The following is a 137336-nucleotide window of genomic DNA, read 5'->3' on the forward strand; positions in this document are numbered from 1 at the left end:
TAGATTGATTAGAAAGGGATGATACCACGATGCCGCCACCCCTCAACCTCCTCACTTACTTGACAGACTATATATACATTAAATAAAATACAACTAAATAATCTTAAGATATTAATATCGACTTACTTTTTATGTGCTGTTGGCTTTTACATTTAAGATGATATAAAAAATAAAAAATAAAAAAATCAGATTTGACAGGACGAAAGAAAAAGAATAATAAAATAAATACCTAAATAATCATGGCGGTTTGACATCTGCGTAAAACAATGAGGTTATACTGCGTAAAACGTGGTTATTGACGTGGCAATATTAGAAAATAATAAGTTATAAGTATAAACATAATACATGTAATACTTAGGTGTGGAAGTATAAATAATATTATAAGGTCTTGAGCAGTTACGAGTGTAGTAGTGACAATTGACATAATAAACAAGACACCGAGAAAAGCGACTGACCATTACTGGATATCGTTATGTGCCTCACGCAGTTCGACAACCTTCACAACATGCATTTTATGTATGTCCCGTATTATAATATGTATCTCGAATACGGCTCAAACGATTTTCATGATATTTGGAGTGGGGGAGGTTTCAGGGGAGAAGACGCGGAGATGAACGTTTCATTTTTTGCCACTGATATAGAAGTCTTTCAGCTTTTTCTACATTTTTGTTTCCCAGAATTCCTCATCACGATGGATTATTTCCGTTTTAACTGGAAAGTTTTTGCCAGACTATATACCAAAAATGCATTTTTTGCTTCTGGTAACATGAAGCTGGCCCTTTATTTGGTAGAACCATGCGTGGTTTTTATTTATTACAAAAAAATAAAAACCATATAGAAGTGCAATCCATATAGAAGTCTTTCAGCTTTTTCTCCATTTTTGTTTCCAAGAATTCCTCATCACGATAGATTATTTCCGTTTTAACTGGAATGTTTTTGGAAGACCATATACCAAAAATGCATTTTTTGCTTCTAGTTACATGAAGCTGGCCCTTTATTTGGTAGAACCATGCGTGGTTTTTATTTGTTACAAAAAAATAAAAACCATATAGAAGTGCAATCCATATAGAAGTCTTTCAGCTTTTTCTCCATTTTTGTTTTCCAGAATTCCTCATCACGATAGATTATTTCCGTTTTAACTGGAATGTTTTTGGAAGACCATATACCAAAAATGCATTTTTTGCTTCTGGTTACATGAAGCTGGCCCTGTATTTGGTAGAACCATGCGTGGTTTTTATTTATTTGTAACCCGCCTTTGGTTTTTTTTATAAAACGTTAATTGTTTATCATTTATGGCTTTTTCTACACCAACATTGTAACAACATTTTGGGCACTTTATTTCTACTATAGTGTCGTCATCTACAGTGCCATCTGGGGTTGCTCCAAAATATTGGACTTCCGGATATTGGACAGGACAGGAATTTTTGTATTCGAGTAAATTTGAGAATTATTAAGTTATTTTTTTTTCCTTTTGGGCAATGGGGCTTGTTGGCTTGAATGGTGGGGGACTAATTTTCTTTTTTCTGACTTTTTTTCATTTTTTCTTGTAACAGTCTCTGTTATATACTGTGGGTCCCTAATAGGTATTTTTCTCGGATATCTAGGATCCACTAATTCTGGCAGCTGATTGTGCTGACAAAAAAAAATACTACTACTCCCTCCAGTCTGGCTTTTTGTTTTTAATATAATCAATAATTAATATTTACGTTAAAAGATAATAATAATATTTCTTACTAGACATTTGAATCCGTGTTATCATTAATCTGATGTAATGACTCTTCTAAATTTTGTCCTTCGGTTGCATCAATTTCAACTATCCTACCTTGGATCCTACAGGATTACAAAAATAAAAATTTTGTGAATAAAAACAATTTGAAAATCAATGCATTGTCTGATGCGTATACACATGAAGGTATATTAAATGATGATGAAATGTATTTTGCGCTGTAGCTAATAGTGAACAATATCGCGTAACAACGGTCCGGCGCATTATAGCACGAAAGTAAATTTCGCTAGTCCCAAAAATGTTTTTGATGATTATTGATTACTTAAAAATTAAATACAATTCTAATATTTCCTTTAGTTAATCTTTTATATAGTGTGTGATTGTAGTAGTGCAAGTTATTGAATGATAGTAACTCAATAAGTGTAACAGATATTTGTTGAAAAACCCAGAAAAATTCATAATTTCGAAAAACGAAACTATAGAGTCAAAATAAGTGAATCGTGTTTTCCGTTAGGCAAGTATCAGATAAATATACAATCATTAAATAAATCTCAATTTCATTTGTGTTTCATCGTCTTCCGGGATCGTAATACTTATTAGAAAACACAGCAAAAAAAGGGAGCTCGGTCTTAATGCCAAATTACAGCTTTGTAAGTCCTATAGTCTTTGAGCAAGACTGCGGACAGACAGACAGACAGACGGACAGACCGAAATTATGAGGGTTCCTTGTTGACTACAGAACCCTAAAAAGTTCATTAAAAGTATTTTTTAAAAATTTTACGGCTTCCTTTAACAATACTGAACCTTCCCTGAAGCTATGGCATATTATCTCCATGTATGGCAAACATTTTTTAAACATCCTATAGTTATGTAGGTATAATAGTGTAACAGTAAAAAATAATTGTTTGAAGTCTCTGTGATAAACTATTCTGTATGCTATACATTTACATAACAATTTACATTACAATGTCCGATAAATAATAGACTGTTGTAAATGCATCTGATGATCACATGATCATAATATTATTTTTCACTTTTTTCAAAATCGAAAAGTGCAAACTGTTAAAACTTAAAGCCGGTAAATTGTCAAAGTGAGACTAATCAAAAGAAGAGCACGCACTGCTTGTGCCGTGTGCGCGGAACGGCAACGCCGCGCTCCGTTGTACATATCTCGAGTTGACAACGACGCATTCTGTAACTAATTTACGCCTGTTAAATTTTATGAGCAAATGCTTTACTACATTTACTAGTGGAGTTTGATTTACAGTAGGCACTAAAGAGTTTGATGATAAAACTTCTATTTTACAATACTGTTTATCGCAAATGGTTCGCGATCAACAAGATAAAAAATAAAGAAACATGTATGCAAAGATTCATTATAAACGGATTAGCTAAACAAAAAAAAAACCCATCCTAAAATATACATCTTACGCGATTTAAAAATATATTTTCTGATAACTGAATAAAGATCACCAAAAATATCGTTCACGACAATATATTTCAAGATACACTTTCTAATTACACAAAACTTCTGTATTTCCCGATCTGTAATTTAGCTGTAAAACATCGCCAAAAAGACGTCTAAAACGCATTTTGCTTTACTATTCACCTTAAGACAAATGTTCAGACTTCAGGCCTACAATTATTATGCCTGGCAGAATTTGAGGACGTCGAGAACCCGCAAGATTGCTATTTTTAATTAACAGGCGTTTTTATTTTTATGCGTAGTGTCCTATCATTCCTCAATGTCATTCCTTCTTAGTTCTTATCACGGAGCTTTGTATGAGCTCCGTGGTTCTTATTAAGGCAACCCAACATTAATCCATTCTATACGTTCTAAAGATTATTTTAAAATATATTTGATCGAAAAAAACGATTCATGCAGGATTTTACGGTCGGATCTTAGGATATTATACCCTATCACGTCATACTCTTATCCTGGAAAAATGTACGGTTCCTACGCCACAAACGAGTTTTGGCGCAACTATGTTGTGGGCGTCATGTTCATCTAAAATAGTTATGTTATATTTCCTGTTATCCTATCACTTTTTCTCGTTCCTTCCTAAACAATTTTTTTCTGTAAGGTAAATTGACGAATCGATGAATTCTAGTAAGTGAAGTATCATTTAATAGGAATAACCACTTGAATGCTTATCAATTATTATCATTCAATTCAATTAGCAAGCACCACGTGCTGTCTTCATCATGAACTAGCCCATTAATAGTGTTTTGTTGCCAGGCGTTCTATTTTATCAGCTGTGCACCACCTACTTAGTATTTATCGAACGCAGTCAGGATGTCTAGATAAGCTCATTAAGTATTCGCACGTGTAACCTAGACTGTTATCAAGCCTGGGATTTCTCAAGTACTCATATTAAACAAATAATAATAAACGCTTCCGACCTACACCAGGCAAATTACAGTTTATAAAGGCAACGTCATTAAATACAAGTTTCCAATTATAGGCATAAGGCAACTACGAAGAAAGGATTTTTATATAATATAATGAGCCTATTAAGGTAAAAGCACTAATGGTGGACTCGGAACTAATAGATGACACTTACGACAAAAATACCATAAAAATAAGAATTAGTCTAATTTTTTCTTAGCACTATAAATTTTATAAGCTTTTCAAGCTATCTGTTGACGTGAAAAAATATATTAGGGACGCCTTCGGGAACAAAATTTTAAAATGGGATCATTTTTTGTAAAAAATGTGACCGCGTTAACACGCGCTCGGCAGTTTCTTAGAGGCCGTATACAACGAGGATTAGTGAAATTGCATGTTTTTATTTTCACTAGAACTTTGACCAGAAGTAATTATAGGCATTTAAACATTTTTTTAGCTTTGTTACGTTCCTTACCAAGGTTCCTGACAGCTTAGAATTTTGATTTAAATCCATTTACTACTAAAAAAAGAATAATAAAGAATGATACTTTCAAAATTTTATTTCGACTAGAATTCAGCGAAAATAAATGCAGGAAAAAATATTTTTACACAAAAATGTTTAAATTATGATTTCGAAGGTCCTGGTCAGCTTTATTTTTGATAAATAATAATAATAATAAAAATAAGTAGTTTAGATCACAAATTCGAACGATTTGTTATTTTACAAAAGCAACGATTTGATTTTGAATTTGCCACTTTAATTCCACAGGCGCTTTGATGGATAAAAATTGAATGACATAAGTAAAATCTGTCTGTCAGAGGCTGATTGTCTATCATAGAGTATGTTCACAAATATATCCCAGTATTCTGGCCGTACAATAGTACAGCGCCGTAATTTGACGTCTTGAGCAATGGTCAGTAGGCTGAGTTTTATTTCGGAGCCTAGTCAACATTTTTGGTTTACAAATACTACAATATTGCTTTGTAACCTAAATTATATGGCGAGAGACTATCTAATAAGATGCTATTTGATAATTTACATTCGCCAAACGATCATTTTTACGTTTTTTAGTAGGTTTTAAAGTCATAAAATGTAAACATTACAGCTTAGTCAGAAAACAATGTACAGAGTACTGCAACAGAGAGTTATCTATGTTTCAAAACTTTGTAGAATGATATTATGTTATTTTATCGCACATGTCCAATCCATAGCAATAGAAAGAATTATCACATCTTAGCACTGGAGTACTGAAATCTGCACAAGAAATCGCAAAAACATAGTGCTATTATCATGCGGATAGATCTAGATCTATAGATACCTACACCATGATTTTGGTGCACCTCGGGAGGAAATAACTAAGGATTCTTTACAGAAAATATATTGTGATCGAAATGAAATGCCCTAAAACCTTATTTGATTTTATCAAAAAATTATATTTTTTGAACGAAAATCGCGACGACATTTAAAAGTAAATAGTTAAGAGCATTTATACAATTATTAATTCTTTACTCACTACAATTTGATGCAATATAAAGGAACCATAAATTTTTTTCTGAATTAAAATTTCAGTTCTCTAGCTACCGCGTTACTTGATATTGTTACGTGCTATCCACTGACTCATCTACCAGTGGCTATTTATATGGGCCGAGACGAGTTCCAGAACGTACGAGAATTTCCTTCCATTCCTTTCTAGAATGTACCCGATTCCCGTAAACAAGTGTGGAATATTTCTGAAAGCCTAACGCCATCTAGTATCGAGTAGGGGTTTTATGTTGTTTGAGAGTATAATATCCCCCGATAAGTTCCATCGGTTTGACGCTAGATGGCATTATAATATGTCGTAAGTTCGTAACAATATACACCCTGGAGACAGACAGACGGATAGATAGCAAAGCGAAGACTTCCCGGGCCAAGGGTCTCTTTTGGGAACAGATTCCTGAAAATGACAAAGAAAATATGAATATGATCTGCATAACTATAATGAATATTATAATCTAATTAAAAACTTGTCAAGCGTGTCAAAAACGTTACCTTGCTGCAAGTAAAGTTTTAGTTTTTGAACTTTTGGAGGGTGTTATATAGATTCCAGGTGATGTTGCAGCGTCAGATACAAGTGATTGTCATGGGGTAGACCCAGGGTTAAGGGCTATTTGGGGGCGATACCGGTCCGTCCATGTTCGTGTCCCTGGGCGCCTGGGTGCGCCGCCCCGCCCTTTACACGGGGTGAGGCACCCAGGATGGCTGAACGCCGGTCTTTGCTATTTTTCTTCTCTTTTTGTAGTATACCCTTCTTTTGTATTATTTTATTTTTGTTTCGCTATCGTTCACCACCTTTTCTTCACTATCTTTCAATTTTTGTTACACTCTTCTTTACACTATTGCTTGTTTGCGTGTGTATTTCTGTGAATGTTTGTGCGATGGATGGGCCCGTGGGCCCCTAATCCAGGGTTTTTGGCGCCCGGCCGTGGGATGCGTTACGAGCAGGTGGCTACGTACCAAGGGCGCTGGGGCAGAATCACCCCTAACTGACACCAATATGGAAAACAAGCATGCGGATAATTCTCCCAGGGTGGGTACCGGCAATGCCGGAGAATCCCACACTCCCGCTTCGGCGGGGGATCGGGCCATGTATACTGGGGGCCCCAAACATGCTTTGAAGGAGAGGGGGAGGAATAACGACTTTGGCAACGATTTAATGGACGATGAAAGGCAATGCGATTTGGTAATGACGACGGCGAGCGAGGGTGGATCACGGGCGGCAACGCCCGCATCCATAGGCACGCGCTCTGGGTTCTTTCGAAGACCCGGAGGTGATAGCGGCGAGAGCGGTGATGAGTCCGCCGCCTCTCATAACCCGGGCGTAGACAGTGAGAGGGGAAGGACCCGGGCCACTTTCCGGCGCAAGAGGCGCGGTAGTGAGCTCGAAAATAGCCCGGAAAAAGACAGGGGAGCGGCCGCAAAGCCCTCCTCCAAACGCGGAAGAGGAAGACCGCCCATCACAGGGAAATATGTTGGCTTGTACAAGACCAAGAAGGATCTCCTCGACATCAAGCAGAGGGAACTTGACGTCGAGGTAGAGAAGGAACTACTGGACGTGACAAAGGGACTCCCGAACCTACGGTCCAACCGGCTGTCGGAGTCCTCACTCTCGGATCGCATAATGGCGGAAGACGAGGTCACAACGGCGAAACTTGGCGAGGCAATAACGCAGAGCCTTGCCGCCATCTCCGCTGTGACTCAGAAGTCGAAGAATCTTAAGGGAACCTCCATCGCGGCCCTTAAGAAAGCGTCCTGCACCATAAAGGAGGCGTGCGTTTGCCTCCTTAGCAGGACAGTATCGGAAGAGACGAGAGCCTTGGCGGCGGAAAACACACGCCTCTCCAGAGAGCTCGAGGTTATGAAGAAGGAGCTAGAGGCCGTCAAGCGTAAACTCGCTGACGCCCAACCACAGTCTGCTCCCACCATCAAAGAGCCGAATGTGGAAGAGCTATTGCAGCGAGCGCTGCGCGAGGCGGTCTCCGTGATGAACGCCCGCATGGACGCGCGCCTGGAGGGGCTGGAGGCCCGACTTTTACCGGAGCCTCGCCTGCGCCCTCCACTCGCCGCGGACAAAAAGAAGGAAAGCGATGCCTCCACATCAGTCGCAAGGCCGCAGCTACCTGAAATGGAAAAAGAGATTCCGCCTCCGCCGGGGCCATCAGTCTCTACATTGATGCCTCCGACGAATCCGGGTCCCAAACCAAAAAGGACAAAGAAGAGGCGAAAGTCTGCCGCCGCCGTCGAGGCTCCAACCGCGAGAAGCGATGCAACGACTGCGGCAGTTGCGACACAGCCAACAGCCTCTCCTTCATGGACAGAGGTAGTAAAGAGAGGGAAAACACCGAAGAAGGCGGGAGACAGGAAAAAGACGCTGAAGAAGAAGGAGAAAAAGAAGAAGGAAAGACAGCTCCGCGCTCCGAAGACAGCAGCCGTAGTACTTACGCTGATTCCGGATGCGGAGAAAAATGGCGTCACTTACCAGGACGTCATTGATAAGGCCAAGTTGCATCTGGACTTGACTGCACTCGACATACCGGCGGTCAAATTTAAGCGGGCTATAACCGGTGCTCGTATGTACGAAGTCTCGGGGGCGGAATGTAAGGAGAGGGCCGACGCTCTGGCGAGCAAATTAAGAGAGATTGTCGGAGAGGACATGGTGCGCGTGTCCCGACCGCAAAAATGCGCCGAGCTCCGAATCACGGGTCTCGACGACTCTGCAACAGCGACAGAAATCACGGCTGCTGTCGCAAGGAAGGGTGGTTGTCGACCGGAAGATATCAGAGTCGGCGAGATCCGTGTAGACAGAAGAGGACGCGGTATGGCCTGGGTCAAGTGCCCGGTTGAGGCCGCCAAATTGGTGATGGCACCTCCTACCAGGGTGTGCGTCGGCTGGACGGTAGCGCAAGTGACCCTCCTGTCCCAGCGCACCATGAGATGCTTCCGGTGCCACGAAGAGGGACATACCCGAGCAACCTGCTCCTCAGAAACTGACCGCAGTGAACTCTGTTTCCGCTGCGGTCAGGCCGGGCACTCGACCAAACAGTGCGGAAACCCTCCGCACTGCGCGTTATGTGAGTCGAGAGGGAAGGCGGCAGACCACATAGTAGGCAGCGCACGCTGCAATAAATCTGCCTCCAAAACAAAACGGAAAGGCCCTAAAAAGAGCCAATCGCCTCGAGAGGCTGCCACAACATCTACGGCGGCCCCCAGTGCCAGAGCGGACACCATGGAGGCCCAATAACGGCCACCTTACGGTTCCTTCAGGGCAACCTGAATCACTGCGCTGCGGCGCAGGATCTTTGGGTTCAGGTTCTTTTGCAGTGGGAGATCGACGTGGGCATTATTGCAGAGCCGTACCGCGTCCTGGATAGAAGCGACTGGGTGGGAGACGTCGACTCGTTGGTCGCCATAGTCTTTGGTCCCAAAATCGTGCCTCCTTCGTCGAGGAACGCGATAAGGGGCCGTGGATTTGTTGTCGCCATCTTGGGGACCCTCACCGTGGTGGGGGTTTACTTTTCCCCCAACAAGCCGATCGTCGAGTTTGAGGCGCTCTTGCTTCAATTGACCGCCGTCGTAGAGGGGTCGAGTCGCCCCGTAGTTGTCGCCGGAGACTTCAACGCGAAGTCTCCGCTGTGGGGCTCCCCGGCGGCAAATGCGAGAGGTCGACTCTTGGAGGATTGGTTGGTCACTACCGGCCTGGTCCTGGCAAACCGCGGTGCGTCCAGTACATGCGTCCGGCCACAGGGAGAGTCCATAGTGGACCTCACCCTGGTCAGCCCAGCCATCGCCCCGCGTATCACCGAGTGGAAGGTCTTGAGTCGCATTGAGACTCTCTCGGACCACCTCTACATACGCTTCGTCGTCTCGGCTCACTTGACGGAGCCAGGCCGCTCATTCACACCTGGTACAGGCCTGAGGTGGTCTTTGAAGAAGTTGGACCGCGACCTCCTCAAAGAGGCAGCAGCCGTCGCATCGTGGGCGCCTCTACCATCAGAGGACGTAGAAGAGTGCGCGGAGTGGCTGATTGAGGCGGCACACAACATATGTGACGCCTCAATGCCCCGCGCCGGACCAGCCGTGCCAAGACGCCAGACGTACTGGTGGAGTCCGGATTTGAAGCGTCTCCGTGATGAGTGTGTGGCAGCTCGCCGCCGCTATTTGCGGTATCGAAGACGACGGATCCGAAGCGAGGCAGAGGAGGAGTCCATATACGATGGATACCGCACTGCGCGCCATAACCTTCGCGACGCCATCAGACTGGCCAAGAAGACGGCATGGGAGGAATTCCTGGGTACTCTGGAGCAGGACCCGTGGGGCAGACCTTACAAATGGGTGAGGCAAAAGCTTCGCCCTGCTGCCCCACCTCTCACCCAGTCCTTGCCACCGGAATTCTGTAGAACTATTGTGTCGGCCCTATTTCCACCCAGGGCCGAGTGGTCCCCACCAACTATGGCACCACCAACTGCAGAGACCGAGGAGGAGGAAATTCCCCCAGTGACAGCCGGAGAACTGGCAGCGGCGGTCCATAAAATGGCCCTCCAGAACAAAGCCCCTGGATTGGACGGGGTCCCCGGTCGTGTCTGGGTGCTAGCGATGGAGCAGATGGAAGAGCGTGTTCTCGCCCTACTGAATATGTGCTTCGTGCAAGGGCGAATACCACGTCGCTGGAAGACTGGCAAACTCGTGCTACTCAGGAAGGTCAGGCGACCCGAAGACCAGCCGTCAGCCTACCGCCCTATCGTCTTGATCGACGAGATTTGTAAGACGATGGAGAGGATCGTAGTGGCGCGTCTCGACCGCCATCTAGAGAGCGTCGGCCCGAACTTGAGCGATGCTCAGTTCGGGTTCCGGTCTCGTCGATCGACGATGGATGCGGTGGCACGGCTCCGGTCTATTACGAGGGAGGAGATCTCTCGGGGCGGGGTGGTGTTGGTTGTCTCATTAGACATCTCCAACGCATTCAACACCCTGCCCTGGGAAACCATAAAAGAGGCCCTTCGGTACCACCGAGTGCCGGGATACCTTTGCAGACTCGTGGGCGACTATCTGTCGGAGCGCTCGGTGCAGTACCCTACTAAAGAGGGATGGGAAGAGCAGGAGGTGGACTGCGGCGTCCCGCAGGGTTCGGCTCTCGGCCCGAAACTGTGGGACATGGGTTATGACCACGTGCTTCGCGGTGCCAACTTACCCGGCGTGGAGTTGATCGCGTACGCGGACGACACCGCGGCGGTCTGCCGCGCCAAAACACACCGCGAAGCCGTAATACTTGCGACGGCAGCTGTTGCACAAGTTGTGCGCAGAATACAGGCGCTAGGCTTGACGGTGGCGCTTAACAAATCTGAGGCCATCATCTTTCATGGGCCCAGAAACGCGCCGACGCCCGGTTTGGCGGTGATAGTCGGTGGAACATCCATCCCAGTATCGTCAACTCTGACATACTTAGGACTGGTACTCGATAGTCGGTGGTCCTTTAAGGAGCACTTCCGCCGGCTATCCGAGAAGGTAGCGAAGGCAGCAGGAGCTCTAGCATCGCTGCTCCCCAACCTAGGGGGCCCGAGCCTGAGCTGTCGGCGCCTGTACATGGGCGTTGTACGCTCCATGGCCATGTACGGTGCGCCGATCTGGGCCGAAAATTTGTCAGCCAAAAACAGGCTCATCCTTGGTCGGCTACAAAGAACGATGGCAACGCGAGCAGTGCGCGGGTATCGCACCATCTCCCGGGATGCTGCGTGCCTGCTCGCCGGAAGCGTCCCATGGGACCTGGACGCAAGAGCCCTCGCCGATGTGTACTGGCGTAGCGCAGAAGTCCGCGCGGGGGGCAGCAATCCCCTTCCGGACGCCGTACGTCGGTGGAGGGACGAAGCCAGAGACAGGGCCCTGGAGTTGTGGGAGGAGCGTCTCTTGGAGCCGCGTGTAAGCGTAGACCTCATAGGGGCTATTCGCCCAGTATTCAGAGAGTGGGTGGACCGAAAGAAAGGCGCCCTCTCGTTCCGCCTCACACAGGTGCTGACCGGGCACGGCTGCTTCGGTCGGTACCTGTGCGAGATCGTCGGAAGGGAGGAGACGACGCGGTGCCACCACTGTGACGACGAAAGGGACACGGCCGCGCACACCTTAACGGCTTGTCCCTCTTGGACACGACAACGTGCGGCATTAACGGCCGCCATCGGACCGGACTTATCACTGCCAGCGTTGGTAAGTGCCATGCTGAGCAGTGAGCAAAACTGGAGGGACGTGGAGAAGTTCGCCGAAGAGGTGATCTCCAACAAAGAAGAGGCAGAGCGCGATAGAGAAAGGCGGGCGCTGGACCCTCTTCGACGAAGACGACCAAGGCGACGTGTCATCCGGAATGATAACTTGCCGCCGTAAATGGGGAGCTCAGGGTGGCGGTATGGGGATGCCGTCACTCATTGCACCGAGTCCCCGAGAGGGTCGCGATGCGCAGTGTACTCTTCGCGCATCGCGACGACAGAGAGAGTCGCCTATGCAAGCCCCGAAAGGGCTCTGTTTGGTGACAGAAGCATAGCGACAGTGCTTCAAAGAGGACGGGCCCGCCATTGATACGCGGGCGGTCGATTGTCGAGCCACGGAGTAGAGCTCACGCGTTCTCGCGACTCGGCAACGGGAAGACGAAGAGTACCGACGGGTTTTAGTGGGTAGGTCTGCGGTCACTTACCATCCTTACGACCGCAGCGAGCCCCACATACTCGTGGGGGAGTCCCCAATTCCCCCGGGATGCGTCAATGCATTTCCCGTCGAAAAAAAAAAAAAAAAAAAAAAAAAAAAAAAAAAAAAAAAAAAAAAAAAAAAAAAAAAAAAAAGGGTTAAGGGCTATTTATTAAAGCTATTGCAATAAACCCAAACACAAAAAAATACTTGAATCCTTCTCATTGAGGGCATAAAATAAGCTCCATATTTGACGAGAGAGCTGACGATGATGAAATTATTGTAGCTAAGAACTTTTAAATCAACTTTACCGAATTTTAAATCGACTTCGGTATTAATACTTTGGGGTACGTATATTATATTATAATTTTCACTGTGAAAGTAGCAGTGCTAAAAGAGTTACTTTTGAGTTCCATGTTTCTATGGAAAATACGCCAATATGATAAATAATATAGTATTTCTTTATAACTATTTTATGGCATATTCATAATGTTGGCGTATTTTCCATGCACAAGTATATATTTATGCAATGAACTATACAGAGTGTTACAAAACTAAGTGATAATAATTTAGGGTGTGTACATGTTCCTTGTAGAGAGTTCACTGTGAAAGTAGCAGCGCTGAAAGACCAAATTTTTTTTACTTTTGTATGGGCGAGCGCCCCAGCGTCACGAGTTTCTCCATACAAAAGTGAAAAAAATTGGTCTTTCAGCGCTGCTACTTTCACAGTGAACTCTCTACAAGGAATACATACACACCCTAAAGTATTATTACTTAGTTTTGTTACACTTTGTATAGGTATGGGTAATACTTTATTTTGTTATACATTGTATAATATGTATTATTTAGAGGAAATACATTTTTTATGTTCGTGAGTACTGAGTACAGAACAAACATCATATTTAAATACCTAATACATCATTTTATTATAATACAAAATTCATTAAAGATTTCGTTTATATCAAGTGGTGAACATGGCCTCTCTGCTAATCCTTACTCTGTATCGACAGTTTACCACGTGATCACACTATTTCTGAAAATATTAAAATCGACGATGGCTTGCTATGTAAATATGCACCTATCGAGCGCCATCTATTGAGCTAGTTTGCCTCAAATTCTAAAACGTCAGTCAGTGGCCTATAATCCCGCCTTAAGGAAGGCGAAATTTTGCACGTAAGTTACATACATTTATTGGATTTTTTGTAATGTCTATTGATTTCATTGGATTAATGGTCATGTTGTTTACACTAATTAATGTTTATTTATGATTTATTATCCATTTTCGCTAACAATATAAAGGGTGTCTACTATTAGTTCTTGAAAATGTAAAAAACCTAATAGATGACATGGAACTCATATCATCATTTTGCAATATATACTAAAGTTATTTTGTAGTTTATTCTACTGCAAATATCATCAATATTCTCTGAAAATATAATTCTATTAACAAGCTAACAAATTAGAACTACTTTACCTAAAAATTGCCATATAATTAGACCTTGTCTGATCTAAAAATCGATTGCTTTAGTTTTTTAGCAGTAAAAAGAAGAAAAAGGAGAGCTGAGAAAAGAAAGAAGAAAAAAGAAGAGGCAAGAGAAGCATGGAGACTAAAGACTGAAAATAAATTTGCTAGGAAAAAATAAGTATATGAAAAATAAAAATAAAAGGAAAGATAGTTTTAGCATGGAAGAAGAATGGATAGAATCTGGAGACAACGTGGATAATATTTCATATGCATGTAGTAACTATAATGAAGTAAATGAAATCTTTTGAAAAAACGGCAAATAAAGACCTAATAATAGGAAAAATGTTAAATGTAATGTAATGTTCTATGTCAAGTATAAGTTCATATTGGTGTCTACTATTAGTGATGTTCGTTTTCTGTGATGTCGTCTATTAGTTGTTATGACTAAGTTTACAAAAAGACCAATAATTTATTTTTTAATTGATTTGTCAGTGAATAATCATAATAGTTTTATTTTGTAAGAGTTACTGAAGACATGGAAGAAGTTATCAATCCTTTATTTTAATAAATATAATATATTTTACAACATTAAAATGTTCCATGTTTCCTTAAAGCGTCTGCCATTAGTGCTTTTACCTTATATATTTTGTATAAGTACTTAAAAAATGAATATGAGATCAGTTCATTACAGGTGCTTTCATTTATAACAGCAGGTATTAGGAATCAAAACTTCGGTACACAGTGTTATTTTATATTTATAATAATTTACTATACAAACATTAATAAGGGAAGATGCGATATTTTTATTTTTGTGTTTATTTTAAAGAACTCCATGTAGAATAGACCGCAAGTATATTAAAAAAATTAAAACACTACAATTTATGTACTGCAAAAAAATACGGTTTAAAATTGTCAATTTAAATTTTGGCGCCAAAACGGATCTATATTCTGTATGACGTCACATGGACGTCACTACTGTTTGACAATTATCAATGACAACGGGTGACAACGGCCCGACCTGAACGTATAGGTCAGTTAACTAAAGCTGGCACGTTCACAGTACTCACACATAAGCAATTTCACCATAGACGTAATATATACTGTCGTATAGACCACCTGACAACCCGAAAATGCGTGACCATTTTCGATCTGTCAATGTGTGCGTGTGCTAGTGATGTATATTTTACTATCGATAGTATAGTATTTTGCTATCGATAGTATAGTACGTTCGAGTTATTTTACCTCAGTTTCTATAATAAATAAATAATATGCAACTTTGACAGATTTGTATTTCTAATTAAGTATCATAAATTTTGGTGACGATTGAGAAGTAGATACACATTTTCTTTTGGAATGATTTTTCAATCGTCGGATATGTTATGACATGAGGTTCTTATAGGGGTAAATAATATACACATAACACATTATAAAGTTACTTATTTATTACTCAGGTAAAATCTATCTGGTAAATCAGCCCTTACATTGAAAGTAAACGTTGAAAGTAAACAACACACAGAGTATATTATATTTTATTCTTAAATTAAATACATATCATAAAATATCATAATATTTTTTATTACAATTATTTTTAACCGACTTCCAAACAGGAGATTCTTTTGTTGTACATTGTATTGTTCCGAGTAGGTATCATGTTCACAAAAGTGGTGGTCTGGTGATGGAAACCATGAGAAATCGAGGTGACTCCTTGATATTCAAATGGGAACATATGGTCCCAGAAAACGTTCAAAATCTTTCGATTAATAAATTTAAAAAAGTAGTCAAAGAACGTTTTCATAAACGATGGCACATCTTGGGAGTAGAATGCTGAATGACTGCTTGCAAGGCTACTTCTACATGACTTACAATTATTATGTGTCTATCTATGTTTACATTGTATAATTTTTAGTTACAGCATTGTAAATTTTATTTTAAAAGATTATTTTTTTTCTCACTTTTTTTTTGGTAAAAAGTGGACCCCGTGCGAGTTTCTTACGCCGGTTCTTCTCGTCGGCTTAGTTCCCGAACCGGTGGTAGGCACCATGTATTCTGAAAATATATTTTATTTAAGATTTGTTCAGAAATAAAGCAATTTTGATTTTTATTTGTTTTAACACCAACTGTAAGTATAGAAAACGTTAAGGACAGCTAAAAAGAGTAGTTAGTATTACCTTGGAAGTCGGTTTTAACTTTTTGTTTAAAAAAAATTAAAACCGACTTCCAAGGTAATGACAATAGTAATATTATACTTAAATGAACTAAAAAGTATTAAATAATTCTTATTCTGTACTCAGTATTAATTCTGTTCTCAATCTTCATTATTTTTGCAATCGCTACCAGCTAAACTAATCGGCAGTTCTCTGACAGAATAGGTATAACTGCAACTTATATACTTAGGACTGGTACCGACTTCAAAATTATGAAGATTGAGTACAGAATAAGGATTATTTAATACTTTTTAGTTCATTTAAGTATAATCTTAAATGAACTAAAAAGCAATAATTGCTTATAATTGCTTATTTTTAATAATTGCTTCAGTAACAAGTGCAACAGTATGTCAAACTTACTGGTACAAATAAAGTTGGGATAGCTCCTTTAACCAAAATAGTATTTATTCTACTTTTTTAAAAAAAATTTCAATGAAATGTTTGCTACATATTGTTGAATTTTTCTTGGGATTCCAACCAACATGCCCAATTAATTTCAGCCATTTTCCTCTTATTAGAGGATCTTGAGGGAATCTGTAAAACAAATGATTATGATATATAAACCTTCCTCTAGTTTTGGAGTCACTCTATATTATAGTAGTTATATTATATTAGCTATTAAATAAATAAATAATAAAAATTCGGACACCCCGCCCCGCTCATACATTTTGACACGTCAGAAATTCTTTTAGTATGATGGGTCTACAACAAAATGTATGAACAAAGTGCATTCCGCCGGCCGTCCGAATTTTGCTGATCAGAAATTTCGGATAATGTGCGGCCGGGCTTAAGTTGATAAATATAAAGGTAAATGATTTTTATTTTAGTTTTATGTTAATGTAAAATATCGATAAGTATATCGATAAATTTGATTCAAGCACTAGTGTATATGTAAAAAATTTTGATGAAAAATTTTTCTTCAAAATTTGTGTAATATAAGAACAATAGTACCTTTAGTTACGCAAAATATGAAAGTAAAAGAAAAGATTCACAATATTTTATTTGAAATAGAGAACTAAAGACAGACTATAGCAAAAATAAACACATCATAGCAATTAGGACATGAAGATTAATTACCTGTGAAATGTATATTTTTCAGGATTATTCTTATGATTTACACTGCTAACACTTACAGCACAAGTCATCATTTTTAAATATAATAATATTTATTAAAAATAACAAACAAATTAAACAATATATTGGAAATACCGAAAGGGCATAAAAACGACTAACGACTTTTGACGACCTGTCAAATAAAAGTGGTTACAATTTTCATTAGACTGCCTCTCTCTTTTCATCTTGTTATAATTCCATAAAGGATTTTCTTCTCTCTCGCACTCTTTGTTGGTCTTTAGCATTATAGGTTTATGAATTTCACTATACAGTATTTTTAAAAATAAAAGATTTTGTAGGTAGACTAGAGTCCCGAACGCTGGCCGCGCACCGATCACAGTTCACACGTGACTGACTTGTAACATCACGCTGTATTTATAAACAGTAGCAAAAGAAAAACAAAGACTGTCTCCTTCACGCTCATAAGATAGACCGCGCGTGAGAGAGACGGGCAGACTATTCATGATCCATGATGCGTATGCAGTACGACGAGTGACGACACGCCACATGCTTATTCACAGACACTACAAAAGCGCAATGTGTAAATGTGTTGATCGTGCCAGCTTTAGTTAACTGACCTATACCTATCAAAAAGTTGCCAAGCACCGCGTTCCATTTCCGCGTTAATAACGATAAAATCGCTCAAAATGGAGGCATTTTAATCCTTTTTAACGCTTAATGGAACGCGGGGATAGCATACAGTGTGACGTCACTGAACGCAAATTGATGTTTTGAAATCCGTTCCGTTTCAAGTTACTTTTAATTCGTATTTTTTGTTAAAAAATAATATTTTATAAAATATTGACATTGCAGTGGTCCTTCTTTTACATTTTTTAACGTTTTAATAGCAAAATTTTCATAAATATTATATTTGCATGTTGCCTTTTAATAATACTCTTATTATTATCAGCAAAAGATTACAGAAACGACAGAAACGAAAAGTCATTTTCTACAAAATATAATTATATAATAGTCATTAGCAATTTGTTTTTATTTGCAGCTAAAATATTTTTATAAATGAGCACACTGAAATGCACAAATGGAACGCATTTTATCACTTTCATTTTATAAAATTGAACGCATCCATAATTTACACGTAAAAGCGCCATCTGTGTAAAATATTTAAAAACTTTTATGTAAGAAAAATACCTTTATAATTATGTTCTAAATTATTTTATCGATAAAATCTAAGCACAAAATAGATTTTAATTAAAATTTCTCTGGCTTTAGGATAACATTTATAAGGCAAGGTATCTTAATTTCCCTAAATTTCGAACTTTGACATCGATAGTGTTACTATTTAAAAAATGGCGGTAATCTATGCAGTCTGAGAATGCGACGTAGACGTCATCTGACGGAGAAAATTAGAAATAACGGTGAACAAAGAGAGCTAGCTAGCCACCGCTGGAAAGTGGAAAATAAGGTTGTGTTTTATCTCTGTCGTGCGGGCGTGAACGACGAGAGCGCAAACGAGACGGGCGTCCATACTTACGGCCATCAATTCATAACCATCTTTCTTTCTTGTGCAACTATTTCTCGTCGGCCGTGTTCTAGGATCTAGTTCGAAATAAGGATGGACGCCATTCACGCGAGATAGTTTTCGTCGATAGAGAATTCGGTGCGAGAATCAGTGGCAGGTCCGGGGTATGCTATATGTGTGACTGGTGCGTCAGGTTGGCCTCGGTGCGGTGTAGAGTGTGTGGAGAGTGCAGAACGTGCAAAGCTACAAAAGCTCGGCGTCTCGTCGAGCTGAGCGGGCCGAGACTTGAGGTATGGCGGGCGCGAGCTGATCGGGCGGTCGCGGCGTCCGCTCGCGCTCCGCCGGCCCCATGCGAGCGCCGGAGGTTTTATGGGTATCTGCGTGAGCTGCCGGCGCCGCGAGCGAAAGGCACCCGAGAAACGTTGGGTGCCGGGAGCGGGCGGTCCTAAGGGCGCGGCGGCAGAGTTGCTACCGCGACGCTTCGCCTTGACAGCCATGGCCAACTCCATATCCAACATCAAGATGACCAACCCCCTGAAGGGTATAGTGAGCAAGCGCCGAAAACGTTACATGAAGGACGGCTTCAATTTGGACTTAGCGTGTATCCTTTTTGTGTAGTGCAGGACGAGTCTGTGGGCCCGCCGGAGGTGAGTAGAGTGCACGGAGAAGCGTAGAGCGAGGAGCGGGAGACTCGGCCAGCGGGAGCGCCGCTAGCTCGATCGAGCATCCTTAGAACTCTCAAGGGCACTCGCTCTATAACCTGTATGCTTTCGTACGTCCGACCCGATCTATTTGAGGTTATAACGCGAGACACACTTAGATAATTTCAATTACGTCGCGCGTTCGATATTCTCGTAGGTAGGATTTTCGAACGTCGCTAACGACGTTACATTTGCGGCTATTCGATTTTCGAATCGTCTATTATTAGGTAAAAATCATAATAGATAAGTTCGTAGCTGATAATATCTCGCATAGCAACAACTGGTGACATACATACATGCATAGAATATACAATGTACAGCACTTAGAAACTAACAATCATTGTGGAACTTAATGATAACTATCATTTGGAGTATAGTGCTGGTAGTTAGGGACGGTGTAATGACTTGTGGTAGCACAGGAAAGTTTGTGCTGCAACTTTCTCCTGTGAGAATATTCTTTGAATTGATAACACCCATTAGAATCACAATGTCACTAGGCCACATTAGGCCACAAGCCCAATAGATAAAAATGTGTGCTTAGATCCTAATTGTGTCATCTTATTGAGATATTTGAGATCTTAGCATAATTTCTGGGTACTTCACTATTTCAACCTTTTCAAAAATCACTTGCCAATTCATAAAAGTGCTAACAAATTAAAATAATAGCTATGCAGAAAAAGTGGATCCAAAATAACCCAATCCACATGGTCTATAATGTTTACAAACATTGTGTTCGAGCAAAACTATCATTTTATAAGTAGTTTTATAACCATCTTTTAGGTTATGTATGTTCTATTTAATCTATTTTACACTACAGAATTGGTATTAAGTGATAAAAAAAATTAAAATTGATTCTAGTGATGTTCTATTTATTATTAAAAGAACATTAAAACTACAATACAACAATTCAAATAGAAGATATTATGTAATCTGCCTAACATTATCCTGTAACCAATATTTTTAATTTTCCTTAATACAATATTAAATTTACATCATTTTAACATTATTACAGATAAGGTAATAAATAATAATTGCCAATACCTGTGTCTATCAAGAAGTAGAATCATACTGATTATTATTGATGAGCCGTCTATTCACACAGTTGAAATTTTCTCATGCCTGGTAATACACCATCCATTCAATATAAAAAATAATCGGCCAAGTGAGAGTCGGACTCCCGCACGAAGGGTTCTGTACTGTCATAGAGCAAAAATAGGCCGAAAATTGTGTTTTTTATATGGAAGCCCTCCTTAAATTTTTATTTTATTTTATTATTATTATTAATTTGATTGAAGTAGACATATATTTAAGACCTTTGTGAAAATATCAAGTGCCTACCTGCTGCCATTATTGATATAGAGCAAAAAAAATCAAGTTTGTTGTATGGGAGAGCCCCCCTTAAATATTTGATTTATTTTGTTTTTGTTATTTGTTGTTATAGCGGCAACAGAAATACGTAATCTGTGAAAGTTTCAACACTCTAGCTATCACCGTTCTTGAGATACAGCCTGGAGACAGACAGACATTGAAGTCATAGTTTTAAGTTAATCCGTTTTTACCCTTTGTGTACGGAACCCTAAAAATGATTGAAGTGGCTAGCTTGTATGTGTACTGGTAAGTTGTCAGGTCATATTCAAGCCCTGACATCACATATTCAAATGGCCCTTTTACTATTTCTTTTCCATTCCTTCCCTAATGCAACATATAAGGTTAGAAGTACTTCCCATATGATTTAATAACTTGTAGTATCTCTAGTAAAAGATGGCTTTGAAAGCATCAGAATATTTTTAATAACTAAGATCATTAACGGACTATCAAGGCCAATGATTTAATTAGTTACTAACCAATTAATGATTTTCCTTACCTACTATGATGCAACAATCATTTTGATGTTCAGTGTTCTCACTGAAGAATTAATGGTTTTATACTTATGACATGTAATACTGTGCATATTAATAGATCTTCTCTTTAAAACCTACAGCTTCTTATTTCATTAAAATTTAAAGAGAATAAAATATATTATATATTCTATGAGTAGATCTAAGTTATCTAATATATAAAAATAAGTCGGGTTTTCCTTCCTGACGCTACTCCTGAACTCCAGAACGCACAAACCGATTTCCACAGTTTTGCATTCGTTGAAAAGGGGCCGGGCTCCGTGAGGTCTATAGAAAAAAAAATTCAGAAAAAACTTCAAGAGATAAGCAGGAAAACAGGGAAAATCATTTTATGACAAAACAATGTTTGCCGGGACAGCTACTTATAAATTTGATGAGACCACAAAGCGTGTAACTAAATGGGTTTAGCCAGAAATAGATTGTCAATGTCACTTATGTGACTTTCCTTACATAAATATCAGCAGGCTGATTCTGCTAAATTATCTAAAAGAATATTGTTACAATATGGTTTCTATTAGGACCATTTTACCAGGATACCATGACGCCTGAAGTATATCCAGTTGACTCTACCAACAATATTTACTCAATAGAGTGTCTGGTAGTGGTAACTGGTTATGACAAAAACGGTGTCCCAGTGAAATAAAGCCCGTAGTTTCAGTGAAACAATACTAAAAACATGTCATTCTTCAAATGGCTTTCTTGTAATATTAGCTTTTTAAATGTTGAATTAAAATTATAACAGAATTTGCACGACGATTTGACGACCTCTGTGGCTCAGTGGTGAGCGCGTTGGTAGCTCAAGCCGGGGGTCGCGGGTTCGAATCCCGCCGACGGAACAAAAAGTTTTCGAAGTTCCTGGGTCATGGATGTGTATTAAATAGTATCATATAATAAAAATCTTAAATATATTATGAATAGTATAAAAGTATTAAATATATTTCCGTTGTCTGGTACCCGTAACACAAGTCCTTCAGGTACTTACCACGGGGCCAGACTGACGTGGTGTGAAGCGTCCATAGATATTATTATTATATTATTATACAGTACTACAAAATCGACAATCATAGGCATCCCCCATTTTTTTCAAACTAAAAACAATTGTTTACTTCTTGCAATGAATTTTTGGACAAGTCTGATTATATTAGGTACTGTAGATCGTTAACAGCTCTGTAAATGTAATGGCAATGATTAAATATTAAAATCTTGTTAGCAAGCGGATAGCAGATTATTATCATAATTTAATGCGCATTATCATTTCTGCATTAAGTATTTTATATCTGAAAATATGCGGTGCATTGTTATGTAACATTATTCATGTTTCATTTGTAGAGGATATTTAACTAAATACTTCATACCTATGATACAATTGATACTGTATAGAGTTTTCCTTTTGTTGAGAGTATTAATTAGTTAGGAATGGAAACATAACTTCTCTTCTGATGGCATTTTGTAATAATAGAATTTCCGTTATTAAAATACTAACAATGTGTCTTGCGACTCGGTACGCATAAAAGGAAATCCCAAGGGAACACCCTTTTTTACCCAAGAAAAAAGTTTGCCCATGTGTTTTTAGGTCACTTATATGTATATCTGTGACTTTACTCAATTGGCTTAGTTAAAAAAGAGATGTTAGATGAGGTTGATTATGTAACTCCGGCATCAATTTGATTATTATTATTGCATTTCATTAATCTCACGTACCATCTTAATTTTTTGGTTTATCTCCCTGTTTAGTGTTTACTAACAAATACTGACATAGCTAGCTTCTCAAGTAAACGTTACACGACCAGCCTTCTTCGCCATTCCCAGCAACATTATACCTTTTAAAACAATAAGGGTGGGTTGCACCAACTAACTATAACTATAACTACAGTGCGAAATGTCAAATCTCTGGTTAAGGACGCCATATTTAACTTTAACCATAACCGCTCATACCTACTTAAATCGTCATTTTTTCGTGAAAATTTACTGTGTTGTTATAACTCACCGACAAGAAATATTTTTTCTGTCGATTTTTACGGATAATGAAATTCTTTATACTCTCAATCCCGTTACCTGTAGCTTGAATAAAAAAATAAACGCAACAGACATCTGTCAATTTCTCCGGTCAAAGTTGAAGTTAAAGCTAAAGTTAGCCTTAATTATAACCATAACATTAACTTTAACCACGCCTCTTGTGCAACAATACTTAAAAACATCAACAACTAGAATATAACGCCCGCGACTCCGTAGCGTCGTTTTATTCTGCGGAAACCGTACATTTTTCCGGTATAAAAAGTATCCTATCTCCTTTTCCGGGACGTATATTCTCCATTCAACATTTCTGCAAAGGTTCAGCGGTTTGGGCGTGAAGAGGTAACAGCCAGACAGACTTTCGCATTTATAATATTAGGTATCAATGTATGGATTAACAATCGAGTATTCCACAAACAAATCAACAGCATAATCGTCGTTTTCGTTCTGAACTTTAATGCGATTAACTGAAAATTAAGTGCTTATTAAAATGATTGCGCGTTTTGCATATTAAGCGGGCGTTGAATTTCGCGATAATGAGATATCCTAGTTGCTGAAAAATTATCAGGGTTCAGTGACCCGTTGACCAATTAGGGCCTTATCAGTGCATAATTGCTATGTTTTCCTACTGAAACTGCATGTATGTTTGTACATAATAGTTGCAACTTGCAATGCAGCTATAGTGTAGGAAAATAAATATTTTCCTTTCAATTAAGAAGCGATAATGCGACACAATTAAGAGGGATACTGACCAGCGTTGCCAGACGTCCCGATTTTTTCATCAAAATTAAATGTCCCGCGCGGGACAGGCTCGGTCCCGCTTTTCGGGGAAAGCCTGAACGTACGTGCAGCTCAGCAGCAGAGAAAGAAAGGTGCGTGATGAAGATAAGAGTGTGGGCGGTAGAGGGGTGGATTTTCTATGGCTACTTTAGCTATCTATTGTCACGTAAACGTTATTTTAACGCAAATAAAAAGATTAAACTTCAAAAAACTTTTGATTTTATACCTTTTTAGGGTTCCGTAGCCAAATGGCAAAAACGGAACCCTTATAGATTCGTCATGTCTGTCTGTCTGTCTGTCTGTCCGTCCGTCCGTCCGTATGTCACAGCCACTTTTCTCCCAAACTATAAGACCTATACTATTGAAATTTGGTAAGTAGATGTAGTATGTAAACAGCTTTAAGATTTCGATACAAAAATGGAAAAATTATTAAAAATTTTAGGGGTCCCCATAGATACAACTGAAACAATTTTTTTTTTCATCTAACCTATGCGTGTGGGGTATCTATGGATAGGTCTTTAAAAATAATATTGAGGTTTCTAATATAATTTTTTTCTTACCTGAATAGTTTGCGAGAGAGACTCTTCCAAAGTGGTAAAATGTGTGTCCCCCCCCTCTAACTTCTAAAGTAGGCGCATGATAAGTCTAAAAAAATATATGATGTACATTACTACAAAAACTACCAACGAAAATTGGTTCGAACGAGATCTAGCCAGTAGTTTTTTTTATACGTCATAAATGGTAAACCATAATTTAACTTTCATTAAATCATCTGAAATATGAAAATAAATAAAAAACCTCTTAATTTCATAAAAATAAACCTTATTGCTGCTGCGGAACCCTTCATGGGCGAGTCCAACTCGCACTTGGCCGGTTTTTTTACTTTGTCCCGCTTTTCACTGAAGAATCCCGCTTTTTCACTCAAAAAGTTCCAAAGTCCCGACTTGGCACAAAAAAAATCTGGCAACGCTGATACTGACCCAAAAAATCAAACATCGTCCTCTCTTCACACTCACGCCCGTCTTTCATATGCCAGGTGAAAAAGGACGACGCGGAATCATCGCCAATTTAGTTTTAAGTACTTGAATAAATAAAAGACGAACTATAATATTAATGATTATGAAAAAAATATTTTGAGCAAATATTTAGGTTTTTAAAAAATATTAAAGAAAAGACAAAACAGTTAAGACAGTGTCTAAAACAAGGTTTTTTCTAAAATAAACTATCGAGCATTTTTTCAGTAATCGTGTTTTCGTCTTGAGCAATTAATCTTCATGAACTGAAGTTACTTGTGTAAAAAAATCAGTTTTCTAGACTTTACAGATTTTGAGATCTAGGTTTAATATGTAGTCTATTTAGGGTCAGGTGCATTCTTAATAAACACAATATGTTAATTAGTTGTTGTCGGCCGTAGCTGTCGGTTAATGTTTTAAATTTAGGGTAAAAACTAGAAAGTTATATGAACATATTTGTAGGCAAGATAATTTGCAACAAATTATGTTCTTACAACTTTTTTGTTACCCCTTTTTTCATGTTGACCCCCCCCCTCCCCAACATATCCCAAAATTAAAATTGCATCCTCTAATAAATGCAAAGCTCATGTAACATTTCAATGGACTATCAGACAGTTTCCAATTGACTGTCAGTTCCCATTGGTACCCTTCATCTTTCGTGAATCGTGGCAAGAGAATTTAAATTTTTACGCATTTTATACATAGGAGAGCCATGCTTCGGCACGAATGGGCCGGCTCGACCGGAGAAATACCACGTTCTCACAGAAAACCGGCGTGAAACGGTGCTTGCGCTGTGTTTCGCCGAGTGAGTGAGTCTACCGGAGGCCCAATTCCCTTCCCTATCCTCCCCTTTTCCCTTCCCTTCCCTTCGCTACCTTCCCCTATTACCCTATTCCCTCTTAAAAGGCCGGCAATGCACCTGCAGCTCTTCTGATGCTGCGAGTGTCCATGGGCGACGGAAGTTGCTTTCCATCAGGTGACCCGTTTGCTCGTTTGCCCCCTTATTTCATAAAAAAAAATCGGTAAAGAGAAAAATTCTTTGTCTCTTCCGCTCTTGCATGACTTGACTAGCACTCGACGGTTTTCTGTTTTACGATAAGAAGACATATTATCAGGCAATCGTAAAGCTGTCTTGCGCATGAGTTTAAAACCTGACATTTCTTTGTTTATACTTTAATCTTTAATATAATTGACCGGATTAACGCTGATGTTATCTGCACTGACTCACTATGGGACATGGGTGAAAGTCGATTGGAACAAGTTTAGCACGGTCAGGGTTACTATAGTCAGTAGTCACCCTGACCCAAATGCGAGGAAAACCGAAGTAAGCTCCTGATGACTTTTGTGATCCTGGTACTTCGGAGTTAGGCCGGTATAAATAGTACTTAGATGCGACCCGGTCTCAAGACGCGGTTCGGCTCTGTGATTGGTCCAAATTTTGACAGCCAACGAATCACAGAGCCCGAACCGTGTCTTGAGACTGAGATGCATCTTGAGTACTGACTATTTATACCGGCCTTAGAGTCTTGAAATAGAGTTCGGGATGATTTTAGAATAGCAATTGCATGATTTCGGTATCGGTGGCTGATTTAATATCAAGTAACACAGGAGGCCTAAGCCGTAATTTCTCTTTTGCCACATGTAAGCTACTGTACGAAGTATACTTTAATAAGTATGAAAATTGATATTGTAGTATTAAATAGACTTAAATTTTTAACCTCTACATGATATGTAAAAAGCGCCAAAAACTTACATTGTAATGGTTATTACGAGAACAAGCGTGTATCTAGACTGGCAGTGTATTATGTGTAAATATGTAAATATCAATTAGTTATTACCGGCTGTGGCAGCTTGCCATGTAAGCTCATACAAAAATATACGTAACATAAACTTAGGTAAAGAGCTTTCCACCGCCCGCGCCACTGTAAGCGGTAATAACATTAAAAACGTTTAAAATACGACGTTTTAAGTCCGCATTATTGAAAAGGGTGTTTACTTACGACTTTTATACTGTTTGCATAATCATCAACTTTTTCGATTACGACTTTTGTATTGTAGAATTTGTAGAGTTGGTATTTTTGTATGGACATTTTGAATGTAAATGGCCAGTCCTTTGTAATATTGGACTAATGCAGCCCTGTTCATGTTGGACCATGATGATGGACAATACAAGCAATTACAAATTTAAAGAATATTTGTCTACGATTTTCTGTTATGGTATGTCGATTGTGCTATAGACAGTATTTTGATATCGTTGCTATAGACCATACGGCGTGGTTATCATGGAGGTAATGGTTAAGAGATAATTGATATTTTAACAGTGACCTTTAAATGACAGTTAAATCATCAAAATCATTACACAAATGTGACTAAAATCTTTTTGGAAGTCGTAAAAATCATTACGAAGAGATTAGTGGCCGATTCTAAATCCAATTTACCGAGCTTCCGGTGTCCGAATCAAATTAATGGAAAACTGCGCCTGCACGTTGTTAGTTTCAAGTTGTTAATTTTATAGTTAGGTATAACTATAATTTATTATGTATTTCCAAAAGTTTAATTTATTATTTTACAATAAACAGTAATTTATACCCGTGTGAATTTTACTTAAACTAAAACTCTAATACTAGTTTTAATATCGGTAATTACTAATTAAGTAATAGTTTTAGTATGTAATCTTTTACTTATGCACAAAATTATAGTGCCGCTAAGAAATTGTAATAAAAAAAACATCTTTCGAAACGTGAAGCCCGAAAAGTGTTCGGTGTTTACCGGCAGCCCAGTTAGCGTTCAAGGCCGCGAGTTAGCTCGCATAGCAACAGATTTACTCGCGCGAGATTTGTACGTACACTGACCGTGCGTCCTTTTCGACCCCATGAAGTTTTTGATATAATCGTAATTATTTTGTAATGATTGCATAATGTATAGTAATTTATTATTTGATTAATTTACTTAGTTTATTAATGTTGAACTAGATGTTTTCCGTGTCTTTGTTGAGGCAAAATGTGTTAATCGCGTAAAACCGTCCTTTTTGTCGCGGTAAAAACTACTCAAAGGTTCCCTGGGACTCAATGCGGTTATTCGAAAAATAACCAGCCTGCCAACTCATACAAGTTCGAAATACACGCGCAAACTAAATACATTTTTCAGTTATTTTATACACATTTCAACGTACTACGTACATAAATACAAACAGAAACGCTTTCAGCAATAAGATAAAACATGTTTTTGTTCCACTGTCTTAAAACAATGTAAAAAAACGCGTACAAAAGAAATTGAACAAAAGCTAAAAAATTGGCAGCGCCGCAGTCTTTATTATGGACGTTTTACTTTGCTTACTAAAATATTAAAAGCGCAATCGTGCCAACTTACCGAGTGAACCGTAAAAGGTGGAGGTGGGGGAGTGGGGGCGGGGGGTAAAAATAAAAATATCAAATAAATCGTTCGTGTAAAGTATTTAACGTGGGTATTAAGAGCCCATATGACCCTAACTTGACTACATACTTTAACCTAGATCTCAAAATCTGTAAGGTCTAGAAAACTGATTTTTTGACACAAGTAACTTCAGTTCATAAAGATTAAATGCTCAAGACGAAAACACGATTACTCAAAAAATGCTCGATAGTTTCTTTTTTACAAAAAACCTTGTTTTAGACACATTTTTGCTTGGATCTTCGAAGTTTGCTGTCTTTTCTTTAATATTTTTTAATATCTAAAAAGGTATTGATAAAACCTAAATTTGCTCAAAACACTTTTTTCATAATCATTATAGTTCGTCTTTTATTCAAGTAAAACTAACTCGGCGATGATTCCGCGCCGTCCTTTTTCACCTGGCATATGAAAGACGGGCGTGAGTGTGAAGAGAGAAGGACGATGTTTGATTTTTAGAGTCAGGTGAGCTCTTAAGTGAAGGTATTCGTATATTGGAATAGTTTTACATGGTAAATTCAGCAGCATTTTATAGGAGAGTTTAAACAAACAGTGCAGTGTTAGATTTTAACTTTTAACTGCTGCACGCGCACTCAGAGACGAATATTAATTACTTGAACTGTAATAAAATTAATATTTTGACATCCCCATACATTTCCTGTCAAAGTCTGCATTTAGTCAAGTAATTAATATTCATTCGAATGCGGCAGTTAATGTTCAAAACAGATGAAATAGACAAAGTAGATTTTCTAGCCCCATCCATTGTTATGTGTTTTACCATCGATCGTAGCTTTATAAGTTAAATTAAAAAAATTGTTTTGAAAAATTAAATGGAAACGGTTTTCGCAATAGTCGTTTTTAATGCCATAGTCACACCAACGTTCAACATCCAGCGTGGCCGTATTTCGCCAGTGTGTCCATAGCCTAAATGACACCTTAAATTCTCGCTTGTAATTTTTTAAGGCGCCGCCGCGTATTTGCTCACACAAGGTCCTCGCACAGCCTTGCCTGTACAAATTTGACTAAATTATGCTTAATATGTGTTGTATTTACTAATTAAACGATTCCATACAGTGCGCTGGCCGTTCAGAGTTATTTGACCTTTTTTTACATGATATTGGTCCTTATGTCGTCAGCATAGAGTCCTATGAACATGATGGTGTACTGTACAATGTACATGACTTGCCTTATCTAGCCGCAAGGCGCAAAAGCCAAGACATGAGGGCATGATACTTTTTCAAATTAGGAACAGTTTATTTTTTATTAGATTGGTATTAACTATTAAGGGCAAAGGCAATGAAGGCATGTTTTAAAATAGGTTGATAATAATGTCAAAGACTCAAAGATCTCGCTTCAATGGTGTCACAGTCATTCTTCCTACTGGGCTGACCTTTGGTCAAGGGTGTTGGTGGGTGACCTACGGTTAATTGGGTCAATATTGCCCTTAGGGCGCGTCCCACACGGTGTCCTTTTGAAGGCCGCGACCATGAAACGTGCCCTAACGACCCCTACATATTAGTGATTTGTCACGCTGTTGACGGTGGTTGTTTTGACCACATGTTTGCTCAGGTTGATGAACCGATAATGATGATGATAAAGATGATGAATTTTTTTTTGTGTTCTGTAATGTGTGTGTCGGAGCGACAAAGCCGTGGACAAAGTTATTCGATATCTAGGTCACATGGGGTATACATGATTATGCATAGTGCTGGAATAGGTAGGGATGTTTGTGAGAAGTTTTGTATTCTAACTAGATCCCTCGCCTAGGAAAAATCGAAGAAAACTTCAAACACTTATCTTGTATGACGTATCTAAAACAGTAATTCTCTTAGGGCTTCCTGATATTAAAGGGTTTTCGTAGTTGGATACCGCTGTCGATCCTGGTTTCTAAGAAGAGTTGCGGCGGTTGTATGTCCTTAAAAATCCTGATAGAGGAAAAAATTTAGAGTCATATTCTTTACGTTTGTGCCTTTCCATTCCTTATGAGCCAGTGCATCCATAGAAAAATGAACATTTTAATTTAAGCCCCACCTCCGAAGTCATGGTCGTTTTTAAAAACGAGTTACGCCCGATCCGTTAGGCAAAAGGAAGTAAACCTGATATCTAATTAACTGTGTCAAAATTGAACGTTCCCAAATAAATAATGGCAAGAAAACGAGAAACACGCAAGGAAAGACCAAAACAAAAAAAAAATAATTAAAACAGCTTCGGTTGCTATGCGGCATTTGTGAAGATTAATCGCTTTGCATAATAAGATTTTACGTAATAGACGCGTGTATCTTATTTAAATTGTTGTTTCTATTGATATTTGGTATACTATTGGTCCTTCGAGCATGTAATTAGCTCGTTTGCTAGGCGTTTCTCTTCCTTTCTTTAACAATTTACGTCCAGACTCCAGATATAAATTTCGGGTGACGAAATCGGAAAGAGAAAGTCCATGGTCATTTTAGGTGGAAAACTCTGCTTCATCGCAGTGGTGGAGTTTAGATCTTTAAAACTAGCCTGTTTAATGAATTGGGTTGTCGTTCTTCAATATGTGAGAGGTTATGCTTCAGAAGCCGCCAGGACTCAGGAATTTAGTTTTAGGGTCTGCTTCCTCAAGGCATTGTAACTTGTGAAAATCAATAGTCTCGTCCCTAACGATATGGTATCGAATCCCAGGTGGCATACTACTGACTAGATAATGCGCTGTGGTGAGTCACGCTCACGGCTGCTCTTCTTTGGGTTTGTTGCACTTTGTACTTTTCGTCCGACGTTAAAATATTAACGAGTTCGCGGCGGTGTTACCAAAGGTCGCCGTTTCAGTGTGATACTGATTGTACACGCTGCTTCGAAAATGTACCAGTCCCACCCCAATATATGCCCAATTTCTAAGTTTTTCATTTATGTTAATTTTATTTTTTCATCAAAACGTTATCCATTCAAACACTCAGTTTAATGCTAAGAACTCACGTACGGTTTTGCTCGATAGTTTTACTTCGAATCGAAGAAAATGACATATTTGACAATTGACATATTTAATTCCATCGAGCCGGCTCGAAGCGAGCCTTCGAGCTGTCAGTTTTGCGGTCCACACGGTGGTTATTGCTCGATTTGGAGTAAAACTATCGAGCAAAACCGTATGTGAGTACTTAGCAAAATAGATAAACTTCTAATATAAATCCGAGAAGAACGTGCACATAATGTAAAAATTAAATAGAGATCTTGCTGAGTCTGAGTATATTATATATTTTTTTTTAATTTTTTTTAATTTTGGTAAAAGTAGTATTCAAAATATAACATCGACACTAAGATAATTGCGAAGTGTCTATGACCTCTTCACGCCTTCAATGTTGAAACGTTTGATGCTAGTATCACCTAGTATCATGAAGGTGTAGAGTCCCGGGAAAGGACATATGATAGTTTACACTGCAAAATGTTCCCGTACTATAAACCAATTATTGTGCGAAAGAAGGACAACGTCCATTTTATAAACGAGCACAAAACAAAACACGGAAATTATTTACATAGCGGCGATGCAGAATTAATCAAATGCAACCAAAGATTAATTAAAATTATAATTTGTTGTAATGGGGAAGAAAACTGTCAAATAGTTCATTGTAGAGGGCGCCAATAGTTTGTTACAGGGTAAACGTCAAACTCCGTTCAAAACTGTCATATTTCGAAGAAATTTTATTTTATTTTAATAATGGGTCGGTGTGTGGCTTTTCAATGTAATGAAATAGGTTCGCACAAATTTCCTTCTAATCCCACCCTAAGAAGAAAATGGGAAAGAGCTTTGAGAAGAGTAAACTTCAAGGTATCCGATTATTCTAGGTTATGCAGTAAGCATTTCAAAGATACTGATTTTGAAACGATTTCTAAAGAAACAGGTGTGTACATAATAAAATAGGTATACAGTATCAAATGTCTTGTTTCGTGGTCGTCATGTGGATAATATTATTATTCTTTAAATATTGCATTGTAAGTGATCATAACCATTTTACATTTTGTACTTAAGTATTTGGCTTTTTTTTGTAGGTTTTCCACTTCAACGTAAATTTCTGAAGAAATCTGCCATACCCACGATATTTTCTTGGAACACTTCGTCAGACCCCGGCGGTTCTTCTTTGCGAGCTGAACGTTTGAAAAGAAGAAATACTAAGCGTTGCTTAATACCCAGTACTGTCGTATCAACTACAATAGATGAGCCCTTATTAGACAATGCTTGTACTGAAATTTCAACGGACCAAGATTATGCTCATGAGGTTGTAATTTCATGTATGCGTGATGAAGACGGTGAAGACATTAATCCTTCTGTAGAATCTATTAAAAATACAGAACATCAATCAACACAAACATCAACTTTCTGCAGGATATTTGTACTTGAGGACTTGCTGATTGACAATCAGGCAATCCATTTTTATACTGGTTTAGAAAACGAAAAAAAATTTAGATTAGTATTAAGTACATTGTGCCCTATGGCATACAATTTGAAGTACAAGGGAAGTCAAGTCATTAATATATCAGTAGAAGATCAATTCTTATTAATGCTAATTAAATTAAGAAGAAATAAATGTGATTACGAACTATCAAAATTTTTTGGTATAAGTAAAACATTAGTGTCAAATATATTTGTAACCTGGCTTAATTTTACATATGACATGTGGTCACTTATTGATATTTGGCCTGAAAGAAAGTTAGTTGACTATTATATGCCCCAACAGTTTAAGAAATGCTACGCAAATACAAGATTGATAATAGATGGAACTGAAATACCAATTACAAAACCGAAGAACCCAACATCTCAGCAAGCTACATTTAGTTCATATAAAAACAAAAATACAATAAAATTTCTGGTAGGTGCTACTCCTGGGGGCTTGTTTAGCTACTGCTCTGAGGGCTATGGTGGCTCAACTTCAGACAGACAAATGATTGAAAGAAGTGATTTACTTGAAAAATGTGAACCCAATGACAGTATTATGGCAGATCGTGGATTCAATGTGCAAGATATATTTGCAGCAAAAGATATTGGTATAAACATTCCCACATTTTTAAAAGGGAAGTCTCAATTACGAGGCATAACAGTAAAACGGGATAGACTTTTAGCTAGTCAACGAGTTCATATTGAACGGTTAATAGGTCTAAGTAAGACTTTTAGGATATTAAAATCGGATTTAAATCCTTATTATGTACCACTACTTTCTAGAATTTTCTTTGTGTGTATAATGCTATGTAACTTTAGGGAAGGTATTGTAAATAAACAAAAAATGTTGATTTACATAATGTTTTATTTATAATTTCTATAAATATACTTATTAAATACTGCATCTTTGAAGTAATTGTCATAGAAATTTATCAACACTTTGAGCATATTTTTTATGAATTCTTCATCTCTACTTATAAAAATAACCTTTATATCTTTAAATGTATATATAATCAAATTACAAAATTTTTTATTAGTGACTAATAATTGTCCCTGAATTTGGTAATAATATATACATGTCTTCTTAAGACCTAATTCTCCATTTAAATTACATAAATAAGGCACTGTTCTATCATTTATTTCTTGGTTCCTGCTTGCATAGGGACATTTGACTTCAATGATAGTTTCATCTCCTAATAGGCCATCTGGAGAAGCTCCCAAAAATGGATATTTTTCAGACAAAAATAAGCCACAGTTTTGAACTTCAAGTCCATATAGCTCCATATACATATTTAAAGCAACAGGCTCATTTATTATGCCATGATTTGTAGCACGTGATGTAAAATGTGTTTTTGGTGTCAACATTTGTTCTGCGAAAGATCTTTGCCTGTGGGCAGTAAGATGGCACACCGTGTGGAAATTGCTGGCAGTAATTCGGTCTTGTCTTTTTTCATGCCACATTTTATTAGTGGACTGTCCTCTTGTCATTAATTCTATCTGTTTTATTTTTTCAATACTGACATTTTTCAATAGGAGACTTTCCAACAATGTCTCCCTTGGGTCTTTAACATAAATGTGGTCATTAATAATAGCGAAAGGATTTGCAGGCCCATACCTTTGTTTAAGTGGCATTGAACTACTAGTATCTGCAATACATATATTTCTTACTTTAGCATTATATTCTTCTTTACAAATATCCATTTCATAAGGGTGAAAAATAATATTTGATAGCCTTCGCTTTGATGGCAATCTGTCTGCTTTCAATGGAGATGCAGTAAATAGTTTCCTTGGTTGATGGAATGTCTGCAACTTTTGAGTGCATACTACATCCAACAACACAATTTTTTCTCTGTACATGTGCTCTACAGCAAACATAACCACAGCTACATGTTTGCAGTGGGCTTCCTTGCCACTTCCTACGGCACATTCACATGCACACTCTTCTATTGTGCCATTATGTTGAAGTTTTATGTTGACTTCATATTGAAGTTTCTTCATGGATGCTTTACACAAACCTTTAACATAAGTCCATTCTCCAACAATACATGATCGTAAGACCAAAAGATATCTATTTTCATACATGCTAAATCCATCATCAGTCTTCTTATTAAATCTGAAATACATAATATTCAATAAGTCAGTCAGTCATCTATATCTTTGGCAAATTTAGAATCAAGTAGTAATATAAAGCTAGAAATATACGACATTAAGCCTGAGTGAAGCTACTATTGCTCAGTTCAGAAACAAGTAAAAATAATCTTCTTTTCGTATTACCTATATTTTGACTAAGTACATAATATTCTATCTTACCTTGAAAAATATAAATGTATATGTTGTCTGGTCAGAGAAGGCAGTAATGTGTTACTATTCACATCTCGATATTCTCCTTCATGTGGTAACTCCATCTGTGGCTCTGGGCTGTTTTGTCTACTAGCTATGTTCTCAAAATTAAAATTACGATCGTATGCCTCTAATCTGCAATAAAGAATAAATGTTTAGTCCTTCATTCTTAAATGTGAGGTTATATTATTATTATAAGTTTTAAATACTTTAAACGTATTCTGCTGGCTTTCTTTATAAAGTTTAGGTGTGTAATAAAAACTAGCGTAACACAGCAAGTTTGTTCAAGGCTGGGGAACGGTAACAAACAAATAATTGAACTTACCTTGCAACCAGCTCGGCTTTCTTTCCTTGTTGCGAGGCACCCCTATTTTTCAGTTCTCTTTTCAATTCTGCTATTCTCCAGGTAGAATACATATTGAATAACTTGTATTTACGACAAAAAAGTGTCTTGACAGTATAAACGCTATAAAAACACGATAATCTCGTCGAGTGCTTTTTTGACGTTTGGCACCAATGTAACAAACACACAGCGCCGCCTGGCGGAAAAGTTTCTAGTGAACTTCCCCATTAAGTTAGATTGTTAACAGTTTTAAGAAAGCCGAATAAAAAGGTATGAATATCACGCACTACAAACTACGTATGCGAGGTATAATTTATAATACATAATTACTTTGTTACACCTTATCTAATACCATCTATGGCATTCTATGGAAAAGTTTGTAAAAATACACCGCTTTTCGTTTTTTTTTCACCTACGTAAATTAAAATTTTCTAACTTGAAATATTTTCTGAATTTATGTTTAGGAATAATTTATATGAGAAACTTTTTGAATCGATTAACTTTTTAATTATATTTTTGGAGTTGTTTTAACGCAGTTGCATGGTTTTTTTGTTGCAAAAACCAGAATGGAGTGTTTTTCAAAATAAGCCATGCGTAGCGTAGTAGTTTTTTTAGTATTTATATAGCTATGTAAAAAAGCATTTATATATATATATATATATATATATATATATATATATATATATATATATATATATATATATATATATATATATATATATATATATAAATGCTTTTTACATAGCTATATAAATACTAAAAAGATATAAACGATGAAAATGTATTTTTCCATTATAATCGCGCCCTACGCTGCATTTCCCTAAAAACCGCCGGAGTAAATGAAACAATTATTTCTTGTTCCGCGATAATTACGTCGTCGGTTTTCATGACAAAAGGGTGTAAAGGCTCTACGAGGTCCTAAGCCCTATACTTTTGGCGGGTTTCAAATTTAAAAGTTCAATTTTTAACCGGAAAAGCGAGAACGCGTGTCTCGACGTGCGTGCGCCGGCAACATTAGCGGTAATGGACTATGAAAAGTATTGCGTTAAATCAAGGTGAGGACTGAATTAACATTTTGTGACATTTACTTAATGTTTTCTTATTATAAATAATTGTTTTTATTTTCCATAAATCATGAAATTCAACTGGTGGGGTCATGTGATTCTGCAATTTAAAATTGCACCATCGGAATCCAAAGTCTGGTGTCCAAAGTTCAATTAGGTAGTGCTAACCCATCAATCCCCAAGCGGCACCCGGCTATCGCATAACAATTTAAATTCTATTGCAGGGGTCAACAATTAGTTTCGCTCGGGGTCCGTTTTAAGACATGAAATGACCTTCGCGGTCCACACATTTTATATAATAAAATTTTATTAAACAAAGGTGGTGCAACAAACAAGCTATAGATATTGACATTAAACCCTGGAGATGTTGAAGTCCTAAGATGAACGAAGATCATCTTCGAACATGCTTCGTCCGCACACAATGGGTCGGCGATCCGGATGCGGACCGCGGTCCGCCATTTGGCGACCCCTGATCTATTGTATCTGCGATTCCCACGATCGAGGTATTAAACTGTAAAACTAATTCTAGTTTTAATTTGCGATATGTCAATGGCACAATAGACATAACTTTCTGTCTACTCTGTCAATGGTCGCAATAATTATGTCAAACGAGTGGTGGCCGTTTAGGAAGATCCGACCGAGCGAGGTGGTATGCCCGCTGCAGTGCATACGAAACTTTTGCCAAAGAGCAGAAATTGTGCAATATCTGCTGTTAAACGTCTATATCTTACCTTCGCAAGATACGAATCATCCTGTTGGTCAGGCCAAAGCCGCCCTTTGAAAACTTTGATAGCGCGGTGCAGGATTGTGGCGCTAGTTGCTCCGCCACAAGTTTCAGACCCATTTCTAAATTGTAAAAGTCCGAGACCTGCCATAAAGTATGAGACCAGAAAATGCTTATACATTTTACCGTCGCCCTTAGAAAACTTTTATAGCGCGGTGCAGGATTGTGGCGCTAGTTGCTCCGCCACAAGTTTCAGACCCATTTCTAAATTGTAAAAGTCCGAGACCTGCCGTAAAGTATGAGACCAGAAAATGCTTATACATTTTACCGTCGCCCTTAGAAAACTTTGATAGTGCGGTGCAGGATTGTGGCGCTAGTTGCTCCGCCACAAGTTTCAGACGCATTTCTAAATTGTAAAAGTCTGAGACCTGCCATAAAGTATGAGACCAGGAAATGCTTATACATTTTACCCTCGCCCTTAGAAATTTTTGATAGTGCGATGCAGGATTGTGGCACTAGTTGTTCCGCCACAAGTTTCAGAACCGTTTCTTCATTGCAAAAGCCTAACCTTCCATAAAGTATGAGATCAGGAAACGCGACAAGGTGATGCTGAGCCGGCGCGGGCGCAGGTATTTACGCAACGCGACGTCCATGGCCGAAATGTCGCTCGCTTCCACGCCATAATGCTATTTTGTCTCGCCTCGCAGCGGGAGGCCTCCTCTTACGATATTAATTGCTTCACGACTGTATTAGGAAAATGTCTACGATTCGAGTGAGACGCAAATCGTATCGACCTTATAACCATCGAGGAAGCCCTAGTGACCTTTGTGAGCGCCACAGGTGGTACGATTATGGGTTTAAAGATTTCCGCTTGAATACCGCATTTGGAAAATTCTAATAGATTCAACACTAAGGAGTTTCAAAGATCCAGTAAAATTTTGCTGCCGTAACCGTAACTTAGGCGCTTGCCTTAAAATAATGCTCGGTATACTTTTTTGGCTGGTTAAACATATTTTATTATCTTAATTCCAAAAATTTAACTACCTATATCGTTAATTTCTTTAACTTGTCTTTCTCTTAATCGATTACCTGAAAACCAAATATATGCCGTCACAAAAAATATGTGTACTTGATACCTAAGTTCTTGTTACAAAAAAGAACAACGATTAATAATAAATTAATAGTAACTTTTTACATAATATACGCATAAACAATTTTACATTAAATGTTCATGTTGAATATTAATACTCAATAGACATTTTTGAAAAAGATGATCCTCGCCGACAAACTAAGTTGTTACGACAGGAAGTAATAATTAATTGAATAAAATAATTTTGCAGTTTCCTAGACTATTTCGTATAACGTTTTGTGAAATTTGATATAGTGTTAATACGTCTGTTTTAATTATGTTAACGAACTCGTTCAGTCAAACGAATCGATTGAATCAAGTTTAATCTATTCCGACAGAATTCACAATCGATATTCGATTCTTATCGGTTCATCTGGATTGATTCCTTTATATCGTAATGTTAAGAAAGTTTGCGGTTACCTTTTAATGAAATATTTGTGTAACGTTCATTTCCTGATTGTTACTTTGATGAATCTGACTCCCTGCGCCATCCGCCTCCAGCTCCAATAAGACAGTCACAAAGGTTAGGTGTCCCTTAGGCCTTAGCGGTCTTTGAAAGTACCTTGTTCTTAAGATTTCACCAACGCTTGTTTTAGGCTAAAACCAAATATTTGAGGACTTAGGTGACAACTGACACCCAAGTCATCCAAGTCATGAGTCATGACTAGGGTACATACAAGACTGCTGACTGTAACACTTCGCGTTAGGGGGTAGACTAAAAAGTTAAGAACTGGAGCTTTACTACGGTACTCCCCTTTTTAATGCTTATCGATAAGGATTTCTTTTGCAGCTACCCTCGAATCTTTTCAAATCAATTACAATGCTACTATGTTGCTATTGATTTTGGGGTATCTTAGTTTTATGCAATAAGTCTTTTTTAATGAATCTATAGATTTTTGTTGGTATTGTCTATGGTGTGGTTAATTTAATAGTCTGTATACGTCGATACTGGCGGGGAGCCAGGTGTCGCAGCGCCGGGATTCAATAAATTCACGAGATTATCGCGATGGGACCATTAAGGCCCCATAACTGCGAATGCAACTGTGTTGCAGATATGGCTGTGCTAAAATAACCCTTATTCGACTTTAATGCTGAGAATTACTGGAATTCTTTAAAAAATAAAGGGATTGAAATATGAGATAGTGCAATGGGCAATGGCGCGTCGATGCAATGCGATTAATTTTTATTTAATAAGTAATTGAAAATTTATCTACGTCACAATAAGATGCAGTATACAGTATACTGTTAACTGTATACACATAGAATTGACAAACTTGCCGCCCGCGTTGGGCTGCTTGTTCCAGTTGAATGAAAACGAGTCGACAAAATTATAAAGCCAGCTTGCGCGAAGCTTCAGTGAGAGTAACAAGAGTTAGGTACCTTTCATAGCAAACTCAGGTTTTAAATTATGTATGTCTACTTCTGTAATTATAGTTACATATAAGTCTTTTATATTTATTTGTACTGCGTAGTAGATAGTTTCAGAAATTATTACGTACCTTTTTCGTGCAGAGTTCATTGACTCATTAAAGTAATGAATACATTTTGCTTATAGAACACAGTAGGTATGTTAATAAAATATCATATTAAAAAATCTTCAGCAATTACTCATGACCCCAAAATATTAGTTTTTATTATTTTTTTATTTCATTATCAAAAGCGACATGTTAAGTCATTCTTATTTCTATAAGAATTTTGTAATTATCTTTTATTTTTTTTAGTGTGATCGACGTGAATCGTGATACTTACTGCGTTGTTTTTAACCCCCGACAAAAAAGAGGGGTGTTATAAGTTTGACGTGTCTGTCTGTCTGTCTGTTTGTCTGTGTGTGTATCTGTCCGTGGCATCGTAGCGTCCAAACGGGTGGACCGATTTTGATCTAATTTTTTTTGTTTGAAAGCTGACATGATCGAGAGTGTTCTTAGCTATAATTCATCATCATCAGCCTGCTCAGTGCTGGACAATCAGGTTCATGAAAGGCCGTTAGTAACTTGTAGTCGTTTGATGGGTTTTATATTTCATTCTAGTTGTGAATATACAATATACGTATACACTATACACATAATAATGGAAAGTTGACCTGGTGCTGCAGCATCACCTGGTAATCAATAGGATATCCAACTCCTCGCCAACTTAGAGCAGAGGTTTCGTGTTTGGGCTCATTTTGATTGCGACAACCAGTAAGAAGTAGATAAACACTAAATATTTACATGCTGCTACTGCAGCATCACCTGGATTCTATAGGAACCGAGCTTCGTATGAACCCAAAGTGGAGGTTTCATGTTTGGGCTCATATTAACGGCCTCATCGAAGAGGACATTGATAAATGGTAATCATGAGAATATGATTCTGTTGATAGGAATTAATATTCTGCACTATAACCAACACAAGTTTAAAAAGTATGAAATAAAATTAAATTAAGAAATTAAAAAAAAAACCCCCGCCAAACAACTTTAAAAAAGTAATGAAATAATATTTACTGCCTTCAAGTTCAAATAATTCCTAACTTGTGTAAAGTAATATTTTAGTCCATAATTGTTGTCAAGGTGTGTCGGGTTTTTTCTCGTGATGCTTACTGCATTGTTTTTTCTGTCTTTATACTGTAGTTGTATCATAAAATTTATAAAAAAAATAACTACAATAATGGGATAAAAATAAATATGTGTAGTTATTAAAATTTGCATAATTGTGTGGTCACTCGTTGCGTTATATTTTCGTCTGATCGTTAGGTCGTCAACATAAAAATGTGGTAAAAGTGGTGATTTTAGTGAAACTAGAACGACGCGTCTAGACCGTTTGGCAATAAATATCAGAACCGGTTTTTTTTTATAAAACGTCCATAGCTCGGGCTTACGGTTTTTGATAGCCCAAGCCCCAAATTGAACGAAGGCCCACTGATTTGAGTTTGATGGTATCACTTTATGTGATCTGCCTACTCACGTTGGACTATGATGGGCAAATACATGCGATCACGAATGATGATAATAATATCTATGGACGCTTCACACCACGTCAGTCTGGCCCCGTGCTAAGTACCTGAAGGACTTGTGTTACAGGTACCAGACAACCGATATATATTTAATACTTTTTATACTATACATATATTTAAGATTTTTATTATATGATACACATATTTAATACACATCCATGACCCAGGAACTTTGAAAAACTTTTTGTTCCGTCGGCGGGATTCGAACCCGCGACCCCCGGCTTGAGCTACCAACGCGCTCACCACTGAGCCACAGAGGTCGTCAAAATGATTCAGATGATCAGAATGTACACAAAAAATATATCGTGCAACATACAATTTAGATAATGTGAACAAAATTATTAAAATATGATAATGTCAGCGCGATCATAAATCAAAGAAACGCGACCAATAATAATTATATTAATGGTTTTACAAGCGGTCAGACTTGCCAAATGCGGACGTATAGTTTTATACACAATCTAGTATCAACCCACGATTCTGTCTATGATTTTTTGGTTTGCGAGATAAAATTAAACTGTACGGAATACTGGTTTTTTTTTTTTAAATATGGGATAACTTGAAGCGAGGCCATATTCTCAGGTGCTTTGCGGTGCGTTGTTACGTCGGATTGGAATTACGCACTGTATGTCCGGGAGGTATGGGACTACATTGATGCGTTGCATAAAGTAAACAGTATTTTAAAACGTCGAAACTTTACAACGCAACGGAATAAGACTTCACTCTTAATGCAGTTTCAGTAAACCAAGATAAAAAATACCAAATAACAAAAACCAAACAACCAACAACACAACTCAAAGTTTTTGCGGCAAGATTTCTTGTGATTTTGTAATATTTTTTATGTTAAATAATATTAAATGAAATAAATGAATAAATTGTAGCCATGTAGCCATGTAGGTATCTAATATAAGTCAGGCGAAAACATACTTATTATTATACTCTTGGATTTCATACCCGTTTTGGTTGAATGTCCATAAAACTGAACCACAGTAAAAATAACCCAGATTTCCTTTTGAAATTATATTTTTGAGCGTTGCAAAAATAACCCAAAATTATTTTTGTACACCGAATTGCTTCATTTTAAAAATATTTTTCTTATCTCCCTTGAAGCGGAGGGCAAAAATTCGTTGCGTTGGTTTTGAAATTAATTATGATAACACGAGTGGTCCCCAAATATAGACGGACAGAAATAACTGCATTATTACTGGTTGGTGCTGGAAATTCGCCGCAAAACAAATATCACTCAATTTTAGGCCAGAGTTAATTCGGCTTCGTTAAAATAAGTGATGTTTCGCCTCAAACTTAAGGGGCTAAAATAATTACTGGTATTGAGTAGACCATTGCAATTAAGTATTGTAAAACTGTTATTGAATGCTGTATACATTTTTTTGTTACGTCACTCAAATTGATAACTTATTAGTTGCAGAACGTTTAGGAGGTTCTTAGGTTCCTATTCATCAAGGGATTAGGGATATTCACCCCCTCTTTATGTCGATTTTTTTCTTAGGTTGCTTAAACAGGAGTTTATAATATTACATATAAATTCATTGATGCTTCAACAAGTCAAAAACGTCTTAGAAAAGGTCCTGTGAAAAACCTTAGAAACCTGTAATTATTGGGCCAATGCAGGCAGCCTCACAGTCAGGTATAAGTTACTGGTTATGTACTTCGTAATAAAGACCTTTTTCATCCTCTGTGGAAATGTTATTGAAAAACTTGGTCTATAAATCGCGTTGGGGGGCATTTTCAAAAAAATGTGTACCCCTGGTTTTTACCTTGTCCCTTGACTTCGCTACAGATTATTTGTAAAAAATTACATACTTACATTTTGTAATTTTAATGTAGGAGCAAAAACAAGTTTTCTTTTATTAAAATACATTCACGTTTGTATAAAATTTTATTTAGTATGAGATTTATAAGGGTTTTTAAGTACCGAAACCTATTAAATTCACCTGTCCCCTTCCCAGAAGTTGTAACAAAATCTTTAATAACTATTTTTTTTTCTTAAAGTAAGTTACTTAAAAAACATATGTTAGATTCCTAAATACTTAATGTATCAATTGTTATTTCTTGTTATTGAAAAATCTAACATAATTTAACTACAAATTAATTAAAATTATAATCATGAAAAAACAACCCGGCCGGAATGTTCGGTTTAGTGACCGTTTTTTTTAGTTTTATAAACATACTACAAAAATATTTTCGGCACTAAATGATAGCACTATATTTCATTGTACATCGAGAAACTTCAATTTGAATTTAGTAGTTAAAAATCTGCTACAAGACGCGGATGCAGGTTGGATGGTTCTTCAGGAACGGTTTATTTGTTCAGATAAGTGACCATATTTTGTAAGCATTATTATACTTTCTCCAACTGTTTTTACTGTTGACACGTTGCAAAATTAGCTTAGTATTTAGTAAAAAAAATGAAATTGTGATAACTATTATCGGTTATTTACAAACACTTTAAAAGTAAAAGAAAGTAATATTACGTGACTTCCGACTTGTGACTTTTCGTATGGTCACATATAATGGAACGGACAAGTCACAACAGGCGGAAAGCATAAGGCTTAGTTCACATTTTAAATAAATTATTTTTTTATTCACAGATTTTATTAAGAAAATTGGTGATTTTTAAACTGGTACGATTAACGTACAAATATATTTTTTATTACTTATGTGTTAAGGTGACGCCGCGTTAAAGTCAAAAACCGTTTTGGATATGTTTTAGATTGCTAGTTTTCTTTGCATCTAGACATCGGATTATATGCATTGCATACTTGCATATGCAAATGCATATTATAATGTCACTTTTTAGGCGATAGTGCATATTTTGGCAATTTTGCATATTTCGGTAGTTTAACTTCTATGGGCATTAAGATGGCAATCGGAAAATGTTGGTAGACAATTATTATTGGCGTATAATACGAGTAAGTAAATAAAAACTAAAAAGGCTTTATTTCAAGAAATTAAAAATTTTGATTTTATGAAATTATAAAAATTGGCGCTTTTATTAATGTCACTACCGGAAAAGTCTTAAAAATAATAATAAATTTTAATATTAAGTTACTTTTGATTGATTGATTAAATACTGACAATGAACTTTAATTTTTTAGCTTTAGTCATTGCTGAGAAAAATCGATATCGCTACAGCCAAATTATAAAGGCGTCGACTTTACTTAACAATAACAAATATACTATTTAAAATTTAAGTAAGTACCTAAAAGTTTTTTTTTTTTAATAATTTTGATTTTATTTCCACTACTTTTCTATCAGTAAAGTTGAAAATCATTTTGTGTCGTTGATATTTGCAGATTTATAATAACTAGACATCAGATTATATGCATTTGCATACTTGCATATGCAAGTGCATATAATGTCACTTTTTAGGCGATAGTGCATATTTCGGTAGTTTAACTTCCATGGGCATTAAGATTGCAATCGGAAAATGTTGGTAGAAAATTATTATTGGCGTATAACAAATAAATAAAAAGTCTTTATTTCAAGAAATTAAAAATCCTGGATTTAATGAAATTATAAAAATTGGCGCTTTTATAAATGTCACTACCGGAAAAGTCTTCAAAAAAATAATAAATTTTAATATTAAGTGACTTTTGATTGTGCATATTTTGTGCATATTTCGACCATTTTTCGTGCATATTTGCATGGATATTTCGGCACTTTGATCGTGCATATAATTCGATGTCATTAATAACTTAGGAATTCGTAGACATGTGAACACATCTTTATGATTATGAGATGTTCGTCCCTCTAATTAATGAAGTTAAATCTATGAAATCAAAGAATTTTTTACTTTTATAAGTAGTGCAACAATAAAAATGTTTAAAGAAAAGGTTTTTGTGTTATAAAAACTTCTTTATATATGTTAAATATTACTTACTCATGTAAAAAAATGAAAAATAACCCAGTGGATAGGTCACATAGTCACACTATGGATTAAAAATAATTGCTACTCTTGTTGATCCTTGAAATTATCAAAATTTTTTTTAATAAACAATTAAATATGCATTTCATTAGATTAAATTAACGAAGAAATCCATTTATTGCTGTATTTTTTTGTATTAAATTATATTTTACATTTAGTCGCACAACGGAATCTGTTTCGTCGAAAATTCGATTTTGTTTCAATAATATCAGAATAATATAACGTTTTCAGCGTTCTTTTTAACTTATTCCATTAGTTCAATATTTTTCCTTGTATATGACATTCAAATAAAGGTAAATAAATGACCTTAAAAAATATAGACATATTTTTGCAAGGGTACACGTTTTTTTGAAAATGCCCTGGGACATTATGGGACCTGTGGTAGCGGAGAATTTTTTGTATGACAGCTGCCTACGGTCGGTTCATAGTTTTTTTGACTTGGAATCTCTAAGAGAGTGTGTCTTAAGTCGTCGATATAAAGGTTCTTTAAAAAGCAAAATAATTTCGAACGGACTGTAGCGTTCATCGGACTAGTTTTGGTTGTCGGTTTTATCTGAGTCGCACTGAGCTTATTATTTTCAAAGCCAATGTCCTTTGAATGCCAAGTTAATTTATATATTAGTCTTACAATGTAGCAAATTGCGATATACGAGTCCATGAGAGTTGTAAGATTATTTTATTTTTTAAACTTTTAATTGTTACAAAATATAAGCGATGTTAGGTTTGAACTTTGAGCCTCTGGCGGGTCAAGCAATTACATACGTCCGTAATTGTGATATTCTTTAATCTGTAATGCTAAGTACTCACATGCGGTTTTGCTCGATAGTTTTACTCCAAATCGAGTAATAATTACTGTGTGGACCTCAAAACTCACAGCTCGAAGGCTCGCATCGAGCCGGCTCGATGGATTTAATATATATCGATTTAGAATAAAACTATCGAGCAATGCTGGATGTGTGGACGAAATCCCGAGCCGCGGATTTACGGAAAAACCGTATTTGAGTACTTACGCTAATGCACATCTCTTTCTTCTGTAAAATAATTATTGATGCTTATGTCATAATTCTGGAGAGTTTCCTTAACCAGCTCCCCACAGATATAACAGACAGGCTGATAGCCATGGGCTTCCCTGCTGAGAAGTTAGAAGGCGTCTACAGGAATCACATCGACGAGGTCTACCGGTTTCTGGAGCAGATGCACAAGGACCACTACTTCATATACAATCTATGCACGGAGAGATCGTACGACGCAGCCAAGTTTCACAAGAGGGTGAGTGAAGCCTTGCTTTATTAGTTTTTTTTATTTTACTTAGGATGTTCTTTGTGTCTTAGTGCACAGGTTGGTTTAAAACTAGAGATGTGCCGACTAGTCGGTAAAGCCGACTATCCGGCCACTTTTGTAGTCGGCGACTAGTCGACGAATAGTCGGCAAAAAGCGCCGACTAATCGGCTTTTTACTTTTTTTTGCTTTTATTAAAAAAAAATGAAATTGCAATGAAAACGAAAAAAAAATATAATCCTAACAACAAATTCAGTAGGTATGTATTACTAAATCGAAATTTCATGTACATGAAACAGGTATTTAATGAAAATCATCAACTGTATCATAGAAACAAAATAAAGTAACGCACGCGAAGTACCTAAACATAGGTACACGATTCGACACGTTTGCAGGCGGCGTGTGCGACTTACCCGCGAAACAGCAGTAAAAAAGCGTTAAATCGAAATCATGATCGGCTTGGCCGACTAGTCGGCCGATTAGTCGGCTTCTTTGCAACCGACTAATCGGCTAGTCACCTAGTCGACCAAAGTCATGATCGGCACATCTCTATTTAAAACACATAATCATTAATACTCTTTTGCGAAACAACAAGCGTGCGAGCGGGATACCCTGAAAATTAAAAAAAAAATGATTAAACTATACTAACCGTAGAAATATGTAGATTGGAGTCAGTAATTCTGATTACTGATATAATCTTTGCCTGCACAATTTTCATACATTTTGAATTGCAGCTACGATAGCATATTGAGCTCCGGTCGCTAGTTTCATCCTCACAATTAATTAACATTTTACATACAACTATTTAGTATTTACGAGTAAGGATTTTAGTGCAACAGTGGATTATGAGTATGACGCAAAATAAAATAAAATCGGCCAAGTGCGAGTCGGACTCGCGCACGAAGGGTTCCGTACCGTTTTCGAGTGAAAGTTGGCAAAACATTGTGTTTTTTTGTTGTATGGGAGCCCACCTTAAATATTTATTTTATTTTGTTTTTAGTATTTGTTGTTATAGCGGCAATAGAAATACACAATATGTGAAAATTTCAGAAGTCTAGCTCCAGGCTGTAACTCAAGAACCGCTATGGTTCTTGAGTTACAGCCTGGAGACAGACGGACAGACATCGAGGTCTCAGTAATAGGGTCCCGTTTTTACCCATTTTGGGTAAATATAAGCGATGTATAGTTTGGGTAAGGAACCATAAAAACGATTGATGACACATGTCGTACATCATAATGTTGATACCGTCTTGATAAAGTCGCACGCGCATTTCGTCCTTTGTGGTCAATGCTGACGTAATTATGCTGTAACAACGTGCTTATCCTTCCGGAAATTTGCATGGTTACATACATCATAAAATACCACAGCGCGCATCTCAACGTCAATAGAGTTTCCTCGAGTGAGTAGAGTGACGCCAGAGAAAGAAACCACGGAACAATTTTAGAAACCAGCAGCAATTCACCTAATTAGAACCTTTTAGGCAGTTTTAGGTCCATAGGTGGCTAAGCGCCAGGTGATAACCGCTTTCCGTATGGCAAACGATTTCTAAAAAAAATTTTTGGGCCGGATAAAACTTAAGGGTAACGACGTGATTGTAACCATGTAACGGAGTGATGATCACTAGTATTTCCACCGGCGTAGTACGCGGCTAATTGATGTGATACTAATTGATCCGGTATCGGCGACAAAAGGTCGCCCGGCCAGCTTTTACTCGACCTCTGCGTCTGAGCGATAAACGTTGGCTAGCTCGGAGCGAAGCCACATTTCGTCTTTGCGTTGCGGACTGCGGTATGCGGTGCGTCGTTGGAAAATTGAAGAACGCGTTTTGCTGCATCTGCGTTGCGTTGACAGTTGACACGCAACAGCATAATTCAAAACGGGATAGTGTAGCGCGTTTTTCACTCCTGCTCCATGTTCCTGTCTGTCTTTCCTATGAAAAATCGCTTCCGACCATGGAGCCAATAATATACCATAACATAAAATGTGTATGTAAAAACTTAGAAGGTCGTCGTAGCAGCCAGCCAGGCGATGCAACGCACCGCAGTTCTACCAGGCGATGTGGCCTCGCATGGCAGCGGAAACTCCGAGATTTATCAGCATCAGCATCGACTACTACTTCTGCAATGGGATAGATGTAGTCAGTAGCCAGTGCATGCTTTGGACTTCAAAGAAGTTTTCTCTAGAGCATGACCTGTACAGCTGTAACTTTATGAATCTTATGATTTTCTAGTTTTTGTCCAGGAAATTAAAAAAATCCCTTCATAATAGATGCCGGCATCATAATTTCGTGTACGAAATTCCAATTTTCTAGTTCTGAGGGCATTAGCGTTAATCAATCAAGACTTTTGTATATTACCAAGTTTTGAGCAGTAGGAACGTTGCTACTAGGTCGGTCGCTGGGCTAACCTGGCATTCTCATTGCCCTACTTTTTTCGACGTAACAATCGCAATGTCTAACCGTTGTTCCTCGATGCTGTACGTGACCCGAGTCAGGTTTGCCTGTACAGTTGTGACGCCATCTTGTGACGTAGAGTGTCAGACTATCCGAGACCGAGAGGCAATTATCATTATATATGCTGCTATAATTTGCCGCAATCAGTTGTCATTTCACAATTACGGAATGTGTTTAAATGTTGTGTAAATTTTTTTTCGTCGCTATTGCAATTCCACTGCAGGATATGAATTTCTCCGGAGAAATCTCCTGCATCCATAATACCATATTATATCCCCTGCAGCTCTTTTACTGGTTGTTTGACTACCCCAAGGAAGATTGCCCTTAATTCTTAAAGCATATTCTGGACAAATTTTCTCACTTTCAGGAGCTGATTTTGATGGCATTTGAATGTTAAAATAACTCATATAATATACAATATACAATAATATAAAATCCGATATTAGTCATAAGCGTTATACGTAGCTTCGATAAGTGTCCACGTGCAGTGCAGTCTGAAGGATAAATTGTAATGCAAACATTAATTTACAATACATTTTCCTTGTTAAAACGTGGAATTTAACTCAATTGACTCCATGTGTAGGTGATTCTACCGGCTATTATGTAACGGTCGGTATGGTTTTCGTTTAACATAGTATTTTAATAGTTTGGCTTAATAATTTTAATATTTAATGTTTTTTTTTTATTTATTTGCAAACGCATTTTGGATTTGTATTTGTTTTTAATTTTTGATTGATCCCACTTCTGATGTCATCGTATTGAATTCCCAAATTCACATCCTCATATTTCTTGAAATTCCCATTAGCGACGCATGTCATAATATTATATTTTTGTAACATTTCCCCCGATCAACGTTCCAAGTCTTCCAACCTTTTAAAGAATTTGACACTTGTTTCACGTTAATTGCTGCAGACATTCGTTCGGTGCCATTGTGTACAAAATATTGCTGAATTTATGATGCCGTTGGCCCCAAATTCACTCGCCACTACAATGAGCCCAATCTTTTGTACCCTAAAATAGTGACAACTGACACATTTTAACGAGAGCATATAAACACACTTGCGGACTATACTCGGTTTGTAGTCTCACATTTAAGGAATTTGGTCTACTTTGCCAAACGAAGTGTTCACTCGGGAGTCGTAAATGTGTCCTTCATCCCTCAGGCTATATGCTATGTCAGTCTTTATATCCAATGAAGTTTATCAAACATTTAATTAAGATGAAATCTTCCTAATTATTGAAAAGTTCTAGTAATGTTGCACCTGGCATATAATTATAATTATGTAGTGTCCGCTGCATGGGACTGAAGAGAGAAACACATCTTCAGTAATTATTCCTTACTAGACGTTCCGCGCGGCTTCGCCCGCGTAAATTAGATATTTCACAGAAAAATTAGTCCACAAAAAAAGCCTATGATCCTTCACGTGGTCTACTTATCTGATCCAATTAACAGAAAAAATGCTCTAGTAGTTTTTTTACACATTTTCCTCTATTTCTCGGCTGCTATTAGCCTAGCCTTCCTCGATAACTGGGCTATCTAACACTAAAAGAGTTTTTTTTTAATCGGACCAGTAGTTCCTGAGATTAGTGCGTTCAAATAATTTCCCCCGTTTTTTCCAAATTGTCCTCTATTTCTTCGCTCCTATTAGTTTAAAGTTATAAAATGTAGCCTTTCTGGATAACTGGGCTATCTAACACTGAAATAACTTTTCAAATCGGACCAGTAGTTCCTGAGATTAGCGCGTTCAAACAAACAAACAAAGATTGCACGTAAAGTATAGATTGCACGCTAAATTCAAGACCGACATTTGAATATATGTAGCATTACGTATTTTATTGTCTTCTTTGTTTAGATTAAATTCAATCTAAACCTATTACAAAAGGTTTTACATGGGTTTTACCTTTCAAGTTAAGCGCAAAGCCAGCATTTCCCACTTTTCATGACTCATTAGGGATCGATAGTCATACGAGTATAATATTATGAATTATGATGCAATGCCATGATTTCTTGAAGGGCAATCGAATTTTCCAATACCACAATTGAGAATTGGTATAATTATATTGAAACGTTTCTGATATTATAGAAGAGGGCGCAAAAGGACACGACAAGTTAATTGCCAAGTCTCGTTCTCGAGTATTTTTTCAAAAGTTAGTCGGTCGTATGTTTATTAGCTGGGCTCCGTGCTCTATATTTGTAGCTTATTTATATATTTTGATGAACGCCTCCGTGGTCTAGTGGTATAGAGCGCGGCTCTTGACTCGGAGGTCGTGGGTTCGATTCCCGCGTTGGAAACATGTTATTTCCAAGTTTGGTTAGGACAATCCAAGCTGATCACCTTTGACAAGATTGTCTGACAAGTAAGATGATCCATGCGTCGGATGGGCATGTAAAAAGTCGGTCCTGCGCCTGATCTCTCGCCGGTTGTGTCGGTCTTCCGTCCCACTGCACTGGGTTATGAGAGTAAAGGAATAGAGAGTGCTCATGTGTACTGCGCACACACTTGGGCACTAAAAAAAATTACTCCTGCGTAGCTGGCCTGGTTTCAATGAAACCGGCCACCGTCACCGAAACCGGTGTGGGAGCTATTATTATTTATTATTTTGATGTTTAGGAATCTAAATGGTTTGCTTCTATCAAACTTTTCCTAAACAAAGTACTTTTTAGAGCAAAGTTGATTTTGCTTCCAGTCGTTGCGTTGCATCGCCGCAACGCAGCGGCAGTACGTTGTTCCGTATTGACGACGCAAGGTAGCGGTGAGGCTCTTATGTTTTGTTCAAACCTACGCGACCAGGCGTCTGCGAAGCGGGAGCGTCAAGTTGTCATATGTGTGTTTTGATTCAAAACACACATTTGACAGCTTGACGCAACTTGACGCTCCCGCTTCGCAGACGCCTGGTCGCGTAGGTTGGAACAAAGCAATACCCCGACGCTTTGGAGTCTCAAGACACTTCTCAGTGCTCATATTTTGGAGTCATGCTGAGCTGCGGTTAATCGGTGAATGGTGTTAGCGACCACGTCTTGACATCGTGAGTTGTCACGCTTGGTCGTCCCTGTAAGGTCTTTGTGGTGACAATGCCGTGGACCACTGTCCTAAACGTGACCAATTAGTTCCTTAGAAATTCTTTGAAGAGTCTATTATTATGTAAATGTTCAACTGCCCTGAAATTAACCTTTTCTTCAAGACAATTAGGGCAGCATCCCTTTTGGCAAATTTTTGTGAATCGTGTATACCGATCGGATTTTTTCAACTGTTTTTTTGTAGCTGTATGATAAATGGTTATTGTAAAGCGTCAATCATTATAGGTCTCTCAAAAAACCATGTGCAGCAGTGGCGCAGGTTTTTTATACCATTCCTACCGGCTTTCTTATTTCTAACATTTAAAAGGCCGACTTCTAAATTTTAGCTAAGCCCTTCTCTGAAGAAGTCACTAATATACAAAGAATATAAAGAGACGAACATATAACCTCCTCCTTTTCGGAAGTCGGTTAAAAATAGAATCGGCAGCATGATCATTTATATACGAAAGAAACAGGCGATTGACAACTGTTTCATTGCTGTTGCAAGATACGAACGTCCTGCGATTTTGCCGTACTCAATATATCGCGGAATACCTACAGAAGTCACAGACAGCGTATCGCCGTGCCCTTCCTACTGATAACCGGTGATAAGATATCGGCTTAGGCTCGACTCACACTGTGGCAGAAGCGACGCGTCACGTTTTTTGCCAAAGCATAATATTCGTCTCTATGGTTCTATGATTTAAGTACAAACTGATACAATTTGGATGCGATCTCTATTGTTCTTAAGTAATAGAACAATAGAGATGAATATGCTTTGGCAAAAAACGTGTCGCGTCGCTTCGACTCTGCCTCAGTGTAAGTTGAACCTCAGGGTGGATGACTGCAGATTGACATTATCGGTCGGCAGTTCCTTGTGCTTGGGCTGCAACGCAGCTGCAGCGTACGTTGAATAACAAACAAATAACAAACAAATCTTTATTTCGCTTAAAGAAACTTACACGCTAATCTTACACAAACTCTGATCTCCACACTAGGATTCACTGTGTCGTGGAGACCAGTCTCTTCCATGTAATAAAATAAATATATATTTTTGATAGGTACGTCTGGACGTGATAATGGACACAACTCATAATAGAGTCCATGTTGGAAGTTGCGATGGTAAAAAGTTGGTTGTCTCTCGGCTCTCGCTGGTTGGTCATAAGGCCTACGGTACGTTAGCCCAATATGGACGCCAAGCTGTCTATCTAGCATGCGCAACAGACGACGATCATAGGAAAAAGACGAATTAAAATATTATGCCTTTCTATGCGTTCACGATCGCCTGTATTTACTATTTGACCATCTTGGACCAATGCGGAAAGGCAGCTTAGTATTTATATCGCGTCATGAATTATTTTATTCGGTTTTAATTATCTGTATTGCAATGTTACGTTATTTTTAACCGACTTCCAGAAAGGAAGAGGTTTCTGAATTCGACCGTTTATATTAATGCTAATTCGATAGTTTAGATTACTACTAAGTAGTACTTTTAAGATTTTTTTAGACAAATCGTCCTTCGTACCATGAACCATCATGGATCTTCTCGCACACGAAACCCCATAACTCACAATCATCCCAAAAACTCTGTAAATTCTTTCCTAATTTTATCTAAAAGGCGAAATCGTGCGTACAAAATTCGAGGAACAAAGGAACGAGGAGCTATGATGATGCAACATTTAATTGGCTTGTATAAATTGTGTTATAGCATAGAGCGCGGGATTCGTGGATTAGCTGCGACCAGCTTAGCTTGACCCTCTTACAAACGACGGATCTTCCACAACAGAGCTCTAGATTTCTCGACAGTTATGACCAGATGGCCATCCTAAGGTGATCTCGCAGCGATGATAAGGAAGGAACAAGCGGAGGTCAAGTTGCCTTGGACAGATGTCGTGATTTCTAAGTAATTGTAAACGCTCTACCTTGCACTCGGTTTTGCCAGCTCTGCCACAGTATAATAAACAGTAGACTACCTTCATAATATTAAACTTAAATGAGGCGCACGCACACATAAGCGTGATTTCAGATATATCCGAGTGCAGAACAATCATTAAACGTCGCGCACACGTAATACTTGTGTCTGTGTTGCTCACATTTGATTTCAAGAGCACATCTGAGGTATGCTACTGTTTATATTAATTGTATTGTTGCTCTACTCTCGGTCGTACAATGAGATGAGTAATTGTAAAGACGCGTTCACTTTGATTTTTTATTGTTTCAAAAACAATTGCTACTGAGTTTTAGGACCTTTTCTGCAAAAATTTTTTCGATGTATTGCGAAAAAGAATACAATTGCCAAAGATTTATTGTTTTGTCTCCGTTCGATCTACCGTTTTTGCACAATGCAACGGTAAAATTTGATGATACAATATAATACCCAACTGTGCAAAAATGTTTTTTGGTCACAACGTAACTGCTTTCAATTGTATTTTTTTTGTTGTTAACGTCGAAAAAGAGTGCTACTGAATTTTTTAAACAGTTATAGTGTCCATTGTGAACATGCGAGTATTCTGCGAATTTTGTATGCTATTCTCGGTAAAGTACAATCGATAAAATTTTATCTTTGACAACAATAAACATCTCTATCTACTGGACAAACGTAAAAAGAAGATAAGTAAATTAAAAAAATACACTTTATTGTACTTTGTAACAAGTTATAAATCGTTACATATACTTATGAAAATATTTTATTTTTTAAATAATAATTTTTCAACTTTTTGGTAAAAGCTAGCTTCCCAGGAGTTTCAGCTGTTCGTTTAAAGCTTCCAGAGGCAATAAAGCACAGACATGTAACACATCTGACATTCGCTTAATATAATATTTCTATGATGCCTTTCAGTCGTGAAGAAAAAAAAATGGGGAAAAAAATATTGAGTTATTATGAACGCGGACTTACATTCCGCGAATTTAATACGGTTTTCTCGGTATCGCCGCTGCGCCGGGGTTCGGTAATTTTTATCTCCGAGTAATCTTTTACTTTGCGGTTATAGTCCGAACATAATTGCCGATGGTTTAAGAATCGTTCTAGTTAGCATTGTTGGGGCCATTGTACCATTTGAGGGTCCTCCCTCTATTATAAGTACCTGGATGACCGAGCTTTGCTCGGTATAACAAACACTCATTGACTTCTTGTTACTTAATAACGCCATCTGCTGGTCGTTAAAACAATTAGTTGCTAACAAAATCCCCCCGATACACCGTGACATCAATTATGGACTAAAATATCACTTTACACTTAGGAATTATTTAAACTTAAAGTCAGTAAATATATTATTTCATTACTTTTTAAAGTTTTTTGGCGGGGTTTTTTTTTAATTTCTTAATTTAATTTTATTAGTTCATATTATTATTGTTTTTACCTTGGAAGTCGGTTTTAATTTTTTGATAAATCTACAAGATAAGGCTTTATGCGTAAATAACCACTATTCACATTATGTTACTGTAAGCGAAATTGTGGTAAATGCTTGCAGTTATCTAAGCGATGCTGCAATTTTAAAACTTTTATCTTTAAAGGTTCAGGAATTCTGTTCAGTGCCTTTGGCCCAAGAGACACCTTCGTATGAACTTTCTATTATTGGTAACATATGTTTAAGTTACTAGAAACAACATTTTAACCACTATGAGTCTTTTGATAAATTTCAAAGATTTCCCTCGATTGCTCATAGATCCCATCATCAGCTCACCACTTTCGTAATTATTATACAAAATCAAGATTATATCCTATACAACAACACAAGAATTTTGAAAATCGGTCTACAAACAGCGAAATAATCACCAAAAACATCTGCTTCGATGCAAAATATCACGAAAAGCATCAATAATTGGGTCATAATGTGATGACCCATGACATAATTATGATTTTGATGATGATGATCAAATAAATTAATGTGTTGGCTTATGCTTTCAGTTCTTTAAACAACGCCGAAATCCTCGAACCCGTATGTATAAGGATTCAAAAGTTCTGTTGGGTACCTTCGGATCCAGGGTATAACCTGATGCGAAATCTTACTTTTTGGTAGCATTTACCTCGAATGCTTCAGAAAAAATTGAAATCACTATATGTTTCCAAACAAATTTCAAGGAGTCCCCTCGATTCCTCCAGGATCCCATCATCAGATCACCACTTTTGTGAATATGGTACCAAATTTGAGTTAAACCCTATACAACACAAAAATAATTTTGAAAATCGGATCACAAACGTTATCGTTGAACATACAAAAAAAAAATATACATACAGCCGAACGTATAACCTCCTCCTTTTTGGAAGTCGGTAAAAATAATATTATATTGTTGTTTCCAAGTTTGGTTAGGAATTAGGATAACAGTGACTGCCTGGGTATCTGACAAGAAATATGGCACATGCATCGGATCGGCATCTTGAATGATCTTTCGCCGATCGTGTCGTCACTCCCAATGGATTACGAGAGTAAAGAAATATTCTCGTAACTTCGCACACACTTAGGCATTATAAAAGTAGTTTCCTTGTGAGATGACCGTCACCGAAACCGGTGTGGGCGGCGTTGGGAGGCCAGCCGTTTGACACCTCGATGGGGCTTCGCACTTTGATTTGACGAAGGCCGAAGCTTTACAAGAGCCGCCAGGCGGGAGCTACAATGTTGCTAGCCGACTGAAATACAATACCGTCATCATCATTAACACTATCTGTTTAGCCGGTTACCAACCAGACGTTTCCACCGCTGCAATGGTGTATGCCAGGATCTTCAGCAGTATGCAACAACGAGGGACGTCACAAGCTAAAACTGTCTTAGGTCTGGTTTCTTAGGTTAGGTTAGGCATGACAATTTCATCCAACTGATCTGAAGATCACTTGGATGAAATTGTCATGCCTGGGCCGGGCGTACCGCGTGAGTTTCTCAAACTTTGTACATAATTGCTGTCTACAAAGTTATACTTTACAAGGCGGTGGCATTAGTGCAAGCTCACGCAAGCCAAGCCAGATACTCTCTTTCCACGCTCGTGCTTGTGGACGCATAGAATTGCAGAATTATGTAGCGTAATAATTTGGACAAACCTTGTAACTTACCTACTTTTTTTCTTAAAGCGTTTGTTCAAACTGTGGTTCAAACTATCATGTTAATATTTAAATCAATTTATGCATGTGTACACAGCGTGAAATATGTCTATTGTAATATTTTAAAACTCGTACATAATAAAATGTTATATTTAATAATTTACATAATAATATGTAGAGTCATGAAGTATCATGAATAGACCGAACGACTTCACAGTAGAGTGTGAGTTTTTACACACCTAGGTATGTGCCTATACACTAATGTTAGCGATAGGTTGAGATGAGAGGGCCATAGGTTCAGTTCTCGAGAATAGCATTTAAAGGCTTAAAAGGATTTTCCTTATCTTCAATCAATCTTATCAATATTTGACACGTCTTCGTAAGTAGATTTCTCACTAAATGAAGATTTTTATGGATACGCGGCTTGTGAGAAAGAGGTTGTAGGCCGGCCCTTACTCTGTAAGCCGACTAAGGGCCGCGCTACATCGGAATGGCAGCGGCGAGGCGAGCACTTTTTTGCGTCATATGATTTTAAACTTTATCTTCCATATTGTAATACATACTATCGCTTGAGAAGTCTACGGCCGCTCGTGGCCGGTCGCGGCAGCTGGCGGCCGCCGGCGGCTGCGATTTCTCAAGCGATACTATGTATTTATAAGGCCGGGCGCGCACTAGCGGCCAAACCACAGCGGCCAGGTCGCGACGGCCATCGAGATAATCACCTTAGTATGAAACCGCCATAGACCACACGCACCTGGCCGCACGGTGGCCAGCGGCCACACCATACTTTCGATGGCCGCCGCGACCTGGCCGCTGTGGCCTGGCCGCTAGTGCGCGCCTGGCCTAATAGCGATACTATGCATTAATGAAGATAAAGTTTAAAATCATAATATTATGACACTGAAAGTGCTCGCCTCGTCGCTGCCATTCCGGTGTGGCGCGGCCCTAATGATACATTTTTGCGCGTAGCTTAGATTCCGCGAGGATCTGCCGGGAAATCAGTCGGTTGGAACTTGTAAGACAGTAACTAAACATTCTAAATGTATTGCAACCCTCGTCGTAATACACTTTAAGAAACACCTAACTTTACAAGCTAGGTTGAAACTTAGTTTATTAATAATAGCTCTGTTGAACTCAATAATCTCGCCATGGCCACATCGCATATAATTCACTTTATGCTAACCATTCGAACATACCTCACTTGATTTATACAGGGATTAGCATTTAAATAAGTTTATTTTATTGTTATAAGGTCGTTATGTTGACATGGTCAATTGCTAATTGCTATAAAATAGGGGAAACGCGTGGGATTGGCCCTTGGTGAATACCAGAGGCCAGAGCCCTTATACGTAGGTCAGGACCGGTCGCAACCTTAGGCACATTGCCTATCAAGTATGTCTCCTAAGTCCTACTCCTACCTTTCTTAGAACTGATTAATTTCGTTGCGGGACCCAAGACAGATTTAGCTTGTCCTTCGGGCACCCCTGATATCACAACAAAGGGTTTTCGTGGTTGGTCACCACTGTTGATTCTGGCGACACAGGAGTAGCAGGGGTGGGAATATGTGGTGGGCCTATCTCCTATAAAATAATGGAGTTTTTGATGTTGCCGTGGCTTCGGCAAGGTCTGTGCAGTTGGAGTACCACCGAGTTTTAGTGGATACGGCTGTGTCCACTACCTATTTCTTCGGGGGCAGCGATTACTACATATCCGTGGTGGCAGCCCTTAAAACCCCCCACGGAATTCGGAACGACATTACTGCGTGAGAAAAGGCACAATACTTCATGAAGCTATGACGAAAGAAGATACATCTTTTTTAAGAGTGGATGACATTGACTGGACTCGTGATTTTAAGATGGCGTCTGTTAGATTCGGCTGAGCCCTACATTCTAGAGCTGTATTTCTGTTGTAGTTTTACTGAGCAAAACTGACTTTTGTCAGCCTTTCTTTTTTGGTTCCCTTTACGTGCTCGTATGGTCGAGGAATCGTGAAGGGTGCGGATTGAATGGCATTTTATCTGTGGTAGGTCGTTAAAGTTGTAAAAACCGCACATCCCGTCGCCATATTAATATGTGTGGGAACGGTGAGCGCGCTTCTGCATGCCGTGGATGTGGTTTGTGGTAGACTTAGTCCTTATTGTTCTAGTGATTAATCGAAGGATAATTAACAAGTTGGAGTAGCCGGGGCTATGAAGATACATGGCTTTCTAAATTGTAACAGGTACAAACGTTTGAGAAGCTTAAGTGTTGTTAGTTTGGAGGGTGAGGGGAAGAAAGAAGGAGCGTGGTCACTTGTCATATCGCATGCGAAAAATCAAGCACCGCCAGTTTGTGTTAGATTTTTTTTTATATCACTTGTTAAGTTTCGCTTAATGCTTTCAATAGTTAAAACTTGTTAAACCAACCAACCATTGTAATCGACACTCCCAAGTTTATCATGTCATGCCTTCTCTTTCATAAACACTAAGAAATTTAGAGATATTTTTGGAAGAATGACTTGTTGACTTGCTTAATTTACGCCAGTCTTGGGGATAACTTATCTACATAATGGGTCGTACGTCTCGTTATATACACAGGGCGGGACGGTGGGCGTGGCTTGACGGCCACGGTCACGTCGTGGGCGGCTCGCTCGTCACGTGATCAGTGACCACGATTGACACGAAACGCTCGACGATCACGTGGTCAGTAACCACGATTGGCACGAAAGTGAGCGCGAAAGAAGTGGGAAGTGCTTTGTAGTATGGATACTAGTTATAGTTGGGGAAGGAAGAGGGGATTTCGGGACTAGCTCGAGCGTGTCAGATTAAGCTTGTATAGGCTTCCGGCATGTGTCTATTCATCATGGTATAGAAATCAGATTTCTCACGTGGTGGGTTAAAATTTTTATTTTTGAATATTGAAATGTCATCGGATTTGTCAGATTAAGATAGCGGATGTTAAGTATACCCCGAAGAAGCTTCCATATAAAACACTGAAGATTCAAAGGTTAGGTAAGCCTGTAAGGCTATTTTAAAATATAAAAATATAAAGCTTCATATTTTCCTAACTAAGCTTCGCAGATATTTTATTTCGCATTAAACTCAATGATTTAGTCCTTGTTGTCTAAAATATAATAATAACTGATCGAAATAAGCAATTTTCTGAATATATTTTCTTTTTCAAAACTTTAAAATGGCCACAGATTCTGAACCCACCGCTAAAATAAAAAAACGCTCTTATTATTTTTTTATCAGTTTTACCTAATGTAAAAAACTTACTAGGTCTCTATGACGCTCGAGTGACTACAAAATTAGCACCTTCCCCTCCCCTACTATTACTAACATAACATAATTGAAGTATACCGTATAATACAGTATAGAATGGATTTTCGTTCATTAGACAGCTTAAATATTAAAAAAAAAAGATACATACAGCCGAACGTAACTCCTCCTTTTTGGAAGTCGGTCAAAAATAGCTCCAGTTTCTGGTATAAACACGTAGAAAAGTAATAATAGAGGAATACGGTAGATCATCTTTTAATTAAACTTGTTATAAAGCCATCGAAAACTTTTACAGCCTTCTGATTTATGTACAATTTGTTTTCTGCCAAAAGATATAATTTATGTTGTATGTTTTTAATTCCGACTGCTAATCAGAAATTTAATCTTTATCTCTCGAAGGAAACTGTGACCTAGCTTCGATATACATTCTTTCTAAAACATTTTGGCGCCTCGAGCTAAAACGAAATTTACATTTATTTTACACACTCATAAATTACTATAAGTTGGTATAAAATATATTTTATTTTGAGTTAAACATGCTCGCTAGTATGGGTGAATACAATTTTCCTTGTAAACTAGCACAGAACTCTGATTACGTGAGATATAAATTATTATTTTAAAATAGTTTTATGAGCATTCAAATAATTGAGTTCGGAGAACTTATTAAAAGAAAATCAGATTTGTTTCTACAATATTTATGTAGTAGGTACTTACTTATGACGCCTCCGTGGTCTAGTGGTATAGAGCGCGGCTCTTGACTCGGAGGTCGTGGGTTCGATTCCCGCGTTGGAAACATGTTATTTCCAAGTTTGGTGAGGACAATGCAGGCTGATCACCTGATTGTCTGACAAGTAAGATGATCCATGCGTCGGATGGGCATGTAAAAAGTTGGTCCTGCGCCTGATCTCTCGCCGGTCGTGTCGGTCGTCCGTCCCACTGGGTTATGAGAGTAAAGGAATAGAGAGTGCTCTTGTGTACTGCGCACATACTTGGGCACTATAAAATTACTCCTGCGTAGCTGGCCTGGTTTCAATGAAACCGGTGTGGGAGCTATTATTATTATTATTATTACTTACTTATGAAACTAGGTTTTCATGGAAAAGAGCAATAGTTAACTCGGTACATAGATCCTTAAGAGGATTCCACACCGCCGTTTTTCCATACAAACGCTGTCCCCTGTTTCCTCCCTGGATAATGCCGGTAGAGTTGTTTTTTTTCCTGAATATCTATGACCGCTATTAGCATGTCCCTATGTTTTCTTTTTTTTTTCATAATTTAATTATTAAAAAAGATAAGAACGTCCAAAAACCCAAAAAAATGGCCAGATTTTCCTCTGTGTTCAAACACCCAGAAAACAAAACTGGCTAGAATATACAAAAAAAATAAAACATAGGAACACAGCCCAAGCCTTGCTTTAATTCTTAATGAAAAAATTACTTAAATCGGTTAAGTTTTGGAGAAGGAATCAGCGGACAACGAATCGAAGATTTTCTGTTCTTTTATTAGAACTTTTGTCGTGTTGTCTCTATCTCGCTCTGCGGTGGGAGACTTGAGATTGGTGAGACGGTATTTTCAATTTCTCTCGCCCCTGGTGTATCCTCTTAATCCTGTATTCAGTCTAGCCATTTTTGGTATTTCACAACGCATAAATTGGCAATACAGTATTATTCTCCCTAATCGAAATTTCAGCTGCGAGAATTGGTCCATTGGCTGTGCTTGTACCCTATAGCTTAGCTTTATCTTAGGCGCCCTTTCCTATTTAGGCTGGTCTCCATGGCCCTGATGCGTAACAACGATGGCCACTATAAAAGGAGTGACAGACGTGCGAGTAAGTACGCGAACTTTTGGCTCGACGATCTTAATCGCCTGTGTGTCAGCAAAGAGCCGCCAGCAGCGAGCCGCAAGCCCGCGTACTTTAAGTTCGTACGTCTATCAGGCACTTTAATAGCAAAGCTATAGCATAATAAACGTCGACCATGGGCATTGGGCAATATTAGAAGAATATGCTCCTCTACACGTCCGTATTGCTCTATCACGGGCAAATTTTGTCAGGCTGCTGCCTGTTGCCTACCAAAATTTACGTCTATGCTTAGCAGCCATTTACTTTTAACGTGGCTTCAAAGCCTCGAACACGTGGTTCCAGCATCCGGAAAATAAATCTCATAATTAAAGGCCCTGGCTGCTGGCTGACCTACTTCCAGCCACTTGTGTACGCCATGTTTTTTACAACGATAAATTCATTAGCCGCGTTGCTGGTAATTGCTGAGTGACCGATATAGTGGTGGAACCTAGGTGGGAAGAGATCGTCCCTTGTGCGGGCTTATTTGCGGAGCTTTGGGCCTGAAATATAAAAATGGGAAGGACATAGGTTATGCGATACTGGACATATATTTTACATATTCAGGCAATAGCATTTCTACGACATTAAAACTTTTGTCAATAATCTTGATGTCTTTGTAATGTGTATGAAATAAACTTTTTTTGCTATTTATGATTAGCTATTTCTGTCTTAATCTTCGATTAATGAATACACATAATGTTCCGATGCCGTCCTTCCATACTCAAAGGAAAAACCTACGATTACTTAATAGAACTAGATAGGACCGTCCTGAGATTGTAGAGTTTTCTGCGACGAGTCATTCGGTGGTCTTTTTCTCTCCATCTTCTTGATCTCCTAATGCATTTATCTCTTTCTAAATCCCCTGCTCTCCTGTTCCAGGTGGAGAGGTTCGCGTTCGAGGACCACGCGCCGCCTAAGATGGAGCAGATCCAGCCGTTCTGCGAGAGCGTCCACAACTGGCTGAGCCAGGACGCCCGGAACATCGCCGTCGTGCACTGCAAAGCGGGCAAGGGCCGAACTGGTGAGTCTCTATGTACCATCGAGGAAATTGATTAATAATAACTCCCACACCGGTTTCGGTGACGGTGGCCGTTTTCATTGAAACCGGGCCAGTTACGTAGGAATAATTTTATAGTGCCCAAGTGTGTGCGCAATACACAAGAGCACTCTCTATTTCTTTACTCTCATAACCCAGTAGGACGGAAGATCGACACGACTGGCGGGAGATCAGGCGCAGGACCGACTTTTTACATGCCCATCCGCATGGATCATCTTACTTGTCAGACAATCAGGTGGTCGGCCTGCATTGTCGTATTGCAATCGTACCCATGACCTCCGCGTCAAGAGCCGCCCTCTAAACCACTGGACCACGGATACAGAGGAGGCAACATTGCACCTTTTTCGCCAAGTGATCTTAAAATTGTAGTACGCGTCTATATCGGTTGTGAACATCTTTCGTGAACTAAGAACATCCTGGAAAAACTTCTAGCCACAAGACAAGTAAATAAAAAAGTGATCGCCTAAAGGCCACGGCATCTATGAAGCTGTACTGTAATTGCTGCATGAGTTGATACATGATGGGAACATACAGCAAACTATTGCTTATATGGCGTATTTAATAATGTACATGAATATTGTACCGTGAACCGAACAAAGTGTATTTCGATATTCGCCGATAACGCCCAGTGTCGCCTGTCAATTATTGCGGAGCGCGTCACTCGAAATTACATTATGACAATAAAAATAGAAGGTCGAACACGTGCAGACCTCCAGGGGACCTATTCTTGTGTTACGAATATCGCTCCATCTATATCATATCTCATCGTGAGACGGCATGAAGCGAGGGGGAAAGAGAGTTGTTATACGACATTTTTGCTGCTTAGGCTCAACACACAACGTGGGTAGAGCTGCGGCCACTTACCATCTCATCGGCCGCAGCGAGTCCCACACACCCCGGTTGTCTTCCCCAGAACTGCCGGGGATGCATAATGGCATTTCCCAACTTAAAAAAAAAAAGACTGAACACAACATGAATATGCTGTACGCGAAAACGGAGAAACATTACGTGACGCGTCTTCGACTTCGCCCCAGTATGAATTGACCTAAGTTTTGTACAATTTTCGCCTGTTGCATTACTGTTGCAAGATAGAAAATCACCGTGCTGGTTGATTTTTAGGTATACATACATATTTTTACAATGTAAAATCTCTTCAGATTTAAATGTTTCGACTGGCCCCACAGGACAGGCTATGCCTAGAGTGGGGATTTGTGTTAAACTGATGTGTACATTGCAATTTTTCCGGTAAATAAATTATTTGTTTTTGCGAAATTCTTTTGCGGGGTACAATAATAATTGGTCGTTTTACCAGAACACTTACGGTGCGGTCGCAACTATCGCAACTCGTAAATCCACGGAACGGAACCCCTCGGTGACCGGCTTTTTTGTGGTCGACCCCATCGGTAAAAAACGGGGGACCGACGGACGAGATTTGTGGTGTAATAACATAATTTTAAAGCTGTATAATTTGAACTCCTTTGTCGATGGAATAACAAAAGGAGAAAGGAGCATTTAGGCGTTTGGGCGATTGTAAATTGTATGGCCCGAAATTGCAGGCGTTTGGGCAAAAGGCATTTTTTACCCCGCTGACTTACACTATTGAGCTATTGCAAAAGTAAGTAAATGCATTTTCTTTAAATTCTAAAATGTTCTGTGACATTTTAGATTTTTTTGGCCCTTTTTAGCACACAGGACAGTTTGAATCTTGTCAAGAGACAGGTGTTATGTTTTACATGTCGGTCTGTGCATCCATGGCATCCATCCATAGCCTCCTAAATGGATGTACCGATCGAGTATTCTTAGCCTTAATTATCATCAACTCACTTTTACAATTCAAACTTTTTAGAAGTCCGTTACCAGTAGAGTAAAGACGGAATACTGTTACTAGCCTGTCTGTATGTTCGTCTGTCACTCACCAGTTACGAAAAAGAAAATGCTAGGCTCTACTGAAACTTTTCAGTTTTTAATGATGGTGTTCAGTTATTCAACCGACTTCAAAAACAAGAAGGTTCTATATTCGGCTGTAATATATTTTTACCACGCTTTTATAAGCTTGATCTGTATGTATAATGTGTGTAACGGAATCTTTGACAAAACTAAGTGATAATACTTATATTATAGAAGTCACTGTGAAAGTAGCAGCGCTAAAAGAGCAAAATGGTTTTTGCGAATTGTATGAGCAAGCGCTCCAGCATCACGAGTCACGACTCGAGTTTCGCCATACAAAAGTGAAAAAAAATATATTTATTCAGCGCTGCTACTTTCACAGTGAACTCTATACACTGGACCTATAATATACACCCTAAAATATCATCACTTAGGCCGGTATAAATAGTCAGTAGGTACTCAAGATGCATCTCGGTCTCAAGACACGGTTCAGGCTCTGTGATTGGTTGGCTGTCAAAATTTGGACCAATCACAGAGCCGAACCGCGTCTTGAGACCGGGTCGCATATTGAGTACTGACTATTTATACCGGCCTTAGTTTTGTTACACCCTGTATACATATAAACTATTATTTATTTTTATTGTCCACGTTCCAGGCACGATGGTGTGCTGCTATCTGCTGTACAGCGGACAGAAGGCGACGGCGGACGAGGCCCTCCAGTTCTACGGGACGAAACGGACGTACGATCAGAAAGGTATAGTTGCCAATTTTTTTTTAACACAAGCATTGAATTTTCGTTTTCAGCCGCAATAAAACTTTCGATGATTACCTCCGAAATGAGCTAAATATCACGCGGATGTTTTACTCTTACTATTGATATTGTACCTGTATTTATAATTTTAACGCCCATTCGGAACTGAAGTAAAAAGAACATTTTCTATTTACCGGCTTCTTTGTAGACTATTCCTCGTAAAATACTCATGTATTGCTTTACCAAATAGATGGAAAATCATTATTTTTTATATATTATTCTAAAATTATAGAAATCTCAAAAAGTACTTATATTCTGATTTCTGTGCCAGGTGTTCCTTTGTTCTACACAATAATTGATAATGTCCCGTCCTGTTCTTAACCTATTGAGGTAAAACGATAATAAAGTAGGCTGGAAAACCTCAGTTTCCTGTTTGCGACTAACAAAATACAAATAAGTACAGTAGAATATCTCGGCCCCTTAAACTTAATGGAGGTTTCCGAACCGCGCTGACAGACGCGTTATTATAAAACCACATTAAAAACGTCATTTCACGTTTGTTACAGTAGGACACGGCATTCTAGTACGATTGTTTGAGTCTCAAAACGGTTTCGTGGTACGGCCCCTGTAGGCATACTACGAAACATTTTGAGACTCAAACAATCGGACGAGAATGCCGCGTCCTGCTCTAACAACGTCATTTCACGTTTGTTAGAGTAGGATGCGGCATTCTAGTACGATTGTTTGAGTCTCAAAACGGTTTCGTGGTACGGCCCCTGATTCGGGCATCCGGTATGAATAGAGTCTACTGTATATTAGTTTTGACATTAGAACATACACGCGTATGTCACCCCAACCGGACTCGGAAGGGGAGAGGGACGGCCCTCTTTTAAGCAATAACATTAATAACTTGAGCTCATCTACCGCGATAACTCGTACGCAGCTAGTTTGTGCTACCGCGCGCGAGCAGCCTCACTCGTCTGAGAGTGAGTAAGGGGTCGGACCCCTTAAGAGCAGGGGGGACCCGTGTCCCCACGTCAGATAAAAATAGCTTATTTTCGTAGCTTTCCCCAATATTGCCCGTCTAGAATGTCACACGTGTGACTTTAGGGGAGGGGGCCAGGCCCCCCTCATTGTTTATTTCCAAACCAACTAGCAACAGACTAGTTATAGCCACGATTAAACTACTATGGTCTTAACCAGACCAGTAGCTTAGACCCTTTCGAAAGAAAAAAAAGAAAAAAAAAAAAAAAAAAATGTATATTAGTTTATACTGTGCCCCTAAACTATATTTACCTTATACACAGATAAGTTGAAGCCTTGTTGTCTATTAATAGTCGATATTCTAATTACCTATTGTTTTGTAAGCATTAATCGATTTTATTGCAGTTTTGCATGATCGAAGCTAAATATAATAGGGAGGATGCTAATTGATGTGTTTGAAATAATTGAATAATAAATCAAAACTAGAGATCTGCCTGTCGAAATTCGTCCATAGTTTTTATCTTCGTTACGGGTTCTTTTGCTCCTTAGTAGAAAAAAAACTGATGTTATAAGTCGTCGCGCCCCACGTCGCAGACAATACGTGTTTAGTGTTAGTTTTAGTTTATATAGGCATGATGACTATTTTTTTTTTCTTATCGGTAATTGAAAGATACTTAAAAAATATAAACATTGCTGAAAGAATGACTCTGATAGCTTAAAAATTCACCAAGATATGACAATTCAAATATTTCATAAAAAAGACCTGCCCGAAACGCTCCATACAAAGTGCTACGAAAGTATGACGTCAGTCTTTCGTAGTTTGTACACATCGGGAGACAACTTTGTTCGACAGGTATATTAAATATTGCGTTTATGAAAGTGGTTTCATGACAAAAGTTGCTTTTAATTGCATAAGTTATCGAATTGTATACAAATATTAAGAAATTTAATTGAAAAAAAAATCGACTTGAATATCCAACTTTCAAGGCGCATAACAAAAAAAATGCAAATCCTATCAAGCTGAAATTTTGGGAACACTTATTTTTTACCGTGATTTCTTTATTTTATTAACAAAATTCGCTAATCTTTGACCTTGTCATCATCCCTATTGTATCTATGTTAGTCTATAAAGTATAAGGTATTTATAATATGGGCCAAGATGCCTGACTTAAATAAATAAATAATAAAAATATAGTAAGTATATGTGAATCTGTGATAGTTTACATTGCATTGTTGCTGTTATTTTTAGTAATTTCATTGTATAATAATTATATGTATAGGAATTATTTCCAAAAACTATATTTTTTCTGTGTCCAATATCTTGTTCCTGCGTATAAATTATAAGTATAATTTTCTTAAATTGCTTCCTCAATAATTATGTTATTTGCTTAGATTATTTTTTTACTTCAGATTATTTGCTTTGCGAGTTTCTTACGCCGGTTCTTCTCGCCGGGTTAGTTCCCGAACCAGACTAGTTGCAAAACATGTTCTCAGAAAGTCATGTAGACTTTCAGAGAACATATTTTGCAAAAAATTATTCTAAATAAAAAAAAAAATGAGTTTGAGTTTAGACTGTAGAGTGTAGAGTATGCATAAATCATTATGCTTTTAGATTTATCTACTACACAGTGTATCTATCCCAGACCCAGACAAATGTCGGTCTTAGTAAAAATATGGTCACTTGATTTCTACTACAAAATTAGGCAATTTAAAATTTTCTTGCTTTTTTATTTTATATTCATGATAGTAAACTTATGTTATAAATGACAATATTCTTATTATAATATATTCTTATGATACAAAAGAATAGACAAAATTTTCATTGCTTTAATAGCTCTTTAAAATTCCTTTTCAGTAACTATTCACTGCCCTTAGTAACTGTTTTATCTATATATTTTAGTAATTATTTTATCGCAAATTATAATATAATTAATTATATAATATTAACATTTTATAGTCACACTTAAAAACTTGATGTGTGGTGATGTATTTTGCATATTTTATTTGCATTTAACATCATTAAAGCGAAGCCATCAAATTAACAACGTTTTAATTAAGATTTGAGAAAGTGTAATTGGCAGAGGTCAAGGAATGAGAATAATTATAAACTGGTAATTAATTTTATATTAATTGGTAGTAAATTTTTGTTTACCTATAACATGATTTTCAATAACTAGTGTACCAAATAAATAAATTGCACTTAGGACTAATGCTTTTATAAAGTTTATAAACTGAACAGTAAATTGAATAACACGTTTTTACTGTTCTATTTACGTTTATACTCTGTCCTTTAAATCAGGCATATTACAATATACCACTATATAGATAACTGATTGCCAGCGATAGAGCGAGTTGCAGTTGTGCAAAAACCTACTCTTAAAGTTTTTGTAGGTCTTCTTCGCTTAATCTACATTGTCAGTTTATCTAAACGGGACTCATATTTGCTCCAAAATTTTATATTTTTTCCCCCCTATAATGGCTTACCTTATATATCTATCCCGTTGTAGGCGTGACGATACCGTCCCAGCGGCGGTACGTGGAGTACTACGCGGCGCTGGTGCGCACGAGCCTGCGGTACACGCCCACGCGGGTCCACATCCGCGAGCTGCTCATGACGCCGCCGCCCATGCTCAACGGCGGGCAGTGCGCGCTAGAGGTCACCGTCACCCAGGCGCTGCCCCAGCACAAGGTACGCATACCCTCGCTCCAGGCGTCGCGATACGTACGCGAGTCCACATACGATGTTTTTACTGTCCATCATGTGCCTTGGAAAAAAGCTTTATAACATTCAACTCTCTCAGAAAGCCAAACACAATGTCATTATCACTTCGTATCAAGAAGCCTGCGTACATCATTACTCATAAGTCATAACCAGAGATCGGAATTGGGTGTGTGAAAATACCTAAAGTTTGCAGTGGAACATAATATGGAGCTGTTACAACCACTTAAGTTAAACCGGTTTTGGATTTTACCGGTTCAGTTTTGTATTTTTTTTTAACATGTTCCTTACCTTTGAAACACCGAACTATAAACATTTACAAGCTGCTTATACAGTTCTAAATTATTTTTTTAGTCTCAATTTTTCTTTGTCGGCCAAACACAGAATTTTACATGTCTGCAAAATGCTAATGTGGTTTTAATCTTTTTTTCGGTGTGTGTAATCGGTGTTTCAAAGGTAAGGAATATGTTAAAAAAAAAAATACAAAACTGAACCGGTAAAATCCAAAACCGGTTTAACTTAAGTGGTTGTAACAGCTCCATATTATGTCCCGCTGCAAACTTTAGGTATTTTCACACACCCAATTCCGATCTCTGGTCATAACTTATGCAACCATAATACAAAATAATATTAATAAATACGGTAAACGTTGGATAGTTTTGTACCAATTGTCAAAATTATTTGTAACCTTGTATGTTCTATTTCATTTGTTTTTTTAGTTTTATTATTCTTGTTATTTCTTTCCTTATATTGTCTTGTAGTGTTATGGTCAAAAAAGGTGAATAAAAGCAATTTATTGGAACGAAGTTCCTTATCGCGCGTTGCGAATGGGGGCTACACGAAAAAAATTGTAACGACATGACACAAAAATTCAACTAGAGCAATAATGCTAGTTGCAAGCCGTGCGGTAGCGCGTGTTTCTCTCTCTGTCTCTTTTTTTATAACTTCGTTCCATCCGGGTTTCCCTTGACACCTCTCAAGTTTATTTTTATTTTTACAGTGGTCGTTGGGGTGCGTGGAGGCGCGGCGCGAGGAGGGCGGGGCGGCGCGCGTGTGTGCGGCCGCGTGCACGCCGCTGGCGGGCGACGTGCGGGTCGACGTGTTCTGTAAACCCAAGATGATGAAGCGCAAGGAGCGCCTGTTCCACTTCTGGTTCAACACGTTCTTCGTCAGCGCGGCGGTCGGCGCGCAGCCCGTGCCCGCGCCAGTAGACAGTAAGTGTCACAACTCACAATGCACAATACGAGTTTCTTACGCCGGTTCTTCTCGCCGGGTTAGTTCCCGAACCGGCGGTAGGCACCATGAAGCACGACGTTCTAAAAATATTTGATTCAGATTTATTCAGAAATAAAACAATTTTATTTTGTATTTTTTACTGCGTAAAGATTGTGTATACGTACACGCAAGAACTTCTTGTTCAACATGTTCTTCGTTAGCGCGCTTGCCCGCGCTCATGTCCGCAGTGCTTGTGTGCGTAAACGTGCTCGTACCTACAGGTTTTGTACGCAACATGAGTATATGTGCACGTAGGATTCGTACGTGTACATATTATGCTTCTACTGAACAACGTTCAGAAAGTATTTGAAAAAAAATCTGAATAATTTTTTTACAGTTTCGGTTTATGTGTGGAATTGTAGCTCCCAAACGAATAAACCCATTGTAACCGCCATAAAATATGTTCTCAGTTATGCTTTCTACTTAAAAACTCCTATAATTTTTTCAGGTCCTAATCTAGAGACGTTCAAGCTGACGCTCAGCAAATGGCAGCTGGACGACGCACACAAAGACAAGCAACACAAAATATTCACGCCAGACTTTAAAGTGAGTGATTCCTTTCAAACACTGCCTATGCCTATTGCCTACAGTCGCATGCAAGAACCTGTAAACACCACCACCATACAATGGCAATGTTAGCAATTTCATGCAGGCCTCTCACCACCTATACAAGGGAGAGCCATGCTTCGGCACGAATGGGCCGGCTCGACCGGAGAAATACCACGTTCTCACAGAAAACCGGCGTGAAACAACGCTTGCGCTGTGTTTCGCCGAGTGAGTGAGTTTACCGGAGGCCCAATTCCCTTCCCTATCCTCCCCTATTCCCTTCCCATCCCTACCCTCCCCTATTACCCAATTCCCTCTTAAAAGGCCGGCAACGCACCTGCAGCTCTTCTGATGCTGCGAGTGTCCATGGGCGACGGAAGTTGCTTTCCATCAGGTGACCCGTTTGCTATATAATAAAAAAAAAAAAAATGCAAGTTGAAAATCTCGACGCGCGTTCGCCCCAACACCGGAGGATCCTCATGATCGCGAAATAAGCTTCAGGTGTATTTCGCGGAATATTGCTAATTTATAATTTCGCAAAATATTAATCTAATAAATTTTAAGTGAGTGATTTTCCGCAAAACATGTATATTATGTTATAGAAAAGAGAAGAAGATATTTGATGTAACTAGAGAATTTTGTACTTAAATATTCAATGTAATAGCCATTTTTAGATGACACTTAATCACTACTCTGCATGCTAATGCTAATGCATGCAGAGTAGTGATTAAGTGTATTTGATTCCGATAGTAGACTAAAGAAGAGATTTTCGAAAGACGAGCATTGCTCCTCATTTGGGAACGCGATATGGCACGCGAAGTACATACACATGCGGTATCTATCTTGATCTATGTCTGTGACTTTCTGCATGAATTTGACGTTTCATTAAGTGTACATTTTTTAATGTATTAAGCAACAATTTCCATTGTTTGCCATGGATTATCAGCATCAGTGTCGGTGTACTTCCGTAAAGTAAGGACCATAATTAAACGGTTTTTGTATACTTTCAGGTGGAACTAATAGTTCAGAAGCAGCCGGCGTCGTCGACATTCGGCGGTCGCGCGGCGGGCTCGCCCGACCCGCCGTCCTCGACCGACAGCTGTTCCGAGCCCGACACCGAGCCCGACGCCACGTGGGACTCCGGTACGTGCGAGCGAGACAGCTGTCCGTGCGACAGGGACAGGAGATCCCTCGTGCGCGCCTCCTGGCGGGAGTTCACGCGATATAGGAAGAAAAAGTGATCGTATCACGGCCGTCGCGTTTGACCGTATATCTACATAGACGAACTTTTTGGTTTACTACGTCGTTTGGGTACAACAGAGACGGGTTTTTCCGAAGATGTGCGTTATATATGAGTGTTTTGGCCTGCCAGTAGCGGCCAGGATTTTCACGGATGACCCATGCTAATTTAGCCATTATCAAATAGGCATGCAAGGATCATAATGTTCCTTTCGGTTCAGACTCGATAAATAGAAGCGTTCCTTGTGAATACCTCCGCTGTAGGTTGCAAGCCTAGCAAAGATCGACCCGTGTAAATCTCCCAAGTCAGCGGAATTTTTAAATCTTGCGGCATAGATGTAATGTTATATGGGACCGGTAACATGTAGTCTTTTGTTTATACTTGCTAGTAGCACCGGAACGCAACATTATGCGGCGCGCATATAGAAATATTTTGACAAAATCGCAATTTGAAAATTGATAAAATCTACTTGCGAACACTGTGTATGAAATCGAGATTCGAGCTATAAGAATTAGGCCCTATAGCTGTGTTTTTGTATCCGCAGCATTCTTATCTCTAGAACGCAGGCGTCCGTTGCTACGTCTCGACGGCCGTCACTATGATCTCTATACGATACGCCTATTATAAATATTATTTAAGTTACATAATATCTGAAACTTTCAATGTGACTCGCTGCGATGGAGTACAGGCTACTAGTAAAAATATTTAGACAGCAAAAATTCTGCTGTCTTTTTCTGATATAACTTTTATAGTTTATCGAATAAAGACGGGAGATATTTCGCTTTGTAAATATTTTATTAGTAATGAAGTTGTGTGTAACTGAATAGGGACTGTGACAAGATATGGTGACTAAAGCTGATAGCACATTTGTCAGCACCGTACGCGTCGAACGCACCGCGCCGTACCTTACCGCACCGTACATCTTTTCATACAACGAATTCTAAAATGCAGTGCGTTCGGAGCGTGCGTGCTGATAAATGTGCAATAACCTTAAATTGCTTTCGCGAAGCATGCAGAAATGCGCGAGCTAGAGGCAAATAGGGTCAATGCACGAACTTCAATGTGCTTCACGACCGGACATGTAATGGTCAGTTAGCGTATTGAATGTTGTCATTATTTGTCCACTTTTTATATGAGTAATTTAAAGTGTACGATGTTTCGTTGGCATTCGCCGCTCGAATACAAAGCGATGGTTAGAGATTGTAAGTAGGGCATATAATGCGAAACAGTCTCAGTCGGCTGTTACTTGGACTTTGAATATTTTTATTTCGTGGAATATAAGCCTAACCTAACAAACAAAACCTATATCCAAGATTAAGTTGGTAAAATATAGGTTTTGTTTGTTTTATACCTAAGAGTCAATTCAGTATAATAATTCGTGACGCGTATCGCATTTCTAAAGTACTGAATCTGTCTCGCAAATCTGTCAAATCCATATAAATTTAGAAATGCATCTACGCGTCGCGTTGCGGTCTAAATTGACCCTTAATATCAATTCTGACGGCTCACATTTCAAATCAATTTCATAAAAATTCGTATTTAGGCACGTATTTATACAGTGCGACTAAAACCACATAGCTACTTTATTACTCTCGTAATAAGGGTTTTAAAACTGGTAGGACCACAGAAATAAATCAAGATAGAACGGCGACGTACGTGCGTTGCTACGGAATCGCTGGTGTCAATTTTTGCTTTGCTTTTAGTTAAAACAAATAATAATTTATCCGTGGCAGGAAATACCTCCTTTTGACCGATTCACTTTCGTATTTCTGTTTTTAGAATTAGACACTGCACAATGAGGCATTTTTGCACAACCGCTCCGGTGTAATCAAGTTGAGACGTGCGCGCTGACTGAATGAACGTTCAACGAATCTTGCACGACAGAGCAAAATTGTAACACGCGTACTATCTTGATTTATTTCTGTGGGTAGGACAATAATTCCAGTAACAGTATGTTACATTTTAAATTCAAAATTAATCCAGACGGCGTTATTTAGTTATGTTATTGGGAATCGAAATTGTTTACCGGTATCGAAATCTTCGTATGTTGTTAGCTAATGGGGTAAGGCTGGTGCTATGTGTATTCTGGAAGACTGGAAAATTCAGATAACTGAAAATAGAACTCTGGGCTTATACGATAGAGTTGAAAATCGACCACACGTGACCCAAGTAAATAATATTAGCCCCCTTACTAGGAAATATTTCAGTTCAGCTTTTCGAGGTCCGCCATCTTGACTGTCGCGTAGCGTTTACAATATGCCAGACAAAGCGAAACACCAGGCTTAGCATGACAAGATTAGAAACGGGAGAGAATGGACTGACAGTTTTAAGTTACAAAATGGCGGATCACCTTTGTCAACCTGTCTTTGTCTATTCTTTCGAAGAAAGATCTGTTTCAATGGTAATTGGTAACCATGCTAAGCCTGCAGATCTTGTATGCTGCGATAAAATCTTGATAAGTAAGGGGGTTAATGTCTGTGTACTCGCTTAAATTATTGTATTAACCCACAGATCTTTTTTCAGTATTTCGAATGAGGGTGTTTGATATTCTGTTTGCCACCAGGTGCCGCTATGTAGCCTTAGGCTCTATCGTGTCAAACTGCAGTCATATGTCACGATATAGCTGTAATTTGCCACGATAGACCCCAAGGCTACATAGCGACACTTGCAGGGCTAGCGTAACAACAGTAGACATGGGAAAGAATCGACATACTGACAGATTTTATCGACAAAATGGCGGATTTCCATTGTCTAACTGTCACTTTATCTATTCTTCCGTAGAAAGAAACCGTTTCTATAGTGACCATGCTACACCTGCTGGTGGCAAATAGAATATCAAACACCCTTTTTTTCTCCAGGCCAAGTATTCCTAATCATATAACCCCAGCCAGCTTATGCATGAGACCGATTTAGCAACGTTGCAGCTTCATATGGTGGGGCGTATAGAAATTGCTTTCTATAGCATGAACGGTAAAACCTCATTACTAATAATGATATTTAAACAAACACTGCTCTATTCAAGATTCAGTCGTTGTCATTGTGTGACTTTTCTAAGGGACCCATCAGACAGAGAGCGGTCACGCGTTCAAGCGTTTGTGTTCTACGTTGAAGTGGTCAGTCACACAGGAGCAATTCTGACACGGTCAGAACGTATGAGTATTTCTATGTAACGCAATACAACACATGTTTGATAAGTCCCTCATATGCATGACAAAGACGAGCAGATATATATAAATATTTTTATTAGTATGGTGGTTCTAAGTCGACATGAAACTAATTACATTCTATCCTTTTCATAGTGTCGCTTGGAAAAAACTATGGCACATAGGTTTTTTAGCTATCTTATTCGTCATAAAAAGTTATAAGTATGTTCAAATGTGTAATATCACTTTAAAACCAGTTACAATTTTACAAAATGGCAAAATACTGTAACAAGTATACTCATTAGGGATATTTTATGAGATACTAGACGTATGCGAATTATAATTGCAATAGTGGTCCGCCCTGGCTCCGCCCGTGGTACATACATAGCCCATAGCACTCAGGGACATCTTAGCTATACATTGGTAAAATAATTTTTGAAATCGGTCTAGTAGTTCCTGAGATTATCGCGTTCAAACAAACAAACTCTTCAGCTTTATAATATAAGTAAAGATAAGAAAGCACGTACTAGTATGGTTTGTTGACGTCGCTGGTGTCCGCAGGCGCTGGCTGCGAGCGCGTGGGCCGCTACCGTCCGTTGTCGCCAGACACGAACAACACGTAAATATAGCGCCACGACTCTAGCTTGTCTATGCATGCTTTATCTATGCACGATTAACTATACCGCCGTCGACGCTGGCTAAAAATTTTAACTATAAACGTAGAAATAAATTGTGTACATTTTGTGTACCTATCCTACATGAAAAATACATTAAGGTCGGTCCAGTTATGTGTCATTTCCGATCCGATCGTCGTGACCGTATCGAACAAATTATACATATCTGCAGGGCGATTCGCGATTCCCGTTCGACATGGATTCGGAAACTTTACCGTGCGATCATTGGTCAATGCCTAGCGCGGCAAGCGTCGATGTCGCGCGGTGAAGTTTCCGAATCCGAGTCGAATTACGCATTGTGAATCAGGGCCCTGGACCCGGCTTTAGAGAAAAATCATAGTAGATGAAAGACATCATTTCTATCACCTCGTCGGCGATGGTAGAGGCACCATCACACTTATCTATGCACTTCATCTATTAATGCATGCATGCTTTTCACTCCCTCGCATGCGTCACTTCTAGGCATGCATTAAGTCTACATAAATATAGCCAAACTATATTACTGTATAATATTATTTTCGCTTTGTATACAATTTCTTTTGCTATACACAATACACTCCATACTGCCAAGGCAAAGATACACAAATATCTAATACGTCTAATACAAAAGTAAATCTAGCATTTGCATGTAATTAATTACTTTATTTTTTTCATATTATATTGTTTTTGACATTTAAACAAATCTCCTAATCATGTATAGCGCTACACTTACGTTTAAAATAATTTCCTGGCATGTAATTGGTAATATTTTCAAAACGTCGTCCTGATTTTCATATTGTTTAGTTAATTTGATCGTTACTTTATGTCTTGGGCATTTTTTTTAGTACTCAATAGCATGCTAGGAATTATTTCAAGGCCCTCGCTCGCTGGCGGCTTTAAAAATGGCGTTTTCTTTATTTTATTTAGGTTCAGATAAGGTACATTGGCACATTTTCTTTGTGTATATTAACATTTTTACGCTTATGTAAAAGTCCATTAATAAAGAATTGAACAGAAAACCTCTAGAGGTTCTTTGTTGATGTGTAAATATTATCGTTTTGTACATATTTGTTCTCACATACCTCTGTCCTTGTGGAATGTGTTATGTGTTTGGCAACATTGTTAGTGCAATTTTTAGTGCTGACAACACTCGTTTAATATCTCAGTTCCGCTTATACATAAATTTAAAAAATGTTGTCTACGGCTTGCTACTTGTTTTTTTCCCTTTTAGTGGAATTATTATAAAAATTGCACTATACACAATGGTATTCTGTTTTTAACCTTTTCATCCTCATTCACTTTACTTACTGCACTGATGGACACATCACACATGCCACATGAATTTTTAAACGCTCACCACATTGCTTATTACGCGTTTAGAAATTTTAAATTTCAAATATGAATTATTGGATGTGTATTACTTTAACTTTAAAAAATCCGATACTTCATATGGGGCGCATTCGATCAAAAACCATAAACAATATTTTGAAAGGTGTCAAAATTTAAATTTTGACAATTGTTTTTTTATTGGTCGAATGCGGCCAGTGGCATACGATGTCGAGGCTTATACTGGGTTTTTCCATTTTCAGGTGAATCCACATACTTGTGAGGGTGGCACGTGGGATCAGCACACTTCCATACATAAACCCCCGCTTAACTCCCGAACATTCTTCCCCGGAGTCTTAGTGGCTAAGACTAAGACTTAGTGACGTTGCTAAACGATTAGTGTTGTGTGTGTAATGTAGATGGGTTGTGCCATTGCCCGGACTTATTGTGATAGTGAGTGGACTGAGTCAACACTGCAGTATGCTGGAGCCTGGAGCCTCCAAGTGGAACACTTGCTAAACTGGTTATATAACATACCATAGACATGACATGCATTGAACCAAGTTGTGATCGCTTATTGGAGGAAGTTTGTTAACAAAAATGCCTCATGCGTTCTTGATAACAAAAAGCTTTGCTAAGTGACATGCCTGATGTCATTTGCGACGACTACTGTTAAATCAAGAAGAAATTATTTCGACGGCGAATTCGCATACAATATGTATGGGATTTGACATCCGGCATTTCAGTTGGTGATGAAATCGAATTTCAAATCTCATACATTGTTAGATTTCGATTTCGATAGTCGAAATTTTCAAAATACATATTTTCCTTCACATCTAATGATGATAATGCAGATGCTATTGTATGTTTGTCGCAAATCGTTCAGGAATCGTTCCACATTGGAAAATTAACGAACTTTGAAACATACTGTATGTGTTTGTGGTCACAAGATATTGTCTATTACGTAATTTAAAGTAAATCTTACGACTGAACGAGCAAAATGATTTTCTTTTCAGTTAATTTTTTATCTGTGCTAAGTGTCGCTTCGAGAGGTTTGTCTTGTTTATCGGAGAATCGTTTTTAAACTTGACTTTTCTTTACTGAACTCGCTCACGATTTCTCGCATTTTATGGTCACCCGTCAAGTCGAGTTTAAAATGATGTTCCAATTTTAAATATATATATTTTGTTAGTGAAAACGGCCAGTGTCATCGACTCAAAAGTCGTTTATTTTAATAGGTGTGTCTGGACTCCGGATAACATTGACAATATTCCATGTAGGAAATTGTAAATCACACAAAAATCCCACCCTTTGATATTTAAAAATAGAATCATAAATAGAAGGTAAAGTAGCGTTTTGGAAATTGTTGGTACGGTACGAGCAATCTAGCGCTGGAGTTGGTGTAAAATCTGTCAATCTGTCTGTCCCTCTCTAGAATCACCCGCCTCTTTCTGTAATGCTTTAAAATATTTTGTTATCGCCTGTATATTGTATACTAATATATTTTTAATGATTGTACTAAATATTCTTCTAATGCAAGATTTTTACATCGTTTTAGTTAGATTCTTGGAATTTGAGAGTACAAAACGCGTACATTTAGCAACTCGGCTGATTTGGTTTAGTTTACTTGTTTATCGCCATTGGAGTATAGTAAAGCTACGATTAGTTGAGCTGTTAATGATTTTTCTAAATAAATTCTCTGTTTTCTTATTCGTCTGTGAAAAAAGGTCCATAGACTACTAATTACTTTTTAAGCGTTTCATTTAATACCATCAATCTTAACTAAGAGGTAATAACAAATGCTACAAAAATATCCTTTTTAACTTTTTCTAATGCAGATAGATCTAAAAGAAGTACATTTATTAACTGTCTTCTGTTTAAAAATAATGCAATTAACATTTAAATATTACTACAGGCTTAATTATTTTAACTATTACCAATTGAGGCTTTACTATACTCTGGGAAATGAATAATTTTAAAGAAATACATGCCGTCAGGAGAGGCATATATCCCACCTAGTAACTTATGTGCGTTGCATTATTTTACTATAGATTTAAATCAAAATAATTATAGAATTCAGAATTATAGAAAAACTCGACTGTTTTATCTACTACATCCTACGAATAATAAAAACTAAGGAAAAGTAACTCCATCAAAAAACATGCTCCACAATACTTGTCAAAAAAGTGTACCTTAGGTACACATTTCAATACATTTGCAATATTTAAGTGAGCGGTACTAGGCTGACGTTACATGACAGATCAAAAGGAACCAAATTTAAAACGGTAATAGTATGGGAGTTACGATTCCTTAGTTTTTATTATTCGTAGACTACATCTAAACATATATAAGTAGCGAATGAAAGCATACATTTTTTCGGATTATCCATTACTAATAAACATTTTGTAATGCAAAGCACAAAAGTTTATTCGACGTAGTCCAAAATGGACGGTATTTTTTATTCAAAAGATCTCCAAACATTCTCGTCTTGCTTAGAAAAACGTTCTCTGAGGGCCAAAGCATAGACAAGTTTTAGGTTCTCTCTTTCAGTCATATTGAATTGAAAAGAGAAGCGTATACCTAATGAAACACCATTAGCAAAGCTACTTGTTTGCAGTACATTTTAATTTTTTTAGTCTTCAGTTGACGTTATGTTAGTAATTATTAATATTTTTTTAAGAAAATTTAATTCTTTTTAATCAATTGCCGCTAAACGAATTTTGACATGTAAAGTTTATTTGCATTTTACAATAATAAAAAAAAAATGATAAATGACAGTTTAATTATTTTCTGTGTTCAATTCCTAGACTTAAAAGAGGAGTTGACATCCTTTTGGGCTATGGTTGAACATGAAAGAACCGACCTGAAAAACTCTTTTTTTAAATTATTTATTGACAACTCTTTAGGGAGTCCTTTGCTCCAAAAAATCAAATAAAACAGTGTTGCAATTGCAAAAATATACAATGCTGATAACAGCCTTTTATTCGGAAATCGCTAAAAATATTGTAAAATGCAAATATAAATACTCTTACATATGATATTCAATTTTATTACATTCAAATTGATGCAGATTAAAATAACTAGTTTCTAAAGCTCTTCGCTGGTCGATACTTATGTTGATTACATGCACGAAATAAGTTTCAATTCGAATGTATTTAAATTGAAACACTATAAATTATAAATATTTTTATAAAAATCAAATGCAACAAAAGTTGCGTGTAAAATGGCGGCCCGAGTACGCATTGTGACGTCACTTCCGGCTAGTTCTGTGACGTTTTAGGTTTGTAAGGTTAATGAGTAATGAGTATGTTGTATGAACATCACCCGTAATTTAAGTTAATATGTATTAACTGTTATTTACTATTTAGTCTATATTTTTTGTACACAGCATTATTTGAATTCAATATCTGAAATATTAATTGTTTTTATGGTCTATAATAATTGGACAACGATGCTTCTATCGAAAGTGTATTGATGCAACCAAAATTCGTAAAAAAATATAAAAATCCAAAAAAAATTAGATAGGTGGAAAATTGGCGGGAATTGTATATATAATATTATAAACTAACCATTAAATATTGTCTCTAATACTTGTTAGGTTTCTTTTCAATTGATGTTCATAGGGTTAGGAAGGGTGAGCCTAAATGATGGTCTACGAGGATGGTAAGTTACACTAAGCTAGGCTAGGCGTTAGATTAGGAACGTCACAGAATCGCGCTCGAAATGTCACCTTGTACGGCCGCCATCTTGAAACGACAGAGTACGACAAAACCAGAGACAATCTGTATGTACATACTCTGTGAAGTCCCCACGGGTTCGATGAGGTTGCACTAGGATTTTGGGCAAATGGCCCCTAGCTCCAGTGACGCGTATACTTCCAATTTATAATTGTTTTCTAATTGTCACGAATTTCGAAATGTCTCATTTTATTAGTCTGTAATTAAATTGTCATGTAATTGTGTTTTTTTTCATTGGAATGTAAATATAGTGAATTACGTGTTTTATTTTTATTTTTTAATTTGGTCGATCGATATGTTACTATTATTTATGTAAGCGAAATTAGAATCTATTTGACGTCCGAGGTCTCGTGTTTATAATAGCGATTTGTCAGTACTGCACAAGTCGATACCAGGATTAATTTGCGATCGCCGTGTCCTCATTCCAGAGATTCGTTTCGTTATCGGTTCTCGAACTCGATCCCCATTTCCACTTCCATCAAAGGTTTAGCTTTAAAGATTGTTGTTTGCCTTATAAAAATGTGATCTTATGACGATATACTTGAAGGGTGTCGCGCGCGGCGCGGTCGGGACGCCTCGGGGCCTAGGGTCAATTCAGGCCGCAACGCGACGCGTAGATGCATTTCGGTACTGAATTGACAGACTTCAATTGCGTGAGAGTTCTTGCAAATCTGTCAAATCCATAAAAATTTAGAAATGAATCTACGCGTCGCGTTGCGACCTGAAGTGATAACGCACCGTAGGGCGAACTCTATTTAACGATATTTGGAGACATTTTACAATAAAGCTTTTTACGCCACCGACGAGACGTAGCGGCCGCGACGTCACATGAGAGATGCCTTGTAAAGATTACAAAATGAATTATGTAATTTAAGATTTGACAAAGTGTTTCGATAGGCTCAGCGGAGATATGTCAATTGGAAGCAGATACGAGTTTGGTGGGACTTTATTTGTCGACTTTTGTAGCTACACAATGTACATAAAATCAATTCAATCCACTTGCATGCTTTATGCGCGGTTTACCCTGTGAATGTTAGCAAAGGTTCTCTGTTTAAACTTAAATGTAGCAAATTCGGTCCCGGCCTCGCCTCTATGTTGTCTATGCCTCGTTGTGATTAGTTTTACGTTTTAAATTCCGAATCCGCATGCGAGTTCTAAGATTATTTGACGATGTGCAAATGAAGTCCTAATCAAATACTATAATAAACATTTTTTTATGAATCGTAAGGAATTTCTTAGTTCCACAATAATTAAAATATGTAAATTTTTCTTATCTTAGTAAGTAAAAGATCTCATATAACATATTTTTGTTTTGTCTTTTTTATATTTTGATGAAGTTCAGAATAGTCGAGTCGGTTTAAAGACAACCTATGTAAAATAAAATATATTGATGTATATAAGTTTCATTTTTTCCATGAACCCCATCCTCAACAATGTTGCTGCTAAGCTGGCATAATTTTTAAATGGATATTCACCAAAAGTCACATATCTAAAAGTCAAAAGTTTATTACAATACTATAGAGGGGCGCGTCCGCGGGAGCGCCGGTTGAATCCGCCCCTGCCGCGGGGGCGGGTCTTGTTGGTGGCCGGGGGGCTCTTGGGGCGAAGCGCCTCGATGCGCTCCGTGCACCCGGTGGTGTCCCGGCCTTCAGTGAAGTATGAAGCGTAGAGCTCCGCGTTGAAGTTGGAGTTGGTGAGCTCGTGGCCGATGGTGACCCAGCCGGGACGAATTGTCGAGTCCTTGCCGAACAGATGGACTCTGAAATTTGTTATTTTAAGTTATTTGAGTTTATATAACACTAGATATTCCGCGCGGCTTCGCCCGCGTAATTTAGGAATGTCACGGAAACCGTACATTTTTCCGCAAAAAAAAAATAGCCTATGTCCTTTCACGTGGTCTATTCTTCATGTGTGCCAAATAACATAAAAATTGCTCCAGTAGTTTCATAAGATAATAAGCAATTTTAAATAATTTCCCCCGTTTTATCCATACTTTCATTTATTTCTTCGCTCCTATTAGTCTTAGCGTGATAAAATATAGCCTATAGCCTTCCTCGATAAATGGGCTATCTAACACTGAAATAATTTTTCAAATCGGACCAGTAGTTCCTGGATTAGCGCGTTCAAATAAGCCTTTTCAAATAATTTCCCCCGTTTTTTCCACACTTTCCTCTATTTCTTCGCACCTATTAGTGTCCTATGTAACACTGAAAGATTTTTTACCAGTAGTCTAGTACCGTAATGGCTTTATTTACATGAATAATATTTGAATGCCTTTGAATGTTAATAAAAAAGTGAAAACTCAAAATTCTTGAATTTTTTCGACGGGCATCTCTTCTAAGCCCTTTTAAGATTAGCTCAAAAGAATTTAAAAAATTCTGGATTTCTTGTTTTGAAATAATCAGCATTTTTATGTTAACATTAAAATGGTGACTATTAACAAATTAAGAAAAACATAACAATTAAACAAATTGTAATAATTTATTTTAGTTGACGGATGTTTATTGATATGACTATAGTCTGTCAAGAAAGTGAAGAAATTAAAAAGTGGCAACATCGTAGTGTCATCCCTTTTTTCTTAGATTTGAAAGGGATGACACTACGATGTTGCCACTTTTTAATTTCTTCACTTTCTTGACAGGCTATACTTAGTACCCAAATTTTTTTATTCCTTCATTTAATATTAATCAGTTAAAATATTTTTTAGTTCACGTGGCATATTGCGGCAAATCACGAGAAAAACGAACTACGCGTTTTTACCGTTACGTTTTAAAGTTATAAGGATTGTTGATACAGTTCCAGAAGTTAGGAAATTTTTTAGGAAATTTCCTGCTCTTTATGGACCTATTTTCAAATTTTGACTATGTCAAATAGTTTTTGAAATATTAAAAAAAACCAAACCCTTTTTTGTCTATTGTTTATAACTTTTGAATTTTTTTTCAGCCCCTCTTGGAATTTTGATAGAATGTTCTAGAATCTAGATGGTATTCCGAATCGAATGAGCCTAAAATCATAATTTTCGGTGCGTGAGATCAGGTTTTGAGGAAAATGGCACTTGTGAACCAGAGTACAGCAGTTCCTGAGATTAGCGCGTTCAAACAAACAAACTTTTCCGCTTTTATAAAGCGGAAAAGTTTGTTTGTTTGATATAATATAGATATATAATAGATAATATTATATATTAGTATAGATTTTAATACACAGTTCAATTAATAATGGAAGCATGATGTAACAGCTGTCACCCAAAGGAATATAACCCAACCATGTACTATGTAGCCAACCATACTCATATTATCAATGCGGAACTGAGAAGTGTGTCTGTCTGTTTCTTTTTCATGCTTAAATTGCTGAACTAATTTTGATAAAATTCATCATATTATCAATGCGGAACTGAGAAGTGTGTCTGTCTGTTTCTTTTTCATGCTTAAATTGCTGAACTAATTTTGGTATGCAGGGCAGAAAGGACTTATGAATTTTTTTTGACTCGAAAATAAAAATGTGCGGTTCATGATTAACGAATTTTGACGTAACGGCGTTGCGGGCATCGACTAGTTATTGCATAAAGGTTTAAAAGGCGAGTCACGAATTTCACGACGCGAATCTAATTTACTGAAATGTTTTATTTTTGTGATATCTAAAGATTATTTTTATAAAATTAGGCGGCAAACGGATCGCCTGATGGAAAGAAACTACCGTCGCCTATGAACACACGCAACATCAGAAGAGTTGCAGGTGCGTTGCCGGCCTTTTAAGAGGGAATACATTCTTTTTATTGAAATTCCAATCTGAAATGCTGCGACGCAAGGCACATTGCAAGTGTTAAAGATAGTAACAGCAAATGAAAGATATAAAATACCTTCTCCGTCCTAAACAGAAGTGCTCCATGATGTGGAATATCTCTATGGGTTTCTCGGTGCTGCCAAACTCCGGGTCCTCAGATATGATGAGATCTATGTCCACGTTGGCGTGTATGAAGTCTCCATCCACTGATCTCCGGACTGTCCCCTTAATGCCCATGAGACAGTGTTCCTTCGTCCGCTGGAAGACGGCATTGTGTTCGAGGTTCTTGGAGTGGCCGGGGTTCTTGATGTTGGTCTTGATCCAACAGATATCCTCGCATCTTCTAAAGCCCCACTTCTTCAGGCATTCCCTGCCCATGTCTAAGCCTGAAAAATGAATTTAAACGCATGTTAGATGGTAAACTATTGATAGTACTATCATGTAAGAGATTTTCAGTATTGATTTTTTTTCGGCAATGTGTTATTGCAGTCGTAGAAGTTCCGGCATAACGCCTCCGTGGTCTAGTGGTACAGAGCGCGGCTCTTGACTGAGGTCGTGGGTTCGATTCCCGCGTTGGAAACATGTTATAACTTATAACCAAGTTTGGTTAGGACAATGCAGGCTGATCACCTGATTGTCTGACAAGTAAGATGATCCATGCGTCGGATGGGCATGTAAAAAGTCGGTCCTGCGCCTGATCTCTCGCCAGTCGTGTCGGTCTTCCGTCCCACTGGGTTATGAGAGTAAAGGAATAGAGAGTGCTCTTGTGTACTGTGCACACACTTGGGCACTATAAAATTACTCTTGCATAGCTGGCCTGGTTTCAATGAAACCGGCCACCGTCACCGAAACAGGTGTGGGAGCTATTATTATTATAATGGCGGCCATGCCGACAGTATGGGCGCCGCAGACTCGATCACACAAAAAGTGTGTCGTCTGCGATCTCCCTTAAGCGAGGAATTGACTACCGGGCCGCCCGTCACGGGCAGGTCTGTCGCATGTCTGCTCGTCAATTCCTAGGTACGGGCACAGACATGCCCGCCGGCCCGTGCCCGCAGCCTGCCCGCGAGATCGCATTTTTCCCGCGAGGGCACGGGCAAGTCTGTACATGAATGGTCGCGACGGGCGGCCCGTCGTCATTCGCGCCTTGGAGAGCGACTGGAGTGCAGTTAAAATATTATTTTAAAATATATTATTGTTAACAATACAAACATTAAACTTAAGAAAAGCAACAAAAATAGTTTTAACATTCGTTTATTTCCATTTACCGGTCGCATCCTTGTTTGTGGAAAGTTAAAAGCAAGGATTACAGAACACCGATCTACGTAATGCCGCTAATACAGCGAACTTATTGAAAAATCCAAAGAAATCAATGACGATGCTAATCTATCATTTGTTACAAAGAAGATTGAGTCCATGAGTCCACGACCGAGCTGTAGCCCTCTATCTATTCGACTGACTTGCCTGTTCTGTGTGTGTTCAATAGGGGCAAGCGGCAGACTTGTGCCAGACCGGGCGGCCCGCGGGCAGCCCGGTAGTGAATTCCCTGCTTTAGAGTCAGTGACAGCCAGACTCGTCATTTTATACAAGCTGAAAGTTTACCTGTATATACCCCTTTATAGGTAGGAATGAAAAGCGACTATGGAGTTTCGGTCGCGGTTACGTAATAGGAGGCATCCATTTCTGAAGGTCGATAACGTATACATATAAGCTAAATTTTTTATCTCACATTATTCGGGTTAACTGGAGGAATCTCGTTCCACTGAAACGATTTTGATAGGAATGCATTTACTTTGAGCCCCAAGAAAGGACATAGGATAGTTTCGGTCTCGAAAAATGTCCAACAGACATGATGACTATTTTTTTCTTATTGGTAATTGAAAGGCCCTTAAGAAATAGAAATATCGCTGAAAGAATGACTCTGATAGCTTAAAAATTCACCAAGATATGACAATTCAAACATCTCATAAAATAGACCTGCCCGAAACGCTCCATATAAAGTGCTACGAAATTATAACGTCAATCTTTTGTAGTTTGTATCGGGAGAGAACTTTGTTCGATAGGTTTAATAAATATTGCGTTTATGAAACAGGTTTCATAACAAAAGTTGCTTTTAATTGCATAAGTTATCGAATGGTATACAAATATTAAGAAATTTAATTGAAAAAAAAAATCGACTTGAATATCCTATTCTAAAATCTGTGATCCTACCTTTGAAGGCATAACAAAAAAAAAATACAAATGCTACCAAGCTGAAATTTTGGGATCACTTGTTTTTTGCCGTGATTTATTTTATTAACAAAATTCACTAATCTTTGACCTTCTCATCATCCCTATTCCCGCTTTGGACGACTTCTGACGTAGTTGCGGGTCTTCTCGACGGGTGAGTTCCCGAACCGGTGGACGGTGGTAACTGGTAGGCATCTTAGTCTCTACGTTCTTTCTTCGACGTTCAAAAAGTGTATTCATGATAAAAAATATATATAACTCTAAAGTGACTCACTGACATAGTGATCTATCAACGCACAGCCCAAACCACTGGAAGGACCGGGCCGAAATTTGACATGCAGGTAGATGTTATGACGTAGGCATCCGCTAAGAAAAGATTTTGATCAATTCTACCCCCAAGAGGTTAAAATAAGGGATGAAAGATTGAATATAATAATACTTCTAAACGCGAGCGAAGCCACGGGCAAAAGCTAGTTTTCAATAAAAATCTATTTTATTTATTTCCTCGAGTATTTTATACCGTACCCTCAGAGCTTCCGCACCACAGGAACACGAAGGACCTGGGCTGCGCCAGGTGGTGCAGGTCCAGCGCCTGCACGTCCGTCCACCGCCAGCCCGCGCCCAGCGGCGGCTCCACCAGCACCACGTCGAACTTGCTGCCCATCGACTTCAGGTCGAACGTCTGAAAGTTGTAGCAAAATACTAAGGGCCTGTTTAACCACTTCCTATCTAACACTACTACAAAAACGTGAAAAACGAAATGCAACGCGCGCGATCGCAAAATCACGACTTTGCACCACAGGCAATAAAATGTAAAAAAAAATTTTTGTAGCGTTACGTCAATAAGTGACAGCACGATTTTACGCCACAAGGCATGGCATACCCAAGTAGCCCCCCCCCCCCCCCCTAGATATAATAAACGTCAATTTTCCAGGCAGCAGGCCTATTATGAGCTCTTAAATCCATTCACTTTACGTCCCTATACAGTATACAGTCAGTATAAGGAATATAAAAGTCAATTTTCATGATTTTTCCATGCTTCGGCACGAATGGGCCGGCTCGACCGGAGAAATACCACGTTCTCACAGAAAACCAGCGTGAAACAGCGCTTGCGCTGTTTCGCCGAGTGAGTGAGTTTACCGGAAGCCCAATCCCCTACCCTCCCCTATTCCCTTCCCATCCCTACCCTCCCCTATTACCCTATTCCCTCTTAGAAGGCCGGCAACGCACCTGCAGCAGCTCTTCTGATGCTGCGAGTGTCCATGGGCGACGGAAGTTGCTTTCCATCAGGTGACCCGTTTGCTCGTTTGCCCCCTTATTTCATTAAAAAAAACATTGTATACCTATAATGTCTGTATGTGGTAGATTTTTTTTATTACTGAGGGGGTAACATTTTATACAATAACTAGCTGTCCCGGTGAACTTCGTGTCACTTTAAAACCTTCCCTGGACTTCTACGAATATTTTAAGACTAAAATCAGCCCAATCCGTTCAGCCGTTTTCGAGTTTTAGCGCGACTAACACATTTGAAAATTCATTTTTATATATAAGATTGCAAATATTTTCAAAACCATACCTTCAAATCACATTTTAAGTACATAGGAGGTGTGGCAGTGCGAGATATCAACTCGTCCTTGAGTTTGATGAGCTCTCTCAGCTTGGGGTATTCCTCGAAGCGGTCAGCCAGCCCCACATCACGAATAAAGTTCTGCGGCCTTTGGCCAGTGTCTACGAAATGCTGGCAGTAATCATTGTGCGGATTTGATGACTGTGTGCCCTGAAAATATAATATACTCCAATGAAAATGTGTATTTTCATTAACATTTTATAAAATTATCATAATTTTTTTTCAATTTGTTTTGACATTCAGTCTGCACATAACAGCACATTGACAATTATGGCTGATTTACACGTATTAAGTTGATAAGTATTTAACTAAATTTTAACTTAATTTTAAGTTATTAATTGCATGTAAACACACAATTTAGGAGCAAGTAGTAAGTTAAAATTTAGTTAAGTACTAAACAAGGAAATTAAAATTTTGACTATTTTGTGTTAAGTTGGCAGGCGGGGCTTGTCACTTGATACATTTCGGGCAGGCACTTCAAATTACTACTTATCTACTTAATACGTGTAAACCAGCCCTTAGAGCTCTAAGAAAAATGTATACAGTAGGAAAATCATTTTCACGCACACGTAAACAGATTTGTACTAGGGCATATAACCGGACCCTATTTTCAAAAGCCGGGTTTTCGGGTTTTTGTAAAATAAAAACCGGGAACCCGGGTTTATCGGATTTTTTCGTTTTTTTTTTTACAATTCAAAATTAACAATGCGATAATACTTTACATATGATTTTCTGCGATAGCCAGCACCTACCCAGAATACTATTTAAATACCATTGTCTGGGGTCACGGGCCACATCAGTGCCCAACCAAGTCTCGAGTAAACGGACATGAATGTATCATACTTTCTACGACTATTTTACCTCCCCTATATTTTGAATCTTATCAAAGTTTTAAAACAAGCTGACGTGGGAGAGCCATGCTTCGGCACGAATGGACCGGCTCGACCGGAGAAATACCACGGGCTCACAGAAAACCGGCGTGAAACAGCGCTTGCACTGTGTTTCGCCGAGTGAGTGAGTTTACCGGAGGCCCAATCCCCTACCCTTTTCCCTTCCCTACCCTCCCCATTACCCTATTCCCTCTTAAAAGGCCGGCAACGCACCTGCAGCTTTTCTGACGCTGCGAGTGTCCATGGGCGACGGAAGTTGGAAGGAAAAATACAAATATTATGCGTGCATTTTATCAGCAACGGTTGATACAAGTTACACCGATATGTCACTAACCAGTGGCTGCCTTGCCCACCATCAAAAGTCTAAGGTACTTTCATTTCAGCAGACTTAGAACCCTTTGAAGCTGTCCACACTTTTCTTTATTTTTAAGCCTTTGGTGACAAAGTAAAAAAAACTATGGTCAGTCACTGAATGTTGTTTGAAAACTATAAAATAAAAACTCATTTGTTAACACTTGTTAAACAACAAGACTTAGCTTCTATGAGATTTAAAAACTTTTTGCGATAGATACATATAGATTGCTTGAAGAGACTTGGCGTTTTTACATTTTGGTAGGATTTTCAAAATATTAATGCTCTAAAAACGAAACTTGTACTTGTGAAAAATTTAAATAATTAAATCTATAAGTACTTATGTTATAAAGATAAAGAATGTGTTTGTTAGTTTGTTATAAATACCTTAAATAAGGTCTTGCATTTAATAATAATCAAGTAATCGGCCAAGTGCGAGTTGAACTTGAACGAAGGGTTCCGTACCATTTTAGAGAAAAATAGGAAAAAAAATGTTATTTTGTGTATGGGAGCCAACCTTAATTGTTTATTATATTTAAATTTTATTATTAAATTATTAAAGTATAAATACAACTGAGTATATTGTGAACATTTCAGGTTCAGGACAACCTACCTGTTGTCATCATTGATACGGAGCTAAAAATGTTTAAAAAATCACTTTTGTTGTATGGGAGCCCCCTTAAATATTTAATTTAGTAAGTTTTTAGTATTTGTTATTATAGCGGCAAAAGAAATACATAATCTGTGAAGATTTCAACTCTCTAGCTATTATCGTTCTTATGTTACAGCCTGGAGACAGACAGACAGACAGACAGACATCGAAGTCTCAGTAATAGGGTCCCGTTTTTTCCCTTTGGTTACGGCAACAACCCTAAAAAAAGAAAAACCTGGGTTCCACTCTTGAAACCCGCGTTTTTCGTGATCCGCAAAACCCGGGTTTTCGTGAAAACCCGGTCTCAATGCCCTAATTTGTACGCACAGATGTAATTCAATTATGGTTTCGTTTGACAGCTCGGGACCGTTTCTCTATTCTGCTAGGTATATTAACTTTATGGTTCTACTGTACCTTTAAGAATGTAGACGAGTCAGTATAGACCAGGCTGTCTGGCTCTTTAGAAGCTGGCTTTTCATTGTCCTCAGTGTACTCGGACACTACTTGTTTCTTCGGCTGGACATCAACGGTAGCTCCCAACGCCTGTCTCAGTTCACTTACACTGGAGACTCCTAGCTGTAAATTGCCAATGCCATAATTTGCTCACATATGGATCTACAGACGCGGTCATTTCAAGTGGTCAGTTTTGCGTTATTTGTTGTATTACGTTACCAGATGACGCCCGCAACTCCGTTGCGCCAAAACTCGTTTATCGCGCAGAAACCGTACATGTTTCCAGGACAAAAAGTATCCTATGTCCTTTCCTGGGGCTCAAAGTATCTCCATGCCAAATTTCAGCAAAATCGGTTCAGCGGTTTGGGCGTGAAGAGGTAACAGACAGACAGACAGACACTTTCGCATTTATAATATTAGTATGGATATATGTATCTGACCGCGTCAGAAATCCTCCTGTGTGACTGACCTCTCGAACGCAGAAAGCCTGAACGCGTGACCGCTCTCTGTCAGATAGGTCCCATAGATGATTATGAATACAACTATGACATAACTTATTTAAACCATCAATCCCAAGCGGCACCCGGCTGTTGCATAACAATTGAAAATCTATTGTGTCTGCGAACCCCACGATCGAGGTAAAAACAGTCATATATTTTAATGTTACATGCTTTATTGCAGATTTTAGAAAGCTGTTGATTCTCCCTTGAAAACAGAGTTAGAAAAATAAAGCTTAAAAAACTAAAACCCGACTACTAAAACACGCTCTAAAAAGTGCGAAACTTTATAGGGATATGGAAATGTTTAAAGGATAGCCGTGATCGTATGTATACCCTTTATTATAATATTATTCTATAATGAATCTGTTTTGCTATAGTAGGTGGCATACGACTTCGGCTATAATTTAAACATTTCCATATCCCTATAAACTGTTTTCTTGTTTCGCACTTTTTAGAGCGTTTTTAGTAGTTGGGTTTTAGATTTATAAGCTTTATTTTTATTTCAATTATTTTGGGGCCAAGATTCACTTGATCTTAACCTAGCCAACTCCTCAAATGATCGAGGATCATGAGGATGCTTTACAATTTATTTTGGTCCCCCCAAGTTCCGACTGAGGGCCAAGCCCTCCACATAGGTAATTAAATGATACTCAAAAAGTGTACGTTTAGTTTAGGGTACAATAATTTAACTTTTAATTTATATAACTTTGTTCCTATATGGCTCAGTTGGTGGGCTGTTGGTAGCTCAAGCTGGGGGTCGCGGGTTCGAATCCCGCCGACGGAACAAGAAGTTTTCAAAGTTCCTGGGTCATGGATGTGTATTAAATATGTGTATCATATAATAAAAATCCTAAATATTATATGTATAGTATAAAAGTATTAAATATATTTCCGTTGTCTGGTACCCGTAACACAAGATGTTCAGTTACTTACCATGGGGCCAGACTAACATGGTGTGAAGCGTCCATAGATATTATAGAGCTTCCATAGATATTATAACTACGCAAAGTTCTGGCCGAGGGTCGAGGGTTCAGCCCTCCATATAGGTAATTAAATGATACTCAAAAAGTGTATGTTTAGTTTTTATTTATTTTATTTTATTTATAGCCTTTATTTCAGACTTGTTGGATTTTTCTTTTAGCTTAACCCCCTGACTCTAGAGGGTCAGTAGTCTGTTTGCCCTTTGGCAAAGGCCTCCCCATTTCTTTCCATTCTGTTTTGTTTAGCGCTGTCCATGTCCAAGTTTTTCCTGCCTGCTTTCATGTTTAGTTTAGTGTACAATAATTTCACTTTAATTTATAACTTTGTTCCTAAAAAGGAGAATCAAATCGCAACAGTGACAACGCGACAACATTTTCAGGTGGGGGAGAATTGGTACAGGCCAGAGGCGAAGCCCCCCCAAGGTAATAGGCTACTTGACCTCATTTTTTTCTTCATGCTTATCGCTTCATAATCATTACTTATTACAAAAAAACCTAATATTTTAATATTTTACACAGTAGAAACCCATAAAAATGTTTATTGAAAAATATGCCTTATAAATGGCGCCGAAAACACTGTCCGCCATAGTGTGACGTCATATGTTTTGTATTTTAAGCTCTCTTTATTGAACATTTTTTTATATGCTAAATGTACGCGTCTAAAAGTGCCCAAAAATTATAAAAGAATTAAATAAGAAATTAGAAATCATTTGTAATGTTGAAAACTTTTCAGAAAAGTTTTGGCCATTTCATTTCCCGTCTACAATAAATGGAGATAATTTATAAAACTGATGTTTTATTTGAATTATTCAAGAAAATATATTTTACAAATCTTTCTAGGCTTATTTTTATTATTTATGTACAAATTAACTTACAAATAACGAGCGCGATAAATAAAAGATATTTTTTTTTTTTTTTTTCAAATTTTTAGCGAGGCTTAAAATGCGCTTGGCATCTATGCCAGCCTCATAGTATTATTCGAAATTATTAAAAATTAAACCATGCGACCCTTCATTGACAATAAATAAAACATTATTAAGGTGTGGGCCTCTTGCGAAAGAGGCGACGCCAAAATAATATTAATTTGCCCCCCAAACAAACCTCCTGAAAACAACCGGCCCCTGAGACCACGATTCCGTCCACAATCCACCAACAAGTGCATTAAGTCCTCTGCAACCCCACAGTGAACACAAAGAGGGGACTCCCTCTTTCCTATCATATGATTGAACTTGTTGAGTGGAACGTGTCCAGATCGCATCCTCATAGCGGTAACCAAGCTAGACCTGGAAATATTGGTGCCCTCAAACCATGGCCTCAGACAAGGTACACAATTCAATGTCCGGTACCAAATACCCTTGGAGGAAGAACAATCAATAAACAATTTCCTCCACCTATCAATACAAATTTGCTTAGCTACATGAAAAAATTCTGTGTAGTATGGCTGTATATGAGAAGACACATCCCGACCATCACAGACAGCCTCTTTTGCCAGTTGGTCAGCCATCTCGTTGCCTAATAAACCTATATGGGAGGGTATCCATTGCAGTCTAATGCGAAATGTTTCATTGAGGTCATTTAATATTTTAAGAATATCGTATGCAATAGGTACTCCTCTAGCTCCCGAGACGCAACGAATAAGGTGCTGAAGTGCAGACATTGAATCTGATAAAATAACAACCCGACATAAACCATTATTCTGAGCATATCGAAGTGCTTCCAGAATTGCAATAAGTTCAGCTCTCATGATAGAAATGTTTCCTCCAAGTTTTAATTTTGATGAAACATTCCTTTGTACATCAATGAATGCGGCACCAACACCCTCATCATTTCTAGACCCATCAGTAAACAACCTGTGATAACCGGGATATGTGACATGTAGATCATTTACAGTGAGAGATCTTAATAATGAAATATTAAAATTACGTTTAGATTGGGTTACTCCTTCGACCCGAAGTCTCACAATGCTTTTAATGTCAATGTAGGACAACCACACATTCATTTGGAACATCTCCAGGCTAGAAGCTGTATACAAAGGTCTATCCTTAAAAAGGTTATAAATTTCAATTAAATTAGGAGTGTTCCTCCCTCTCCAAAGGTTACTAAAGAGTGTTAGATGTTCTATTTTCTTAATATTTTCATTACAAAGTGACACCGACTTTAACCAATATTTACATCCGAGCCAAAGTCGACGAATGTGTAATGGTGCAATACTTAGCTCGCTTTCCATCACATGAATTGGAGTGCTTCTTATAAAACCGCCACAAATTCTCAATGCTCTATTTTGTACCAAATTAAGTTTATTCAAATGTGTCTTTGCTGCAGTTCCATATAAGAAGCTACCATACTCAATTCGACTTCTGATAAGGGAAAAATATAACCGTCTCAAATGTATCGGGTGAACACCCCAGGAGCACCCTGACAAGACTTTTAAAACATTGAGAAGTTTGTAACATTTTTCAGTTATTTTATTAATATGAGCACTCCACTTCAATGAAGAATCAAGCCACATTCCTAGATATTTAACTTTATTAACATTTTGGAGAGCATGACCATTCATATTAACGGTAACATTAAGATTTTTCCTAGTTTTTTTAAAAATACAAATATTGCTTTTTTCTTCAGACAACATTAAGCCAATATTACATAAAATATCTGTTAAAACTATGATTGCCTCATTAAATATTCTCTCTGCTAAGTTAAAAATCTTATAATCTAAAGTCATATATATAACAAAATCATCAGCATACTGTGATATCCTAAGGTTGACAATGATATTACTGATATTCCTTGTTAAAATGTTAAATAGTAATGGAGACAAAGGGTCACCCTGAGCCAAACCTTTACAAGCAAGTCTACAAATACATTTATGCCCAATTAACATCCTGCAGTTTCTATTAGAAAGAAAATTCCATAAGTAAATACAAATTTTACGACCAATACCTAGCCTGTCTAAGTCTCTTACAAGAGCAGCTATATTCACATTATTATATGCGTTAGTAATATCTATAAAGCACGCTATTGTTGCTTTATTGTTAGCAAAACCTGTCTGAATATCAGTAATTAAGCCAGTAAGGTTGTCAAGACTTGATCGAGTACGTCTAAATCCAATCGTGGACACTGGTAATAAATTTCTATGCTCAACGAACCATTCCAACCTCCTTAATATAATAAGATGAAACAATTTACACGGGCATGACATTAGTGAAATCGGTCTTAAAGCAGAAGGGGTATTGGAATCGCGTCCAGGTTTGGGAATAGGGATCACAAGAATATCTCTCCACTGTTGAGGCACTTCGCCACTAGTCAGAATAAGATTATACAATTCCACTAAAGCATTTTTAGCATTATCTGGTAAGTTAAATATCATGGAATATGATATATTGTCTGAACCTGGAGATGTGTCCTTCCTTTTAAGACAATTGTTAAGCTCTGCGAAGGTAATCTTAGTTTCTAAAATAGAGGGTTGATCATTAATTAAATAAGGTTGCTGTTCTCCTACTGTATCTGGCGTAAGAGAGTATAACAAATCTTTAGCTTTAATAGGATCTATAGGAGCATATTTACTGCCACCACCTTTAAACCATCTCATCTTACGCCACATATCAGGAGGGGAAGTTTCATAATCAATGCTAGAACAAAATTCAGACCAACCATCATAACGAGCTTTTTTGATTAAAGACTCTGCTTCTGAGAATTTCTCCTTATAATAAGAATAATTATCCGGGGTAGGATTGCGTCTGACCTTCGCTAAAGCAAGTCGTCTTTTAGCCACTGCTTCCGATAGCTTAGAGTTCCAGTAAGGTTTAGGCTTAAATTTAGAGTCCAAATCCTGACTAATCTTAATCCAGGGAATAAATGTATCAGCAGCATTTTGTATAATATTAAAAACAGAATCATAGCACAACTGAACACTAGGCACATACACCCAATCAGTAAAGTCTTCTTCAATTTTTTCTTTAAATTTATCCCATTCTGCTTTTTTATAATTTCTCCTTTTAGTATTAAGTCTAGTCTTTTCAAACCCAAAATTCATTTTAATCATAATATGGTCACTACCTAGTGATTCATTAATTGTCTTCCACGTAAAATTAATAGCCACATCAACTGAGGCAAATGAGACATCAGGTGAAGTACATTGGATCACATCATTCACCATTTTAATTCTAGTATGACTACCATCATTGAGGCACACATAATCGTTTTCAAACATTGCCTGATAGATTTGTTCGCCTCTTCGATCACTTTTCACAGACCATAGTGTATGATGTGCGTTCATGTCACCAACTATGATGGTCTCGGACTCAAATAAATTGAAAATTTCATTCCAGTCATCTTGACTAGTGTTACCAGAGGGGGGGCCCGGACAGTATATGGATATAACATGCTTCAAACCAGGAACATTGTAAATATGTAAAATTAAAACTTGAAAATCTGTATTTGACATTCTAAAAGTTTGTTGACTTGACTTAACAGATTTATGTACAAGCGCACAAACCCCACCATATGAGTCACTTCGGTCAGTTCTGAATATGTGATAGTTGTTGATATTGATATAGTCATCATGCGAAAGCCAGGTTTCACTAATTAATGCCAAATGAATTTTTTCCCGAATCAAAACTAGTTCTAAATTACGTAATTTTGGAGAAATACTGTTTGCATTCCACTGAAGAATGTTCATGACACCATCTAGTTTCTTATTAAATCTTGTTTGTGACATTATATGCATCAGTTATTAACTTCAATATATATTCAGCACTAAAATAACTTTTGCAGAGCTCTATAACTAAATCTTTAACAATAGAGAACACCATATTGATTTTAGTTGAAGTATCATTATCTGAAATAATTATCTCACAGACACGATCCAAAAACTGTGAAAATAAGGATTTCTTGTGCTTTCTCTTTTTCAAGTTTCTACTCTCTTCCTCTTTCCCTGACTCCATACTTTTGTCTTCATCTGAACTTAATGTTAATTGTAACTCACAAGATTCAATCTTGTCTTTCTGTTTTTTACTTTTCGTCCTTTTGTTATTTTTAGAAGTATTGCCTTTCGATTTAGACGAAGTAGGCTCAACTGTTTCTTGAATCTCCATGTCCTCCTCATTATAATTTTTTAAAACATCTGCGTAGCTACGACTCATGTTGCTTTTTTCTGTCAATATTCTCTTATTTTGCTCTGGATCTATAAAACGCTCTCTATTATTTAAATCTCTTTTTTCTCTCTCTCGGTTGACCGAACGCAAAGCCACTTTATAAGTGGTGTTGTTTTGAGACATATATATGCGAATATTCCTCTCCCGAAGGAAAGCTGGGCACTCACTCTTAAAAAAGGACATATGGTTGCCTTTACAGTTCACACATTTAAATATCTCAGTTGTGCAGTTAATGTGTTCACCACCACATTTCGGACATACCTGGGATTTAGCCGGACAGAAATGTTTCACATGGCCATACTTCCAACATTTAGAACACTGAGTGACAGGGAAAATGAATGGCTCCACTCTCATACGGCAACCATATGCTTTAACATATGTTGGTAGAGTGGCACCTTGAAATGCAATTCTAACAGTTTCGGATTTCACCCATTCACCTCCTTCATTCTTCTTCAATAATCTTTTTATGGCCAATATTTCAACTTCACATTCTAAAATTTCCTTTATTTCTTTTTCTTCCATATCCATATCAATACTCGAATTATTCCATATGAATAAATAACTTCACTTGTTTTCCTGCATATCCAACCTCTCTTTTTGTTATTTTCACAATTCATAAATTTCTCTGCAGCACAACTGGATTTAAAACGAATTAAAACTTTATACGGATTTTTGTAGGAAACTTTCTCAATATCTTGCACATTTTCTGCATTTAAAATCTTAGCAAATGCCAGCTGTTTTGGTAACAGATCCTGAGAAGACACTGCAACTTCATAAAAGCTAGGTACATCCTCCATTACTTGAGATAAATTTCCATTATCGTGTGAGGGTGAACGTCTCAAATTAAGTTTTTTCTTTCTTGTTACCATGACAAAACCTTCATTATCTTCCACAGCACTAAATTCATCCCTTGTTCTCTTTAAATTACTCGACACACTACAATTTTCTTCACTCCTAACCTCAAAACTTCCACCTACATCTGAAGGGTTATAAGCTGGCGATGAGCCTAATATTGTTCTACGAACATCACTAGCACTCATATAAGTCACATCCGGATTAGGAGGAGGTTCCTCCTCACTCATATCACTCATTTTTATGGAAAACTTTCACCACCAAAAACTGAGGGTAGAAAAAAAAAACAAACAAGGATCTTCACGCAATGACAACTGACGCGAGACTGATAAAAGATATTAAATTACGAATAGAATGACGTCACATCCAATTCGGAAGTACCGCAAAAGCGTTTTCGTCAGTACAAATCCTATTTTCATAAAATCATATTTTTAAATCGACTTTATTTATCAATCATAAGCTTTTATTTGATGATACGGGTGAAATACGGTTTCCTAGGGCAAGTTCTTCTAGAAATATGTATTTATTCAATGAAATTGAATATAGGTCAAGGAGCCTATTAAATGACACCCAAAAAGTATATGTTTAGTTTAGGTTATTGAATCAATTGAAGTGTAATATTAGCTCTTAAGATTAGGACATATTGTAAGAAGGGTTTATTATTTTGAAGGTTGTACCTATAGAGTTGTTTATTATATCGAATTATTTATTATAGAAAATAAGTACTTACCTAAGAATTTGCATGCTATATTATTAGTGAAAAGTGTGATCTAAGAAAGACTATTAACTGTAACACCAAAACGTACCACTTTTGAAGCAAATAAAGAAATATGATTAAGAATATGAATAATGTTATAATGTTTACATATTTGAAATGTGCTAATAAAGCTCTTTTGATACCCCACACGACACTGTCAGGAAAAATATTTTTTTTTGTTCTTTACTTTCAGTCCCTTAAATGGTGCTACAGTCAAATTAGAGTTATGTCATGTAGCCTATAAGTTATAATCAGTGCGGCGGACAATCAAGAGGCTTCTAACAACACCTCATTTGTCCAAATGAGATAAGTAGTTTTAAAGTTCCGAGGGAACAGATGAACATCCATACCCACATACATACATACATACATACAGGCCAAAATCATAACCCTCTTTTTTGCTTCGCCGTAGTCGGGTAAAAAGAATGGTGGAATGTGGATAGTCATTGATATAAACGAGTGTAATGCAGAAGTTTTCTAGTTTACAATTTAGTTTCTTATTTGTTTGTATTTTAATCCTTAATTTCATAAATAAGTAATAAAATATTATGTCGAGGTTAAGTTTTTACAAATAAACTTATTACTTACCGTTTGTGCCAGGAGCTTTTTACGTTTTTGGGAACGCTCCCTTAGTTCTTTTAACTTTATACTCATATTTTATAAGTTATGACCATTTATAACTGATAGCATCTTTATTATTTATTTGCACTGCATTTGCATTTTGCATTTTTGCAAGCACAGATTACAAGCACAGAACATTGACGTTTGACAGAACAAGCCACAAGCAGCACAGATTACTAGTATATATTCGTACAAGCAGTGTTGCCAACTTTTTTTTTACTAACCCACCAAATTCAGCAGCGTAAACCACCAGAAACCGCTAAAACCTAAATGGCCTCTCAAACCACCAGAATTCCACTAAATAACGTAAAGACAACAACAACCTATCTGAATATAATTTGAAAATAATACAACAACAACATCATTATTATTATAAAATAATTTTTGTTAAGTACTACATTAAGGAAAACTTTAGTTACCTATAATGTACCTATGTATAAGTAGGTACTTAATTAAAGAGTAAAGATGAACGTCTTTAGAGGAATCATTGTCATTTACTTGTTCAGTTTGTGAAGAATAAATTTCTTTAGTTCTAATTTTTGTAATACGGTATTTGGTATTATGTTGTTATTACAGCATTTGCCTTCGCGTGCTAACCTTGCACGAAAGAAAGGCGATCAAACTTCATCCGGTTTCTCTGTTAAGTCTTGAAAACATTCTTCATGCTAAATAATCGCTCTATATCAGCGTTAGAATGCGGCAAAACGAATAAAGATAATAATAATATAATTAAGTTTCTAGTGTGCATCTTCAAGGGTTAGAAACATAATTAAAAAAAACTAGTGGTTTAACGTTGAAGCTACCACTAGCTAACTTAAATAATCTAATCCACTAAGAAATCCACTAGCCACTAAAACCAAATTTTTCCCGCTGAAAGGTACGTCTAAACCAACGTACGTACGGCAATACTGGCCACAAGTTTCATTTTTTCGCAGTTTGGCAGTTTCATTGAGGAAGTATGGACTGGAGAGCATTGACTTTTATAAGTGGACTCGGCTGGTCTCTACCAAATCAAAATACTGTGGCCGGTCCGCCATTTTATGTTCCGGTTCTCCGAGGTACATGAACTGTCAAAGTGTCGTATTATAGGGATGTCGAAATTGAAAGAAAATATCGATATATCGATACATCGATATTTGAAAAAATATCAATATCGGTCTCAACTCTCGATTTATCGCGAAAAAAATATAGATATATCGATATATCGGTCAAATTTTTCGACCAATTTGCTTTTTCAAAATTAATTTATAGTCCGTCAAAAAAGTGAAGAAATTTTAAAAAAATTGTCCTTGGATCGGTATGTTTATATTTTTACTAAAATTTGTGTTATTTTACCGATGGTTTGACTTCGTATGTGCTAATTTAGTTAATAATTAGACAATAAATAAGATTTGTGATAGAATAGAATATAACATGGCTTGATTTAAATACTTAAAACAAAATAAATTAAATATTTAAGGGAGCCCCAAATAAACGTGATTTTTTTTGCTATTTTTTGCTTGATATCAATAATGGCAAAAGGTAGGCACTTGAAATGTTCACAAAATACTCAGTTGTATACATACTTTAATAACAATAATAATTGATGGTAAAATTAAAATAAACTGTGAACCCTTCGTGCGCGAGTACAACTCGTATTTGTCCGATTTTTTGGTAATTTTTGCCCGATATCAATAATGGCAACTTAAATAATAATTAATAAACTTAAAATAAATTAAATAGTTTTATTAAAATTAAGGAGGCTCGTATATAAAAAAAACCATATTTGCCTATTTTGTCTCTATGTACATAGAGACAAAATAGTCAAAAATGATTTTTTTATATAATATAAAAAAAACATTTTTGATATCAATATAATATATAATATAACAGGACGCTCACTTATAACATCTTAGTTTATCGATATCCTCGACAATTATCAATCAGTGTCCCATCACTATAGACCGCCATGTTTAGTTCTTGGCAATATGGCGCCGGCCACACTTTTTTGTAGTTATGTCACTTCCATCTGTTTCCTTATTCATTGCTGGAGAGAGAGAGCCTTATATCGGTGTATAAGCGTCAAAAGCGTGTAATGTTATGTCCTACTTACTAGGACATAACAAAGGAGTCGGTCTGCATATTTCATGTAATAAAAGTGTTAATAAAGGTTTTTAGTGAACATTTAATGCTAGATATTGTTGAGTTTTGTGGTTCCGCTAAATAATAAACCATAAGAATGGTCAAAGAATGTCTCAAACACGTGGATTTAACATTAAATACGTAAGTTTTGAACAACGTTTTTTGGGCTTTTCAATCGGCAGTATATATTAAGTCTATGTTGAGAACCAACATAGAAGAAAGACATCCCTTTTTTTTAATTTTAATCTGTTGTATTTTGTATTATTATTGTATTTTTTTTGGAGCAAAGGACTCGTTTCCAGCTCTCATTAAATAAATAAAAAAAAAAGTACCTACTACCAAAGAGAATGAAAAAAACAAGAGGTCGGACTTAGAAGAAAAAAATTTAACATTTATTATTTTTTTAAATTGAAACTAAAGTTAAAATTTTTAAGTGCAAAACCTTCCACTCTAAACATGCCAAAAATTAAAAAAAAAAAAAAGAAATGAGCTCAAATAAATGTTTTATTTCAATAAAAATTATTGTACATAGGTAAATAAACACAAAACAATAAAACAGATTTAATCCACAAGGTTTAGGCAACAAATCCGTCCGCTGCTTACGCTCCGATTCCGATCCAGTGGACGCGCATCTTTATACATACACACATACGTATTATTACTTTGTTTTGTTACACCCTGTACATACGACAGCTGAAATATATCGCGTGGGCTCAGGCCAGCTGTATACCACCTCACTTGATCAGAGAATTTTCCCTTAGTGGCCGCACCTCTCATAATCCCATACCTTCCTTCTCTTCCTCCTTAAATCTTCTTAACAACCATTGCCTGCAGACTAAAATGTTGCAAACTAGTACAGGGACCTAAAAATCTGAAATTAATGAAAAGTTTTTCATTTACTACATTTCCATACATAAATTATTATAGTTCATAACCATAACGTGCAATTAATTACTACAATAAATCAATAGACACATTTCAACATTTTCGAAATTAACTGCATACATACTGATACATTATAATATTTTCCATGAAATAATAACCTATCTTTTTCATATTATTATAGTTTAAGTTGTAAATTATTATACAAATATGCAAATAATCACTATGACATACTTTGTATTAGAACACAATATGACATAGTTATGTTTTGCTTCAATTTATCAATTTACGGTTATATTTACATTTAACAATGGCTTACCTTTTGTTTTTCAATAATTAATCCACTAATTTACAATTTTTGAAAGAGTTGCTACAAAATAATTTTCACTAACTGAAAATTGAACTTTGAGTTTTAAACTTCTTCTTCGTCTTTTTTATGAACCAATCACAGTCGATCTTGCTTAAAAATTGCACAGATTTCCAACTTAAATTAGTTGCTACGTTTAAATTTGGAACCAAATTTTTTTTGTTCGAAAGTTTCACCCACCTGCTACTTGGTAACTTTGGTGTTGTTTGGTGTTTGTTAGTTCGGACCCTCCTTGTGAGTTGTGAGTATAGTATTCGTTGGTTCGGACTTCGAAGTTTAAGCTGTTTTTCTGGAATGTAAGTACTTACTTTTGTATTATTTAGTGCATAGTTTATTTTACTCATTATAAGTATTTTTAGATGATCATTTGAAAGAAATACATCGTAATAACATATTTCACTCGAAAAAATTGGTTTCTATGGGACTGATTCAGACGTGATTTTCCTACTATGCTTGTAAATACTTAAATGAAGTAAAAAGCCTTAATAAGTAAATATAACTCGTCTACAAAACTATTTATCGTCATATTATGGCAAGTTTTAGTAAAATAACCAAAATCAATTTGACGTACAATGCATTCAAATCGGCGTCCCGCGGCCCGCCGCGCCCATCGCCGCACCGGCCGAAGCCATTTTGAAGTTTGAACTTGGGTCTTGGCTGCTGTTATCTGTTTCCACTAATGATTTCGATTCCCCACGCCTCAATTCAGATTCCCCCTTTTTAGGACTATTTTCCCCTCAGAAATTATTTTAAGTTTTGGCACTAGTATAAGTACTTACTAACTAAATCCCTCACACATTTCCACCACTGTATCTCCTGTGTCGGTAGGATCTACAACAGTATCCAACCACGAAAACCCATTAATATGATCTCAGGGAGCCCGTGGGGTGCCGAGGGACATGCTAAAGCTTTCTTGGAACCGGCAACGAAATTAATCAGAAAAATTAGGAGAAGTAGGAAGAATTCCAGTATCCTTTCACGCAATTTCCCCTTTTATAGTCTTTCCCCTTTTTCTTCCCCTCTGGACCCCTAATTTCCTCTCAAAAAGGGGATTTCCCCTCATTGTGGAAACACTGCTGTTAATAGCTATTAGCTAGTGATGGTCGACTCGAGTAATTATAACTCGAGTTGGGTGTAACTTGATCCCACTCGAGATGAATTCTCTCTGACTCGAGTTTGTAAACTGTCAAAAAAACATAAATAAATGATTCTATTTCAAACAGTAATTTTCTTTTTTACTTACATTACTATAAATATGTAATACAAAAAAATTAAAGAATTCAAACAGATAAAAATATCATTTGTCGGTTCCAATTTTTTAACTATTTATCTCTCAGCTTCGCATCAAATAAACTGGTAAAAATTTAATAAAGCATTCAATTGAAAATTGGAAATCATCTAGTTAACTGGAGTTCAACCCGAGTTACATGAAATTTAACTGGGGATATGTTGCTCCTTAAGTACTTGGATGACCGAGCTTTGCTCGGTATAGCAAACACTCATTGACTTTGTGTTACTTAACAATGCCATCTGCTGGAATAGTTTTAGCTGTTGTTGTGTCGTTAAAGCAATTATTTGCTCACAAAATAGTATTATTACTCTATTAGATGTAATATTTATTAGTAATATTTTTCAGTTTATCGATTATCGACAAAACACGAATAAAAAGACATTTTCTAAAAATGATTCCTAGCTAGATCGATTTATTGCCCCCGAAACCCCCTATATAGTAAATTTCATGAAAATCGTTGGAGTCGATTCCGAGATTCCAATTATAAATATATATATACAAGTATTGCTTGTTTAAATATATATACATATATTTAAATTAAGGAGCAACGTATCTCCATACCAAATTTCAGAAAAATTGATTAAAAGCTGTGTGGGTGTGAAGAGGTACCTAACTATACTACATTTTGTTAAAATAAGCACATATTTGTGTTCAGATCAGAATTTTGCAATGTAGGACATTAAATACTAATTAAATGGTTAATGCTTCGAAGTTAATGCTAAATGCTTATAGCTATTTAGCCTTTATTTATTATTTATTTTAAGCTTTTTACTATCCCTTGATAAAAGTTTTTCTCATTTATTTACTTTGTTTCTCCTAATAATATGTTACATATATTTTTAATCTATATAAGCCTATGGCGGTAAAAGCCTCCTCCAAATTTAGCCATTTTTTCCTGTCTCAAGCCAGTCTCGTCCATAGGACTCCAGCTACTTCTGTGATGTCGTCTTTCTACCTTTTGGCTGGCCTACCACGCCTTCATGTTTTGTATGTAGGGCTCCAGCTAGTCACAGGCTGTGTCCATCTCTCATCGGTCGTTCTTTGAATATGGCCTGCCCATTTCCATTTCGTGGATAGTATTTGTTTAACAGCGTCTCTGGCCTTTGTTTTTTTTCCTAACGATTGTGGTCTTAATCCTATCTCTAAGTTTTATACCCATAAAGCTTCTTTCAATACCTCTTTGATAGGACTTTATTCTGTTTATATGTGACAATCGTGTTTTTTGGCCTTTTTTGCTCTATATCAATAATGGCAAATAAGAAAGCTCTTAAACAACTAAAAGAAAATACAACATGGATACCAAATATGAGAAATAAAGAAAAGAAAAAGACAACTATTAGAAATCATATCACAGAAATAGCAACAGAGTTTTATAGAGATCTATATAAAGATACAAGTAAAATGGACGATTGTCAAGAAATTGTAACGGAAGAAGAAAAAACTCCAGCCATATTAGAAAGTGAGGTTCAAAAAGCAATTATGTCACAAAAGAACTTTAAAGCACCAGGAGACGACCAAATATCGAACGAAATAATAAAAGGATGTTTGGAATCAATAATCAAATTCACTACAAACTTGTTTAACGAAATCTTAGAAAAGGAGGAGATACCAGAACAATGGTCAAAATCCACTATTGTACTGCTGCACAAGAAAGGAGACAAGGATCAAATAAACAATTATAGACCAGTGAGCTTAATACCTAACTTGTACAAAATATTTTCCAAAGTAATTCTAAACAGAATAAGCAACACGTTAGAAGAGAACCAAACGAAAGAACAGGCCGGTTTCAGAAGAGACATCTCTACACTAGATCATATACACACAATAAGACAAGTGGTACAAAAGTATAATGAGTATAACAAAATATATAACTTGGCTTTTATTGACTATAACAAGGCATTTGACTCCATAAAACATAAATATATATGGGAAGCTTTGAAAAATCAGGGTGTCCCGAGAAAATATATAGAGGTCATAAGAAAAATTTATAAAAATGCCATAGCTAAGATACAAACAGAAAGAGTAGGAAACGAATTCAGAATTGAAAAAGGAGTAAGACAGGGAGACCCACTATCGCCTGAGCTCTTCTCGGCCGTGCTGGAACAGGTATTTAGGAAGTAAGACTGGGATAAGTATGGAATAAATATAAATGGAGAAAAACTTAACCATTTAAGATTTGCAGATGATTTAATTATTATTGAAGAAACACCTGAAAATCTACAAATTATGATTCAGCAGCTAGCAAACGAGAGCGAAATAGTGGGTCTTTCAATGAATACAGAAAAAACTAAATTGATGATAAATGGAGAACAGAAGGAGATAAAGGTAAATAACAACACAATAGCATATGTAAACGAATATACATATTTAGGTCAAATAATTTCACCAGAAGATCACATACAGAAAGAAATAGATTTAAGAATAAACAATGCCTGGAAGAGGTACTGGTCGTTTAAAGAGATAATGAAAAATCCCCAGTTTTCAATGACAGACAAGAAGAAAATCTTTAACACCTGCATATTGCCATGCATGACATATGGCTGCCAGACAGTATGTCAGAATAGCATAGAAAGGAGTATGTTAAGCGTCAAACTAAAAGAAAAAATTTAACTGACAGAAATAAGGACAAAAACTGGGGTAACAGATGTGACATATACGGTTAACGGCCGTTCCCAATATTTCATCTATCTCTGGTTTTGCCCTACTAGAGATAGGAATAGCTCACATTAGACATTAGATACTTATATTTTATGTCAATTGTGAGCTATTCCTATCTCTAGTAGGGCAAAACCAGAGATAGATCAAATATTGGGAATGGCCGTAAGAGACTAAAGTGGTAGTGGACAGGACATATTATAAGAAATAGAAAAAACAAATGGGCTAAAGATGTCACTCTATGGTACCCACGAGAAGGAAAAAGAAGACGAGGAAGGCAAAAGAAAAGATGGGAGGATGAGATAAAATCAATAGCAAAAAAAAAAAAAAAGTACCACATGGAGCAGGAAGGCTATGGATAGACAATTGTTGGAGAGTTTAGGGGAGGCCTTTGCCATAAGGCAATCAGATTTAGTTAAGAAAAATTAATGTATAAAGTATAGAAATGTAAAAGAAACAAATGTAAGTGTCTGAATAAAGGCTTATTTTATTTTTATTTATTTTTTATAATAATGGCAAATGGCAATTCATGTAATATGTGCAATGTATTGGTATTTGTGAACAATAAAGTGTTTTATTATTATTATTATTATTTATTTTTTGTTTTATGTTGTATTATAAAGCATGTCAAACTGGCGCGCCGATCAGGATCCACCTGTGGCACCTGCAGATTTCCTCGAGCTCTTATATGAAGATGAGGTCGAACTATCTTATGAAGAGGGTGAATCCGATGGATCAGAGATGATTGAAACGGACCTGGAAGACGAGGTTGGTAACCCATTTAACTTTAACTACAGAATTTGACAGAGGACGTTGCTGGTCCGACAAGGCTTTAAATGCACGTGGGCGGGGACGCTGTTGGTAAAGGGGAACTGTCAAAAATGGCCTTTTTTGTTTTTTCGCCACGTGCATTTAAAGCCTTGTCGAGCTCTATGGTTATGGTTAAATGTCGCGTCCATTTTTTACTTTAACCAAAGATTTAACATTTTGCATTGTACTTAGACTGGGTTGCACTAACTAACTTTAACTTTGACTACAGTGCAAAATGTCAAATCTTTGGGTAAAGTTAAAAATGGACGCCATCAAGACGCCATATTTAACCATAACCATAGAGCTCGACAAGGTTTTAAATCCACGTGGCGAAAAAAGGAACTAACGCTGTCATCATACAAAAACGCCATTTTTGACAGTTGTCCTTTACCAGCAGCGCCCACGCGCATTTATAACCTTGTGGGATCAGCTGTCATCTGTCAATTTCTCCGGGCAAAGTTAAGGATAAACTTAAAGATAAATTTACCTTAACTATAACCATACATTTAACTTAAAATTTAACTTTACCCACGGTTCTGGTGCAACCCAGTCTTAAAGTTAAAGTAAGTTGGTGCAACCCACCCTTAGTATGAAACTTGCAACACGAGGGCTGGCCATCAAGTGATAATGGTTTTTGTTAGGGTTCCGTACCCAAAGGGTAAAAACGGGACCCTATTACTGAGACTTTGATGTCTGTCTCCAGGCTGTAACTCAAGAACGGTAAGAGCTAGAGAGTTGAAGTTTTCACAGATTATGTATATCTGTTGCCGCTATAACAACAAATACTAAAAACAATATAAAATTAATATTTAAGGGGGGCTTTCATACAACAAACGTGATTTTTTTGGCCAATTATATAGTATGTGGTTATAAATATTCACTACCTATTTGACCGAGCTTTGCTCGGTATTCGATAAAAAATCGGTCAAGTGCGAGTCGGACTAGCGCACGAAGGGTTCCGTACCATTATAGAGCAAAATTAGGCCAAAAATTGTGTTTTTTGTATGGGAGCCCCCTTAATGTTTTTCTTATTTTATTTTAATATTATTATTAAATATTACAGAATACATATAAGTAAAGAATTCGAGAAAAAATTAAGTACCTACCTGTTACCATTATTGATATAGACCAAAAAGGCAAAAATAATCACGTTTGTTGTATGGGAGCCCCCCTTAAATATTAATTTTATTTTGTTTTTAGTATTTGTTGTTATAGCGGCAGCAGATATACACAATCTGTAAAAATTTCAGATGTCTAGCTATAGCGGTTCTTGAGTTACAGCCTGGAGACAGACGGACAGACATTGAAGTCTCAGTAATAGGGTTCCGTTTTTACCTTTTGGGTACGGAACCCTAAAAAATAAAATGACATTTTCTAAAAATGATTCCTAGCTAGATCGATCATGAAATTCAGTATATAGGGGGTTTCGGGGGCGATAAATCGATCTAGCTTAGGAATAATTTTTAGAAAATGTTATTTTCTTCGTGATTTATCGAATACCGAGCAAAGCTCGGTCAAATAGCTAGTATATATTATATATATGTTACGCTCAGTGAGCGAAAAAATGGCTCACAACGCGTTGTGGTAATAGTGAAACGGCCACGACGCGTTCTGGTAATCACAGAAATACCACAAAGCGAAATTCGTGTCGTGGCTGACGTGCTATTCGACCACAACGCGTTGTGGTAATCGAGAAAAGCCATGACGCGTTCTGAGCATTTAAAAAAGGCCACGACGCGAATTCGTGTTGTGGCCCTAATGCAAACGACCACGACGCGTTCTGAAACCAGGCCAGTTACGCAGGAGTAATTTTATAGTGCCCAAGTGTGTGCGCAATACACAAGAGCACGTTACGCAGGATTAATTTTATAGCGCCCAAGTGTGTGCGCAATACACAAGAGCATTCTGGTTTCAATGAAACTAGGCCAGTTACACAGGGGTAATTTTATAGTGCCCAAGTGTGTGCGCAATACACAAGAGCATTCTGGTTTCAATGAAACTAGGCCAGTTACACTGGGGTAATTTTATAGTGCCCAAGTGTGTGCGCAATACACAAGAGCATTCTGGTTTCAATGAAACTAGGCCAGTTACACAGGGGTAATTTTATAGTGCCCAAGTGTGTGCGCAACGTGCTCTTGTGTATTGCGCACACACTTGGGCACTATAAAATTACTCCTGCGTAACTGGCCTGGTTTCAGAACGCGTCGTGGCCGTTTTCATTAGGGTCACAACACGTCATGGCTTTTCTCGATTACCAGAACGCGTTGTGGTCGAATAGCACGTCAGCCACGACACGAATTTCGCTTTGTGGTATTTCTGTGATTACCAGAACGCGTCGTGGCCGTTTCACTATTACCACAGCGCGTTGTGAGCCATTTTTTCGATCACTGAGCGTTTTCGGTCTTTGAGCGTAACATATACAATAATTGCTCGTTTAAATATATAAAATAAAACTTATGGGTTATAATGTATTCATGCTTTTTATGTTGGCCCAGGGTGAAGATAGCGATAGAGACATCTCACTGGTCGAGGCTCCACTACACTCTGTCACGTCCCCGGAGCGCCGCGAGAGGCTGTCGCGAATGGTATGCATTGGTTATTGTGTTAGGTTTACGATAGTGATTATATAGGATTTCTTCAATGCATTAATTTTTTAAATTTTTTTTGTCAGAACGACCCAACGACGCCTCCACGACGAGCGGTGTCCCGCGAGAGGTCACGATCGCCATTGCCGTTTTCGTCAGAATCGTAAGTGTGCCATTGTGTGTTGTTTGCGAATAATTTATACCTGCGTATAAATCAATAATTCTATTTTTTTTGCTGTCATAGTGCTACTATCACGGTGCCAGCAGAGGGCCTGGTTCTGATGTTCGACGAGTTTGGTACACCGCTCGACGAACAGACGCCGGGCGACGAGTTTTTTGCCCCGGATACCCACCCGTTGTATGTAATAGGTGAGCGTGGAAGAGATGAACGCAATAGAAGAGGAACGACTGGGAGAAGGGGTGGTCGAAGGGGAGTCAGGGGTGTGCGAGGACAGAGTGTACGCGGGGGTGGGTATCCGAACCGGGGCCATAGTAGAGGACGTCAGTGGCAGACGGGACAGCCACTCCGTGAAATATGGCTCCACGATGACGACGTTCCTCCTGAATTGTTAAGTTTGGCGATGGATGTATTGAGGAGACGACAGAGGAGATTGCAAGGTGATGCCGTGGTCGATAGTACTGAACGAGGAAGGGTCGCTAGTGAGAGCGAAGATGAGGATGAATTTGTCGACGCCAGTGATGGAGCCGATGCTCTCTATAGACTGGAACGCCAGAACCTTGACTTTGAATGGTATCCTATGGATACCTTTGAAGGTCAAGAACACAATTTTCGGCCAAAGCGTACTGGTTCGGTTCGGTATTTCGATTCTGCCTATGACGCTTTTCGTTCCTATTGGAGCGATGAGGTCTTAGATTTAATAGTGGCCGAAACGAACCTTTATGCTGCGAAAATTTCTTCTGCTTCATTCCAGGCTGAATGGGTTCCCACAAATTTGCACGAAATTTTATGCCTCTTTTCGTTCTGGATGATGTTGGGGATCATCAGAATGCCAACTGCTACTAGTTGTTTTTCTGTCGATCCTCTCTTGAAAACGGAAGTTTTCAGACGCATCTTTACACGAAAAAGGTATGAAATGTTAAGTAGAGCGTTACATTTTGTTGATTCCTACCCCGTTATGGATAACCAAAATCCCTCCAACACTGGCGCCAGAAGCTTGGACCGATTACGCCGTTTGAGACCAATATTAACACATTTAAATTCAGCTTTTAAATCAAATTATATTTTAAGTAAAGACATTTGTATAGATGAAAGCCTTACACTCTGGAAAGGCAGATTGAATTTCAAACAGTATATTCGGAACAAAGCTTCTAAGTTTGGGATCAAAACGTTCGAGCTTTGTGAGAGCACCACCGGTTACCTGTGGTCGTTCATCGTTTACACCGGTAAACAATCTGCAACAGATCTGGAGCAGTCGCCCGGAGTGCCTAAAAGCGCGGCTGTTGTAAAAAAGCTCATCGGTCCCCTACTAAACAAAGGGTATAGATTGTTTATGGACAATTGGTACAATTCACTCCTATTAGCTAGATTTCTGAAGCTCAATGGTACCGACTGCGTTGGTACTTTGAGATCTTCCGATCGCGATGTTCCCATTGTAATAAATAAGGCTCCTCTTAATAGGGGAGAGTACATCGCCAGACATTCAGGCGATGTCACTGTTTTATCATGGCAAGACAAGAAACGAGTGACCATGATTTCCACTTGTCATGGTTCATTTACAGCCTTGCCTACAGTCACTTCTAGACCAACATCTCGGAAAATACCCTTTAAACCACAAGTGGTGCTGGACTACAATAAATACATGGGGGGTGTAGACTTAAAAGATCAGATGTTGGAGCCTTATTTATTAGAAAGGAAACGTTGCAAAAAATGGTACATGAAACTTTTCAAACGCCTTCTCAATGTATCCATTCTCAACTCTCGCATTCTTGTACAGTCATCTACTCATAAAACCGTTGATCATTTAGCTTTCCGCCTTCAGCTTGTAGATACCATCCTTTCAAAACATCTATCACATTGTCCGCAAGGCCGTAGACATACTGCGTCTAGCATTAGATCTACGCACCTTCAACCCAATAGATTTGTCCTCTCTACACATTGGCCTGTGTTATTGGAATCAACAGAGAGCGCCTCAGCAGGCCGGAAAAGCAGGAAGCGTTGCTTTGTTTGCCTGAAAAATGGCAAAAAAAACATAAGAACCGCCTATTGTTGCGAATCCTGTCACGTGCCATTGTGTGTAGAGGATTGCTTTAAAGCTTATCATACACCACCTGCACCATAATACCAATTTTTCATAAACAACTACGGCGGGAAAAACCGGGGTAAGAAACTTGCACAATGTAGGTAACCATTAACCAACCCGGCGAGAACCGGCGTAAGAAACTCACATTCGCATATTGTGATTGCTAAGTCACATTCGTATGATTGGTATTGTATGAAAACAGAGTGGAAGGTTAGAATGATCGTGTATTTTTATTTTTTGTATATAGTTTAGGATATGCCTTTACACTTTTTTACATTTTTTTACTTTACATTGTAATTTTTATGTTTGTAGTCACTGTTTGTGATTTGCATGTACTTACAATTTTATTATAATATATATGTGTGTCACTTTTTTTTTTACAAAATTTCCATTCTAAAGGCATCAGGCATTATCTCTAGACAATGTGTGCGTGTGTCATTGTCTTTGCAACATTTGAAAAAGATGCCACGGTTTTGCTGTTAGGGCATATCCAAGAAGCTTATACATATTTAAACGTACGCATATTTAATATCGTTTTCGGCATCGAACTGCCCCGGGCAGGGTGGGCTGACACTTGACAGGATACGGAAATATCCGAAGTTTAAATTAAGAACATAATATAAACTACGTACCTATTGCACTACTACTATGCAATACGCAGTTTATGTTCATAATTTAAACTTCGGATGTTTCCGTGCCCTGTCGACCCACCCTTTTTTTTCTTTTCGAAAGGGTCTGAGCTACTGGTCTGGTTAAGACCATGGTAGTTTAATCGTGGCTATAACTAGTCTGTCGCTAGTTGGTTTGAAGATAAGCAATGAGGGGGCCTGGCCTGGTCACCTCTCATGGCTCTAAAACACACTTACGAGGTTTGAAATTTGACCCTTTTGTAATATTATTGCAAAAATAATAATTATTATTTTTGCAATAATATGGCCGCCACAGTTGAAGTGTTAAGTTGATAATGAAAATGTTTTTTTGTATTATAAATAGGTATGTATATAATATGTCAATAGTGTAACTTTTTAAATTTTTTTTATTTAAATAAATATTTTGTTTTATAAGATTATTGTATTTTTATTCAATAGAGTAAATTATGCACCATAAGACGTAAGGGCCGCGCTACACCGGAATGGCAGCGGCGAGGCGAGCACTTTCAGCGTCATATGATTTTAAACTTTATCTTCATTATTGTAGTACATAGTATCGCTTGTAGAGTTCGAGAACTCTACGCCAGCCGCATAGTAATAACTATAGGTGGCTATTATATAGTTTGTTGTCCAATTAAATTGTGAAACTACGCAATTTAGTTGTACGATAGTTGGCGAACTTGAAATTGTATATCTGCGGTGACCCTCATCCGATTGTTTACATTGAAAATAAACCAAAAACACAATTAAAAAAAAAAAAAGAAAGTTTGCTTTGCAGCTAAGCTAAATAAAACTATTTAAGATTTTTGCAAAGTTTTTAGAGATTAACGCTCGTCGTAACCAAGATAAAAGGGTTTGGGCGGATTTCAGGGTTGTAACGAAAGAAGTGTTACACGCACTAATTATTTAGAGAAATGATAAGTTAAGTAGGTACTCTCAAACGTATATCTCCAAAAAAGGTGTAAAATAGACCAAAAATTTTTTGCTACATTTGTTAAGAATTTATTGAAGTAAGAGCTAAAAATTTTAATACATCGACAAATGAAAGGCTTTTTCTAGCGTTTGGAATACCATCTTTAAACTTCCTATACGCCTGAAAAAAAATTGAGTGCTACATATCTCACTTGGACTCGTCTTACGATCTTACATTACTAAAGACGCATGCTGCAACCTATGTTTGGAAAATGCTTACCTGAATACAAAAAATATCAGTTCTTACTTTTGTATTTTTTTCCCGAACTTTAACAAAACATAAATGTGGGCTAGGGCGGCATAAAGTACAAACTTAATTAAAGATTTTATGAATATTTCAAGTGCCTACCGACTGCCATTATTGATTTTAAACAAAAAGGCCACAAAAAATTACGTTTATTGTATGGGTAATGGGAGCTCCCCGTAAATATTTATTTGTGTAGTGAAGAAACTTTGAGTTCGAGTTGAAAGAGCAGTTGAGTTGCAGTTGGCGTGCAGTCGTGTGAACTGCATACCGACTGCATCTAAACTGCACCATCCCGACTGCACGCCAACTGCAATGAACTGCAATCCGACTGCGCGTTTGGTTTGCAGTTCTATTGCAGTCGTGTCAACTGCATTCAAACTGCACTTGAACTGCAATTTGCGGTTGGATTGCAGTTGAAATGCGGTCCGTCTGTATAGACCCAGACACTACTGTTCTATTGATAGTAGTGACTATAAAAGATATCAGCAAATACATTCGTCTTAAAAATTTCGCCAACAATAAAAAGATAATCGCACTTTTACAAGATGGACGTCAGATTCGTTCTTTTTGGGCTCCTCATGTGCTTTATGATGGGATATGGTAAGCGTTACCGTTTTTTCCCTTAATTTATTTAACGAAACTCGTATTTAAAAATTATGTCTTCCACTTGTTCCTTCTGTTCCGGTGAAGGTGTTAAATGAAACCAGGCCACCTGGCCTGGTTTATACGCAGGAGTATTGTTTAAAGTGCCCAAGTGGCAAGTGCTCTCTCTCTTCCAATAGTTACTTTTATTTTACCAGCTACAGTACGGCCTCGATAGTTCGAACACCCAAAATACAGTGTGTAACAAAAATAAGTGATAATACTTTAGGGCGTGTACGTGTTCCTTGTAGAAAGTTCACTGTGAAAGTAGCAGCGCTGAAAGACGAATTTTTTTTTCACTTTTGTATCCAGGGCCCGAGCGCCACGAGTTTCCCAATTCAAAAATGAAAAAAAAAATTCGTCTTTCAGCGCTGCTACTTTCACAGTGAACTTTCTACAAGGAACACGTACACACCCTAAAGTATTATCACTTATTTGTTACACCCTGTATACACCCTGTTCGGATGTACGCAGCGTTCGGATTATAATAAGTATGTAGAATTTTTTAAAGGCATTTTTGGCAATAAAGCAAAGCTAATGACAATAAAAACTATATTTTAATCATGCAAAACTTAAACTACTCATACAAAACTAAAAGTATTTCTTATTTAAACTTTCTAACTGGCCGCCTTCGGTAATATTGCTTAGATCAGAATATGATTACAAATGATATTTGAAAGTCTACCACAGTTCCCCTATCCCCTCCGCTATGAATTTTTTTATCCAAGGTTAAAGGTCTAAAAAATTTGTTTTTCACGATTTTTAGCAAAACGTTCGGGCAAAGGTCCGAGCGTCACGAGTTTCCCCATACAAAAGTGAAAAAATTTTTGGTACTTTCACAGTGAACTCTCTACAAGGAACACGTACACACCCTAAAGTATTATCACTTATTTTTGTTACACCCTGTAGAGGTATTCGGATTAGCTAGGGTTCGGACTATCGAGGCTCTACTGTTCTCTATAGCCCAGTGGACCCTAGAGTGGTCCCAGAACTCCCAGAGTGCTGGATTAGTATAAAGGCGCAGGACCGACTATTTACATTGCTATCCGATGCATGGTGCATATGTATCTCTTTTTGTTCTTAAATTAGGACTCCTGACCAAACATGGAAATAACATTCTTCCAACGCGGGAAATGGGAAACGAAGTTCGAACCTACGAGTTACGACCTCCGAGTCGAGAGCCAAGCTCTAATCCCCTGGACGGTGGACCACAGAGGCGCTTTTTTCATAATGTAACAGAATCACGTTGTGCCCCATCCCGTTTTTTGTCTGTTGACTGTGTCCACTGTTTTTTAGGGTTCCATACCCAAAGGGTAAAAAAGGGTATCACTAAGATTTCTTTGTCTGTCTGTCTGTGTGTCGCAGGCTGCATCTCAAGAACCGCTATAAGACTTCTGAAATTTTCACAGATTGTGTATAATATCTGTTGCCGCTATAACTTGTATTTGTTACTAGAAATATAATTAAATTAATATTTAAGGGGTATCCCTATCCCATACAACTAGGGTTGCCACCTTTTTTTTTACAAATAAAGTACTTACATCGGCTATAACTCTAGGTGAGAAAAAAACGTACACAGTATAAAAATAAAGTACAATTTATAAAATTATCTGTAAGTATAAATAAAAATGAATTCTGTACTTTGTTAGTTTCTTTAAAACTCGAGAACGGCTGAACCGCTTTGGCTTATTTTGGTCTTGAAACATTCGTGGAAGCCCAGGGAGGGTTTATGTTGGGAGATAGGTGATGAGAGGTTCATCGAGACATCTATTTTGAAATAAATTATTTTTGCGTACTTCATTATTTTCGTACGATTGCCTGAAATAACGTACAATACTTTATAATAAAGTACGGGGGTACTACTAATATATTGTTACGGTACACGGTATGCGGTCATGTAGTGCCATCTAGCGTCAAACCAGCTAAACTTATCGAGGGAACACCGACAACATAAATCCCCTACTCAATACTAGATGGCATGAGGTGCGAACCTTCTAGAAAAGTCCAACATTTATTACGTGTTTACCTTTTTATTTTGTTTACGTGTTTAGTTGTTTATGTTTATTGTGGTACATGCTCGAGCCTCCTAGAAAGTTCCACTTGTTTACTTGTTTACGTGAATCGGGAACTTTCTGTATTCGTCTCGCCATATAAAAAGCCGCATGTAGACGGCCCGGCAATTCAGTTTGGTTCGAGCGATCATCAAGGCGATTTCGGAGTGAACACAAGTGATCAATAGTGAGTGAACCAGTGAAACCTACGACTTGGCTACGACCTAGGACAGTGATAGTGCTTAGTGATTGGACCTAGTGATTAGTTTTTTTTTTTTTTTTTTTTTCGAAAGGGTCTAAGCTACTGGTCTGGTTAAGACCATGGTAGTTTAATCGTGGCTATAACTAGTCTGTTGCTAGTTGGTTTGGAAATAAACAATGAGGGGGGCCTGGCCCCCTCCCCTAAAGTCACACGTGTGACATTCTAGACGGGCAATATTAGGGAGAGCTACGAAAATAATAGTGATTAGTGTTTGGACTTAGTGATAAGTGTTGTGACCTAGTGTGTGCTTGTGTGACTTGGACTTAGTGAATAAAGTCTTTAAGAGAGTCAGCAGGTCTTTCTCTCCAAATCCTTCGAACCCTAGCACGTAACAATATATTCTGTGGTACGGGTGGCAATCCTACATGTAACAACAACCAGATTTTTTTGGCCTTTTTTGCTCGATATTAATACCTATTGGCAACAGATAGGCACTTGAAATTTTCGCAAAGGCATTATTTATATATTGTGTACTTTAATAATTAATAATAATATTTAAATAAAATAAAAATTTAAGGGGGCTCCTGTACAAAAACCCCAATTTTTGGCGAAATTTGCACAAAAAACATAATATTTTGCCTATTTTTTTTGCTTTATAACGGTACGGAACCCTTCGTGCGCGATGAATTGTTTAGAATATAAAATATTAATTTAATTATTTTATATGTGTTTTATAATATTTTAGTGGTTATTTAATACCGTACGTATTATCACGATGCACGAGTCACGAGTCACGACTAATGTAATGACTAATTAAATCAGGCTGACAACGACTCTACTGCTCGACTCTTTAGGATTTTTAACCGACTTCCAAAAAACGAGGAGGTTATATATTCGGCTGTGGATATATATATTTTTTTCTAATAGCGTACTTACAGTAAACCTACACTTTCTTCGCTTTTTTATGGAAGTAAGCAGAGAGGGACAGAAAGCCAGGTTTACAATTCGACTTTATTTGAACGTGGGTGACATTGACGGGAGCGCTGCTGGTAAAGGAGAACTGTCAAACACATGTCAAAAATGTCGTTTTTCTATGATAGAAGCGTTTAGTTCCTTTTCTCGCCACGTTCAAATAAAGCCTTGTCGAACTGTAATTTCATCGGGTTAATATTTTGCATGCTGATTCCTGGCAACTTATTAGAGTTTCAAATCGGTTCTTATCACACTAACGGATTTGCAGCGCGCGGTTCTCGCTAGATGTGAGCCGGGTACGCCGCAAATCCGTCGCGAATCCGCCGCGTGTTCGCTGCGATCGAAACGCCTGTGATCTAGTGACCGCCGCGCGCGCAGGCCGTAACCGATTACCGATCCACTCGCAAACCGTGCGATAACTTATATGGTCCTTTGTTTTTATTGATTTTGTTTTCTCAATTTTTCTAGTTTCAGGGGCGGATTGTGGGCCGAACGAAAGGTACAACACCTGTGGGTCCGCGTGCGAGCCCACCTGTAAAACACCAAATAACTTCTGCACGCTTCAGTGTGTGGGCGCCAAGTGCGAGTGTATTAACGGCTATGTCCGCTACTTGGGCATCTGTACAGCTAAAGACGCATGTCCTAAAAAATATTAATAATATTAGCTTGCAACCACTAACCTCCATTAATTACAAGAACGATGGACTTATGATACCCAACTGTTTTTGTGCGGGGGAAAAGAACTAAATCTGACGTAAAAATGACGTTTGAAAGTCGCCATATTGGCACTGATAGCATCATTCTGACGATTCTGACCAACTGATGGACTGAACTAATGCCAGAGTCCAGACTGACCGTGTAAACTGTACCTAACCGTAGTCTTAAAGTTATAGGTACCTACTACCTTCATACCAAATTGCAACTACAAAATTCGTTTCAGCGTGTAGAGGTAACATAAGTAACTGACAAACACACAGACGGACTGATCCTTCGCTTTTATAATATTAGTAAGGATGCGTCACAACTTGCTTTTATGTGTGCCTAGGTACTTATAGTCTATACCTTATTTTTCCACAACATGATAACAATATATTCCTCAGTTTCCGGCAGAGAATGCGGCAAGAATGAGGTGCTCCACTCTTGCGGCTCGGCCTGCGACCTCTCGTGCGAGGAACCCCGACAGCTCAGCGGGGCTAAAATGGTCGCTTTGGAGAATCATATAATTAATCATAATATGATTAATTTTTAAACTCCACTTTGCGTGCAATTCATATAGTGATTCACTTAGATTAGTGATTGGTCCCGCGAGCGGCGCTCGCGCGCGGAGACCAATCATTAATCGAAGCGAATCACTTTTTCCCGTTAGTTTTCAACATTATGTACGTATCGAAACTAGCGAATGAGAAATAACTAAGGCTATTTTAAAACTCCACTTTGCGTGCAATTCATATAGTGATTCGTTTACATCAATGATTGGTCCCTCGCGCGGCGCTCGCGCACGGCGACCCATCATTATCACTATATGAATTGCACGCAAAGTGGAGTTTTAAAATAGCCTTAGTTATTTCTCATTCGCTAGTTTCGATACGTACATAATGTTGAAAACTAACGGGATTCGTCATTCGACATAATGCATCGCTAAGTGTCATGGCGCTTGCAATGCGTTATGTCAAATCCCATACATTTTTGACATCTAACTTGCCTATCGAAACTACTTACTAGCGAATGCATTTTGACTGGGCTATAATATATTTTTTACTTTGGAACAGCAGCACATTTAGTTAATAATATTTCAAACCGTTTAGTTTAATATAATAAAGGTATTATGTAGATAATCTCTCATTTATTTATTTTCCTTTTTTTAGTTTAACTTTACTAGCTGCGGGGACCCCGTAAGGGCTACTGGCGCCTGTGTGCAAAAAAAGGATTTTAGCGCCCCTTTAGGCAAATTTTTTGGGACATTAATTTTGGCGCTCCTAAATATGACAATTTGGCGCCCCTAGAGGATGGCACCCGTGTTCATTGCACACATTGCACATATGGTAGCGGGGGCCCTGACTAGCTGCCGTGTTAGCATGGCCATCTGAAGAAACCTTTCTTTCGATTCTTATTGTACATATTGCGAATTTCGAGCTTAAGGGGGCCAAGTATCCTATTCCCGGGACATCCATGCTAATACTGTAAATGCGTCTATCGGTCTGACTGTCTGTTACCCCTTCAGGCCTTCACGCCCAAACCGCTCAACCGATTTTGCTGGGTAAGTATACCTTTACTTTTGCTGACCTTTACCTAAACATGAATTTTTGCGCAACGGAGTTACGGGCGTCATCTATTAGTTACTGTATACAAACTACGCCAATATGAACAAATCTAAATCCCTTTGTCTAGGACCTCCATGATGTGGAGAAATCGGAATTTTAAAGAAGAAATGTTCTATGTAAAAGCGACTATATTTTGTCATCCTGCTCAGGAAGTAAAGAAAATATATTGACTGTCATAAAGAAGGTGTTTCAAGCCTTACAGTAAGAACTATTTTGCTAAGAATTGTATTAGCATGTAAATTTTTAACCGACTTCAAAAAAGGAGGTTATCAATTCGACACGCCTTATTACCTACAGTATGTAATATTTTCAGAATTGCCAGATAAGGTAGTCTATATCAGCGTCTAAACAAAATATGTACCAAATTTCAAAAGTGATGTACTTATGTAATTGTTGTAGGTACTAACTACTTAGGTATTATTCAACTTAGTTAGGGAATAATGCAAGTTGCAATGCAAAATCGGTTCAGTAGTTTTAGAGATAGGGAATTTTAATTCTTAATAACGTACAATTTAAAGTCGGTTTTATCTTTTAAAATTAAGTACTACATATTTTTATTCTATGTCTGTTTCTTTGTAGAATAGACTTGAGATCGGCATGCTAAGCGCCAAGCGGGCTGATGTCAGTCGTATACCGGTATTGCTACTTGCTAGTTCTACAAAACTAGGGAGAAAGCATTAAGTTGTAAAATAATAATTATGTATGAATTTGAAATATTATCAATGATACTCTTCTTCAAATAATAAATCAAAATTTGATTTTATTGTTAATTAGTTAAATACACACTAGTATAAGTAAGGTCAATGTGTCGAAGTCCGTCTGGGAGGTAAGTCCGTCTAGCGGCAATAACTTCCATATTTGAACGACTAGTTTCATATGGCTCAGTGGGTAAAACAATATTGCAAAGTTAGTTTGACCTAAGAAACAGACATGCCGCTACTAACTACCTGTTACGAAAAAAACGATCTCAAATTTTTTTTCCGTTTTGTACTCGCAGTCGGAGTGTAAGTCTCTGCCAAAAAAATTAAAAAAAGTGGAAATACGAAGGAGTTTTTGGAGTTTCATGGATTACATAAGTAATTTAGTGATCCTTTTACTTATTGCTGGTGTTCGATTCGTTAATATCGCTTTAATATCGTTATTATCACCTGCAACATGTGTCTAACCTAAAATTGCAATAATTGGGAAGTCTGTCTAGTTTTCATAAGGAAAGGCCGTCATATAGTCTTGTCTCGAATCAGATATTGTCAACATTTTCAAATATACATGTCTTTATTGTTAATTTGCATTTAAACTTAGGACTACTAAATCATAGCATTACCCAAATTTTACTGCACGAAAAGAGCATACAAGAGGGGCTGATAAAAATGGCAAAAGTTATAAACAACAAATTAAAAAGGAGGGTTTGGTTTTTTCAATATTCCCAAAACCAACAATTATTTGAGATAATCAAAATTTGAAAAAAGATGCTTAAAGAGCAGAAAATTTCTTTTAAAAAATCCTACCTCCCGGACCAACAAACCTTATAATTTTAATTGAGCGGCGAGAATAATGGTAAAAACGCGTAACTTTCGCGTGCATGGCCTTAATCTGCCACGTAAACTAAAAAGTTATTTTAACTAACTAAATATTAATATAATTACGGAATAAAAAAATAGGTACTAAGTAGACATATCAATAATAATCAAATCAAAATTAAGTAGGGGAGTATGTTGAAAAATGTCTCATCCCATAAATGATGATGAAGCAAAGTTGTAGATTTCACCGGCACTAATTAATATAATTTTGTTGTAATAAACATTAATGTTTATACTTAGTGTTTAATTTTTCAAAAAATTTACTATAATTTTAATGAAAATGTTTGCAACCACTTAGACTTACGATATGCCGGACTTGCCTTAAAATGATATAAAATTAATTTTCTCTGGAATGCGAACCGTATTACCGAAAACTTAACCACATATTTGAATGCCTGTTTTGCGGCTTTGCTAGACACCGTTGCCATGCATTTGACTTCACAAGTTATGGCTAAACTGCTGCTAGACGGACTTACCTCAAACTGTAAGGGAAGTCTGTCTACACGCCGAGTTTTAAAAAAAATACCACGTAAGTAAAAAAATACGGCAACTAAGATTATTTTTAGATCATTATAGGTCTAATTAATATATAGCCTATAATTTCCGATAACACAAGTAACTTTAAAAAGCGAATCTCAAGTGAAAAAATTATGTTAAACTTTAATTTTAGAAAAGTATGCCGGACTTCGACACATTGACATTACCTAAAATTTGATAAAACTTTTCGATTTTCAAAAAATCAATTGCAATTTTTAACGCGCTTGCAATAAATACATTTTTCAATTTATCGTCAATTACGCACTAGTATAAAATTTGATAAAAGTTTTTTTCATTTTCAATAAAATAATCGCAATTTTCATAGCACTTCACCGACAAAATGGTCGCTAGATTGGTTAGTTTTGGTCTTCTGCTGTGTTTCGTGATCGGAAATGGTAAGCAATAATAATGTATTCTAAATTAATATACTTACTTATGCTGTTTTTGCATCAGACCATCTGACGTAGGACAATTATTTATCATTTCTAAACTTCATTGTCAAAGAGCAATGGAGAACAGCATGTTAGGTTATAGGCGCTCCAAAATAGGTAGACATCGGCATGAAAGCTGCAAAATTAAAGTGGGACTGGGCGGGTCATACCAGCCGCATGCATCCTGACCGTTGGGCAAAGGTCACCACTCACCACAGAGTGGGTACTGGGTACCAGAGGACGGACGACGCCACCGTGGACGGCCTCCGGCCGGACGGCCGGACGGCGAGATGAACTGGATGCCTACAAGCCAGGCTGGCCTGCGGTGGCGTTGGAGCGAGACAGATGGAAGACCTTGGAGGAGGCCTTTGCCCAGCAGTGGGATAGTATAGGCTAGTAAAAAAAACTTCGTTGTCGCAATTCGCATCTAATAATATAGTAGTAGGGGAGGGCAGTGTGAGTGTGCTACTTGTGTGGTTAATGGAGCTAGAGGTTAATATCCCTTTTAATCTGAGAGATCCAATACATTTCAAACTATATTATAATTGAAAATGTTGTATACTTAGGTACGTAGTAACTAGTACCTACCCCGTGTTGTAAACGTATAAGTACTTACCAATTTTTTTCCTCAACATGATAACATTATATTTCTCAGTTTCCGGCAAAGAATGCGGCAAGAATGAGGAGCTACACTCTTGCGGCTCGGCCTGCGACCTCTCGTGCGAGGAACCCCGACAGCTCTGTACTCTCCAATGTATCATAGACAAGTGCGAGTGTATAGAAGGACATCTCAGACATAACGGTGAATGCATCCCCAAGAGCGAATGCCCTTAAAAAATGTAGATTCTTAACCAAAATAATAGCTTCGTAGTTCGAATAATTTTATCATTCCATGCTGTGTTTAAACTGGATTTTTATGGGTCGGCGCGAACGTGCGGTTAGGCAGAGCCTACATCGCGAGATGACAAAGCAATAATTGTATGTAAATGGCAGCGCGACCGCGGTGCTATTTAAATAAATCGTTACTGTATACTATTGCTTGTTTTCGCGCTGTGTTATTGTAGTTTCGATAGCCAAGTTAGATGTCAAATCCCATAAATTTTTGACATCTAACTTCACTATCGAAACTGGCTAATGCATTTTGACAAAAGGCCCCGATTATGCTGGCATTCACTTCCTAAACCAACATTTCAGCATATTAATTGAATAATATTTTAAACTGTTTTGTTTTTACATAATAAAGATTAAAGATGTATTATGTATATTTTAAATTTTTCATTTATTTCTTTTCCTTTTATCCTTTTAGTTTTACAGTTTACTTTACTAGCCGATGCCGGTAGACGTTATGTCTACAAAACTAAGAACTAAGGGGCAAGTCCATGTAAAAGTGTACCATAAACTAAAAAAATAAATACCTGATTTTGGTATTAAAAATACTTAATTATAGTCACAACATTATGGCACTATTAAGATTTTATAGAAGCAACAATTTCTAAGCATTAATTTTCTAGCAAAGCTGCCATTTATGAGATGATGTCGTGAGATCGGCTGAGTGTGGTTTTGTGTGATGAAGTTCTGACTTACTTTTCACGTTATGTATTTTAAATTCTTGTCATATTTTGTTATACACTGACTGTTCAAACAATTAAATACCGATATAGCTTTTGAGATTCGAGAAAATTCATTTTTATAAAGATATAATAGACTTGTAAGATCACAGTGTCGAGTTGTAGTGTCGGTCACATAAAAATCTTTACTTTTGTCTATAAATACAGTAAAATTACTTTTACATCAACAAAATTAGAAACTTTCCTACGTGACGGCGTTACTCAAATGATACCGGCGTTAAAAATTTGTCATCTTTTTTTATAACACCTAAACTCTAAAAAATATTTGTGTAGTGTCGGTCACATTATAGAGTCGATCACGCCCAAAAGTAGCGTTTTGTTTGTTATTTTTGCTGATAGATGGCGAAAACAGCTATAGAAAGCAGAGACAGAAGCAGAAAGCTAAATTATTATTTTAAGAACCTACCAGACCACCTCAAAGTCAAATAAAATCCAAAATTTTGCGATGTCTGGAAATGGGAAGCAATTGTCACAAAAATCTGGCAGTAGGATATAAGATTATTACAGATATCGCAAGAAAATAAGATAAAATTATTGATTTCTAAACTTTATTGAACGTAAGATAGACCTGTAGAACTGGAAACCTTCTAAAGTAATAGCGACCGAAACTCCATAGTGTCTGGTCGTTCTTACCTCTATAGGGCTCATATAATGAAAAATTTTTAGCGTAAAAAATGACGAAAGTCTGCCTATCGCTACCTTTTGGGTTTTTATGTTAATAGTTTTTGAGAAGATTTCGTGTTGAGTTATTTTTTGACTAATTATTAGTGATTTCGTTTTTGTGACGTTTAAGTTCAAAAAAAGCATTTTAATGAATTAACTAATTACTGATTAGCTTTTATATACTTTTAGAGATCGTACTGTACGTGCTGAGATACATAAATTTTAAGGTTTAATGTAAAACTACCGACTTTTACCTGCAAAAAGTGAGTGTAGTGTCGGTCACGTTTTGGGCTGTAGTGTCGGTCACAATTTCTTTTGCTAATAAATAGTTTTTTAAATAACTTACAGGATATAGGTAACCATTTTGTAATAGTTTGTTTCATGCACTTTCGATAAAAATATAAAGTAGAGTTATTTAGCACACAGAGAGGAAGATTATTGGTGTTTACAAACACTCTCGGAAACTACTTCCTTTTGCATGTAGTGTCGGTCACGTTTATGTTTGACTAAATAAATGCTATTTGAAAACAACAGTGTATTCCATTTTTTCTACATAAGTTAACTTGTTTTATCTGCTACAAAGCCATCTTAAAATTGATACTAACAACATGAATGATGATTTTTCCCCGTAAGCGGGATAGTCCACTTTTAATGAAAGGAGCTCCTCCTGGCTCAATACACGCATGTCACCCATCGGGTTGGATTCAAACTGATCTTTTCACTCAGTGGTTTAAGCATTTTCTACAGCACGTAAAACCTTCTGACACTTCTCCTGTACTTTTGATATTAGATGGACATGCAAGTCATACAAGAAATATTGAACTCATTGACTTGGCACGAGATAATCATGTTCAATTATTATCATTACCTCCACATTCTAGCCATAAGATTCAGCCACTCGATCGTACATTCATGGGGCCATTAAAGAAATACTTCACTGAAGAAATCCGGCAATTTGTGCGTAACAAAGGACAAAATGCTCAGCATTGGGACATTGCGGAGCTATTTGGGCGTGCCTATATAAAAGCTCAGCGTGCTGAACTAGCAATTAATGGTTTTCGTGCAACTGGGATTTGTCCAATTGATAGAAATGTTTTCCAAGACCATGACTTCATAGATTTTGAGAGTGAACAGTCAGGGAACAATCAACTTGAACAGGTAGATCCTATTCAGCAAACACAAGACATCGTCCAATCGCCGCCAGTCATTTCCGCTCATAACAGTGATGATGGTGATTCAGACAGGACCATGTGTGAATCGCCATCGTTACTTACACACAAACTCCACGCCAACGAAGTTCAACCTTTAGCCAAATTGGCATTAGAAGCTTCTTCAAAATATAGACAAATTAATTCATCCCAAGAAATAGATCTTTCTCCCAATCCTCATTCATCTCTAATTCCTGAATCATTTAGACAAGATACAGATTTAGATCTTGCATTGCAGTCCCAAAAAACAAGTGAGCCAGAAAAACCTTATGAAGATAGACCTTCCACATCCACAGCTTATTTGTCTCCAAAACAAATTTGTCCAATACCAAGTTTACACAAAAAAACTAGTAACAGAGGGAGAAAAGTTTCTAAGTCAACAATATTGACTTCATCGCCCTACAAACTTGATTTGACAACATCAGTAAAAAGGAAAAATGAAGCAGAAGCGCTAAAGAATAAAAAGAATGCTTTGAGGGAGTTGAAAGGAAAGGAAAGAATGAATGACAAGTGTGCCTCAAAAAGAAAGAAAACTATACCAAAGAAAACAAAAGAAAATGACAGAAAGAAAGCAAAAAAAAATGATAAAACAAAGGCATTGAAGAAAGTTAGAAGAGAGTCCACGTCATCCGACGAGAGTGCCTTTTCAATCAATGATATGACTGATGAGAGCCCTGATCGTAGCCAAAGAGATAATGGCAAATGTTTTTATTGCAACGGACTGTTTTCCGAAGATACACAAGGAGAGCAATGGATCCAGTGTCCTTCATGCGAGAAATGGGCCCATGAAGAATGTGCTGGTGTCGAAAGTGGTCGATTTATTTGTGAATTTTGCCGAGATGACTGATTCTTTTTTATCGTATTATTTTCATTTGTTTGTTACGGTAGTTGAGCCTGGTTTTTGTTATAGAAACCTTTGATAACGGTTAAATAGTCGCTGTTAAGCATTAGTGTCCTAACGCACAATTTTTTTTTTGTGAACATAACTGCATTCATAACTCAATACGTAATTTTTATGTGGGTTAGTACACTAATGCTTAACAGCGTCCATTAATGTAAACCGTTTATTTGTTTTTATTCTTACTTGATTTATTTTCTATGAGAGTTTTATTTTTGACAAAGTGTAAAGTCAACTTAGGTAGTAAATGTATACTTATGCCGCCTATAAGTTTGTAAGTTGTGATTTTTGACTGATAAAGATTTGCTTAAATAGTAAATTTTGTGATAAGATAATACTTAAACTTACTTATAATTCGAAATGTCCATATTATGTACCCATAGTCCATATTAAACATGCTGTGGTCCATATAATACGCTCATTTTGAGAACAGGCAATAGTGCCTGTTTTTGAAAATTCAGTATTTTTCTTACTTATGTTGTTATTTTTGTAAGATTGAATCTATTTTTTTAACTTGTGTTAATTTCTTCATAGATTTATGAGAATAAATCCTTACAATCTATTAAAATTTGGGTTTTATTTATCAAAAACGATACGGTAGTCATATTTAGAGAACTTACTCTAACCATAATATATGACAAAATAAAACGCAAGTCGTATCAAATGTAGAGTCAGTCACATATGGAATTGCCCTAAGGCAAAAATATAACTGTGGGTTGCAACTTGCACCAGAGAGGCGTGGTTAAAGTTAAAGTTATGGTCAAAGTTATGGTTATAGTTAAGGCTAATTTAACTTTAACCTTAACTTTGACCACAGAATTTGACAGAATACGTTGCTGGTCCGACAAGGCTTTAAATGAACGTGGGCGGGGGCGCTGCTGGTAAAGGAGAACTGTCAATTATTATTTTTAACAAAAAATTAAAACTGACCTCCAAGGTAAAAACAATAATAATATGAACTAAAAAGTATTAAATAACTCTCTTTAATATTGCCTTTTTCAGAATTCGTCTAAATCTCAACTATTTCTGTACATATTACAGTCTTCATTACTTTGAAGTCGGTACCAGTCCCAAAAGTTTCAGATATTCTGACATTAACTGAACTCACGATTTTAATTAGCTGGTACCGACTTTAAATAATGAAGACTTGTAGTATGTACAGAAATAGTTGAGATTTAGACGAATTCTGAAAAAGGCAATATTAAAGAGAGTTATTTAATACTTTTTAGTTCATATTATTATTGTTTTTACCTTGGAAGTCGGTTTTAATTTTTTATTAAAAATAATAATTTCACTCTTTTTAGTTATCTACAAGATAAGGCTTGATGCGTAAATGACCACTACGAATGTTAACTATTCACATTATGTTACTGTAAGCGAAATTGTGGTAAATGCTTGCAGTTATCTAAGCGATGCTGCAATTTTCAAACTTTTATCTTTAAAGGTTCAGGAATTCTGTTCAGTATCTCTGGGTCCAGGGATACCTTCATATGAAATTTTACTTATTTGTAACATATGTTTAAGTTACTAGAAACAATTTCTTAACCACTACGTGTGTTTTAATAAATTTCAAGGATTTACTTCGACTGTTCATAGATCCCATCATCAGATGACCACTTTCGTAATTGTTATACAAAATTTAGATTATATCCTATACAACAACACAAGAATTTTAAAAATCAGTCCACAAACAGCGTAACAATCATCAAAAACATCTGCTTCGATGCAAAATATCACGAAAACTGAAAAGTACCACTAATTGGGTCATGTGATGACTCATGGTATAATTACAATTGTGATGATGATGATTAATCAAATAGATATATTGGCTTATGCTTTCAGTGGTTTAAACAACGCAAAAATCCCCGAACATGTATCCATAGGGATTCAAAAGTTCTGTTGGGTGCCTTCGGATCTAGGGTATAACCTGGTGTGAAGTTTTACTTTTTGGTAGCATTTGCCTCGAATACTTCAGAAAAAATTGAAATCATTATATGTTTCCATACAAATTTCAAGGAGTCCCCTCGATTCCTCAAGGATCCCATCATCAGATCACCACTTTTGTGAACATGGTACCAAATTCGAGTTAAACCCTATACAACGCAAAAAGAATTTTGAAAATCGGACCACAAACGGCTGAGTAATCGTTGAACATACAAAAAAAAGATACATACAGCCGAACATATTACCTCCTCCGTTTTGGAAGTCGGTCAAAAATGGCGTTTTGTATGCTGACAGCGTTAGTTCCTTTTTTCTCCACGTTCATTTAAAACCTTGTCGAACCCTATGGTTATCATTAAATATGGCGTCCTTAACCAAAGATTTGACATTTTAGTAGGCACTGTAGTTTTAGTTATAGTTAAAGTTCTCCCACCCTCATGGCCCCCGCACTTGGCCGAATTTTTTATCAATATATTTGCTTAAAAAATTATAAAAAATCTCCATAAAGTATTTAAAACGACGGTCCACGACATTTGGTCCGGTCCTTGGAGTGTGCATCTTAGAAAGTTATGTAACTAAGTTTTACCAAACTACTTTAGTTACTCTGTGGTTTTAGCATTGATGCCTAAGTAACGCTTATCATCCGTCCACCAACCCACTAGCATTTTGATTAAATTTAGAACTTTAAGCCCCAATTTCACCAACGTCTGTTAGTGTTAACAGCTTGTTAAATTTGTCATGTCTTCTTTTTTATTCATATGAAAAACGAAAGAGGTAACGTGATACTAATTCGAGCGTTAACTTTAACGGTCCTTTGTGAAATCGGGGCTAAGTCCCGAAAAAGCAGATAGGATTGTTTTTACCCCGGAAAATGTACAGTTTCAACGTGATATGAGATATCAAATGTGAATGTATGACAAAATTTATTTTCATACAAAGTTGTCGAGCATATTTTAGTATTTATTAAACTTGCAAGTCTGTACTAGCTTGCTACCATAACATAATATCATTAAATCATAATAATATTTCGCTCGTATAGAACCAACTGCGAGTATCACCATTCGATTCGCACTTGGCGATAAAATACAATTTTTCATTTTTTTTTCGATTTTCAATTTCACACTTTTAAAATAAAATTAAACTGAACATTTTTGATTGACCAAAAAAGTTAATTTTTATCGTGGCATCCCGACAAAATGGTCGCTAGATTCGTTGTTTTTGGTCTTCTGATGTACTTTGTGATCGGAAATGGTAAGAAATAATTTAATGACGGTGTTTTACCTGTAAATAAAACACATATTAAATACTTACCTTACTTGAAGCTTACTGATATGAGATGGCGCTAGCGTGCTCGTCGCTTGACCTCGTCTTGTCTCTTTCCTTCTCGTACCCCCTCGCTCGCACAGCTATCTTGAGAACCCCACCATGGCGACGCCACATGAAGTGGCCTAATTTTAATTTCAAATCATTGAGTCGAATATCACCAGGCAGTATTAAAAATGTAAGCTTCAAGTAAGGTAAGTATTTACTACGTCCGAGGCATCCGTTGTTAAGAAATGTGTTGGAGGTGGAAAATGAATTGATTGACGACAGGTCGCAATTGGCCATCCACCACCGCAGTTCCATTTCTACTGTGTTCGGCAATTGATGCACGGCAGTAAGCGGGCTCTTTATGGCAACGTTCAAGAACAAGAGCAAAATTGAGGAGTCCGACAAGACTTTGTAACTCTTTTAGGTGTATTTTTTGAGTTTGTAAGATTACAGAAATCTTTTTCTTTAGATTTATCACCTTCTCTAAAGGAAGAGATTTTACATTGCGCCATGGGTCCCATAGAAAACCCAGAAAGGTCAGACATTTGGACGGAGTTAGCATTGACTTTTCGAAATTGATTTGAAGGCCCAGGTATTGAAGTCTGTTCACTACAATTCGGATATGTGACTTTAGAATGTGGTAATTTTGATTGACCACTAAGAAATCGTCTAGGTATACCAAGACGCGTATACCCTGTTCCCTTAGAATTTGAGCAATCCAGTTGCTTAAACAGGCAAAGACCCTTGGGGCCGTGCTGAGCCCGAAGGGAAGACACGTCATTTAAAGAATTTCCTTGTCGTAAATCAGACGAAGAAATCGTCTGTGAGAATGAGCGATTGGTAGATTGAAGTAGGCCTGGGACAAATCCACTTTGCACAACCAATCGTTCGGTTGTAGGAAGTCTGGGACCCTGTTCGCATTTATTAACCTGAATGGTTCGGTTAGTACATATTCGTTCAACTTGCGCAAGTTGAACACTGGACGGTGCGAGCCGTCTTGTTTCGGAACGAGAAACATGCTCGAAATGAAGCTGGGGGAAGATCGAACTACTTCGAGAACTTTCTCGTCCTTCATTTTTTGAATTGCCTTTGACATTGCTTCGCACTTTCTTGTCACTAGGCAGGTGCGCGTCATGTCGGGCAGGCGAAGAGGAGGTTTCTTGTAAAAGGGTATGCGATAACCTTTTATTATTTTTAAAAGAAAACGTGGTGCCTTCAACGCCCTCCAATGACTGTGATACGCGCAAAGTCGGCCCGCTTGGAATCTCGAGTCAGAATCTTCTCTTACCTGAGTTGGATTCTCTATTAATAGGCCGTTTTCTATTGTCCTTTGCATGCTCAAGCCGTACCGTTAACTGCCGGTCGACTTGTTGTCGAAAGGAACTACGGTTAGCTTTATTTCCACGCCATGCGTTAGAATTTTCGTGAGAACCCTGCTAGGGATAACTTGTGTATCTTCCCTGCGAGGGTCGGTAATTCTGTAACGGTCGTGTGTGTTGAGAGCCACAGCAACCTTGAGTTGTGCCCTGCGAGGGCGCATGACTAATTCCCTGCGGGGGATGATTAGAGCCACTATTAACTACCTGCGAGGTAGTTCCAAAACTTTTTAGTTTTATCAAAGGCAAAAAGGCTTTCTTAACGCCACCTGCCTTATCAAGAACTCCCGATAGCAATTCGGAATTAAAAAAGTTTTTGTTTGAAGAAGGAATTTTGCGTAAATATGATTTTGTTAGTGGATCACGAGCATATTTTATGATTCCATCTCGGCGCATCTGTATCACCTCAGCTCTGTGACCACAAACGAGCTGTAAGAGGTCTGCAGAAACAGACGCATAATCACCGCTTGTAAATAATTCCCTAACCTTCGTATGCAACGAGTCGACATTTAGGTTTACTTCATCTTTAGCCCAAGATAAAAGTAAGTTAAGAGTCTGTTGCAGAGCATCGCGCTGTTTTAACAAACAAAAAGTAATACCGGCGTAAGCTTTATCTGCGTAGGCTAAATGGCGTAGACTATCATAAGCTTTAATCTCATCGTTAGATTCTAAATCAGTGAAACCTGGCGTATGATTATACCGCTTTTGCACTTCCACATAGCGAACTTCGCTCCATTTATCTTTATCAAAATGTTGAATTTGTTGCAGCAAACTAAGAAATTTTTCAGGTGCCTTTGGTACCGAAGGCTCCTTTAATTTAACTTCAAGATCAAAATTAAAATCTAACTTGGCATTATTAGTATGTTCTTCATCGTAAAGACTACCACTGACTTGATCGTCAATAATATTATCGCTAAAATATTCCTTATTAGGACCTACGTTATCACTAATCAAAGGCGAATAGCTTTTATCCACGTGGTCGTGGTTGTATCTAAAATATCTTTTAAGTTTGCCTATTTCCTGTGTCAATTTTTTCAAAATTCTATCATTGTGCAAGAAGATGAGGAAGAGGAAGATGAAGAATCCGAGCTAGTTGGCGGTACTCGGGCCCGGTTTATCTACGACCGGGTCAACTTCATCATGACTTTTTTCCATGCTAAAAACGAAACCTAATATTAGGATTTCATGCAAAATGTTTGGAATGAACGACAAACAAAAAACCTTGGCGGTAGTTAAAAATATTTAAAAACCATAGAATGATTTGTGTTTTACTAAAATTACGTACTTAAAACTAAAAAGCACGATCGTAAAAAGCATTACCAATATGCATTATATTATAAATAGTTCTAATTTTATAGAAATCTAAAAAATAAGTACAAAAAAGTCTACTTGAGGGTAGATAAAAATTTCTAGAAAAGTGGTAAAATTTTCTTAATTTTCTTATAATGGCGGCTCTCGACATAGGCGAACGCGTCTGCAGACGCGTTGGCCCCAATGTGTAGAACGGGCGTTCGCGCGTTGGCCGTAGGTATTTAGACGTTGGCCAACGCGCGAACGCCCGTTCTACACATTGGGCCAACGCGTCTGCAGACGCGTTGGCCAACGCGTTCGCCTATGTCGAGAGCCGCCATTAAGTTACAGAATTCCTTTAGAGGGTAGCGTAAAGAACTAAATTATTACTTCGATCACAGTTTCCAGGAAATGCTATTGCATTCTATTGTTGTCGCGATCACCGGTGCTCTTATGGGGCTTGAAGAATTATTATCGATTCCATAAAAATAAGAATCTATTTATAGAAATATTTTCAATACGAACGGTAAAACCGTTAGTTAGTTGCAAACACTTTGTAAGGAAAATAAAAATGAGCACTTACATGAATCGGTGCAATAACAGGCTCACACTTATAAAATAGTATAAAAACTTAAGCACTTATCACGATAAGAACTGTTGGTAGGTGCAGACGGGTCGAAAATTCAGACGCCAATGATTTGAAATTAAAATTAGGCCACTTCATGTGGCGTCGCCATGGTGGGTTTCTCAAGATAGCTGTGCGAGCGAGGGGGTTCGAGAAGGAAAGAGACAAGACGAGGTCAAGCGACGAGCACGCTAGCGCCATCTGATATCAGTAAGCTTCAAGTATGCGTACAGTATTTAATGTATTTTAAATTAATTTAATGTTCTTACATCAGAGTTCAGACCATCTGTTAGGAGTTAGGACTCATAGACAATTTATTCATTACTAAACTTTAGAGGTAGATTGTCGCAACTAATGAATGCCCTCGCTCCTTCGCTCTGTCATTTTCAGCTCGTCTCAGAAAGGGGGTTTCGTTTCCAACCCAAGTTTTTTCCTTCACATGATTTAGATGCCTGTTTAAATCTGTACTTACCTAATACTTATTAAAAATTGAAAATTTATGAATAAGCTGGTTGTCATTTATTTGCCTCTTTTATTCATATTGTATACCTCATTCTTCCTCAAACATACCTAAAAAGTATACTCCTCAGTTTCAGGTAAAAAATGTGGCAAGAATGAGGAGCTACACTCTTGCGGCTCGGCCTGCGACCTCACGTGCGAGGATACTCAGCAATTCTGTACTCTCCAATGTATCATAGACAAGTGCGAGTGTATACAGGGACATGTCAGACATAACGGTGAATGCATCCCCAAGAGCGAATGCCCTTAAAAGATTTAGATTCATGACCAAAATAATAGCTCCGTAGTTCGAATAATTATAATATCATTCCATGCTGTGTTTAAACTGGATTTGTATGGGTCGGCGCGAACGCACGGTTTGACGGCTACACCGCGACACCACAAGCATTTGGATGTAATGACAGTGCGACCGCGCGTACTTAAATAAATCGTAACATACAATTGCTTAATACAGTGTTTTTCAATCTGTTGTTCGCGACCCCTAGGGTGGTCGCGAAGCCTTACTCGGGGGGTCGCCGACAGAAAGAAAAAATTAAGGTATAATAGTCAAATATACCAAACTAGGGAAAAAACATTACCTAGCGTAGGTAGCCTTTTAATAAAATTATTTCTTTGGCTTTCTATGACACGAGGGGGTCGCCAGTATATTTCAATCTGTAAAGGGGTCGCGAAATCAAAAAGATTGAAAAACACTGGCTTAATAATATTATGATCTCGCGGTGTAGCGGCCAAAGTCCAAACCGCTCGATCGCGCTGACACATATAAATCCAGCCGTGTCATGGCGCTTGCAATGCGTTTTGTCAAATCCCATACATTTTTGACATCTAACTTAGCCATAGATACATATAGGAACTTAGCTATCGTAACTGCCGAATGGATGTTGAGGGGGCCAGTTTACTCGGCTTTTTTTAATATTACTTTCGAACCAAAATTTATTTTATTTTATGTAGATTATTTGTGTGTGTTTGTAACTCTGACGTGCACAATAAAGTATATTCATGTAATTTCATGACATACTGAAAAAAGTCTTCGATTATTATTTACTTACTGACACCTATTCCAATTTCCATCAATATAATTTAAATACATGTGATTGACAATGATCTCTATTCTCTCATGTATAAGCCCATAATATTATAATGTTTGTTCCTGAGTTCCTGACCTTAGAGTGTAAGTTTAATTTCATATTCATATTCATAAAATAATATGGGCGAAATCAAAGATGTTTTATATCTATATATATAAAACTCAAAGGTGACTGACTGATTGACATAGTGATCTATCAACGCACAGCCCAAACCACTGAATGGATCGGGCTGAAATTTGGCATGCAGGTAGATGTTATAACGTAGGCATCCGCTAAGAAAGGATTTTGATAAATTCCAACCCCAAGGGGTTCAAATAGGGGATGAAAGTTTGTATATTATAATACTTCGTAACGCGAGCGAAGCCGCGTGCAAAAGCTCGTACCTAATAAAATATCACTGAGCGAAATACTTTAGATGGCAAAACATTAAACAACGTTTGTCGGGACAGCTAGTGTATCTAAAGATTTTAATAAGAATAAGAATAATAAGGAGGAATGCTCAGTCTTTCATTATTTTATTAACCGCCAACTTGAACTAGAGTTGCACAAGTCTACTCGAACTTGAACTCGAGTAGACAGTAGACACAATTTAAACATGGTGCATTGGTCCCTAAGTCCCAACCTTTTTTCATATGGGCCACAAACATGTTTTGGTCTTGGTGCCACGGGCCGCAAAGCCGCAACAAACATTTTTGGTTTAAAATTTAGTTTGTTATTATTTTTAGCAATATTCCGTGAAATAAACTTCCACCTTTTTAAGTAAATAAATAATAAAATA

The 137336-nt window shown here is 37.6% G+C and overlaps 4 protein-coding genes across 5 annotated transcripts; 3 read left to right on the top strand and 1 right to left on the bottom strand.

Moving 5' to 3' along the window:
* The first annotated feature begins 6652 nt into the window (after positions 1–6652).
* LOC121735689 lies at positions 6653–12024 on the top strand. Its single transcript, XM_042126591.1, has 2 exons — positions 6653–8726; positions 8837–12024. Exons 1-2 carry the CDS (start codon positions 6653–6655, stop codon positions 12022–12024), a joined length of 5262 nt encoding a protein of 1753 aa, XP_041982525.1.
* A 6472-nt stretch (positions 12025–18496) lies between these two features.
* On the top strand, positions 18497–80018 carry LOC121735168 (phosphatidylinositol 3,4,5-trisphosphate 3-phosphatase and dual-specificity protein phosphatase PTEN). 2 transcript variants are annotated; one of them, XM_042125850.1, is made up of 10 exons: positions 18497–19184; positions 46451–46623; positions 63154–63295; positions 65874–65972; positions 69461–69642; positions 70673–70886; positions 71396–71493; positions 72504–72636; positions 76438–76495; positions 78119–80018. In XM_042125850.1, the coding sequence occupies exons 1-10, from the start codon at positions 18953–18955 to the stop codon at positions 78120–78122; spliced, it is 1335 nt and encodes a 444-aa protein (XP_041981784.1). In that variant the 5' UTR covers positions 18497–18952; the 3' UTR covers positions 78123–80018. The 2 variants fall into 2 exon arrangements, with proteins under 2 accessions (XP_041981784.1, XP_041981785.1); XM_042125851.1 differs by lacking the exon at positions 76438–76495.
* A 2624-nt stretch (positions 80019–82642) lies between these two features.
* LOC121735266 (N6-adenosine-methyltransferase non-catalytic subunit) lies at positions 82643–100556 on the bottom strand. Its single transcript, XM_042126034.1, has 6 exons — positions 100405–100556; positions 91536–91697; positions 89178–89378; positions 88127–88283; positions 85449–85758; positions 82643–83351 (listed from the first exon to the last, which is right to left on the bottom strand). The coding sequence occupies exons 1-6, from the start codon at positions 100468–100470 to the stop codon at positions 83108–83110; spliced, it is 1140 nt and encodes a 379-aa protein (XP_041981968.1). The 5' UTR covers positions 100471–100556; the 3' UTR covers positions 82643–83107.
* A 3513-nt stretch (positions 100557–104069) lies between these two features.
* Positions 104070–113496, top strand: LOC121735162 (piggyBac transposable element-derived protein 4-like). Its single transcript, XM_042125842.1, has 5 exons — positions 104070–104103; positions 108377–108521; positions 111059–111148; positions 111235–111311; positions 111393–113496. The coding sequence occupies exons 2-5, from the start codon at positions 108378–108380 to the stop codon at positions 113446–113448; spliced, it is 2367 nt and encodes a 788-aa protein (XP_041981776.1). The 5' UTR covers positions 104070–104103; position 108377; the 3' UTR covers positions 113449–113496.
* The last annotated feature ends 23840 nt before the right edge of the window (positions 113497–137336 follow it).

The sequence above is a fragment of the Aricia agestis genome, chromosome 17, assembly GCF_905147365.1.
Source record: "Aricia agestis chromosome 17, ilAriAges1.1, whole genome shotgun sequence".
NCBI classification, from domain to species: domain Eukaryota; kingdom Metazoa; phylum Arthropoda; class Insecta; order Lepidoptera; family Lycaenidae; genus Aricia; species Aricia agestis.

Excerpts from the sequence above, each read along its gene's own strand:
- LOC121735266 (XM_042126034.1), bottom strand. The coding sequence starts at position 100,470 with ATGAGTATAAAGTTAAAAGAACTAAGGGAGCGTTCCCAAAAACGTAAA. Across the intron at positions 89,379-91,535 it reads ACTCGTCTACATTCTTAAAG|GGCACACAGTCATCAAATCC; the intron begins GTACAGTAGAAC and ends TTATATTTTCAG. Across the intron at positions 85,759-88,126 it reads GTGGTGCGGAAGCTCTGAGG|GCTTAGACATGGGCAGGGAA; the intron begins GTACGGTATAAA and ends TTCATTTTTCAG.
- LOC121735689 (XM_042126591.1), top strand. The coding sequence starts at position 6,653 with ATGGAAAACAAGCATGCGGATAATTCTCCCAGGGTGGGTACCGGCAAT. Across the intron at positions 8,727-8,836 it reads CCCTCCGCACTGCGCGTTAT|GCTGCCACAACATCTACGGC; the intron begins GTGAGTCGAGAG and ends TCGCCTCGAGAG.
- LOC121735168 (XM_042125850.1), top strand. The coding sequence starts at position 18,953 with ATGGGTATCTGCGTGAGCTGCCGGCGCCGCGAGCGAAAGGCACCCGAG. Across the intron at positions 63,296-65,873 it reads AGCGGGCAAGGGCCGAACTG|GCACGATGGTGTGCTGCTAT; the intron begins GTGAGTCTCTAT and ends TCCACGTTCCAG. Across the intron at positions 70,887-71,395 it reads CGTGCCCGCGCCAGTAGACA|GTCCTAATCTAGAGACGTTC; the intron begins GTAAGTGTCACA and ends TAATTTTTTCAG.
- LOC121735162 (XM_042125842.1), top strand. The coding sequence starts at position 108,378 with ATGTCAAACTGGCGCGCCGATCAGGATCCACCTGTGGCACCTGCAGAT. Across the intron at positions 108,522-111,058 it reads AAACGGACCTGGAAGACGAG|GGTGAAGATAGCGATAGAGA; the intron begins GTTGGTAACCCA and ends ATGTTGGCCCAG. Across the intron at positions 111,312-111,392 it reads TTGCCGTTTTCGTCAGAATC|TGCTACTATCACGGTGCCAG; the intron begins GTAAGTGTGCCA and ends TTGCTGTCATAG.